This window comes from Leuciscus leuciscus (assembly GCF_965113295.1).
Source record: "Leuciscus leuciscus genome assembly, chromosome: 4".
Classification (NCBI taxonomy): domain Eukaryota; kingdom Metazoa; phylum Chordata; class Actinopteri; order Cypriniformes; family Leuciscidae; genus Leuciscus; species Leuciscus leuciscus.
The window spans coordinates 18,156,246-18,289,793 of record NC_138728.1 but is presented as its reverse complement, the minus strand read 5'-3'; the positions used below and the strand labels follow the sequence as shown (position 1 = coordinate 18,289,793).

Below are 133,548 nucleotides of genomic sequence, written 5' to 3'. Positions count from 1 at the left end.
TGTGCTTTAATGAACATGAATTTAGAGACAGCACCACAGCTAAAAAATATTAAGATAAAACATAAATGATACAAAAAAAATCTAGACCCCACTGATTGACTAGTCACTTGGTGGCCAACTAATTATAGTATTGATTATACCGCCTTCCTTTATATCAAGAAAAGGCAATTAACCAGTCCCTTGTTATCCTCAATATCACACACCTTATTCACAGTTGATGAAGAGCATCAGTGTTTGTACCTCGTAGGACCCTCGTACCCATGATTCATTCATTTAGTGATGCTAATTCTGAAATTAATCGGCACTCTATCTCATTCATGACTGCTAATGCTGATTAGAGCTTAACCAAAACAGCCAACATGAGTTATGGATCTATATTGATCCTACTGAATAATTATCCTTAATAAATGATAGTCATATTATCATTAAAACCAGAGAGGGTGCAATTCAAAGCTGTCGAAAAATAATCACTGCTGTTCTGTGCTCATCTATCTTCACAAACATGAGTATTTGAATACTAGCTAAACATTCTGTTGAATGTTTGTTTAGGTTGATTTTTCCATACAGCGATAATAGCCATATTATTTTTTATTTTATTTTTTTTGCAGGTTGGTGATCAGATTATTGAAATAAATGGGGAGACCACAAGGGATATGACCCACGCTCGGGCTATTGAGCTCATCAAATCGGGTGGCCGTAGAGTTCGCCTGCTGCTCAAGAGAGGCACAGGGCAGGTCCCTGAGTATGGTAGGTTTACACGAACTGTCTGAACACATACCTTACTGCTCAGAATTGCCAACTGTATTAGATCACTTAGGTTACAGGGCCCCAAAGAGATGGAGTAACCATCAGCACAAGACAAATATTACCTCATCTTTGGAAGAGGTAATATTTTATTGGGTAACGCATAGAATGTGAATAGCATAACTTATTTAGCATACATTTCATATGTTGTGAAATAATGCATTGACTTATTCACACCAGGAGCGAAATTTGTCTGGTTGACAGGTTTCATATGATATATTGTTATCAATATTTTGCTCTCAATAGGAATTTATAGGTACTTTTCATCAGTTTCAGTTTTCCTCAATCGCTTTGACTTCTTTTTTGAAACAGTCTTAACATTCTCTAAACTGTAAGTGCAAAAAGTACAACAAAATGTAGTAACACCACCCAAAACGTTTATTTCATGCTTCAAAACTAGTTAATGTGTCATTAAATTGGCCAATGACAAAAAAAATTATAAAAAATTGTCATCGCGTGAGCCACACTGGTCATAATGTGTTTGTTTTTTTTCACCATGGCAGTCAACTCTGGAAATGTTTGTTATCCTGTATATAAATTTCATTTTTGTTCTACTTTTTTGTTGACAAACTATACCACCGTATATTATATAACTATACTATAACTATACTATATTGTTGCTTACTATACTATACAAGAATATATAGCTGAATGCTATTGAATATCAAACTCACAAATATCTTTTTTTGATACAGATTTAGGTAATATTTTACTGGGAGAATCAATACTGTAATAGACAGAAAAAGAATGCGCATTTGTATGTATACAGTACATTTATTTTGTTTATTTTATACATGATGTCTGAGAATGGATCATTTTGCATGTGATGGCTCAATATACTCACTCTTTTGCTAAAATGTGCCAAAAAATTTACAAATGTCTTTTTAGAATTTCAAATCTGGTTAGAAGAAAATTGTTTAGAGATCTGAACTTATCGTTTTGAGAGGAAAAAATCCCATTTAAGAGCCAAAGCGATGGAGAAAAATCATTCTCTTGTACACTAATATTTAATAACCCCAAAATGATTTTTGTAATACATTAAACTCCTTTCATTTTCCTGCTAACACAACACTATGACAGCATGCTCTTGGTATTAATGCAGGTATAGCGAAGCTTCTTCTATTTCATCAATGTTACTGGCTGTTAGTGAATAATTCTCACTTCCTTTCTCAAGTTTCCTCACTGAATACTATCTCAGCACTGATCTTAATACTGTCTTAGCCTGTGGCTGCTGTTCTAACCCTAATGATTGGTCTAGGTTGTTACTTCACCTCTTATAGGAATGGTACCTTCCAGTCTCTCCATGTGCATGAAAAGTGACAACCATGGCTCCCCCTATTTCTTCCTAATGGGCCATCCTAAAGACACGGTTTGTAATAGAGTGCATGCGTTCTAACACATCAGTCCATCATTCTTTCTTGGAGTGCTGTGGTTTGGATTGGTTAGTTCTACTCGCTCTTGTGATTTGTGTTTGTGTGCGTGTGTGCGTGCATTTTTATATAGCTATTCTTTTTTTTATTTTGTAAATTATATGTAAATTATATACACGACAGTAGAGAATCACACACATTGTGTTGGTTTGCGTAAAAAATGGTCAGGAGAACATTTAGTAAAGTTTGTTTTTTCTAAAGTCTGCTTTATACTTTCAGTTAAGGGGCGATAAAGAAAAATATTATTTTTTGTCAAATTTGTTGTACATCTTATGGAGATATTTACAGAATGTATTGCTTTGAAATGGCTTAAACGTGTATTGTTTTTAAATTAGAGAAACCATCGTTTCCATTGGCCATTGTTGCCAGGTAAAATCTAGATTATAAAAAAAACGGTAATTACGGTAATTTGTTACACGGTAATTATAGATTTAAGTAGCCTATATTAAGTAACTACAAAAAACAATGTTTTTAGCAAATGAACAACACAGTGAGGAATATTTTATTATTTTATTTTGCACTATATGTTTTGTTTTGCAATATAATTATAAATAGTAATAAACACCCATCTTACCTTCATATATTTTTACCACAATTTTTAAAAGGTTATTGTATCTGTATTGGCTATGACTAGACAACAAATACCAGACTAAGACCCTCTTCTTCGCTTCTCGAATACATAAAACATTAGCCTTTTCAAACATCGTGTTTTTAGAATAAAACACGCTGTACTTATTCAAAGAACCAGTTCTTTATGTACCCTTGCACCACAAAGAAACAGAGGTCGTCTCCAAAATGTGTGCAGTTAATTCTGAATGGAGCTACTGAGGTTTTGCCGACAGTTTGAGGATCCACTAGAGTTACAAGGTTTAGTCACAAGCTCTTTATAGTAGAAAAATCTATTCAAGCTATTGTATAAAGTACAGGCAAAAAGAAACGTTAAAAAATTATAGATGATATTTAATAATTAATGGTAATGTTGCAGAGGGAAGGCAAGAAGGAAGGTTTTTGTTGTCATTTTTTTAAGCCCTGTTGAATATATTACAATATTCAAAATATTATCTAACCATACTCCGTTTGGGTCATACAATGAAAGCACTAGGGTACAGTACATGTCTATTGAAATGCACACATTGAAAGAGAGGCAGCATATCCAACTCCTACATGCACATAAACTCTTAACAATCGTGTAACTGACTTTCCATTGTGATGAAAACTTAATGCTTATGAATTCCTAACAGCCACAGGAACAACCCTGTGCACACTTGCCTTTGAATTCCGCTTACACTCGGCCATCTCTTCTCATGCGTTTAGTATCCCACTGCGATATCCGTGGCGCCACAAAAGCCTAGCTGAAATACAGTCATCATGAGATGGTTGTGTCAGCCTCTATGGTTTTATATTCCATACCTGTCTTCTATTTCACCGTGAAAAACCCTTTATGAGCTTGGATTCATCTTTTTCCTCTATAGGCCAGTGATTTCTGCTGCACCTGGGCCATATAAATGAGAGAAAATGTACCCCAGTAGAGTAAGAAAAGGCTAGCACAGAGATACAATGATACATAATTGTTCACTCGTCTTGCTATATTTCCCTGTGCTTGAAGCTTGATGATAATAAGATATTGTTGTATGTTTGTTTTCTTCAGTTGAAATGAACTTCCAGCCAATTTGTTTGTTAGCACATGTTAAAATGGCCACCTGGGTGCATCTGTGCTGTGTAGGTTGGTTGAAACCTGAGCAGTCCTCAGTGTATCCTGCAATATATGTGGTGACAGGTAGGATTAGGGGTGTATAATGAGAATATTAAGGTTGCTGACCCTCTTTCAGTTTGGGTTGTGGATTGTGGGCGTCACTCCAATATAAGCATCTGGGTATGAAGTGATGTGTGTGAGTGTATGTGTGGGGGGACGGATAGCGGGAGAAGCCAATGGGAAAACCTGATTATTCCACACCCTGTAGACATGTGAAACTGGTTAACTGGCTGAAAACCATCCAATTTCCTGTCAGTAATGGAGGTTGGTTTTGTATGGTATGTAAACGATGTAAAATAGCGCTCTGTGTCAAACAGTAGCACTTTACAAAAAGTGGCAATTCCATTCCATGCTATCAATTGTTAATACCATAGTACTTTGATATTTACAATGGTAATGTATTTATATCGTACTCCAACATACTTCAAACATACTTTGTAAAACTATCACAATAGGTCCCAAATGCATAGCATTTTCATTGTACCATGTGCAAAATAATTATGGTAATACCATTGCACTTTATGGTAGTGTGGTGTGTGTGTGTGAATTATTATTATTTTTATTTTTTTATTTATTTTTTAAACCAGTTCAGCGCAAACCCTGCTGCACAGCCGATTCTAATGCTTTTATTGGTCATGACAATCTCAGTGTCGACATAACACTGAAACAAATACTATCCCCTAACCCTAATCTAAACCCTAACCTTAACCTCATTGTAGCATTGGTTGATATCATTGTTTGTCACAATCGTATCCATGATATTTCTGAACTGTGAACTGAATCCAAGAAGTCTGAACTTTTCTTGACAGGTTACTGTGTGATTGAGTTGCGAAATGAAATTGTGGTTTGCCCTGAACTTGTTTTGTCATGCGATTTGATCATGCGATTTGTGTGGTTCATGTTGACTAGTTAGTGCTTCTTTGCCAGTGTTAGCTTTGCTTCCACTGTTGTTGTTTTTTATTCTGGTGTGTGAGTGTGTTTCAGTTTGTGCTTCTTTCTTTGGATGTAACTGTTTGCATTTTTTCCCCAGCAGATAGTCCCGCCCCCTGGGATGCTCACACTACAGCCTCCCCAAGTCTGTCGGAAGTAGCACCACCCCTCGACAGCTTATCTAATCCATCAGCTTCTTCTCATGTGAACCCACCCACTGACCCACCTCATACATTGTCCTTGGAAGCAGCAGGTCCAGACTGTTCCCAGGGTCCTAGAGGCCCAGAGAGTAGGGCTCTGGAGCAGGCCAGTGTGGGGAAGAGGTCAGCCATGGCAGGTGGAGTTGGGGGTGGGACCAAGCAGAGGGAGAGTAGCAGGACCAACCGTCGCTCTAGTGGAGGGAAGGTTCAGCAACAATATCTTGATGAACTTGCGGGAGAGCCCAAATCCCACAAAAGCAGCCGGGCGAAGTCCAAGGAGCGCAGGAGGGAACGGAGCAACACGCCATCTCGAAAGCGAGACTCGCCCAAAACTTCCCCAACTGACACCAATATGAATGGGGGAAACGGATGCCTAGATGGTAGCAACAACCAACAAGGAGCTCTGGTGCCATTCAAAGCCCTACCAAAGGAACCAGAGAAAGGGCAAATGAGCCAAGAGAGTCGTCCCAGCCACAACTCCAAGACCAGCAGCAGTGCATCAGGCAGGAAGGCCACGGTATCCCCTGGGCCCTGGAAGATCCCTGGTACGGACAAGCTACCCAGTACCCTACGCTCAGCCACCTCCACCATCAGCAGATAACATCTCACCCCAATCTCAGGCCCAAGTTTAGACCTTACTTTGGCTTTTACTTCTTTCAGCCAACTCTTGGACCAGCACTAGGCCATGATCTGCCTTTTTTGGGACTAGCTGGGCTTGGGCTCTGCTTGATTGCTTTTCACAGGCTTGCTCTACTTAGTAGAGATCTGTTTTAAAATTGACTAGGTACCACCCTCCCAATATCCTCACTAAAGATCTTTCCATGCATTTCTAGACAGAGCATTTTTTATTTATATTTTATTCTAAGTTATTTTAACAGATATGACACCCACCACCTTAAGAACTGGAAGCATTCACTCCAAAAATTGAACCACGGTAGAATGAGTGATGCATGTAGCGTGCTAAAAGAAACCCGGACTGGTTTGAACTGTTGGGGAAAAGCACTCAAGACTCAGAGATGTACATGCATAGAAAACCACTTACTGACTCTAAACCACCACTGGTGGCTACAGCAATTTTTATACACTTTCATAAAAAATGAAGAATACTGAAGGAGTTACCTGACATACAGTTTTTGTGTATTTGAAGAATGAATATGATTAAAAAGATTCTATATGAGCGGACACTCGACTATGGAACTCTGCCTTAAAGACTGACCTGCAGAAGTCTGTATAGGGTTGGTAAAATGAATATAGAAATAGATATATTATATGACTACATATATGTGAGACATATTGTAAATATGGTCTTTATACACCATTGTGACCCCATACTTGAGTATTGACATCATACATGGTGTAAGTTAGAAGAGTGTAATCTAGAATTCATTCCTACTCCACTCTAAGGTGCGTTCCCACTGACAGCGATTTAAACTCAAGTGGTTGCTAGTAGGTGTTCCTACTCAACTCATCGAACTGTAAAAGGAAACCGATCACATGACCTACACTGTCTACACTGACATTGGTAGTTGCCACCTCCAGTTCAAGATCGCAACGGTCGCTTGTGTCACTTAAAATCGCCAACCCTCACTGATGATTAATGACTTGCAGTTGCTGAAAATTGCTATCAGTGTGAGCACCCCTTGAGACCACTGATTGCTCAGCTGCTCTGTTAATTTCTGAAGGAGCCAGTGGGCTTTGACCTTCTCTTGACTCTGTCATCACTAGTTGAGTCTATTCTCTCTTTGCTTGTCTACATGAACAAAGCAATTTGAAGGATCCCAGGATGGTTTCGATGAAATATAGAAAGGATTTGATTAGGGCAGAGTGCCTTATGCCAGGGGTGTCCAATCCTGGAGGGCCACTGTCCTGCTAAGTTTAACTCCAATCCTATTTAAACACACCTGACCAGCTAATCAAGGTCTTCAGAATTACTAGAAATGTCCAGGTAAGTGTTTTGGGGAAGGTTTTGAGATAAACTATCCAGTACATTGGCCCTCCAAGAGCAGGATTGGACACACCTGCCTTATGCCGACCACTTGATGTTTTATTTGAGCTCTGAATCCTAGGCAACGACATCAAGACAAAAAAAAAACTTAGCTATAAATTAATTTGACTATTGTTCTGTTAAACTGAATGAGTATGTCGTTGCATCCCTATCTCTGAATGCTGATTGGTGTCTGAATCAACTTAGAGGCTGGTTTATGTTCACAGTATATATATATATATATATATATATATATATATATATATATATATATAAAATTGAAAGCTATTTTCGTACATAGATAGATATAGAGTTGGCAGTCTTCTAAGAGAAGTGCAGATATTTATTAATGATATCTCTGACAGGAGTTCAAATGTTTGTTGAGCACTTTGTCTTTAAATAGACATATATAAATAGAATACAGTACTGTTAAGAGGAAATGCTGTGCATCCATGATATTCATTGAATATTTCTGAGGAAATGAATTCCCAAAATCCTGCTATGAAGATTTGCTTAACATATTGCCTATATAAAATATTGTGTGATGGTAAGTCTCTTTCACATGATTCACAAATCAAGCTCTTTGCACTGTTCACAAAAGGTTGATTTTTACTTGCCAATAGCAAATTGTGAAAACAAATGAAAGAGGTAATGTACGCTTTTCTGTCATGCATTGTTTTTTTCCGAATGTCATCACCCACCTTCAACACTGGGTTGGGGATACTGTAACTTCATGTATCTAAATACACACAGTCTCTCAATCTCTACTAGCTTAGCTAGTGAGCTAAGATGTTATCTTGCTAAGTGAAGGCTAACTGAAAACACAAAGAATCCATTAAAAGGTCTCAGCCATTGGAATTTTTTTAGGGTTTCTTTGGCTGCGCTTTGAAAAATTGACAGTAAATGAGGTCAAAGTTGAAATAGTTTAAACTTTGAGTGTTAGGTTATACATCTGCATGTAACACGGCATGGTGGCTAAAGGCCTGTACGCACCAAGAACGATAACTAGAATTATAAAGTCTTAATAATTCTTCTAATTCAATGAGAATAGGGAAGTCTACATAAAAACTGTAACACGAGGGGAGCATATCATTGGAATTGCTTTCAGAAAAAAAAAAAAAAATTATCTCCAGCTGATGAATGATAAAAACATTGACAGCCAATCAGAATCCACCTGATTCAAGCAATTTAAAGCAGCGGACGATAAAACTGTAGTGTGCGCTTATAATAAACGTTATCGTGCGTTGGTGTGAACGCTAGCATGGTTATGATTGTTATAGTTTTTAGTTCTTGCTGTGAATGGGACTTAAAGGGTTAGTTCACCCCAAAAAAAATCTATTCTTTTATAATTTACTCACCCTCAAGACATCCTTGGTGTGTATGACTTCTTCTTTCAGCCAAACACAATCGGAGTTTTATTAAAAAATATCCTGGCTCTTCCAAGCTTTATAATGGGAGTGAGTAGTGCCTGAGATTTTAAAGCCGAAAAAAGCACATCCATCCATCATAAAAGTAATCCATACGGCTCCAGGGGGTTAATAAAGGCCTTCTGAAGCGAAGCGAACGCGGAAGCACAGAGGATGGAGCAAAACAAAACACCGGTCAGGAATTAGAAGTCTAAAAAGAGAATTTTTAAAGAGAGATGTCGGAGGAGCTTGAATTTGTTTCTCAGCCTTGTTTGTTTGAACTGCGAGACACATCTACTATGCTTACACTACTCCTACATCCTACGTCATATGTCGGGTCAGAGGTCACTCTTCCACCGGAACTAGACTCACATACGGCTGTTACTGGAAGCCAGTGATTATAATTTGTAAAGTTATAAATATGGATATTTTTTCTACAAAAACACATCGCTTCAAAATCTCAGTTACTATTCACTCCCATTATAAAGCCTGGAAGAGCCAGGATATTTTTTTATATAATTTTGATTGTGTTTGGCTGAAAGAAAGTCATATACACCTAGGATGGTTTGAGGGTGAGTCAATTATGGGATATAATGGGAATTCTCATTTTTGGGTGAACTAATCCTTTAATACTCTATATTGATGCTTTGCTCCATAGAATTTAATGGATTGGGGAACATTGATGTGAGTCATGTGAAAGAGCTCTTAATTCTTAAAATGTAATCAGCAGGAATGTTGAATTGAAACCGAACAAACTTTAGGTTACACCTGGGCCTCAGTATACATCCTTATCCTGCAGTGTATTTCAATTTTCTTTCATAATTTACATTTTTGTGAATTACATTCCCATTAATGTTACTGTAATTAATAAATACACCATTTCAGTATTACTTGAAGGTGAAATGGGTAATTTCTGTGCAACTAGTGGCATCAAACAGAACTGCAAAACTGGGCTGACAAAATAGCCTTGCACAGCCAATTGCATGATTTTGAGGGAGTGTCTTCATTGTTCAACTGATTTTAATGACCAAAAATGACAGAAATTACACACAAAAAAAAAAAAAGAAAAAAAAAAAGAACAACCATCAAGACCCCAAATGGTGCTTCATTGTGTATTTTTCCTGCAATACTGTCAATTTTTTTTTACAATTACGCTTCTTTAATAATTTTGTTAATTTTAATAATTATATAGGCCTACGTGGAAAAGGTTCCTGTGTAAAGGACCCCGGACAAGACCTCGTCCGTTCTATCCATTGTCATAATATCGTCTCTATTATGTTCATCTCCCACAGAAATAAAGCGATGACTGGTTCTACTGATGCTCTTTGAAAACTGTTGTAGATGACAAGGAGAACCGACAATGATCTATTCATTACAAGATAGTGCTAATATTTCTCGGATAAAGAAGAATTAATTGAAGCACTCCAAAAGTGGCTATTCATTTCCGAGTGATACAACCTTAGAAATCCCAGACAGACATTGTCAAAGCAAATGCATTTTCCATAGAGTACCAGCAAAGATTGTGTGTGCATAAGAATGAGCTGGATCGCTTTGATGTCTCTCCATAGTGTTAGACAGGAGCTTGGTTTAAAGTGCAAAATTATTGGAGTTGAACGAATTAGGATCAAGGGATCTTAAGGCCAGAAACATACTCTACGCAAGTATGCAAATGCTAACTAACTAATGTTAGCTGTTTGGCTACAAGCATACGTCATTAGCATACAAATGCTAACAAACCTCTGTATTCAAGTGGGTGACATATTTACCTTGAAATGTTTGTACTATTGAACAGTGTGTTGTAAAGGTGCGGTCACAATTACCTTTGCTTTCACATTTTTGTGGGTGAAATCCAGTCATTTCAATCCACACAATCTTGAATTTCTCCAACCGGTTTAATCAAGTTGGTCTGTGTTGACTAGCTACTTGTTTTGAAAGTGACATTAATTACAATAGAATATTATGAAGCTTTTTTGCCCATGAAAATTTTATGACTCCACCTTTATTCAGTTAGCTAGCTAATCACGTCAAATGAACTTCAAACTTTAGCTTCAAAAGTTGACCTTAAAGAGAAAACTGACACTAATGTATGCTAATACCGCGTTAAGAACGTGTCATGTTATGAATTGCATTCTAACACATTTTGGAACACAACAACAAGAAAAAGGGTGATTGGCTTGCGTATTTAGCAGCATTTGCATTCATGTACTTGTTTAGACAATGTTTCTGGCCTTAGGGTTTTCATTTTGTAGAGTAGCAAGTTTGTTTAAAAAGAGAGAGAATAGTGTCAGTGCTTTGGCACTGCTTTTCCATTTAATTTGGCTCGAGTTTGCAAAATGCTGAAGAGACTATACTAAAATGATTCAACCTGATAAATGATGTGATTTAAAATGAGATGATTTATCGGTGGAGCGATGGTGGCAATGCAATGCCCTAAAGGGGCTCTGTATCACTGTGTAGAACTTTTAAAAAACAGTGCGGTTTACCCTGTACAGATAAAAATGATAAATATGACACTATGTACTATGACCTAGTCACAAAAACTGTAAGTGAGCTACTATTTTTATGAAATGCAACTCAATGGATATATACTTACTTTTGCAGAGCTCTTGTTTACTGTATGATATTTACTGAAATACTGTCAAATAAAACCTTGACATGGTGTAAAGTATTCAAGTAAAATGCAAGTGTTTTGTGAGTGTTTTACTTAATTGTCGGTCTACTCTGCACTGATTTCCTGCTGCACAACTTGTGATTATGTAACCAGAAATGGTTAAACGGACTTTATGCGAAAGGAGACGCTGGGTAGCGGTGACATAATTACATGTTTATTCAAATAAACAAAAAGTAACTCCACAAGTTGAACTTTGGTCAATTTGCAAAAGACTACATGATATTTATCTTTGTTCTTTGTCATTTATGCGTGAAAATTATGGTGTCAGATTACCAGGTGCAGAAGTAGCTTGAAGAACGTGTACATCAAATGACCTCAGGTAGGTGTGTGTGTGTGTGTGTGTGTGTGTGTGTGTGTGTGTGTGTGTGTGTGTGTGTGTGTGTGTGTGTGTGTGTGTGTGTGTGTGTGTGTGTGTGTGTGTGTGTGTGTGTGATAACATTCAGTCTTCAGTCACATGCAGTGTCGAGCAAAGTTACTTTCAAAAACAATTACAGTTAAAATATTGTGTTGGTCCCTAAAAAAAGTAACTAATTGTGTTAGTAGTTACTTCTTATGGAAAGTAATGCGTTACGTTACTTTTGCGTACATTTATCTTACCTGGGCTTGGCTTGCTTTTTGTTTTATAATAAAACATTTAAAAAAGTTCAATTTTTTGGCAAATGCAAGGCACTTTCACACCACAAGTGAAATGAATAAGCCTCGGGCTGAAGGAAATGCTAATTCACGTTTGTCGAGTAGAAGGCGCAGCTCAAACAAACCTTTCTTCTGTGCTGCCATTCTGGATTACAGAAGAAAAGGAGGATACAGGAGAAGAAAGTTCAGCACTCTGGCTGCGAATATGTATTTACTTCACGACTGCTAAAAAAATAAACCACACAAAACGTATGAGTGTGTGTAGTACGAATATAATCCGGACGTACTACATTCGCCTTGCTGCTGCCATTATCACGTGACCTACAGCATCAGTTGCGTCGCTTGACTGCCATTCACAAATCCTCTCCCGTGGCCTCATGGGATAATAAAGTGTCCATCATATGCACACACTTCAGAATCTCGCCAGAAGAAGTAGATCATCCGGGGACTTTTTGCCTACGCTTTTATGGGTAGGCTACAGTGAATTTGGACATAGCCTACTTCTTTTGTCACATACTGTTTTTCACTTACTATATAGTATGGAAGTATTCTATTTCGGATGCAGCCTCTTACTTAAGCAATAAAAACAAAAAAGAAACACACATGTGATGTTTGTCTAAAAACATTTTTGCTAATTAGAATAGTTCATCAAACCATTCTAAGAATGATCATAGAATGATCACTGAACGTCAGTGGCAAAGACATTGATTAATAAAGTGAGATTAAGTGCATAAAGTAGGCTATATATATATATATATATATATATATATATATATATATATATATATATATATATATATATTATTTAACATGTTTCATTATTGCAGGTTTGTGAAATGCGTAACATCTGTAAATGGTGAAACAGACTGCTTTAGATCTCACAACAGCATTCTGGTGGAACTGCGCTGTGTTTGCAAATTCGCAATTTCTGTTTGAGACATTGTTTTGTGTCATGTTGAATGACTCTGCTTCCTTTTCAAATTTGAGATCACACAGAAGAGCCCTTGCTTTCTTCTACAGAAAAATCCTCTCACAACCTTGAAATTGAACCGGACATGCTTTGTTATTGGGTCAGTGGAATATACTGTAACAGTGCTGTTCGGTTGTTTTGTAGCCAAGTCTTTAAGGTATGTGTCAGAAATTGACCTTGCAACTGAATTACGAGTTAGTGTGACAACTAGCCCCGGTCATACTTATAAGTGTAGGCTACTAATTCGAGAAATAATTACTTGACATTAATAACTACGTGACAGAGGCATTAATAGAGGCATTAATAACTACGTGACATTTGTACGGAGAATCCGTTAAATAGCCACCGAATACCACTTATGAGACGACGACACATGTATTTTATAAATTAAAACATAATCCCATCATACATGTCATGTGCCACTAATGTAATGGATACATATTGGATTGGATTAGGGTGAAGATATTTTTGAAAAGAGAGACCAATCTTAATGCAATATAATCAGGACAAGATTAATGTTGCAATAGGCTATACATTTCAAAATATTACGTGATTTAATTGAACAAATAGAAAGACACATTGCTATTCATGTAATTCCTACTGAGGCCAGTAGGTGTCAGTACCTGACAGGCGGTGATAAATGTGTAATACTCATTCATCCGCTCCAGTAGGCGGCAGTGTTATGAGCGCAATAACACGCGCTGCTCAGAAGAAGAACAAACCTCAGAAGTGAAGGCGCAAAATCAAGTGCGCTAGCATCATTAGCTAGCAATCGTGAACTTAAGACATTATGGAGTGGTAAATATTACATTTTACTATGATATTATCCGTGTATAAATGTTATCTGATTATTTTGGCTACTACATCTGGTTCGTGTGTTGCCCCAATGTTAATTATTGTTGTGAGAACGACTCCACATGTCATTTACATTGTAAACACTCATGACACACATGACATAAAATAAATAGTATCGTTTTATTATCTATTGTTTTTTACAAGTAAACCTGTGTAATGTTATTTTTATGTAAACAAAGCATGGCGAAGCACAAAGCTTTACGTTAAGCAAAAGAATAATGGTGGTTGTAGTTATTTTTTGTTTTGACACTTTCATAACAAATTATTAGCTGTATTTGCTATTTGATTATGTTTTACTTGAAGTTTGAGGTTTTATTATGTTTGGTGAAGTCATTTTAGATCTGTTTTGTATGATTGGTTTTAAACAAATCTGTGTTTAACTGTATTTGTGTGCATCTGACATAATGCAACACAATAACTCTTTGCATAGTAACATGTTATAATCTTTTACATGTAATTAAAGTGTCTCTGTCTCTATCCTGTGCAGGAATCAGACCTGGTTGAGTCCAGCGGTTCGGGACACTGAGGTGACCCGGGCTGCCCGCAGAAAGAGTTCACACAAAAAAGTTGCATGTATCCTTTCAAAGGTCAAATACCAGAAATCATTTATTTATATAGTGTGTTATACAATAGTAATTGGATCCAATACTACTTATACAAATTGTTTCAAAGCAGCTTCACAGAATTGCTAATGTTGCCAGAAGACATCAAGAAATGAATGGTGTCATTATCCAGCTGAGCCTAGTTCAGAGTTTTGTTGTCATATGATAGTACAATGGTCAGACACTTTATGAATAGACATAATGTTAAGCACTATTCATATCTCCTTTAAGTGACATGTGTAACCCATACTCTGTATTTGTCTTCTGCATTTAACCCATCCAAGTTAGTGCACACACACATTAGGAGCAGTGAGTAGTGAGCACACACAGTGGCGTCCTAGAGCGATTGGGGGTTAGGTGTCCTGCTCAAGGGAACCTCAAGTCATTTCCTGATGTTATTGAGAATCGAACCCACAACCTTTGGGTTACCAGTCTGACTCTCTAACATTAGGCCACGACTGCCCACTTATATGCTCTGGTTCTAAACATATAGGAAGGTTTTTTTTTTCCTTGACGGTGTGTTCAGTCCCACTGGCACAGGATGAAACTCCTGGCACCAGCACTACCCCTGCTAGACCCCTGCTGCGCCAAACACCTGGATCTCTCCATAGACAGACATGTGAGTAAACCCAGTTTACACTATACAGCACCACAGTAAAAGAGTTGTGAGCTTCCAATCAGAATCAGATGTTAGGGGACTTTCACGTCGCGTCTAAAAAAGCGTGGAAAACTTGGTTCTTTCCAAAGCGCTCACGAGCTTGCGCTTCCGTGGTGTCTGCCATTGCTTAGCAACCATGAGCTGCGCTCTACATGATGACACGAAATTTTCAGCAAAGGATAAATAGATTTCCTGCACCGAATATCCCTTGCAGTAGCTCTGCTACTAGATTTATGGAGAATAGAAAACCCCATCCTTCAAGCATGTAGTAAACACGGGTGAAGCTGATTGGTTGGTTCTTGTCACATGACCTGCGGTGCACTTGTGGCATTCTGAAAAGTTGGTATTTTTGCTTTATTTTTCCCCCGAAGTCTGTTTACTGTTCTCTTCCAAGTGTTATGTTTGTGAAGAATGATCTGTATTGATGTGCAGATGTTTTTTATATCATTTGCAGACACCCCAAGAAGTGCCCTCAGGAACCCAGATGTGTCGGCCATCCTCGGGACAGGAAGCAGAACTCCTCGCTACTTAAACACACCCCGTACCAAAGGCAGTCTGAGCATGGCGAGTGACCACAATTCAACAGGCTTTATTCATTCTGACCTCATATATTTTGCTTGTATGATTTCAGTGGTAACTCTTTTGCCTGGTTCTTGTTTGTTGACACTTCAGAACTTGGATGACAGTGATTGGACGAACAGTCTTTACCCGTCTCCTCTGTCTGGGATGGTGGACACCAGCTTTACTGAAGATGTCAACATGAGCGCTCTCATGCTGAAGGAAGATGATCCCGGGGAGGCTGGTAAATATTCATAAAACTCATCACAAATTCAATGATCAATTTATGTAAATATGTTGATTTACAGCTCTCTCTCCCTGCCTTTTTTCTCCCAGCGTCTCTCAGTTTGTTTCCTGAATTTCTGCAGTCATATTCGCGTCATGCGTCCACAGCCGTGTTTGATCTGTTAGAGGAGTACGAGGCTCTCTGTCAGGACAAGGTACAAAACTAGAAGTGCATTGACAGGGAATTTTAAAATTATTCATAATTTCTATAATCAATAAAAAAGTAATGAAATGTTGGCATGGCAAGCTGAAAACAAAACTCCTTACTGAGACTCCACCTGTATTGTAGGTCAGTATGTTGCAGAAATTGGTTCTCCGTTCGGCCCCTGGTCAGCAGAAATCCTCCAAGACGGTCAGCATTACCTGGTTGCTGCAGCAAGAGATGGTGACCTGGAGACTCATCACCTCCTTATACAGGTACAACACACTGAAACATGACTTACGTTGACGCGAGTACCTTTTTTTTTATATAATTATATTATAATTATAAAATTATAATTTTATAATTAATATTTTTATTCAGCAAGGATGCATTCAATTAATCAAAGACAGCAGTAAATACATTTATAATCTGCCAATTCTTTTATTTTATTTTTTATAAATGCTTTACTTTTGAACTTTCTGTTTCCAACATTGATAATAATAATAATAATAAGAAATGTTTTTTGAGCCGCAAATCAGCATATTCAAATGATTTCTGAAGGATCATGTGACACTGAAGACTGGAGTAATGATGCTGACAATTCAGCTTTGCCATTACAGAAATAAATTACACTTTAAAATATATTAAAATAATTTAAAAAAAAAAAAATTTTTGGTGAACATTTGTCTTCTTTAGAGATAAAAAAAAACAAAAAAACACCCAGAAACTATTGAATGATAATGTATATGTGAATAAAAGTATTACTTGCTTGCTTACATATTGTTATAACTCTCTTAAACACAGAGACAGAGTCCAGACAGTTTTAGAAGAAGACATCATGATGGATATAACTGTAAGTGCTTGTGTGTTTCACTGGACTGGCCTACTGGATGTGTACAGTGGTGCCAAAAGGCGTTTGGAGCCACACTTAAAATGAATGTGTCATTGCATTATATTACAAAATATTAAACTTTATGATAAGACAAACCCTTTTTAAAGGTTTTAGCTGATTAAACAATGATATAATGTCCAAAATGAAGACAAAATGTGCAGAGAAACTTTCTTTATGTCACCAAGTAGCGTCGCTTTTTCGCCGATGCCACTTGGTGTGATATTTTGTATCCAATGCAGTGACATTCACACATTAATTGTGACTTAAGCATTGATATTTTTGGGGGCCACTGCATGTGAACTTGTGGTTGTTTTTTCTCTGGAGATGCCCAATGAGAGTGAGAAGGCAGTAATGGAGCAGTTCTTCCAAAAGGACAGTATGGTGCGACAGAGCCAGGTACGCATGCATCCATTTACACCCATTCTGAGGCTTTCTGTGTTGGAAAAACTCCTGAGTATCTGTTGTGTGTGTGTTTATTTAGCTCGTGGTGGATTGGTTGGAGAGTATAGCCAAAGATGAGATAGGAGACTTCTCTGATAACATTGAATACTATGCCAAATCTGTGTACTGGTAAGTAATACTTAACAGATATCTCAGATTTCAGAATAAAATTGAATCTGGTAAATAGTTTATGGTGGATTGTTCATGTGTAGGGAAAACACTCTCCATACCCTGAAGCTGAGGAGGAATCAGTCCAGCGGTGGTTTCAGCAGGCCGTTGGTCACAGAACTGGATCCTGATGCTCCAATCAGACAGAAGAGACCACTGGCAGACCTGGACCGAGAGGACGACTCTCGCCTGCTCAAAAACCTCTTCAATCTCATACGAGCTGGCATGACTGATGAGGTGTGTGTGTGTGTGTGTGTGTGTTGTCTGATGGGGATTCTGTGTTTTGTAATTTTTAGTTTGACACATTTGAAATATTTTGGTTTGGTCTCAAACAGTACATTTGTTTCAAAACTGAAAAAACTTTGGGTAACATTTTATTTTTATATATGTGAATCGTCCTGTGTCCTATATATATTTACTATAGTAATTAGGGCTGTGCCGGTAAACTTGACAACCGCACCACTGATTAGCACTGGCAGTGGTCCGCCAAAACACTTTTTTTTGTATGTGAATGCTGTTTTACATGAATATTATGACAGGAGTGAAGCACAAAGCTTTGTTTACAAAATAAATAATAGGTTAGCAATTTAATGTTACATCGCAGCCAAACGTTTGGATTCGTGACGAATGAGAGAGCCCATAAATATAAGCTTTGTATTCTGTTTTGCTATCTGGTCACCTGATTATCAGTGAATTTAACACTATTCCATTAGTTATTCCACTGGACATGGAATCTCGTGTCTTTTCCCGAATCTTCAGGCATTTTCGTAGGGGACTATAAACGTGTCTTCCTTTAGTTTGCTTTAAAGTAGGCCTATTATATTCGCATGTTTTACTGTGGTAAAGTAGAAAAACGCTGTAGGACAGATAGTCTACCTTTTTACTTGCACGTCAAAAAAAAATTTAACACCGTTTGTGCTTATTATACTTGGTAAGTATACTTGGTATATTATACTTTATTTGTAAACCGCGTTTCACACACGCGGGTGATTTCAGCGCAAAATCAAAACATTGCCTAAATGTCTTGCCCTTGTGGAAGATAAAATTCGCTCTTCAGACCTTTTACAACAAGTAGAAAACATGAAGATATTTAAAAAGAGGGATGGTCTTTCTGCTCGTGTCTCACATCCCTGATCCCTCTCAAAGCGCAGAGTGGTAGGCTTGGGCTATATCATGCGTCTTTGTGTGGAAATATTAAACAAATGTTTTTTAAATATTTAAATGTATTATATTAGGTTAATATTATTTACTGATATTTATTTCAATGCTTCACACATATATATTTAAAAAAACACCCCCTAACAACCGCGCCACTGCCGGTGGTTGGTCCATTACCAAAGGTAAAAAACTGCCACTGTCACAGCCTTAATAGTAATAACAGAAAACGATGCATAAACCTAAACCTATAGTAACCACATGTTAATTAATATTACTTACTCTTTATTTGTGTAATTACATTGCAACAAGGACACATTTAAATAAAGTGTGACCAAACTACCTATCATTTTATTTTGAAAATTGTGTTTAAAAAATTTGCATTAAGGATCAAAATATATTCAGTGTTAGGTGAGGGATTCATTTCAGTGGTGCATAACGGTTGAATAAGCAAAGAAAAGTGTCATATCAGCCACAGAGCAAGAGGAGGTCTTATCTTGAGTCACCCTGAAATATATGACATGACATATATTAAGAAACTAATACATTTTTTAAGAGCTTTGAGAGAAATATCTGACATTTAAGATTCTGTGGTGACTGCAGACAAAGCCTGGACATTCTGATCTGACAGTGTGTGTGTGTGTGTGTGTGTGTGTGTGTGTGTGTGTGTGTGTGTGTGTGTGTGTGTGTGTGTGTGTGTGTGTGTGTGTGTGTGTGTGTGTGTGTGTGTGTGTGTGTGTGTGTGTGTGTGTGTGTGTGTGTGTGTGTGTGTGTGTGTGTGTGTAGGCTCAGAGGCTGTGTAAGCGCTGTGGTCAGGCCTGGCGTGCTGCCACTCTGGAAGGATGGAAACTGTACCATGACCCCAACATCAACGGAGGTCAACACAACACACATGCACCTACTTACCAACATTTAACTACATATTACCCTTTTATGTTTAATAGGACTTCAAGGGATAGTTCATCCTAAAATTAACTGTCTGTCATCATTTACTCACCTTCATGTCGTTCCAAACCCATAGAATCCATAAGACTTTCATTAATCTTCAAAACACAAATGAATACATTAATAATAAAACCTGAGAAATTTCTGTCCCTCCATTGAAAATACAAGTATTTCAATCATGATTGCTTTAAGTAAGGGATAATGTACGTCCAGCCTGTTGTTATCGCAGAATAAACCTCGACAGGGTGATCAGGACCCTGACGTGGAGGGGTCTTAAATCACCCTGAAGGGGTTTATTTTGCAATAACAACCGGCTTGATGTACATTATCCATCTTAAATAGCTGCTCCGAATATAAGCAAATAATTGGACTCAAAATGTTGTTTTTTGTTGAAATATTTTGGTAGCTCACTAAACGCAAGAAAACAGTTGCTAGCAAGTGGCTTTTAGCCAAATAACGTAATGTAATCCAAGCACAACAGTATAAAAGTAATGTAATCTGATTACTTTTGGATTCCTTAAAGGTCACATATGTAAATAGTCAAGTAAAAAGCAATATTTAGGAGAATGATTGCACATGAACCAGTAGGTGGCTCACGTGAGTCATGACTCATGACTGGCAACAGCTGTCAATTAGAGATGTGCGGATCAGTTCTAACGTCAAGCGAATTCGCTGTTAATATAAATCATTCACCCACATACTCGAACCTATGATTTTCTCCGATTTAGATATTCGCTCCCGATCGTCACATTACAATTCTTCTAATTCTCAGTGTTAAGAGAGTGTGAGGAAATTATGAAATATTTTTTTTTAATTAATTGTTTTAGATAGGACTATATGTGTGTCCATTCATATTATTACTGTAGTATGATTCATAATTTGTGTGGTGTTAGACACCCTGCAATTGTCATGGAATTTTACAATTTTGTAAAACAGTCCATAATCAGGCGGTAATTACTATAATATAAATGTGTATGTTTTGTAACGTTGAATTATCTAGAAATACTTTATGAATGCAGTCTCTTTAAAAAATAAATAAATCCATTGATCACAATCGAGACATGGACATTCATTGGTCAGGTGGAGTGAACCCTGTTGATTTGTGTGTGTGTGTGTTCAGGAGGTGGAGAGCTTCGGCCAGTGGAGGGGAATCCTCATCGGAGTGTGTGGAAGGTTTGCTGTTGGAGAATGGCAGAGGAGGTGAGGAAACTACATCAGGGGTCTACAAGGGGGTGTCAGTAGAAAGTTTGAGATGGGGGAAAAAAACGGCTAAATATAGCAAATGTATTTTTAGGGCTGTCAATGTTAACAGTAATTTTATGAAATATTTGTAACACATTAAAACTAGAGGTATGACATTTCTCAGCCGATACCGATAGCCGATTATTCAGAATGATATCGGCCGATGCTGATAGTTTGTTTTTTCTTATGGATAAAAAATCACTCCCAAATAATGCTGCAAACTATAAAGAGAACCCTCTCATTTGGCACACTATAATATTAGAGGTTAAAATGAACAACATAGCTATTATATTCAACTGCTGTTTATTTCCAGATATAATATTTACACTCAACACTTGTAGGTGCGCTACAAATAATATTTAGTAGCCTATAAGGAAAAACTGCAGATCTGGCAACCCTGGCTTGAACTACGGGTGATTCATAGGGTCAGATAGAGCCTGCTTTTATGTAGCTGTTAATGCGTTATTGTCGCATTAGAGATTAGAGATTTTCTTCACACACCATGTGATTTGCTGTCGGTCATGTTTTACCGCACCCTTTTGATTGCCATGATATACTTGGCACTGATCATCGGCTGTTTTTAAACAATCGGTCGATTGCCAATAGTGAAAATAGTTGCTTTTATTGGCCAATACCGATTGTTGGCCGATACATCGGTGCATCTCTAATTAAAACTGTTTCGAAAGCATATTTATTGTGAAAAGGGCTGTACAAATATATTTGATTTTAATTAAAAGGACAATTCTTTTTTTCTTATTTTCTTAACTATTTTCACAGTATAAATATATTTTTATACATGAAAATATATATAGTAGCTGCCTACTACTGTATATACAATACAGTAGAAACATCGTATTTAGGGATTCTTAGCTTTAAAAAGTTTGTAAACCTTTGCTCTGTCTGGATAAAAGTCTTAACAATTAAAAATGTATAATTAAATTAGTTGAAATGTCTATACATTTAATAGACATCTTCTGTGTTCTGATTTAGATTCTACTTTTGTTTTGCCTTTTCAGGAGCAGTTCAACAGATATGAAAGAGCCATCTATGCTGCACTGAGTGGAAACCTCAAACAGGTAAATGATCGTCCATCCATTTTTACACAATTTCTTTCCTCTTGGTTTTAGTCATTATTTGAATGTGTCCTGCAGCTGTTACCTGTGTGCGAGTCGTGGGAGGACACGGTCTGGGCGTATTTCCGAGTGATGGTGGACACTCTGGTAGAGCAGGAGATCTGTTCTTCTGGTCTGGGCAGTGAGGAGCTGGAAGAGCTGCCCAGAGAGTTCCTGGAGACCAAGTACGACTTTAAACACGTTCTAATGTACATCTTATCAATTCATGTCCTTTTAATTGATTGATTCTATCATGTGGCCTTTTTCAGTTGGACTTTGGAGAAAGTCTTTGAAGAGCTTCAAGCAACAGAATCCAAAGTGAGGATGAATGAATGAGGTTTCATCCGTAACAGACTAAACATATTGAAATGTTTCTTTTCTGATCTTGCACAAATGTTTTATATTGACAGAGGGTTCTGGATGAAACCAAGGAGCATTACCATGTGATTCAGAAGTTTGTCATTCTTGAAGATCTTGATGGTACGCTTTGAGAACAGATATTTAGAGGGATCTTAGTTTTACTTTTTCAAAGGAAAAATAAAAGTATAATCTGAACTTGTGTTGAAAGGTCTTCTGGAGGAGTTCAGTGATTGGTTGGGAAGAAGTACATCTTTGCCAGCTCATCTCTTGCGCTTCATGTCACATTTAGTCCTGTTTTATCGTAGTTTGGGCATGCAGCTTAAGGTACGTCGCACACATACGCGTATAGTTTTAGATCGTATTGCTAGCAAATGTTTTGTAGCGAGAAAATGTTCAAATGTTTGATTGAAACTCATTGGTTTGATCTGTCTTTGTCAGGAGGAGGTGTGTGTAGATACCCTGAAGGCCTACATCTCTCTGTTAGTGAAGGAGAAGCAGGTGGATCTCATTGCGTTCTACGTCAGTAACCTTCCTTCTGACTTGGCCGTGTCACAATACGCTCAGTTCCTGGAGGAAGTCACCGAGACTGAGCAGCGCAAACACTGTCTGGACCTGGCAACTCAAGCAGGTGAGGTCAAAGAGTCTTGCATCACGATGAAACGTGTTTTTTGTGATAATGACAGACTCAAGGCCCCGATAAAATCACAGTTAAGTTCTTTTTTGATCTACGTTTAGGAGTAAAAAGAAGTTTGCAGTGATATACTGTTAGCGAACATCCTGACGCCGCCCACGCTCCTGAGAGAGCAGTTTAGATGAATATGTGCTGCACACTTTCCTCTCGATAACAAAATGAACACAAAAATGTGAAAACAAGAAATAATTGCGATGGTGGATGTTTGCACGAGCGCTGGAATTCGGCACTCCAGTCAAGTAACACACGTCACGTTTATGTATATAGCACTTTATACAATAGATCACTATAAACCAAACAGCTTTACAGTATTAAATATGAAAAACAGTATCAGTGTTGCTTGTTATTAGAATTACACTTCAATTTCTACTATAAAGCAGCTCTCCAGTGTATTTCACTCGCGGACATTTGACCTTGACGGACTCAAAAGAGGAAATTTTCCACGTCAAAGAAGTCAGAGTCTCAGAGCCACACTTACCTATTACATCATCACCACGGATCAATGGTAGTTCAGAGGTGTTTGCCAGGCGGAGCAAACATTTCCGGGAGGTTTGCTTTGACAAGCTGTTTCAAACTCCCGAAATTATCTTTAAATTAACTTCGTTTTGGCCTGATTTTGTTCGAAATGACATCACACCAGTTCGTTCTTCGATTTCGCTTGACGTATATCAGGGCCTTCACTGTACATTACATGCTTATTACAAATTATGTTTATGCCTTGTGGTGTTTAGGTTTGGACGTGCCATCGATCACAAAAACGGTAGTAGAGACCATCAGAGAGAGAGACACAGATGAGTTTGCCCACCATGACCTGACCCCTGCCCTGGATACGGCAACTACAGTGGTACAAATGAACCGTTACTGTTTTAATTGATAAAACTATATCCAGTTACCAATAGAATAAACTCAAAACTCTTCATCTGTTCCCGCAGGAGGATCGGCAGAAGATTGATGTCATTGACTGGCTGGTGTTTGATCCTGCCCAGCGAGCCGAAGCCCTTAAACAGAGCAATGCCATCATGAGGAAGTTCTTAGGTGAGGCTTTTACAGCTAAATTATTGTATTAAGATGTAATTGAGTTGTAATTGATCATTTTGATTTTAGAATTGATTTTCGTTAGAATATGTATTGTTTAGAATGAAAGACGCTATAATTTATGCTTATATTATAATTCATATTTTTTCTGTTCTTAATACCATTACATTTGAAGGATTTGTTGTGGAGTTGAGGAAACTAAAATACGTGTTTGTAAATTATTCGGTTTATTTACTGGTATTTTACGGTAATAGTTCAATTAGATACAACGATGCAACTTATCTGTGAAAAAAAAATCTTTTTTTTTTTTTTTTCAACAATACAATTTTGACCCTATGCAACTTATATTCAGGTGCGACTTATTTACCAGAAAATACATCAGTTTATTCCACTATAATTTAAATGGGTTTATAGCTTAGTTTAGTCTTAGTTTTGGTCTGTTAGGTTTGATTCACAGCATTGTCTTTTATTTATTCACATCTAATGTGGTAGCTTCTAAGAAGCACGATGCAGCTAAGATGGTCTTTGCCAAAGTGCCGGAAGATTCCATGCGGGAGATCTACCGACAGTGGGAGGAGCAGGGCATGGACACGCCCCTTCCTGCCGAGGAGGAGAATGCTATTCGAGAACATCTGTGCATCCGTGCCTATCTGGTGAGAAGCAGCATCTTTGTACAACACTGATTTGTCTGTCCTTAGTTGTAATGAACATAAAATACAGTTTAAAAGTTTGGAATAGTTACGATTTTTTCATATTTTTGAAAGAAATCTTTTATGATGACACTGAAGACTGGAATAATGGCTGCTGAAAATTCAGCCTTGTCATCACAGGAATAAATGACATTCAAAATATATAAAAATAGAAAACCGTTCTTTTAATTTGTAATAATATTTCACAATATTACTGTTTTTACTGTATTTTTGATCAAATGAATGCGGCCTTGGTGAGCATAAGGGACATCAAATTTAAAAAAAAAAAAATCATAATTATTCCCACCCCCGCAGGAAGCTCATGATGCATTTAATGAGTGGTTCAAGCACATGAACTGCCCTCCGGTGAAACCCACAGCACCTGCTCAAGCAAAGTTTACAGAGAAGGTGGCCCATGAGATGAAAGAAGCAGAGTATAAGGTCAGAACAGGATATACACGCTCAGTGCTGACTGCTATTCCGTGGTGAACACTTCTAACTTTGATCTTTAATGGGTTTTCTTTTTCACTTCCTCCAGATGGAGTATGAGAACTGGCAGGGTCGTCTGGGAGCGCTGACGGAGGATGTGAAGGAGAGGATCTATAATGTTCTGCTGTTTGTAGATGGAGGATGGATGGTGGATGTCAGAGAGGTGAGGAGGTTCTCTATTAATTTACAGGTTTGATGAACATTACAACTGCCTGGTCAGAGGTCATTTCTAACCTTAAATATATAGATTGTTGGATGTTCAGGATTTGCTGAATGTGTGTTTTTGCAGGAAGCAGAGGAAGACTCTGAGCGAACTCATCAAATGGCTCTGCTGCGGCGTTTGTGTCTGCCCATGATGTCGTTCCTTCTGTTAACCGTACTGCAACGCACTGAACGCCACCAGGAGAGTCTGCGTCTGGCTGACATCATCGCATCTGACCAACACAGACTATATGAGGTGTGGCATCAAAACCTTTTACAGAATGATCGTGAATGTAGACATGAAAAGTGTTTTGACAATATGATAATATTGATTTAATGTCTTTTTAAATGACCATAAGTAGTGAAAGTGAATAGTGTTGTTTTGAAGTGAAGCTGTTTATGTGATTATCTGAACTCTTTCTTTTTCTGTCAGGTTTTCTCTAAAGAGGAGCTACAGAAGTTTCTCCAGAAGATGAGGGAATCCTCTCTACTCCTGCTGGATAAAGGCCTGGATCCACTTGGATATGAGATTCAGCCCTAGACACTGTTTTCTCATGCTGTTTATGTCCTCAGTCCTGTTTGGGGGGGAAATTGAGCTTTGTAATTTTGTATTTGAATAAAGATTGGTTGATTGTTTAGCAGCAGATGTATTTTTTATCAGTCACACTGGATTTTTAAAGTATTTATTTAAAAATATATATGTACACTATAGTAGCAGGTTTATGATTAGTTCATCGTCTTAGAGAAACAGCTTGGTATGTTTTCAATCCAATGCTGTGCTCTTTGGCTTTTAAGAGCTTTTTGATATATTTGTATCTTTATTTCCAATTATCATTTATTTTTATTTAAGCTTTTAACATTCCAATGTCAAATATTATATTTATATATATATATGTGTGTGTGTGTGTGTGTGTATATATATATATATATATATATATATATATATATATATGTGTATATATATATATATATATATATATATGTGTGTATCTATATATATATATATATATGTGTAGGCTATATGTATATATATGTGTATATGTATGTATATATATATATGTGTGTGTGTGTGTGTGTGTGTGTATGTATAATTTAGCAAATTGGATTTCAATGCGTTGTAGATAAAATCTTCACTGCATTTGAATAATTTTTTTTTTTTTATACTCAAATTTGGGGAGGACTTAGTAAAAACTTTGACCATCTAATCTAAACTAGTAAAAGTAAGAAATTCATTGAAAGGAACCGGTAAAATGATTTATTTGCGATTCGGGCATCGTTAGTTAAACAGCTGACAGAAAATACGGGACACACGACTTTAGTGACTTCTTGAATGCCCTTTTCTGAGCATAGTGACAGAGAGTGAAGTAAATATTGTTGGAAAGTATTTTCACAGTTGTCACGACAGCGTCCAATCGAGACGCGACTTCATCCGTCAACTTTAACCGAACCGACAGTCTCGAGCAGAACACAAATCTGAGGGAACTCAGGGAAGCCTTCACACAGCGCATATCTTCATCCATCTAACCTTATGTGAGTTTCCCAAAACACAATAAGCGAGCGCTTGAGCTGTTTAAAGTGCTTTCTCGCGCTGTATAGCGTCACAGACTTTAGGCACATTACGGTTCAGTTTCCACACAACGCAGGTCGACAATAGTTGCGACTTCTTATCTCACATTTCTGAGGTTTTTTTTGTTTTGTTTTTGTTTTTCTTGCAATTTTGAGTTCATATCTAACCATTTTTTCTTCTTTTTTTCATACGAAAATTATATATTTTACTTTTTAATTTGTATGCCACGAATTATGCAAGTGCTTTGAATGCTTGCTGATCCATCAATATTGACCTTTACAGTCATGCCAAAAGGGAAATAGCTGTGTTGACTTTGACCTTGTTAACTTCTTGACATCATATTTTCTCGTGGGTTGCTTTGGTTCATTGATCTCATGTCACAATTTAAATAAATAAAATGTTGAGATACTGACCTCATTCAAGCCAGACCTGAAACATCAAATTCAAAAATATGCAGCTTTGTTGCTTTTCTAAATTTTCAAATTGATTTTCTAAACAGAAATCAATGAATAAACCTAGGCGGCACAAACCTATACCTCTAAAAACATGAAATCAATCTTTCCCTCCAATAAACAGCTTAAAGTGGATGAGAGGCATTATGGGAGGCTAATGGGATGGATGAATGATTGATCTGCAGTGCAGACGGGATTTGTGTGAGGTCCAAAGTCAAGGCCATCAGAACGCTGTAAGAATGACATTAGGATAATATAGGGACACTAATGAATTAATGGACATGGATTAATCAGTGAAGTCATTAAGCAGTATGACCAAGAGTGTGGCTGTTCTGAACAAGTTAGGGTTGATTTTAGACACAATATTGCCAGTTATGTTTTTGCAATGCAACCAATCAACCAGGATTGTGAGTCTCACAATAATATAAGAATGTAACCTGCAAAAAGGGTCTCTACACTGTAAAAAAAAAAAAAAAAAAAGTATATATAGCCTAATCAGAGATATAAGACAACATAGGCCTATGCTTTAGCAATATAAATTAAGCAATTTTCAATTTGTTTAAAAGTTATACTTATAAAAGTCAGTTTAATGTAATTTAAGTTGAAATGACTTAAACATCCAAGTTGATTGTACTTAAAAATTAAAAGCAGCAAATTGTATCTACCACTCGAATTACTGTTTTTTTTCTTGTTATATTAATGCTTTTGAATAAAACAAACAAAAAAAGCCTAACTAAAAAATATATGGTAAGCGAAAAACTTTATTTAAATTTTACTTTGAATGAAAGCTTGTGATTTTAAGGATGTTTAGATATTTTAATGGAAAACAGGACAAAAGTTGTTATTATAATATCATCATCATCATCATCTGCTTATCCGGGGCCGGGTCACGGGGGCAGCAGTCTAAGCAGAGATGCCCAGACTTCCCTCTCCCCAGACACTTCTTCCAGCTCTTCCGGGGGGACACCGAGGCGTTCCCAGGCCAGCCAGGAGACATAATCCCTCTAGCGTGTCCTATGTCTTCCCTGGGGTTTCCTCCCGGTGGGACATGCCCGGAACACGTTCCCGGGAAGGCGTCCAGGAGGCATCCGGAACAGATGCCCGAGCCACCTCAGCTGGTCCCTCTCGATGTGGAGTAGCAGCGGCTCTACTCCGAGCTCCTCCCGAGTGACCGAGTTCCTCACCCTATCTCTAAGGGATCGCCCAGCCACCCTGCGGAGAAAGCTAATTTCGGCTGCCTGTATCCGTGATCTTGTTCTTTCGGTCATGACCCACAGCTCATGACCATAGGTGAGAGTAGGAACGTAGATTGAGCTCAGCTCTTTCTTCACCACGACAGACCAGTACATCGACCGCATTACTGCAGAAGCTGCACTGATCCGTTTGTCAGTCTCCCGTTCCATCCTTCCCTCACTCATGAACAAGACCCCAAGATACTCCCAGGGCACCCTCCACAGGACGCCACGAGGGACACAGTCGAATGCCTTCTCCAAATCCACAAAGCACATGTGGATTGGTTGGGCAAACTCCCATGAACCCTCCAGCACCCTGGAGAGGGTATAGAGCTGGTCCAGTGTTCCACGACCGGGACGAAAACTGCACTGTTCCTCCTGAATCCGGGGTTCTACTATCGGCCGTATTCGCCTCTCCAGTACCCTGGCATAGACTTTCTCTGGGGTGCTGAGAAGTGTGATCCCCCTGTAGTTGGAGCACACCTGCCGGTCCCCCTTCTTATAAAGAGGGACCACCACCCCGGTCTGCCAGCCCAAAGGTACTGTTCCCAACCGCCACACGATGCTGCAGAGGCGTGTCAGCCAAGACAGCCCCACAACATCCAGAGACTTGAGGTATTCAGGGCAGCTCTCATCCACCCCCGGTGCCTTGGCCCTGAGGAGCTTCGAGTCCACCTCCGAGCCCTCAGCCTCTGCTTCCTCAATGGAAGACGTGTCGGTAGGATTGAGGAGATCCTTGAAGTATTCCTTCCACCGTCCAACGACATCCCTAGTTGAGGTCAACAGTTGCCCACCTCCACTGTAAACAGAGTTAGTAGGGCACTGCTTCCCCCTCTTGAGGTGCCGGACGGTTTGCCAGAATCTCTTCAAGGCCAACCAGTAGTCCTTCTCCATGGCCTCACCGAACTCCTCCCAGGCCCGATTTTTTGCCTCCACAACCACCCGGGCTGCAGTCCGCTTGGCCTGCCAGTACCCGTCAGCTGCCAGCGGGCCTGGCTGGCTTATAGGAGTCCTTCTTCAGCTTGACGGCATCCCTTACTTCTGGTGTCCACCACCGGGTTCGGGGATTGCCGCCTCGACAGGCACCGGAGACCTTAAGGCCACAGAGCGGCCGCGTCGACAATGGAGGTGGAGAACATGGTCCACTCGGACTCAATATCTCCAGACTCTCTCGGGATCCGGTCGAAGCTCCGCCGGAGGTGGGAGTTGAAGATCTCTCTGACAGGAGACTCGACCAAACGTTCCCAGCAGACCCTCACAGTACGTTTGGGTCTGCCGAGTCTGTTCAGCTTCCTCCCCCGCCATCGGATCCAACTCACCACCAGATGATGATCAGTTGACCGCTCCGCCCCTCTCTTCACCCGAGTGTCCAAGACACACTGCCGGAGGTCGGATGAAATGACCACAAAGTCAATCATCGACCTCCGGCCTAGGGTGTCCTGGTGCCACGTGCACTGATGGACACCCTTATGCTTGAACATGGTGTTCGTTATGGACAAGCTGTAACTAGCACAGAAGTCCAATAACAGAACACATTTGTTTTATTCTTGAATAAAACAAAGAAGCACAAATAAAATATGGGGTAAGACATTTTCTCTGAAAACAGTCTTATCTCATAAATGTTATTGTAAATCTGATTTTAAAGATGTGCAGATTAAATTTTTTACTGTAATTTTATTCATTATTTTCATTTATGTTTTAAGCTTTATTCTAACTTAATGCATCTTTTATTAACACAGTCACTCACAAAAAAAAGTTTTAAGTTCAGGCTTTGGTTTCACGAAGTGAAACAATAAAAGACACAGGAACTTTAGTTGATGATGTTTCTTGTAAAACTGAGATAAGCACAGAGAACAATGTGACTTTTCTTATTTTGATACCTTTCCACAAAAAAATTTAAAAATAATAAAAAAATACATTCCTGAAACACCAGGAAAAGTGTTCATTATTGCCACAGGACTGTGCAAGATGTGCAGGACACAGGATTGAAGCACATCTTCCTGATAGTGATCTACAACCCATCCTGTGGGTTGTTGTCTATGGAAGTGGAGAAACCCATTTAAATCACTTACTCTGACAGAAGACAAATTGCTTTCCAGGAAGTAAGAGTACAGTGAACCCTGGTGTGTCAAACTTATGGGGGCGTTTCTTAATCTAGATCCAGACGAACGCAGCAGATTCTCCTGCTCTCCAAAACAGCAAATGTTTGACAAGTTTGTTAGGGCTCTTTAAAAGCCGTTTCCCGGGGGATTTGGTTGAGCGCTCTTCATCCAATGTTAATGAGGGTCAAATACTGCTACTTGGCTGAATAGATACAGTAGACACATGCTTGATCTCACCGCAGGAAATGTTAACGAACTTCCTGTGTGTTTGAGCAGCCTAATTAGTGGAAACTGTTCATTTCAAAAAGCAGATAGGACTTTTAAATCTCAATGTTTGTGTAATGAAGCAGAATATGGAGCTGTCTAAGAGAGGAACACTGAGACACTTTACTTGCTCACTCCTAATTATGTTAGTCATATCCATTGATTACATAAACATGTGAGTTAGTGCATCACAATTCTCAATTAACTTTTATTTATCAATATTTAATTATTAATTATGTTTTTTTGTCAAGAATTTTTTTTTACATAAAAAGTCCAAATTATAATGAGGTGCATCACAAGAAATAAAAAAATTGAATTTATTTGTAATATCTATATCATTAAATTGCCTTGCTTTATATACACTGCCGTTCAAAAGTTTCAACAAGGAGGCATTCAATTAATCAAAAGTGATATTAAAGACCTATGTTAAAAAACAAATACTTTCTATTCATCAAAATAATCGTAGAAAAAACGTATTCATAAGAATAATGAGCAGCACAACAGTTTTCAACTTTGAGAATAATAAAATATGTTTCTTGAGCACCAAATCAGCATATTACAATGATTTCTGAAGGATCACGTGACACTGAAGACTTGAGTACATTTTAAAATATATTAAAAGTGTTTACTGTTTTTACTGTATTTTTGATTAAATAAATGCTGCTATGGTGAGCATAAGAGACTTCTTTCAAAAACGTTAACTTTTCCTGGCCCAGAACTGTTGAACGGTAAACACCACAAATTATTATGCATAATGTACTTTTTTTATTTTTTTATTTTGCATTTAAAATATATTGAAGGTATCAGGATGGCATGAGGAATCACATTATTTTTAAAATTAACTGCTTAAAGTTATAAGGTCTGCTTTGTACATCATTTTTTTATTTCTCTCTCTAACATCTAAACTATAAATCTATAGTACTGTTTCTAATGATAAATGGGTCTCTGGATAATTTCCAATGACAGCATCACGTTGTCTGATTGCTCACACTCTGTTCTGGATGAGTGTGCATTTACCCTAATGCGTTGATTACTGACTCCCATTAAAGAGCTTGACTTTCCCACACAGGAAACCAGCAGAGCCTCTGAGAATTAATTATGAGCCCACAACACATGCTATATCTTCATTAATACAGACTCTTTCAGGAAAAAAGAAAAACAAATCAACAAAATATATATAACAGTTAACACGTTTTGTTTAATTACTTGACTCAAAGTATATTAGATGTCTACTGTATAATGCATATTCAGAAAAAAAACTATCTCATAATGTGTGTGTGTGTTTTGTGTATGCGCTTGTTTTCTATCCCGGTGGGGTGACTTCAACATGAATGCACACAGACTCATAGGGACTTGTGTGTGTGTGCGTGCGTGCGTGTGTATGTGTGTGTGTGTGTGTGTGTGTGTGAGAGAGAGAGAGAGAATGAACAAACTCGGTTTATAATTCGTCCCATGTCCTGTGGGTGGCGCTGTGATACAGGACAGCATGTTCCACTCAGTAAATCAGAATGAGGAACTGAACAGTTTGGGGTTTGTTCTTTTATTTCAAAATTGAGAGAGTGTGAAATTGCTGATTGCTCTAACCTGACCTGCAGTAAGTCTTTTCCTATGGTGTAATCGGACAATTTCTTGAACACAGTGTGTCAAAACTAGGACATTATATCCTGTGGCTAAATTTATGGGGGGGGGGGAATATAAAGAGTGCTTAGTTAATTATTAAATTAATGTGAAATATATATAAATAAATATATATATATATATATATATATATATATATATGTATATATGTATATATATATATATATATATATATATATATATATATATATATATATATATATATATATATATATATATAATATCAAATACATTTAATATAGTGATATTTTATTACAATTTCAAATAACTTTTTTTGTATTTGAATATATTTATATATTCAAATGTTAGTGATGCAAAACTGAATTTTCAGGATCATTACTTCAGTCTTCAGTGTCACATGATTCTTCAGAGAAATCAGTATAATATGCTGATTTGCTGTTTAAAGGGATATTTCCCCGCTGGAAAGATGAATGTGTATTTAAATTAGGTCATTTATGTAGTAGAAATGTGAAATTATTTTGGCTCATGTGGATGAAAGGCAACAGCTCCCAGAATGCACTTGATTCGCTGCCCTACAAGGCCACTCCCAAGCCACGCCTACCGGTTACAGAGGGCAGTAGCCTATCGAAAAAATGATACAACTAGGCTACTAGTCGACTCGAAACTGAAAAGAGGCCGTTTTATCGTGAGATCCCACCCCCTATGGGCGGGTTGAAAACATGCGGAACGAGCTCCTACGACTGGCTGTAGTCGGCCAAAAAAGCCTCCGATGACGCTAAATGACGATTTTTGCGTCAGAGTTTTTTTTTCCAGACACACAATACAGAAATCTCTCGTCTCGGGGGACATGAGGGAGGGAAGCACGGTCATTCGAAAATACTACCGGGTTTCTACCGATACAAAGCTTAATGCTAATCGGTGAAGTATCCCTTTAAGAAACATTTCTTCTTCTTATTAATAATGAAGAAATCTTTTGTAACATTATATACGTCTTTACTGTCACTTTTGGTCAACTGAATGTGTCATTTATGAATAAGACAATGAATCTCTTTCCAAAAAAAAAAAAAAAAAAACCTTACTGACCCCAGACTTTTGAACAGTAGATATATTATTTAAATAATATTCTATATTATAATATAATATGCATTTTTTTTTTATTTGGTCGCTGAAAGGTCAGAATAAATGAAGCTGCCATCATTTGAGCACAAAATGGTTGTCCATATATATCATGCACGTGGAATGAATTAAGCATGTGCATTTCTAATCCATACATTAGGTATAGAGTTTCTGAAAGCAGTGCATCTAAATGACCAATTAACTGATTAAATATATATGATGGTTGCTGCTCACCATCATCCATTAAGTGCTTAAGCAGTGGCCCTGCACCATGTGGTGGGATGGAAACAACACATTTTAATGACTGGAGGACAGATGTTACTGTGCTAACTGAGCATTGACCTGCTCAATATTCATCAACCTCATGTGGTCACTACAAGTAAAGAGCCTCCAATGTGTTGTAGCAGGTTAAAACAGTGCAACCAAATATTTCTGAAGTGTCAAAACCAACCAGAATGATGGCATAATGACATTTTATTTGTTTTGTTTGTGTAACAGCATTTTATTTTCCTTGTTTACAGACGCTGTAGGCGGTTGCTCTGCATATAAATTGTGTCTTTATATCACAGTATGAACTCAGACTCAGAAATGTAGGCCAGGCTTTAGATGATTCATGCAAGAACTCTCAGCATTCCTCCCACAGAATCTCTCGATTCGGTAAAACAACATAAACATCTGCCCTAAGAAACACACGCTGCTATATCCAGACCGTCAACATCCTGTGATACAATGCATAAATATCAACAGATAATATTCATTGTTTGTTTTCATATTTGAGCCTGGAATGTAAGTCTAATTCGTTCACTGCAAGGACATTGTGAAAGTGTACCAATTGAAACTGAAGGTCGACGTGCTTGTTCGTCATTTTTCATTGGGGTCCTGTTTTAAAGTTTTGAAATTAATACTTTTATTCAGCAAGGATGCTTTTTATTGACCAAAAGTGACAGTAAGACTTTTCATTGTAACGAAAAATCCCAAATACAGTAAATTCTGTTGTTTTGAACATTCTATTCATCAAAGAAACCTGAAAAAAATTATACAGTATTATTATTTTATTGTTTTTGTTCAGATAAATGCAGCCTTGGTGAGCACAAAACTCTATATATAGTTAAGCCTTGTATGTCATTTTTATTACTTAAAAAAAAAAAATGTAATAAGTGGCTGTCCACTGTCCCATAATATGATATTCTAGTCTTTAGAGGACAGCTCTCTTTCAATAAGGTTCATTCATGTCTGTAGTTTTGTTGAGTTTTCTTAAAATGATATGAGCAATGTGCCTCTCTAATGTATACCAAAGCAGCAAAATGTGGGATGAACGTATGAGTAACACGAAAAATTAGCACTAGAGCGCATAAAGGGAGGGCGAGCATGAGAGTGAGAAAGAAAAACAAACCAATTGCAGAGTGGGCGACAAAATCGTTTTGTGACCCACTTTAACTGTTTGCTCATAACTGTTCCTCATTTCACTGTCAATGAATGCTCATTTTATTTTAAATGCCCTCTTTTCCAGTTAGTGCTATTTCCAAGTTTTTGGGGAAAATGCTGAAAATTTGTCATTGTTCAGGTGACATTAACCTCAGTTGGCATCAAAAAAACTAATTTCGAGAACTATAATTGCCGAACGTGCGTACATGTGCGCCTTTACGCATTGTCCAATGCCACAGTGAAAACATCAGGAGCTATTAATATCAGCCCGCTGAAGGCATCATCAGACCAAAGGAATATCTCTGTTGCTATGGAGTCCGGAGTTGATGACATCACAGGGCATGCATTAATATGAAAAAACGGCAGCTGGTTACTGAGAAAGAGGGAATATCGTACACGTGCATTTAACACGGCTGACATCAATGTGTGGGTTTTTTTTGGGGGGGGGGAGATTGTACAAAAGTTCTAATTTCTATTAAAAAAGCTTTGGGTATATAAACCGAAACACTAATCTGTCCTGTTGGATATGCAATTTACGCACTCAAAAGCATCTTGCCTCAGTGGAAGTGCAATCTATTAATCAAATGAATGCTTTACAACATGTCTAATTGCATGAGAAGGTCACTAATGGAAAATCTAATGCTTCTCGTCTCCCACGCTCAATGGTGAACGCTGGGGGGCTCAATGGATGCAACAATGGGACACACTCATGTGCCAAATAAATTATCTTCAACCAGTTTACAGTATAGGATCCACCAAAAGTGGTGAGCCTTAAATGGATAGTTCAAATAAAAATGCTTTTTATTAATTTACATACTCCCACTCACGCCATCAAAAAATGTATGAGCACATAAAAAAGCAGTTTTGAAGACTGTCCGAACTGCTCTTTTCAATGAAAGTGAATGGGGACTGGAGCTGTTACTTTACTAAAATACCATCTGAAGCAACTTGATAGCTTTATGTGAGGAACAGAATAAAGTCATTATTTGCTGAAAATCCCTATAAGGCATTGGAAGACAGAGAATATATTTCACAGGTTGAATAATTTTTTTTTGTATCAGGCTTTTATGGTGCTTTCCACATACACATACACTTTCACTGTATGGAAAGAACCTCCATTAACATTCTGCGGTCTGCTTTATGTTTTGCTCCATTCTTTTAAAAGAAATCGGGTTGTCTGAAACATTTAGGTTGGTAAAAGATAATAGAATGTCCAACAGGGTCATTAAATTGCATTTGTGTGGGTTTGTGAGACAAAGGTAAGGCAAGTGACATTCATCTTGTGCTAAAGAAGGTGCCTGACACTTACATTGTGTTCAGTGCTGGAACAACACTGATAAGACACTTTATCACTGGGCTGCTAGTGCTAACACACACACACACACACACACACACACACACACAAATGGAAAAAGCACTACAATAATGCATTCTTTGTTCTCTTTTACAAAACATCAGTGGTTCCGCTCATTTGTGCCAGAGTTTGATGGCAATGCAGCTACTGTGTCAAACTGCTACATCATCCCACACCCCACCCCCTTATGACATCATTACTCATTTATCCTGCTCTTTTTTTTTTTCAACCTAAAAATAAAGCGTTATCTTTTCTTGTCTTGTTCTTCCTCCACAGGCAGCAAATCCTCACATAAATTTAGCACTCAGAACGTCCATCCCTGACCTGAAGCTGAAGAAAGAGAGTGTTGGATCAGCGCTACGGTTTAGCCGTCTGTGGAGGTGGGGGTTTGAAGATGATGTAGGCCTGAAAATATTCAAGTGAGCACAAAAAACTAAAATATTGACATGAGTACAAATGCTTCTAGCTACACCTCATATCACATTATGTTAGTGAAGCAAAAATGGTCAAATTAAGCATTTAACCAGTTAGCTGTTGATTAGCAAGCTAACAGCTTAGCCTACTAGCTTAACACTTTGGATTTTGGATTTAAAAAAACCCGCATTGAAATGAATGAGAGATGAATTTAATCTAGTGGAAACATTTGGTACTGCGCAGAAATTCTTACTGAAAGCTCATCAACCTCAAATTTGGGAACACAGCTTGTTTAGATTTATGGCTTTGATTTATTAGATTTTTTCCACCGTTTTAGAGTAAGACGTGTTTTGGAAAATATATATTTCATATACAAATTGAAAATGGTATTTTTTTGTGCATTTTTTCATAACAATAAATGTAGAATTTTATAACTTTTTTCAAGTTCACTTTTTAAACGTTTTTCACTTCAGCAATAATCTGCTAAGGGTCGTCTTTTTAAAAAAAAGGCCGGACTTAAGTTTGTGCTCCGAAGATTTACGACAGTTTAAGTTGGAAATTTCATTTTCAGGTCCATGCTCAAAAAGTGAATAATTGATTATAACTACTGCATAAATAAAATGTAGTATCATAAAATCCCCTTAAAAATATTAAATAAAAAACATTATTAAAGTAAAATATATTACAATAATTTAATTTAAAAAATCTGTAATTTTTGACCGACACGCAAACAGTACCAGAGGGTTGAGAAAAAGAATGATGTGCACAGATATATCATTTATAACAAACAATTAAATATTGTTTACTACGATATAATACTAGGAATAGGCAATTTTTATTTCGTGGTGACTTTAAGCTTCAACTGTAAATTGCAACAGAGCCATAAACCAGACACAAAATATGAACACATATGGATGTAGGCAATTTTCTATATCCTCCTCTACTGGCCCCCTGGCTTGTGACCTATACACATGCCAGGTTTTCTGGTGAATGCCCAGAGTAGCTTGTAATCTTCAGTGTTTCCATTTGCTCAGCTATGGGTCCAGCAACTAAAAGTGATAGCCTACTTTTACTATAACAGGTTAGGAAAATACCACCATGAGTTTTATGAGGCAACAGGGGCTATAATTGTCTGAAGCTTATATTAGCACACTGATTTCATTACATTTTTTCTTGGCAGTCAGAGCCATTCATAGAGTTAACCAATAGCAAAGATAGCTATTTGGGAATTGTGTTAGCAAACTCATTGAAGTCTGGCTCCGTTCTCGTCTGGAACACCCACTTTTTTTTTATGATCCAATCAGTTCCTGATGGATAAATAAAGTACCATTGTACATTATTTTCCCCATTTCACTGGGAAATACACTTCACAAAGTAAAATGGATTGTGAATGACTTTTGTATGTTATGTAGGAAATGAAGACCATTATATAGAAATTCCAGAGTTCACAAACAATAGCATAATTAGCTCTGCTCCAAAACTTAGTGAGCTTCCTCACTGCCTACATTGGCAGTCGCCTTCTAAAAGCGTGGTTGCAATTTTGCAGACAAAAAAAGGTCAGTTGTCTATTGTTACTAATGTAGAGATGAATGAAGCACAACTCGCAAAGAAGGCACTTTCTCACCAAGCAACTTTCGGTTGGTTAAGGTGGCGAATTCCGTGACCAACTTTCAATTTGAGCAACACGAGCGAAATATGCACGGGGAACTTTTTCACCCTCACATTTACAATACATGACATTTATTCTTTTAACAGACGCTTTTATTGCAGAATTGCAACAGTAGACTCCGTCCAGTTTTACGTTAGCGCGTGTTGCTAAGCTAATTGTGTGGTATTTTAATTTGCATTAAAAAAATATAACACAACAATATTAGGCCAAATACATTTTGAATTACTCTAAACTATTATTAACGATAACGATCGGTGTAGAATGAAATGTTTTTCTAGATTGTGTCGGCCATTTTTGGATTTGTTTTGACTGAGTTCATTGCAATGTATTCTGGGATTGCTTTCTCCACAAAAGATACATGCCAAGTTGTTTTAGAATTCGTCTTTCTCAAGCTAGTAAGTAATGTGACAAAGGCTACAGACGTACAACTCAGGAAGTAAATGCCTTTTATTAGCAAAATAAGGTAAATGAGTGTACAAATGTTCCCCCAATATGGAGAACACACAGACAAAGGTGGCAGTTTTCTTCGAAATTAATCAACAGTATCGCTTGCATCAAATGTCTTCTTTTAAGACATTTTCATATTGTTTTTTTTTTTCTTTCTGTGAAATCCCGAACCTTCTCAGTCGCTTTGTCTCTCAATGGCGTTCCTCGGCAACGCGTCATTCTCCGAGTATTAAACCGTTAAAATGGCGGCCAGTGTCTGATGACAGGTGCTTGAGAGACAGATTCCAAGTCCTGCGTGCGTCTCGGCGTCTGACAGCTGAACTCCTCTCTCCATCTGAAGTGGCTGTTTGGTCTACTCTTGTTGCCATGGAGACCCAGAGGTTTGGACCACCACCGCTCATTGTATTAACCATTAGCTTTCTCTACACCGGCATATTATATATATTTATATATATATATACATAAACACGCAAACAGATACACGCACTCTCTCTCTCTTTTCTCACACACACACTCGCATTCAATGCATATGAGGATTTGTGCTCTCAAATTAGTAACATCCAGTATGACATTTGTTGACGTTGGAGAGATATTCAGCAGGCAAACCCAAGCAAATGGACAAAGACTGCAGAAACGCATGCGAAGGCACGAGAACCAACAGACTGGATTGAGTAGCACAATCTTCCTCTCTCCCCATAGCAACAACCGCAAAGGCAAAAAAAATTTAACATTTTACAAGAAAAGGGAAACTTCTCTGATGCAAGAACGCAAAATAAAAAGAAATCCCTTGTGTCTGGGGGGAAAATAAACAACATGGCCGTGACAGCAACGACTGTACGAACATTCGACACAATTCATTTTTAGATGCTACTTTTAAAAATTTTCAAAGACAAAAACCATAAATAAAGCTGACAAAAGTGGCGTAATGTACAGCACTGGTTTAAGACTAATTTTCTCCATACTTAGTCTTGCAATCTTTCTCCAACAAAATGCACATCAAAACTGGCTTCAATTGCACCTAGAGAAAAAGAGTAAAGAAGAAGAGTTACTTAAATGATTCACAATCATATTCAAACAAGGCATTATGAGTATTTACTGCACTTTTTACTAGTTCACACTCATTACTTTTCCACATTTAACATCACAATTTAAAGGTGTAGTGTGGAACTGTTATGACACTTGTTGCACTAAACAAATGGCAAAAATTATTCACATGACAAACAAGCACAGCTTTCATATTGTGTGCAGAACTCTACAGCCAAGCCATCAACCAAACAATCAATTTAATGATCAATTTGATCAATTTAATGCATCCTTGCTTAATAAAAGAATTAATTTCTTTAAAAAAATAAAAATCTTTTGGGCAGTAGTGCATGTTAAAAAAGATATTGCCCCTTAAGAGGTAGTCCGGCTCTTAACTTGAAGAAATGATTTACCAAAAATGTATAATTCTTGTTCATCACTTGTTCATCGCACTCATGTCAACCTATAGTAATATAGGTTTAGAATAACATTGAGTAAATGATGACAGAAATAAAAAATTTGGGCAAACTATCCCTTAAACATTGAAACCACTACAGGCGTCACCTTTGAACACACATTCGTCCTGTAATGTTTTATTCCATGATGGCTCCGGGGCCAGTATGTGACTTCATCCGCAATATGAACATTGATTATGTTGCACATAAATACAAACTGCATAGCTAGCATGGCACACGTGACATTGAGGAAGCTGAGCCTCACCAGATACAAGCCCGCTTCTAGAAGAGTCCGCAGTCTTTCAGGTTGTTCTTGATGATGACGTCGGTCACCGCGTCAAAGACAAATTGCACGTTCTTGGTGTCTGTGGCGCAGGTGAAGTGAGTGTAGATCTCCTTGGTATCTTTCCGCTTGTTCAGATCCTCAAACTGACACTGAATGTAGGCTGCGGCCTCCTCGTATGTGTTTGACCCTGTCAGATGGGCAGGAAACATTTTCAGTATGAGGAAGTGATGTCACAGGATGATGTTCCTGTGACATCAAATAACTGGAAACAATGTAACATGTAAGGGTCCACGTAAATTGTATTCCAAGTTGTGATTAGTCATTTTTTGCTCTGGTCTCCAACCCCTGTAACATTCAACATTTTGATTTGGTATGTAATGGTTGAATGGTCACTGTGATAATAATAGAATTCATTCAGTTGTCTATGCAAATTATATTCAAATTGTAAGTATATGTATCCCAACAGGGTTTCCACACGTTTTGATCAATGGATTTCTGTTTCAATTCAAATGTCACATTTGAGTAAGTGATATAAATATTTAAATATATATTTAAAAATAATTTTTCAAACAGAGGACTTGCAAAAAACAAATTCTAGCTGATATAAATGTATAGATAATAATTTAGAACTGTAGAAATGTCCATAATTTGACAATTTTTCTGGTATTTACACATTTTCTGTGATGGGGTTGAAATAATGCAGTGCTTTATTTTTCGGTTTAGGTTTTGTAAAAGTAAATTATACTTGGGCCTGTGGTAGGAAAATATGTCAAGCGATTAATATTTCGAATCTAATTAATAACAAATTATTCAATACATTTGGCTGGGAAATTACCCCCTAAAACATAATTTAAAGCCATTATTGTTTTAAATGAGAAAAGCATCAAATAGACAACTGTAGTATTTGTAAAAGTATGATGGGTTTGTTCGTCAGCCATGAAACTCGCTGTGAGAAATGCAGCAAACGGAGCGATACAAACGGTTTCCGTGCTGATACTGGTAGAATATCGCATGGCGGTTGTATAAAACACATTATTAACTTCTTAGTATTTATTGAACTGTTGTATAAAATGAATATAGCATTTGCTCTTGTGCTATTCGGAACAATAACAGCACTTGTGTGATATTTGCACTCGTTACTCGTTATATTGCTTAAACCAGTATGGGGGTCTGACCTGCGTATTCTGGGTAGCAGATGGTGAGCGGACTCTTCTTGATCTTCTCCTCAAACAAATCCTTCTTATTCAGGAACAGGATGATAGAGGTGTCCGTGAACCACTTGTTGTTGCAGATGCTGTCAAACAGCTTCATGCTCTCATGCATTCGGTTCTGCAGAGAGAGAAATTGGTAGATGGAACATAAGAAATAAGGACAGAAAGAGCTAGAAAATGGGTGTTGATTGAGTATCTTGGCTTGAAAGCATCTTTAAACACTTTATTACATTACACAGTGATATACACCATCCACTTAACAATCATTTAATGACTACGTTCCGAGCTTTGTATCAAGTTGTCTTTCGCCCCTGCTCAAAAGCTTGATTTATGGAATACAGGCCGAAGGTGGAGATGTGCTCTAGCCCTCTGCCATTTACCATTAAATCAATCAATACCTGTTTGCGAACCCTTAATAAAGTAGGACTTAGACTGAATCAATATCACGTTGGCATGAATTATATGATAAATGCAGGAATTGGTTTTCTCGTCAGGCAGAATTTTCCCCCCATTCACACGATACACATTCAAAAACACTTCAAACTATAGGACCTGTATATAATAGGGTCACCAGTAAATCTATGGCAGGTTTACAGGGGAAAAAAGGAGTTATGGAGCGGAATGTACAAAGTTGCAAATGACAAAGAATTTTCATTTTGGGCGAACTATCGATTTAAGACTCATATAAACATTTTTTGAAGGAAATACTAATGCTTGCCAGACAGAAAAATAATTAAAGTTATAAGTTATGTTGGGTTCTAGGCTTCAGTTCTGTTAAAATAATAGGCAGCTATAAATTATTAAATAGATTTAAATCAATTTCATATAATACACAATTCCCTATGTTACTTTATTTTTATTATTTATATTATAATTTTTAAATATTAATTTAAATTGGCTTTTATTTTTATATTTCAGTTAATTTGGTTAATTATTTTAGTACATTTGTTCTTTTGTAATTTTCTTTAGTTTTATTTTTTAAATAACTTAAGTTTAATTACATTTTTTTTTATTAAGTTTTTGTTTAACTCCCGTTAATTCCTTCAACTTATTTCATTTACTTCAGCTTTATTTCAGTTGACAAAAATGTTTCCTTTATTTTTAATTAACGATAGTAACCGTGTTCAACCAATCACAATACATTAGGCAAATGTTAATCACATTTTTGTTCATTTTTGAATAGCTAAATAGTCAATGGGAGTTTTATATTTTTCTTCAATTCCTTAAAAGTATAACATTTACAAAAAAAAAAATATATATATATATTTATATCTACAAAATGTTTGAAAGAAGTTTGTACATTCCCCGCTTCCAGTGTAAATTAATTATAAAGAAAAGGAATAAAAAGAGGAATTTCAGTACAGCACTCCTTGCAAGCACTGTAATTCTGTATTTTTCTAAATAACAGGAAGTATATTTTCGCACCATCTCTTCGTCTTCAGCCAGCACCAGGTCATAGTCACTCAGTGCCACGCAGAAGATGATGGCAGTCACGCCTTCAAAACAGTGGATCCATTTTTTCCTCTCGGACCTTTGACCTCCGACATCAAACATCCTGAAATACATAACATTTTAAAATGGTTAACAAAAAATCAGTCTTAAACGAGTGAGCTATTTAGCTGACACAGCTGCCTGTTAAGGGAGCATACTAACTGAAATGAAACCATAGAAGTGATTGATCTGGTACTCGCTATGTAGACTGAAATTCTGTGTGACAAAAATAGATTTCCATACGTGAAGTGCATAGCAAACTCGACTTACAATTTCTATAAATAGCATGTTGCTAAGCTAATGCTGTGATGCTCTAAGCATAAAAATACATAACATACACAAATATTGAGTTGGAGTCTAGTTTTCAACTCTGAGTGGTCTAAAGCTAAATATGGGCAAAGAAACTGACGCTATGTACTTCCTCTTCCTGTCTGAATCAGAGTGCAAACCAGTTCAAGAATGACACTTCTCTATTTTTCGCTCTCTGCTTCTCTTTTCTATCACTCTTGCCCATGATTGCAGTCACACACTGTGTGGGTTGTCCCAATATTCACAGTTTACTTACACCAAAACTACTGTGAAGTGTGCAAATGCATATCATTATGTTACATGAAAGCTAATAAATGACTGTAGGGGAATTTCACAAAGAAATCTGTCAATTTTGTGAACAATTTAGAATTTTTGCATTACAATATCATTTCAATGACAACTAAGCACATCTACTCCCAAATTCTCATTATTGTAATGCAAATTGAACAGTAATGCAAGTGATATTTATCATTTTAACATAAATGATATTCAGTACAACAAATATACTACCATGATGCACATGTACAGTTACATTCTATAAATGCACTTCTCAATTTAAATAATTGTGAGCATGTAAATATATTGTGTATATACTGTACATAAAAGTGTATTCTCAAAGTAATAATAATTATATTTTCTCACATTATTGTACTGAGAATTAGTAAAGAGGGGAAATGTGTAATGGTCCTAAAATAGGCTTAATTTTCTTGCATTCATTCTCTAAGCACAACCATTTTTCATGTGATTTTATTTATTTAATAAATAAAATGGTCTGAAATGAGAGTACGTTCTTTACAATTTTGTAAGAAAGCAACCTAAAGTGCTCACTTAAAGTGCAGGTCTTTGAAAGTGAAGTGCGTCTCCACAATGCCTGTGGTTTTGACTCGGGTCCTCAGCACATCCTGTTGAGTGGGTATATAGGTGGCCTGTGCTATTCTGTCCAAATCATTCAGGTAGCTGTGAAGATATAACAGGGAGGGAAGGGTTAGTTCAAATTAAATGAAATAGTATGAGTGCAGTGAGCAGTTCCTGTTGGTTCCAGTAAATCTCTTGACCCAGAGGTCCACGAGACAGGGGAACAGGGGTAGACCTGGGTGGATTTGCAGTAATCCGCTTCTGCTAAAACAGATTTTTATAAACATACACGCAGCTCCGCTCAAACAATTGCACAACAGTCAGTGTTTGTTTTCAGGAAACAGCCCTGCTTAGCCATAACGTCTGCCAACTGCCCACTTCATATGATGCTCATGGCCCTGACTAAAAAGGTGTGACACAGGCTACGCGTAAGCTTGTTATTTGGTAATGCTTAGTAACAGCTTAAACAAAACCCAAACCACATTATGTACTCACAAATATACAAATGAGACCTGTACCACACACACACACACACACACACACATTTACACACATTTACACAGAAGCTCTGTTCCAAAACCTAGTCAGCTACCCACCTAGACAGGATTTTTAAATATCACAAGCATTTCTGGTGCAAAGACTGTTCTAAAATGTATGCAACCTTATAAGACATTTAATTTTGGCTGAATAATAAAGCACTTTTAATGTATTCGCCACAGAGAAGGCCAATCCCAGATTGCATCACAACAAGCTCAGTGAACAAAACGTGGTTTACTAGTAAGGTGAAACTGAAAAAAATAAAACCAGATAGTACCAGATAAAACCAGTTTCAAACCATAGTTTCATTGGTAATGCTTTTCCAAATGTATTCTTCTAACCAAGATTTCCATGTGCCATGTATAAATGAATGTAATATTATAACAATTAAATGATATAATACTTAAACATTTTTAATAATTCACGCAAAAACATTAATGTAAAAGATTTTGATTCATAAAGTGAGTGGTGATACTATAATATTCGTAAATATTCATAATCCAATTATTTTATTTTTTTTACAGTTTTTTGCTTGAATTATTTGACTTTTTATGTAAATTCCATTGATTCCTCAAGTGAGAGTGATACAAAATAATAAGAAATATTCATTCATATTTTATGTAATCTACTATTGTTTAGTTGTTGTTTTAAAATGATAAAAAATAAACTCCAAATCAAAGTCCTTGCCTATGGCCTGAGACACTGGGATAGGCTCTAGCTTCCCAGCAACCCTACATTGGACAAGCGGTTTGGAAAATGGATGGATGAAAAAAGAAACAAAGCAATAATTAAAAATAGGTTCTGCATATCAATATCGGTCCCACAAAACAATGTGCAGCATTTAATCAGATGCTCATAATGTTCTATTCAGTTCTGATGCTTCCTTAAAAGGCAGCTGCCTATTTAGATAATAAGACAGTTATAGGAAAACAGTGACTACTATTTGTACAGTGATTACTATTTGATTAAGAGAAATAGGAATTTCTGAGTACACTACATAATTGTTATCTGTAATTGCTATGTTTAACTTCTTTATCTTTAGCAGCGGTTTTGTGCAGCATGAAACCTTAACACACACACACACACACACACACACACATATTTGCATGCCTTAACAGTAGCAGCATGTGACACTTTCATCTGTGTATTTTTCTCATGTGAAAGTCAGCATTGTAACGCGTGTGGCTAGTCTCTGGGTTTTCTGAGTCATGGGTAACGGCATGTTCTAGAAGCACGGTAAGCAGGCAGCTACAGGCAGCAGGGCAAATATTGACTTGCTCGTTCAAGGCTCAAACAGTTCGAGTCTGGATACGGCAAGACAGGAGATGTCAGAGTACGGGATAAAGCTGTTTGAACTTGCCATTTTGGCAGGGGCTGATGTTCAGTGAACAAGAAAAACAGAAGGGGAGGGAACTAGAAAACAGAAGGGGGAATGAACGGTTGAGCACCCAAAAAGGTGAACAGGCTGAGAGAGATAGGAAGGGAGGATGGTATGTGTGGTAGAGAGATAGAGAAAGATAAATAAAGAATGGCTGTGGAGGACAAAAACAAAGAGTTATGAGGTGATTCATCCTCGTCCCCTGCCGAGAGCAGAATGCTGTGTGAGATGATAAAATCACAGTCGATAAAAATGTATAATCATGAAATGATGCATATTTTATGTTTATTTTACAACTTGGGACAGCGCCTTTGTTTCCGGAAGTATTTTCCCATAGGGATATTCAAAAGTCTTCGTTATATTGAGTTTTAAGCCATGAACCAAATCATCCAGCTACGAGGTGAATCACAACATTACAAACTTTAAAATAAACGTTTTAGAGAATCTGACAAAAATACAAAGGTTACAAGACTGTACATAACAGCTTCAAAAGCATTGTGAAATTTAAAATTTAAAATCATGGAGAAACATTTAAAACTATCGATTTAAAGTTACGGATGTATATCTGAGCACCGTTTGAGGCAAAAATATTGTTGTGTAGGCGAAACAATTGAGATAATAAAGAGATTTTCTTTTTCCTGTGGGGTGATTCATCGCCTAGCGCTTTAGCGCTTCATTGGTTAGGATGTTGTGTAAGGTGAAGCAGAGGACATATAGAGAAAGACAGCATGGGTAGAGGAAGACCGAGATGTAGACCCACTATGCTGCTGAATCGTTGAGCTGGTATTCTCTGGATCGACTGAAACAGGCCTGCACTCCTCCATCCTTCCACAAACGCTTTATCACTCCAGCCAGCTCTGCTGTCATGAAACCCTCCTCAGCGCTGCCCGCCAACACAAACAACTGCCGCGCGTCATCCTGACACAGAGAGAGGACAGCAGATTTAAATTAGCATTGTCATTGTCCTAATAATCATCCAATCACAATTGACTTAATACCGTAACCTTAGTTTGTTTTGGGTTTTTTAACCTTTACGGCTTTATCTTGATTTTGGTATGATAATAGGTTTGTTATACAGATCTGAAAAAAGGCCTTTATCAAAAATGACAAATTATTGGCAAAAAAAAAAGTACGGCTTCATTAGTTAACATTAGTTAACCACTTTAGATAATATGAGCTAAGAATGAACAATACTTTAACAGCATTTTTTTTTTATCTTAGTTAATCGTACATTTACATTCAAGGATTTATTGAATTTTTCTTACAAATATAATTAATTATTCATTAAGAAATATCATTTTGGTTTTGGGGGGAGGTTGTACCATATGACATTTTACAACCTGAACTATCCTGGTCATTAAAAAGGTCATTTTTCTTCCGTACGACTCTGACATTTCACTTACTTTATGCCGTTACGATTTCTTCCATTCCATTTGTTTTTTGTTTTGTTTTTATTGTTTGTTTTTTTACAAGTGGTCCATCTTTTCATTTTTACAATGTCTGTGAATCTACACAAGTTGGCTGTGGGAGAAATGAAGCGCACCAGGCCACCAATCCTGTGACTCACCGCTCGCGCTGCGTCTCCGAAATCGATCTTGAGTCGCCCCATGGCACGAATGATGGCGATGATAGACTGAATGGTGTTGCTGTAGACAACCGCTTTGTACTGTTTGCACTCCTCCTCCGAGTAGCCTGCCTCATGGATGATTCTATACAGAGAGATAAGAGAAACCAATAAATTATATTCAGCCAAAAACGGAAGTGTAATTAGATTAGGAAATGAAAACAAAACACTTACTTCATTTGTTTGACTATTGTACTCTTCCCAGACTCCCCAGCACCTGTAAAACAGCAGTTGCGTATGAGTTAACACATGTGTCTACAAACAACACAACTAGCTCAAGACTTAATGAATTTCAAGAACAATGACTGGGTTAATGTATTCACTCGTAGGAGCCCCTAAAGACAGAAAACCAAAATTTAAATTCAAAAAGCCTGACAATTTCAGTTTAGTGCTTTGTTTCTGAGCCCCTGCGTGAATTTTTAAAACCCTGTAGAGCGATGTACACAACGGCTGTCTCTTTAGTCCTGGAAATACAAGATCTAAGACTGAACATTGTTGTACATAGTTGTTCTAACACTTTAATTTTTTCATTATTGCATGCAGTATGAATATTTTATTAACTTCTCGGGAGATAATTCTGTCATCATTTACTCGCTCGTGTCATTCCAGGCATCCACTATGGCTTTCTATCTTCCGTGAAGTAGTTTTGAAGAATGTTTGTTGAGTCAGACAGACGCAATTCTCAAGGTTATACGGGTTAGGAACGACATGATGGTGAGTAAATAAAATGCTGTGTATATAAAATCATCAGACCACACCTAACTGTTCCTATCCCGTGTGTGTTCACAAATGTGCACAGCTGGTAAACTTTGTCAGCTCCTACTGCTGCATCGATTGGTTCAATAACGGCTCCACTTATAGAATCCAATTTAGCCAGCTTATCTACTGGGATATCGTTCCCTAGCACTGAGACCGAAACTCCACTGCTGTGTGTGTGTTGTCTTGATCTGCTTAACAGAAAAACCCCATGGACTTAAAAGACTATCTGGTTTTCCAACCAATGGCAGACAGGGGAAAAGGGTTCAGCAATACAAAAATGTGATATTTCAGCTGTCAAAATCGACTTGAATACAATGAAATTTGCTGCGCCACATCCCTTTCCGATATCTTTGCTCGTGTTTTGCAAACATTACCAAGTTTAAATGGTCAAGGTGCTTTCAGTAGAGCATAACTTGTATTGGACATTGTGAACATTCCTTTAACATAAACACATAAATGCACTTAAAATGTGCACAGCTCTTTGCCAAAGGCTTAGTGGCTGAGCAAAGACCAACATCTGATTAGCTTATTATGGGTTACAATGGAAACCAAGAGTAAGTGGATGGTGACCGATCAACTTAAGGGTTCAAGAGTGTGGAAAAAGGGTTCGGCCATTTTAACATAATACAATCAAATAATAGACCAGCACTTTGTGGATGGTAATTGATCTATACAACACAGTACACAAAGGTATATTAAATTAATTAACATATTGTGTTTTTCTTTGTCCTTCCTGGATTTTTCTAAGAAATAATAATACAAGTTTATGCCAAAAGAAGAATTTAATTTAATCAGACTTTTTTTTATCATGATGATATCAGGACAGTTGTATAATATATATATATATATATATATATATATATATATATATATATATATATATATAATATCCTTTTTGTTTTAGTTTTAGTAATTTTAGTACTTAAACTTATTTATTTTAGTTCAGCCAAGACATTTCTAATTCCGTTTAAGTTTTTCATCTAATATTTTATTTTAGTTCAGTTTTTTTATAGTTTTAGTTAACTATAACAACACTGACCATAGAAGAGGTGTATTTAATTCATTGAATGTATGAACTGCAATTGTAACATACAGTATTTTTGAATAAATAAATATAGGAAAATATGAGGGTCATGTCATAGATCTGTTTGTGTTTTGCGGTGTTATCATTGTGTAAAATCAGCTCCTCCCATGGAAAACAAAATAAAAGTTTAATTTCCGTACTAACGCATCATTACACCTGTGACAGAAGAATTCCGACAGGCTGTGGCGGAATATTAAACCACTGAATCAATAGAGATGTATGTTTTTATAACAAGAAACTGTGTTATGAGCAGTGCTGGAAACAGCCCTCCAGGGCTAGTGCAACCTGGGAGAAATCTTTATAAAGCTACGGACAGACAAAGAGAATGTGCCACTAGAGGAACAAGGTGCGAACCGGTTTCAATCCGTGAAAATGAACTGTGGAGGAGCTGTGGCACAATTACACTCATCTTGCTTTTGTCCATTTAACACATTCGATAGTGCACACATATATGCATGCATTCGTACACGCGCATGCTCGAGCCCAGTCTCTTGTCACACTGCCATAGCAACCGGCTCCGTTTCTGAGGACATGTTGCCAAAGAGGGCTCCGATACCTGATGGGCGCATGCCAGTGAAAAGCAGCTCCGCAGTGTATCGCTCATATGCATGCGTTTCCAGTAATGCATGATAATCCTTATTTGTCATAGTAACTTGCTCTTGGCTTCCTGCTGATTGTGCGCATAAAGCATGTGCCACTTTATTGTGGCAGATAAAACTCCTTTCCTTGATCATTGTTTATGGTGGCCCATGTCCATCTGGATGCAAATATGAGCTGTAACTTGTTAGAACTGAACTGTAAACATTGGCTGACATAACATTGCTTAAATTATTTTAGCAGTGCTTTCGAATGCTTCCTCCTAATTGGAGGAAAAAAATATATAAAAGGATTCACTTGGTTCGTAATTTAGCTGAATACTAAAAAAATGACTAACGTACCAAAATGAATGTCAAAATAAACAAATATCAACCTATTATTCAACCTGGCTGATGTATCGACTTTAGTGGGTTGAAAGAGCCAAGTGGTTCCTCACAACAACACCCGCCACGACACGCCTTGTAAACTTACAAATTAGGTCAAAGATGTTGAGACACTGTGAGCAAACCTGCAGATACGACAGCTGGGGCGTGATAAACAAATGTCAGCAAATGTTGGAATTGCCTTGGGTGAAATAGTTTCCTCCTTTGGTTTATCTTACAAAGAAATGTTTGTTATATTTTACCCCAAAATGAAAGAAACAACATAACATATTATTTTGCATTTAAAAAAAAGTGTGTTTTTGTTCTGTTAGAGCCAATTTAAGAATGCATATATCTTAATAAATTAATAGTAATCTCACTAAGCTGCCTTGCAAACTATTTGTAACCAGAAAAGCATAAAATTGTATCTAGTTCACTAAGAGTATCAGATGCTTACTCAAAAGTATCTGATACGCTTTACCCCCAGCTAGTCAGCTACCATTTAAAAAAATAATGTTACATGTTACATGAATAATGTTATTCATTTTATACATGGGTAAATCAACGGACAAATACACGTGAAAAGATATCAAAATGCCCTTCTCGTTCTCGGTGAGTATCCTCATAAACGCAGTCGCTTATGGCTTACGTGAATGTAAACAATTAAGAAAGAAAACAAGTGCGTATCATTATATTGGATCCGTGCATTCGGTCTTAAAGTGACAGCAGCCTAATATTCCGGCTCCTGTCAGTCATCAATGTTAATCAAACAACAAAATACAAAGAGAAAATCACTTTAACAAAGATTAATTCAATTTCATTTATACAGAGAAGACTGTTATTTTACATTTGATTATTCAATTTCTGTACCTGGATACTGTTAGACCTACCTGAAAAACATGAAGCACTGTTTATTTATGCATATGCACACCCTTACAAAATCACCCCAATCATTTTACAATGATTAATTCTTTCCAAATGGAGCTATTCAAGTCATCTGGTGATTTTTTTTTTTTTTTTACATCACAAAATATATATCACAGAAAAACTAAATATATCACAATGCCAGTTTTTTTCCCAAACTCACGCAGCCCTAATATATATAGCCTACTGTATAGACCAGGGCAAATGTGCTTTGACATTACATTTTATGCGCCATATACTGTAGAAAATTTACTTTGGCATGAAAACTCTTTAGCAGAAATGCTTTTATCTTTTCTCTTACGTTTATGTGTCTCCTGTTCTATATTATGTTAGTACAAATAAAATATATGCTGACAGCTTATGATGAAAGCTGGATTTCATCCTTTCATTTAGAAGAACAACAACAGCACTCTAAAACCTGCAAAACATGTCTTATGAATGTTTGCAATCTTTTAGTATTAAGAAAAATATGATCACATTTCACCTCAGGCATCATTAAAGTACATCTGTTGTTTTCAGTTCCTGTGTGATTACATAAGCCAGCCACCTAGCGTTGAGAAAGATCTTCATACTTTTTATGAATAGCATAATGATCTTAATAATTGATAGCAGCAGACCTCGTCTTTGTTGCACTTCACAATCTCCAATTTCCATCTACAAGGTTTCCTTGAGATTTGACACAATGACCACTTTTTTCTGGCCCCTTCGAGGATACTTCTCCCCATTTTTGTACAGATTGCAATCGATAACAGACTTGCATCACAGCCCTATCTGTGAAACACAACTCCAGCATGTCTCAACACACTGACACCATGTGACAACTCGAACGCAATGCTTTGTCGCACTGCCCCGTCTTATTAGATTACAGCAAACACACGCTCTGTATATTATATTACACACTTCAAGCCCTTGTAATGATCCTCACATGCAGGTACATTTTCACGTGTTGTTTTTGCCGGTGAGATATGTTAACATTTCAAGTCAGAATTTTCACAAGATGAACTGTGTAATTCCCATGTAATTTTTCACATTTTGGGTCAGTTGATGGAACTGTCATCCACTTGCCCTACTGGTTCAGTGCTATATCTTTATTTTTCTGTATGTATCTTTAAAGGGGTCATGGCATAAGAAATCCAATTTTCCTTGATCTTTTGACATATAGGCAGAGATCTTTCAGATCAGAAGTTTCATATAGCTTAAAACGTCCTCCTCATAATAAACAAAGCTCCAATCAAATAATAAATCAAGCTCCAAAAACAGCTTATGATATTGGGTGACCTGTGACATCACACGGGCAAATACAGTCTTACGAATAATGTGTGAAATGTACAATATGTATAATAATAACATTAAAAAAACACCATTGGTTGAGTCAGTTACTGCTTAAACAAACTGAGCAATGTTTTGAAAGCACCACAGAGCCGCCACAGTGTTAAAAGTCAACCAACAAATAGCTTACTTGTATCTGTCTCTACTCATTAAACTAGGAAAACAATATTTTAAAATCCCAAAGCATACTCTACAGTAGCTAGTACAGTAGATTATTTTCAGTAACAGCTCCATGTAAATATTTGACCTGGCAGGGACGTGGATGGGCAGACACCATTAATTGGAAAGACTCATTCAGAAGGAAGAGAACGGGAGTGGAAAGGACACAATATTTTAATTATGTCTCACCAGAGAGACCTGTAGCCCAAAGGGACTTATCAATGTACCCATCCAGGGGAGAGAAAGAGAGAAAGAGACAGTCACACAGACACATGCACAAGTGCATCTCTGAAACAAAGAGTCTCTTAGATGACCCAAGATGAACAGTTTGTTCTTTTGGAACCCAATAAAATCATGACTCGCACACTAATTTGAGCACGTAAACTCCTAATGAAGACTAACAATCTCATTTGGTATTCCCAAAACATCTTCTATTGAATCCACGTCTCACGAAACACACAGAGTCAACAAACAGCTCACACTCTGACACTCAGGAGTACTTTGACTTTTTAATTTCTAAACTTGTCTCTTTTGCAGGGTTTGGATTAACCTTAAAGTCAAAATGTGACCGTTTTCTGAGTTAAACTAGATATTCAATGAGAAGAAGAAAATGTTGGACGGGACTCAGTTGGGTCAGGAATTGACTGGAAAGTGGTTTTACAAAGACTGCATTATCTACAAAAGTAGCCTAGTATCGTAGTCTAAATAATGTAAATCATATAAAAATGATATGCAGTTAATCACAGTTTTCTGCATTTTATCATATTAGGTGCAATCAATTGCTATTAATCACACCTTAAAACTACTGTATATTTACACACTGACTCCCAAATTAATATACAATCAAAATAAATGAAGCATATTTTATCTTTTATTATACCTATACCAAGTGTTATCAAGGCCAGTCTCGCAGATATGGATACCAAATTAATTCATTTATAAACTATTAATTGAATTTTTTATTAGTTTAAAATGTTTTATCCTTAATAAAAATTTATATTTTATAATTAGTCACTTTTTTCAGTTTCTGAGTGTAAAATGAGTAATAATTATAGCAATTTAACATTATATTATAGGACTAAACTGTAATTGTTTATGCGTCAAACAGTACATATACTTGCAGGAATTTATGTGCTTATTTTCTTAGGCCTACAAAATCTGTTGGTTAGTTAACAAGTTAGTTAGTTAGTTAGTTAACTCTCCCTTTTATAAGCATTAAAGCTGTACTACAAACGGAAAACACCGATAAGTTGTAGTGTTGGAGTGCTTTGTGACGTTCGTTTATTGAACGGCTCTCTGAACTTTCACTCCGGTGACATCATTGGAATGTAAACGGTATGCACATCTAAGCCTCTTAAAACCCTCAAACCATGACGTGCCAAAAGACTGATCTATGCTGTCACTCACCCACACACACACAACTACTCTATAACAGATAACAATACCATACACTAACGTTGCTAAATGACCAACGTTTTCGTGACCAATAGATTCCACACTAAATATCTTCGTAATTCCTTCGTTTTTCATTAAAGGAGGTATTTGAAGGACAAGGTGATGCATCACTTCAGTGTGTGTGTAAGTGATCAACAGAGAGATGGTCTGAGGTTTACATGGTTTACAGACATTAGTGCTGCTACATTAGGCCCAGTCGGTTCATTTTCATCCCTGTTGTTCCAAACACGACACACACACCTCCGCTGAGACCAGCTGTCCAGCAATCGGTTGGGTTATCAAACGCAAGCCGAAGGTTATGATCCGCAGTACACCACACCCCGACCTCTATGGTGCAAAAACACTAGCAATTTCCTGCCAAAAGCTGCTAAAGCAACATCTAATGGAAATCAACCCAAAGCACCAACTGTAAAAAAATAAAATAAATAAATCAAGACCGCCTTGTCAATGGATTAACCTTTTTTGTTTTTAAATAGTATAATGTGGTTTTTGTTGTTGTTGTTTTTTCAAATATTATAATAATTTAAAATCGAGAAAATATTGTCCGAACAAATTGTTGATTTGATTTAAACAACTTTGTGTACATTTCATCTGGCAACATTAAATGTAAATATCACACAACAAAGTCTTATTTTGTGATAACCAGATGAAAATACATTATCCTGCTTATTACGTGGGCACTTACCAGATAAGTAAATAATATAAAAATATCTAAATCATTATTATTTTGTGATTAGGAATGTTCAAAATATTTGATCAAATAATGCAACCACTGACTAAACAAAAACAAACTGTATTACATGTTCGCCATTGACAAACTTGTTACCTAGATGTGCCTCGACACTGAAAGAAAATCACATTTGCTCCACCACAAATCTCTGTGCAAATGTCTTCTGTATGATGAATTACTTTAATAGAAATGTACAAGATTACTGGGGAAAAAAACAAAACTCATATCTGTCCATGAGAAATAAAAAACAGCTTTCTTTCTAATGGATTAGATTTAAAATATTGTTGGATTTTATTGTTGGATCGAAATGCTCATATTACAGCATATTACAGCCAAACATTTGGCACGTTGAGCGATTGCATCGGCACGTGTGTGTTCTGGCTGCTAAACCACGTCAGGTGTCAATGCACCCAAAGCGTGATATTCACGGGGTCGACTACGACCCAGTGCCTGATACGGTTCTGTTTTAGACAAACACATGAACTCACCAAACCCTCCTGGTCATTTCTGCAAACCAAAGAGGACTTCCATATTTACTACTCACAGTGTGAGTGTGCATGTGTGTGTTGGTTCCTTTCTTTCACCAGACTCTATTGGTGCCACTGTTATGGGTAATTTGAACACACTGAGTTTGTGTGTCTGTGTGCGTCTGCGTGTTGCCTGGAGACGTATTTGAGATACCATCTAGCTAACATATCGGTGGAAGCGGTGGGTACTGAGGTCAAAATGACTGCAGACAGTACCGGCTTGAACATAGAATTACAGATTAATGCAACAGACACAACAGATAACAGACACAAATGTTGTATCTGTTGTCTGGCATCAGTATGATATCTAGCCATTTTTTTGGTATCTAGCTCTGAGAAATGCAAAACTATTATCTTGTAGTTCTTAAATCACACTGTAAGAGATAAAAAAAAAAAAAAATCTATTATCCTAGCCTGACTTTCATTATGGACTAATGTTTTAAAGCAGAAAACTAATCATAGCTTTTCATAACAGTTAATGGCTTATGATTAATAAGAGTTGGGGTTAGTAGTTATTACATCAGGGTTAAGGTTGGATAGTTAGTTCCAGTACTATGGTTAGATCATTGTAGTTACAGTACAGAATTAGATATGGTTTAGAAATGTAATGTACTGTAAATAGCATTAGATGCAGGTATTGGTGACTGATTGAAAGTAATGGATATGGATTAGCATAGCTCAACAGTAAGGATTTGTTTTCTGTGTGCCTGGTCAGGACAATTAGTTCAGATTTCTATTCGCCACACCAACATTTTTTATGGCCCGCAAAACAAAAACATACATACATACAAAGAAAGATAGATACATAAATAAATAATAGTAATTTTATATATTTTACACACATTTGAATGTAGTCATGGTTCAGTGAATGGATTTAAAAGGCTGTATGGGAAGGATACAATATGTTTTCTTGTAGGCTTATTTTATGTTCTTATATATTCTTTTAACATTTATTGATAATAACAAACTTCATTCGACTGCTGTCTATACTATAGGAAACATCACGAGCAATATAATATAGGCCTAATATAATAGTAGGACTATAATACAGGTTAATATAATAATTTCTCAATTCCGCACTTTTTGTCATCCTTAATTAATTCAAAATAAAATGTTAATTTATTAATAATATCCATTTCTGATAATCCCAGGTTGCTATGGTCATGCACGTGTGTTTATGCATTAAACTCGTGGCCACGAAAAAAGGAAGTTGTTCCCTCAACATAAGACTTCACATCGCGTGGCCACGACATAAGGATGGCGTTACCTCGACAAAATGATATTGTGGCATTATCACGAGTTAATATGTCATAACCACGCATAAATGCATGTAGGCTACACCTCAACACAAGCCTTGCCTTCATCTGTCATGAACCTGCGGTTAATCTCAAATGTGTATCTATTGAATCTATCACGTTTAAGTGCTGACAGACAGATGCTCGGTTGCGCGAGACATCATCATGATCAAATGTACCATCATTTCACAACGAGAAGGCAATGAAGCAACAGGTCGCCATTCTCAGACCCCTCCTACATTTAAAAGCATCATTACCAATGGACCCTTCAAAAGATGCATTTCCGCCAACTTAAAGCTATTCTTTTAGTTTCCATTGATTGCACCACATATAGTGTGTGTGTGTGTGGTTTGTTATGAGTGCATTGCGACAGTTTTCTTTTCACAGCACTGTCACTTTGTGGCCATTTATGGGAACGGTCAATATTTCCTTCTATCCAAATGTTCAGTAATTAATAATGTATAATGATTCTGAACAAAGTGAAATGTTGATCATCTCGAAAGTTATAAAACATATAAAGCAATATGAAGATAGCTACAAAGTAACACTCCCGAATTCTTCAAAAGACTACCAAACAGCACACTCAAACTTTCCGTTATAGTTTTACTGGTAACTGCAGCGTAATATTGTTTTAGTGGCTGTCTATAAAGCCGTTATAACAAAGAAACGGGACAGTTTAGGCCTCTCATGTATGTTTAATTGTTTCTTACCGAGCAGCAGGAGTTTGACCTCTCTGGCCGCTTTCTCTCCGTCATCTCTCAGGTTTCTGTCGATCATTTTACTCCTCTCCACCGCCGCCTTATCCTCCGTGCTTAACGTACAGCCCATCCTTCCTCACGACGATCCGAACCGTTTAAATCTAACGCACAGTATTCAACATGCACCAGCTCCCTCTCCGGAAAACCACACGCCCTTCTTTTAAAAAAAAAAACCAACAACCGAGCGCAAAAGGGGGTCTTGAAAATCAAAAGACAAGAGGGTATGGTCTGGCTCTTGCCTCGTTCGATCAAACTATTCCGTTTGCCTCCTTTATTTCACCGTAAATCCCGTCAAAGGGATGAAAAAGGGGTCCGTAGAAGCGTAGCGATCCGTTCCCCAGCGCGTCAGTACTCACGGGCTCGCGCTGCTTCCTGTTCGCATGCATGCATGCGCGTTCACGAGGGGACGCGCGCTCTGCCTCAGCATCATCAGCAGTGAATGATGAGGACATGAATGATGCAGGGCGAGGCGCGGGACGTGTCAGCTCTTCCTGACAATGAGCTGCTGCTTTGCGACGGCCACTTTCAAACAGACTGGGAGTTAATGTTTATCCTCCACTGACAATGTAAAAATTAGTTGTACAACTTAGACATTTTATTCATTTACTTAAGTAAATATCTTGGCTGAACTTAAAATGTTAAGGTGCCGTGACTTAAAACCTGCCAAAATTGGTAGTAACTGAGATTTAAAAGAATAAAGTATAAGATAGCTTAAGTTGTTTCTAGCCAAACTGTTATGTGGTTTTAAATTCAGTTTTATGTGCTTCATATGTTTTCTATGCGAAATAGTTATGATATACTTTTATTTATGATAAAATTTCCTGATTTCTTTAAATTGAGGGTTTTTTTTCTAAAGCATAGTTGACACCAGTTACTAAAAGTTTAAAGTTTGTTTAATAACAGCAATATAGATGTCACATTATTGTTGTTTGGTTCTAAAGTTTTGATTAAAAGATTTATTATTATTATTATTATTATTCATTATTTTATTCATTTACTTCAGTTAATATCTTGGCTGATTTATTTGTGCATCTCTCAATCGTCATGTTTTGATCCCTAATATGAAAACTACTATTTTTAAGACATATTATTGTGAGACATATGGTCAAATATGTATATGCGGTTTATGTAAGTATTCCATTATAGTGTTGTAAAAATCGGATTGATTTACATTACAAGCTATCAGAATTTCATCTTACCCTTTAGCAACATAAAACACAATATCTGCACGCAATTTTGCTAGGTTTGGGCCTCTGAATAAAATATGTGTTTATCGTTCCTTAAGTGTGAGCTTTTCTTTTACATTTTGTCTAAAGGTTCGATAAACTATTCCATTTCAAAATATTGTATTTTGGTATACAGTAATCAGTTAGGGGAGAGCAGGGGCGAAAGTACCATTTGTCAGAAAAACGTAATTTGAAAAGATGATGTTTTAGACAGAGATATATTTTTGCTGTGGTAAGTCACTCACAAGTGTGGTCTATCAATACCAGTTGGTATTTTGTAAAAATGTAAACATTTTCACTTTGAACTTAAGACTTCTCATGTTATTTTCGACCCCGTCAGTTGGGACGAAAGTAACACAGGTGGGTCAAAAGTAACACAACAATATACAAGCTAGATTTTTTGTGTTGCTCTTGTTTTGTTTTTTATTAACCTAAATATACCTGAGTATGACCATGTTAACCTCTGTCTGTCTTTCTGACCCTCACTCTTGCCATATTCTGCTGGTATAATATGACATAAACATGTTTTAATAAATGCTGCAACACACAGAAAGTCACCACATTAGCAGCGGGACAAAAGAAACACTTGTTTTCACTATAGCGGGACAAAAGTAACAAGTGCTACTTTCGTCCCGACAGGAACTCCTGACATTTAAACCCGATTTACTTTTATACAGAAAGACTCTGACAAGGCAAACTTCAGGATGTGTTACTGGACATAACCGCGGGAAACAATGATGAAATCACGTGATAGTTGGCAGCTCCGTCAAGGGTTGCGTACTGAACGTGCTGTCATAGCTTAAAATGCTAATATAGTCAGGGCCAGGGGCGTTTCTAGGCTTTAAAAACATCAGGAGCTGAGCCCGAAACGTCAGGGGCTAGGGTGGGTAACAAGATAACATGATTCGATACAGAGAATAATGTATATTTTAGGCCTATATGCAGGGGGGCAGACTGGTTAAAAAATTCAGTCCTGGCACTGTAGCCACACCAGGCCATACTACCACACAGACACACACATTCAAATGTGAGGTAGTTAGGGGGGTTCGGGGGCATGGTCCCCCGAGAAAATTTTGATTTCTCAGACCTACATATGTGCATTTTAAGGTGTTTGACGGGCGGCCAACATTTTTTGATAACAATAGCTTTAAAAGCATGTCAGTGGGCAGTCGCATAAATTATTTGTCAAGCAGATAACAGATTCTTAAACATGAGAATGAGGATAAATGTTTAAATGAATGATCCACACTAGAAAATGGAAATGCAGAATGTTTCTGCTTATTGTTGACAATACACAACCACATAGGCTATTCCAAACAGGAATGGCCTTAAATGAGAAATCTTTCAAGGATTATTTTGCATAGATGTAAACTTTTTAGCAGTAAAGATTGGTTTCAGCAACTTGTTTCTTTCTTGAGTTAATCAATGTTTTTGGCACTATTAAATCAGTTCAATTAAATTTCAATTGTTCACTCATAAAGACAGTCACTTGTCACCATTACTGGCCTAATGATGCAAGTTGTGCAAACACAGACAAGCGGAGTGATAGAAACTGTGAAAGGCTGATGCTGGTGAAATATTCGAACACATTCGAGGACCTTATATATACATATCAGAGTTAAATAGGAATACATTGTAATAATGTTAATCAAGCAGACTAAATCACACGACTGTGCAGCAATATTTAAGCACATTATACAAAGGAAATAATACAGATCTAGATAAATTGGGTTGCTTATAGTTAAAAGAATGTCATGAACGATCATTTAGGCTAGATGTAGGCCTATTTTTCACATTTTTGGTCACAAAATATTTAGTCAGTTTTGATGACTTTGCAATATTGATAAAATGTTAGAATATTAATAATGAAAATTGAGTAGGCTAAGGCTACGCCAAAATGTGTAACATTTATGTAGCCTACAAAGGAATATAAGTTCGTTTTTCTGAGTTTTACTGACATATAGCCTGACAACATCTGGTGTGACTGAAGACTGTGCGGCGGTGCTGACTGCGTTATTCTTTTTAAACCGGTGCGGCGCGCGCGCCCCCGAAGTTCATCCGTGAGAAACTTGAAACCGGTGCTTGAACTTGAATTCAGGTGACTCATTAACACTCACGCTACTGTCCACGCCCTGCTCTCACGGCTCGTGGACTCGTGCTGCTTGCCACTTTGCCTAATAATAATTATCAATAAATAAAAAAAATTGAGATCCGGGGCTATAAAAAAAACATCCGGGGCTGAAGCCCCGGATGCCCATGTCTAACGACGGGCCTGGTCATGGCTCTGAGAAAATTGCTTTGTTACTTTAGTCCCGTGTTACTTTCACCCCGATTCTCCCATATTAATGTCATGTAATCACTCATGCAATCATGTAATCAAAATTGTAATAAAAAAATTAAATAGCTAATATTAATTTTTTGACTCTAGAAGCATTTAATTTGGAGTGTCTATTTTGGCAGAGGCTATTTACATTAACTCCGCCCACCGATGTCTGGTTGAGCCAATATTTTGTTAACGCGACCAACCCGAGTTCGAAGCCGCCTTTTTCTTTTTCCCATCGCACATCAGCTTGGAGAGGCGTATATTTAAATAAAAATTTAGAAAAAATGGGAATAAAGTGTTTATTGGGTAAGTGTTCGAGGTGGGCTTTAGGGATACAAGTAATGTCCCAATAAGGCAGCATCCATCAATATATATAATTATATACATTGAACATGTTGTTGTTATTATTGCATAGTGCTTTATAATAGCCTACACTACAAGACATTGGGATGCCACTATATTTGCACTAAGTAAAAATAACATCTATACAACTATTTACACTTAGAGCAAAGAAAATACTGCTATTTTCACTTAGTGTAAATGGCATCCCCATGAAGGAGATGTTATCTAACAATAGATATTTCACAGTACAGTGAAATCTTGACGAGTTGAATCTTGTATAACTTATAAAACAGTTGAAAATTGCTTAACTTATTTTGATGATTTAAAGCAATGTAAAAACATACAGTATGTTGTCATAACTTGTTCATATAATTTTTTTTACAGTGTATACATTAAATTCTTTTATCAAGGTCTTGGATGGATCATTGGTGTCCTACACTGTAAAAATATCTAGTCAAATAATGTTCAAATAGTTCAATTAACCTGGTTTAAGTCCAAATTTTTACTGAATCAATCTGACTTACCAGTATATGGGTTTTTTCTTTTACAGTAACAACTGCACATGTTCAATTTCTGCATATTCGCCAATTTGTTTCTATATTCTATTCAATTTTTTTCTTGTCTATTCTATTCTATTCTATTCTATTCTATTCTATTCTATTCTATTCTATTCTATTCTATTCTGTCATCTCAGCATCCCAGTTGTGTTTTCTCAGGTTTATGCATTTGCCCTCACCCATCACAGATGCCAGTGCCACACTGGACCATGTGTTCCAAGGTCGAACGAACTGTGCCCATGCCACACTGCGGCATCAACACTGCTGATAATCTTGTATAGCTTGCAGAAAGAGATTGAAAATTCATTACACTTGCTCCCCTTGGCCGAGGTTCAGCCTTTTAATATGCGAGCATGACTGTGAGGTTAAAGCAGATAAATTAGGCAATGACCTCAGACCTTATAGTTACTTTGAGCTGTCTGGGAAACAACTGCTTTTGAGTGAGAATTTGCAATGGATCTCAGAGGGTTACATCTCTGTAACCACACATTTACATGCCACATGAGGGTATTACAGTTGTATGCAAAGTATTTGACTGTCTGCTACAGTTCTGCAGTTCAGCAAGGACATAAGCCAGATGATAAGACGATAATTAGTATGTTCATGTCAAAGCTTTGGAACCGAACAACAATTATGTGATATCTAGATTGTTTGTTAGTTTAGCCTATAGCCTACTAACTTCAAACTTTTGGTAACTGGTGTAAATTTAGACAGAATATGCTTTGGAAACACACCACAATTTATAGAATTCACAAGGTTTTACTCAAAAATGTGTCTATCATAAATAAAAGTCTATCATAACTTGTAATCGACACGATATGTGACAATGTTTTATATTAAAATATGGTAAACACTAACGTTATATTAGTTAACATGCGCTATCAGTGAACACTAGGCTACTGCTCTTCATGATTTACTAACACATTTTTTAAAATCTTATGTTGTATCTGTGAATGCACTGTGAACAAATATGACCGTTACCGTTTTACAGCAACTAGGAAATTCACGCTACATTTTGTACGGCTTGTCTGTAACCGCTAAATTGACATAAATAGTTGAACACTGCCCTCTAGTGCCCGCCCCTAAAGATGCAAATTTGTAATGATTCGCCTCCTTAATTAGTAAACAGTCACATGAAGCTCAAATGAAGTGTGTACGAGAAAATACAACTTCGTCCAAATTTGATAATAAAGGAGATTGCAGTAAATTCAAGCTGTACATTTTACAACACATTTTACAGTGAGTGTTCCCCTGAAATGACCCATCAACCCACGTACCAACAAATATAACTTGTGTCTTAATCCACTCCGACAGCAGTGGCATGTCCGCTACACAATCACACTAAAGCCTATGGACAACGTGAGACCAATGAACACTAGAGGACAGTAGAAGCTAAAACTTCACATGGTAATATTGCTACTTAGAGATAACGCTGAAAAATAACACACGTGTGAGATACGAGATTCCTCTAATGCACAGCAGCAATCACTAATAAAAACAGTCCTTGAACTTTTTTATTGGTTTATATGTGAAGTGTCAGTTATCTGAGCTATGCTTTTATACTCATTCATTTTTTAAATGTTCGAGAAAGACATTCATCTGGCAACGTTTATGGTCAGGGGATCCTTCACAAATCATAAATTCTTAATTATATGGTCTGTTTTTTTAACATGACTGTGTGAAGTGCTTGATTCTGATTCGTCAATTGTGGCATTCAGTGGTCTATTCTGTATATCTATTTTATTTTTTATGGCTGTCCAAAATATCCCAATTGACAAATATGGATCAAGCATTCAGTGATCTGAAATTGTATTGGATTATATTCTATATTCGTCTTTTAAATTTTATTTTATACATGGCTATGTAATATTCTGTTCTATTAACATCTATTATATTCAGTTCCTTTCATGTTCAAAGTGAGTTAAAGTCAAAATTAAAAAAGTTAAAAGCTAATAATATGAAATCCTATTAGCCTACATGTTGTTATATTACATTTCTTATGGCTATATTCTAAAACAGAAAATGTTCTTTTCTTTTGACACTTTTCCAAGTTGTGAGTTTTCCAAGTCATCTGGATCTTTTCGAAGTCGATATAGATATTTCAAAGTCACTTTTGAATCTAAACATTTGTAAACATCAGCTCTCGACTGAAAGTGGAATTGGCCTTGGCATCTGTAATGCCGTGTGTTACGCGCCCGCTCCCCGCCCAGCAGTGCGTTATCGCGCGGAGATAACTCCGTCTAACGAGGGTCTCCTCCGGGTGTGATAAACGGCAATCCAGTCCTCTATCTCCTCCTCTACAACCTTCGATCCCTGGAACTTACATAATTCCCTGGGCGACCTAATGCTCGCACCTGCCGCGCCGCCGGTCAGTGTTGGTCCAGGCTGCTGCTCGTGCTCGCCATCATGACCTGCTGTGATCAGAGATGCGCGCTCATCACAGGGGCCGTGCTGGGCGCCCTGATCGCCGTGCTGGGTGGGATTCTCTTCCCGGTGGGCGATATGGTCATTGAAAACACCGTCAACAAGGTAAGCCGTCGTTTTTGCATATCAGTATTCGGCGCACATGCGTTTGCAGATACTCCAGACAGACAGATACGGTACATGATGAAGTTGCTGTGGAGAAATATTATGAATAATTTGGGAACAGCCCATGTTGGGTACAACGTACTCTTAATTATGTACAAGATTAAATAAAATGGGGTTTTGGGGTCAAGGGCATTTTTTATTTTTTTTATTTTATAAATGTAAGAATCTATTGATTAGAATTTTAATTAATCATGAACTGTCATAATGTTTAAATTATAGGCTAAAAAGCCATTAAAATTACATCTAATACAATTTAAATATATATTGTGTGAATGTAAGACATTTAAACAGCAGGTTCTTGTCTTGCCTCATAGTGTCAAGGTCAGTGATCGTGTGTGTTAAATAAGCTGTATTTTTCTTCTGAGTCAAAAACATTAGAAATGTTCAATAGCATTATTACAGCCAAGATTTTAAGGTGTGTGCCTATACAGAAATGGACTGAAAATAAACTCATGTTGAGAAATATTCATTGGATTGTGACAACTTGCCCCACTCTCCCCTATTTTTAAGTATTAAAAGGTATAAAATATGTATAGAGTATCTAATACCAAGTGTGTTTTGTGTCTCTAAAGGAAACAGTGTTGGAAAACGGGACTTTAGCATATGACACCTGGACGTCTGTTGATGTAGCAATATACAGGCAGTTCTGGCTGTTTAACGTTCAGAACCCCGATGAAGTTGTAAGGCAAGGGGCCAAACCTGTGCTGGTGCAGAAAGGGCCGTACACGTACAGGTAAGGCTTGTGGCCATATAGATACATACTCATGTAAACAAACCATTCTTATTTTTCTCTTTAAGAAAATCCAGGAAATTTGCTTCTTGATCTTTCAAATTTACTTGACTAGATCTCCGTCTCCGTGTGAAATAAAGCAGAAAGAATCTCAGTACATCAGACTTTTGCCTAAAGTATAGACTATTTTTGCCTACTTCTAAGACTTAAGCCTGCTAAAAAAACACAGTATCAACATAATGCACTTCAAGCTTGTTCAAAAGTTTTGTCATGCCGTTTATATGTTGATAAGTTTATCTGATGGGGTGATGCTTGTCTAATCTAAGACAAATGTGACACTCCGTCCTTGTCATGTACTAAAGTAATATAAATAGCAGTAGTTTAAAGAATGTATAGTGAGTACTGTTGCACATTTTTTAATATATAAATACTATTTCACATATTTAAATGTTATTTAATTATATTACCTTTACATTTTAAATGGATTGTACATTAGCATCAATTGGCTTAATTACCAAGGATACAAAAAAAAAGTCACATATTATATATTCTTAAAATATGACATTACTCTCTAATATGACCAGTAAAACACCACATATCTAGCATTTTTATTGCAATTTTAAGCCACTAAATGGTCATGATGTATTTCCTAGTGGTCTGATGTGTTCTCATCCTACTCTGTTGTCTTCCAGGACACGTTTTATCCCCAAAAGAAATATCACCTTCTATGACAACTTCACTGTGTCCTTTGTGCTGCCGTATGGAGCCATCTTTGAGCCTGACATGTCAGTAGGAACAGAGGATGACATATTCACATCACTAAACCTGGCTGTAGCAGTATGTATTTTAACAACCGTCTCTTGCCATTCCTCTCTGCCCTCCTGTCTTCCTCCTCGTCTCTTTTCCTCCCTAGTTCTCCATGCCAAATTAATGTGATGAGTAATCCTCGAGCAATGGCGGCTGAGAATTCAGCTTTGCCATCACAGGAATAAATTATATTTTTAAGTATATGAACTGTTATTTAAATGTATATAATAATAAAAAATATTACTGTTTTAGTAATATATATATATATGTATATACATATACATATATATATAACATTATGTAATATTAATCTTTAACTCTTTTCACTCACGTACTGACCCGTCATATAGATTAGACTGTTTCAGCATTGGTTGTCAGTTCTAAAGCAAGTCAGTCATTGTTTGCCAAATCAAAAGATAATATGTTGATATCTGCAATTATCTGTCCAAAGGCAGCACAGCACTTGACTCTGTATGTTAATGCATAACTAACAAAGTTGTATAATCATCATCCCATATTCACGGTTATAGCTTATATTTATAATTACTGGTGATGTTTAATCAGATAAAAGTGCTTTACAAGTAATAAACGCAAATAAACTTTGCTTGAGGCTGAATACAGTTGTTGATTTCAAGGTTTTATTAGGCAGATGAATTTATGATTCCATACTTAATCAGTCTTTATTTTCTTCTCTTCCAGGGTGTCTACGCTTTACTTGATCATAAATTGGCAAATTTGTTTATCCAAAGATCCAATTCCAAACTTTTCCAGAAAAGGACTGTTAAGGAGTTGTTGTGGGGCTACAAAGACCCAATGCTGAACACCATGTTGGGAGTTTTCTATCCAGTAAGGATGACAACACATGATGGCATTCACTTGCAAATAAAGGACCTTTATTGATTGATAAAGTATACAGTATACACAGAAAAACTGCAATTAGATAAGATGTATTGTGTTGTGAGTGTGCAATATCATTTGCAAATTTGAACATGACCAAGACCAATTTCATTTTACATGTATGTAAGAATACCAAAAATAAGAATGCCCTATGTAATGATTAAAGATGCATGAAAAAGCCAGAAAACTTTTCATTCTGAAGGTTTTTAAATCAGTTTAAAAATGCTTATGTTCCTAGTTGGTATTGCCCTATTTATTGTGTTATTTATGCATTAATGTTCAAGAGAAAGTACTTTGCTTTTTTCTTTTAGTACAATGACACCACCGATGGACCATACACTGTGTTCACAGGCAAAGATGACATCAAAAAGGTAGCCACGATTGAACGCTGGATGGGTGAAACGTAAGTATGTTACATTAGCATGAAGAATATGTGCAACATGGAACATATACAGTATGTGATTCTTTGAGTTGTTGCTGTTTGTTGTTCTCTAGAATACAAATGACCCAGACCGCAAATGTAGATGTGGTTCACCAATTGTCAATAAATGTCTTTCTTATTTTTCTTTTCTTTTTTTTTTCCAATTAATCACATTCATATATTAAATCAATTAATCACATTCATATATTAAATCCAACATTAGTAAAACACAGACTAACAAAAAAAACTGTTGCACAGATCACTGAGTTACTGGAATGACTCTTATTGCAACATGATAAACGGAACAGGCAAGTTTACCTCTAATATATTACATTTATATTGAATTAATTGTAATTATGTTACTATTGACATATGAAAATATATGGTATGACTTCTGTCACAAAAAGCTGTTGGCCTAAAATTGTGGTAGACGTGTCCAATAAAGAAATAAAAGTTTTGCATCTGGTTATCATCTAATTATAGGGCCTTCAGCACTTTTAAGTCACAATTTATTCTGATTTCTTTTACATTATTTAATTGTTATTCACTTTTGTATTCATATGTCAACAGATGGTTCCTCCTTCCACCCGTTCCTGGACAAGAAAGAACATCTATACTTCTTTTCTTCTGATATCTGCAGGTATTTTCAGTTCGTTCCCTATGTTAATCAGTAGAAAAAGTACTTAAACCACATTTATAAATTATATCAGTGCCTTATAGAACAAAATATGAAACCAAATCATCTGCAAACAGCTGTTTCAACAACATGATGTGTCTTTTACTAATGTTAGACAACCACAAAATGTCCTTCTGAACAGTATATCTATTGATTTGTCATTTAACAAACTTCAAAATGATTTGCTTCAAAACTGTGCTTATGCTAGCATTCTTTACAATAAATGCCATTTAGTTTGACATTGTGTATGACATTTATACATTACGTGTGACATTAGTGTCCACATATTTTATGAGGCTACTATATACAGTATTTTGAAATGTCACACATCAGCAATGTTCTCATATTATGCTCTCGATTAAAGTCCCGTTACCTCCATGGACTTTCATCTCTTCCCATCCGATTAGATTTGATCTGGAATCCTGATAAGTTATAATGAATCCAAGTGCGTTTCATGCGTCCACTCTTTTGTTTGTCATTACCACCAGAGGTCAGGCCACTCATTTTCTTCTGCAGGGTCAGAGATGTCAGAAAAGATTCTAGCAATGCCAACAATCCTTCACTTTCATCATAATACATCATCTGTGACTGGAGGAGATCAAAGCTAGACAGTGTCTTTTTTCTTTTAGTCATAAGTGATGCTGTAAGTGTTAAAAATGTATTAGAGACTGAACATTTTTTTTCCTCAAGTTTTCATTCATGCATACACAATAGTTAAAAAAGCATTTAGACACTTAACACACTTACAACACACTTAAAAATGTTATTGCATATATATACAGTATATACACAAATATATTCAATTAAATGGCACTTATTTTCAAATATATAGCACAAAATATGCCACAAAAATATTAATGTAATATAATGGGGAAAAAAATGAATACAATAAAAAATATAAAACAATTAATATACACTATCGCTTAAAAGTTTGGGGTCAGTACGATTTAAAAAAAAGAAATTAATACTTTTATTTAGCAAGGATGCATTAAATTGATCAAAAGCGACAGTAAATGCTGTTCTTTTGAACTTTCTATTAATAAAAAATAAATAATTAACTATGGTTTCCACAAAAATATTAATCAGTAGAACAGTTTTCAACATTAATAATAATAAGAAATGTTTCTTAAGCACCAAATCAGCATATTAGAATGATTTCTGAAGGATTATGTTACACTGAAGACTGGAGTAACGAAGCTTTCATCAAAGGAATTACATTATATTTTAATATTCACATAGAAAACATTTAAAATTGTACTAATATTCCACAAGATTACTGTTTTACTGTATTTCTAAACAATTAAATTAGCCTTGGTCAGCATAAGAGACTTCTTTCAAAAACATTCAATCTTACCGCCCCCAAAGTTTTGTGTATTACATCAATTATAAAACTGAAGACAAAAAGTATGTGGACACTTTCTGGTTGTCAAACAGTATGATAGTGGACAAATCATTAATTAATGAATTAATGTGATGAAGCACACCTTGCCCCTTTGCAATAAATCTTATGCTTGTCTTCTAGGTCAATATCTGCTGTATATGAGAGCACTGTGGACCTGAAGGGAATTGATGTGTATCGGTACATGTTGCCTGCTGAAGCTCTGGCCTCTCCATTGGTCAACCCAGATAACCAGTGCTACTGTACAGACCTGGTGATCACCAAAAACTGCTCTATGGCAGGACTTCTCGACCTCACTGCGTGTAGAGGTCAGTGCTTTGAGCCTCTTATAAAGTCAGTCGAGACTGAAATGTATTGAATGCATTAGTCCTTCACAATTTCATTTGTGAATTTGCCCACAGGAACCCCAGTATACCTCTCTCTACCCCACTTCCTCTATGGCTCCGATGATCTCATCCAGTCAGTGATCGGACTGAATCCAAACCCTGATGAGCACTCCATATTTTTGGACGTGGAACCGGTGAGGAGCTCATTTCACTTTACATACGTTTTCTTTCTTTAAAAGCAGGAAGCTTGATGATAGGATAATATAATGGTTATGCATTTTGTGTCATTTGTAGATTACGGGTTTCACTATGAGATTTGCAAAAAGGCTTCAGCTCAACATGATGTACGGCCCATCGAATGATATTGTGTATGTAAACAGACATCACACGTTGTCATGAATGCCTGTGCGCTTTGCTAAAATTCATAAATGCCTGGCCTAACATCATGTCTTTTTTCTCACAGAATTTTGAACAACATCACAAGTTACACAGTTTTCCCTATTTTGTGGGTGAATGAGGTGAGTGCTAAAATCTATTTAAAGGGATAGTTCACTTTGAAATAAATTTTTGGTATGTTTTAGCTTACCTCAAGGGCATCCAAGATGTAGGTGTCTTTTTTTCCGCAGTAGTTTCAATTTTGATATTTTTAGGTCAAACCGTTCTTGTCTGTCAGTCATATAATGCAGGTCTATGGTCATTATCTCAAAACACAAGCACAGAGTCCAAATTAAAACAATTCCCCGTCGTCCAAATTAAACAATTCCCCATCGTAAGTACACATTGATGGCCTAAGACACGAAACGAAAGAACGAACACAGATGTCGCCTTGTCTACGGCAGTTCATTGGAACGAATGTCTTTAAGGCGACATCTAGTGTATATATCTATGCACCAGTCTGCGTACACGTCAGATCAGATCACTCGGACATGGCTGTGTATAAGCGGTAAAAACGATATAAATACTGTTCGTTTTCTCACACAAACCGCTCGTTTCGTGTCTTAGGCCATCAATGTGTACTTACGATGGGGAATTGTTTAATTTGGACGACGGGGAATTGTTTTAATTTGGACTCTGTGCATGCTCTTTGAGACAGTGACCATCGACCTGCATTATATGACTGACAGACAAGAACGGTTTGACCTAAAAATATCAAAATTGAAACTACTGCGGAAAAAAAGACACCTACATCTTGGATGCCCTTGAGGTAAGCTAAAACATACCAAAAATTAATTTCAAAGTGAACTATCCCTTTAAAGCGGTTCGGTCCAGCTAAGGCATAAGAGTCCAATAAAGAAACCAGGGGCCGTATTCACAAAACATCTTAAGGCTAAAAGTAGCTCCTATCTTCCTGATTTAGGGGAAACTCTTAATGGGCGTGTCATTTTAAGACTTACATTTTTGCTCTAAGAGTGTTTCACAAAGTATCTCAGCGCTAAAACCAGCATGTCACTAGGACCAAATCACAAACAATCCTAAAATGGCTGTTGCTGGCAATCCGCCCAAACACACTGGACACCATTGAGGCAACAGGCGATAGAGACATGAGTGCTGAGCCTTTTCTTCATCAATGCAACAAATATTTTGATTTATGGATTTTAATCTGCGATGGCATAACAATAAGATAAATTGATGTACAGGCAAAATGCACTGAATGATGTATTGTATATGTATTAGTATAAAAAATACATAATTCATTTTTAAATAAATTATATTTTAAATTATATTTTATATTTATTAATAAAAAATGAATTTTATATATATATATATATATATGTGTATATATATATATATATATATATATATATATATATATATATATATATATATAATGTATTATTATTATTTTATTTTTTTATTCAAATATTTATCATTGTATTTTTCTTGACATTAATTAAAACATAAAAAATCAAAAAATAAACATTTAGGTTGAATTAAACCATTTAAGTCCAACTAAATAATTTAGGATTATATAAAACATTTAGGTAGAATTAAAGCATATAGATCCAATTAAATCATTTAAGCTCATATAAAACATTTAGGCCAAATAAAGCATTCAGGTCCAACTAAAGTGTTTAGGTTCAACAATTGACCCAAGGTATATATAACAGGCAAAAGTTTATAATATATGCAAATGTGTCATGTATAGTGCGTGATTGTATGCTGTGGGTTATGAATATAGCATTTAGATAGAATAAGCCCTCTCTAGATCCGTTATCTCCACTAAGTACTTTAGACCCACTGGGACCAACGAAGTACTTTCTGAAATCTTACATCTGATATATTATGAGAATTATTACGGTCCATAAACAGCTAATCTCACACATGTCTGACCCCTGGATCATCTGATTGTCTCATCAGAGCAGGATTAGGTGTCGCCTCGCTGCTGACTAGTGTGCTTTCTGTCTCTTATTTGTGTTAGACTGCAGTCCTGGACGACAAGACGGCCGACATGTTCAAGAAAGAGCTGATTTCTCGATTGGACCTGCTGGAGGGGTTTCAGATCGGACTTATAGTGGTCGGCTCCATCATATTTGTCAGCTGTATGATCGGATTGATAGTGGTGATGTGCACCAAAAAAAATAAACGTAGTTTGATTGCATAAAGGGAGGGATGCTTGGTGCTTTGTGTCTTTGATTTTTGATAGCACCCTTTGGGGGAATTGTATATTGTAATTGTTATTTGAGCTCAGAGTATCGCAATTCTATTTATATCATTTAGATACTCTGCAATTTTGAGGAGCAAAATTATTTCCTTTGTATTTGCTTGATATTGTATCAAGTCATACTTTCAATAGTTATCAGGGTAAATATCCTGCATTTATGTGGTCATACTGTGGTTGATTTAAATTTGAAATAGTTTTGTATGTCGGCAGAATTTCAGTAAAACAAAGAACTGTGAAACTTGGCCTCATTGTTTTCTTTTTTTTTTCTTTTTCTGTAAATCTTTTCTGTACTATTTGCATAGTTGTTGCTTTATACATGTCTCAAATCACATATCAAGTTTTAGCTTCTCATGCGTAAGAACAACCAGGCTGAAGAACAGAGAAACAGCAGAAATTCTGGAACAGATTTCTCTGTTATTCCCTGTAAATCCATACGATTTATTTTCCACTCTCCAATGGCCGCTAAATCAAAATGGGAGGGATTGTAGAATAAGAGGCCGGTGGTTGAGTGGGACACAGGGGCTTGTTTAATATTAAAAGTAGGGCTGGGAGCAACCTCTCTCTGCTTTATGAATTATGAAGCACCACTGGTCATCTCCGACTTGCTTTTCTGCTCTGGTTTGACCTTTGGGTTTTTAAGTGGTAAAGGCCAGAGCAAACAGCATGTAGGTTTATACTTTGGAATACAGGCTTGGATAAAATAATAACATTCTGATAACTTCTCGAGTTACATGAGGCCATATATAATGCATTATATACACAGTACATCAGAACCGTATTGATAATTGGTTGGCATTAAAGTAATTTTTTTAGTTTGTTGGTAATAGTATATCATTTACCCTGTTTTAACGTCCATGCACCATCATATGCTCACCCAAAATCGATCTTTAAAAACACTAATAATTTAATAACAGCATTGAATGTAATCTTTAGTAAATCTCAAAATAAATTGCGTATTCATTTTCATGCTGTCCATTATAAAGCTGTGGTACCTAAATTATCTTGTAGCGTTTAAAACAATTGATTTTAGTATTATAATGTTAAGATATCATCCATTTATCTGCCATCATAAAGCAGTTAAATCAGGCCCTAAGGAAAAATTGCTTTAAATGTTATTTTTATAATATAGGCTATAAGCAGTCAAAGCAGACTTAAGATAAGGGACAGGGAATGTTATATAATTTATATACGATTATGTACTGTAATAAACAATTGAATAATAATATACAGATCTATTACACAAAAATATTGTTGGTTTAAAGTAAGTAACCTGGTTGCCTTATAATTCTGAGTTCATTGAAATTAAAAATTTGAGTTAATACACTGACTGAACAAATGAAAAAATTTGATAAATCATGAAAATATATATTTTTTTACAGTGTAGTAGAGTATATCCGCTGTCTAAATGGGGCAGAAAAGGTAACTTATGTTTGTACAAGGTAACATTGTAAATTGTATGACTATCAAAGTCGATATTGGCTACGTGTTTGCATTTTATAACAGCTGCGACTCTTAACCTGTCCGATGTTTTCTAATCTCGCGATAACTGACTGTTGAACGTCACCTGTAGCCGGTAGGCTATGGCGCGAGTTTATCAGTCAATTACAGTAATTAACCGATAGCAAATTTAGTACCTGCGTGAAGACTGACCATAAAACTGACTGGAGCAGCTCCGGTGGAAGATGACTGGGTCTAAAACTCTGTAAGTTACCAAAAACACACATGAAACCCAACACATACGAGACGATGGCGCTTTCACCGTTAAGTTACGTGACAGACAACTGTCCAACACGGTTCCGTTCACACAACATATTAACCGAACAGAAAAGTCCTGGAAATTTAAGAGTGTGGGTTCCAGTCACTCTCTTGAAAAATTCAATGTGAACAACTGTTCTGTGAAGTTGGTTTTCACGTTCCATTATTGTCCTCATAACTTCAACAACTTAATTTGACTGTTAAAGTCATGAATTGAATGTGAATATATTTCGGTACTACAAATATAAAGGAATTCTCTGATTCTCTTGTAAAGAGTCCTAAAACATGACATGTTGAAGTTGTTTAATGCAGTTGTTCAATCTTATATTATTAATAAATAGGAATACACGAATCAAGACATTTAATAAAATAAAATTATCATTAACATTCACAGGGAATACAGCATATTTTCTATAGTATAATATTAAAACGTTATTATATCGTTACTCCAAATGCCATTTATAGAGGGTAAAAAATGCCACAGCAAAAAAACTAAAACATGAAACTTCTGCGAAATGCAGATTACGTCAAAAACATCTCAAGTTTGGCATAAAAATTAAATTCCAGAGGAAAAAAATGTATAGATGTGAATGTAATGCATCTAATAGCATGTTTTTAGAGCTGAACTTTTAAACTATTTACAGACATTCAAAATACAAAAACAAAATATAAGTTACACAGACATCAATCCAAAATTGTAAGCTGTACAATGCTATACATCATCTAAAATGAGAGACAATCACTGTTCACACTGAGCAAACCAGAATTCATTAACATATCATTCATTCCCAACATCATCAAACATGTGTCTGTATAACAATTAAACAACATGCATGATCACATGCCTCATTGGGCCTATCCTTGCGTGAATTAAATACTATGGTATTACTGGGGCTTGAGTAAATCTACCATACAAAAAAAAAATCTGCTTTAAGGCCTATTCACACCAAGCATAACTATAAAGATAACTACTGTAGAATAACTACATTAGCGTCCACACCAACAGACAAGACGTCGTCTGCAGTTTTAAAGGCTCAAGCTCTTTAAAGTAGGATGTATTCTGATTTGCTGTCAATGTTTTTATCATTCATCAACTAAAATTAAAACTATATCTTTATTGTTATCATTATAGTTATTGTCATGGGTGTAAACGGGCCTTTGACTGATTTATTGTGGTTCAGTATACCATATTAATAAAAGAGGAAAACGTGCACATACACTCACATTTTAAACCAATAGTTCACCCAAAGTCTTAATTTACTCTTATGTCATTCTTTCTTTCAGGAAAGACAAAAGAAGATATTTTGAAGAATGTTCACACTGCTCTTTTCCATGCAATGAAAGCATGACTAGTGACTGTCAAGCTCCTTAAAGTCCTGCGTGTTTGGAAGGTCGTGAGGGTGAGTAAATGACGATGAAACTTTCGGGGGGTTGAACTATCCATAAGGAAGCAGTTATGTATTTGGATTATTGATGTTTCTCAAAGCACACTGGGCAAACACACAACACTCTTTACATTTTTATGGGCTCAGAGAGCCACCTGTCTGGTACAGTTTGAAATGTCTCCAAACCATCTTCTCTTCCCTTATGAACATCTGTGGTGCAGCTGGGCTGATGTACTTTGGTCAGTGCGTCCAAGAAGAATTCTCATGATCCATTCAGTCACAATGAACAATTAATTTGTTAGAAAACAAGCTTTTACTTTACTTGAGATGAGTAAGTACTTGAGAAAGTGCCAAGAATATGTGGTATGTACCAAGAAATCCTAATTAAAATTGAAATTGTGTGACCTTTAGTCCATTTCTGTTAGCTTTGAGGCTAATGCTAATGTTAGTGTTTGTCTAAAAGTTAAAACTGCTTTCATATTCTCATGAAATTCCATTTCTAATCCATTTATTTGAGCTTAGAAGCTAATGTGTCTTTGCTTCTAAATGTTGACAACTTTTAGCAGCTATATGTACCTAAAAATTCAAATTGAAATGTAGAGACTAATTAGAGACTAATGCTAGTGCTAGTTTACACAAAACACTCTCATGATCCATATCTGATAAAAATGTTATTCGATATGTAGTACTAGAAACCAAAACTGAAAATTTTGTTAGTTTTAGTCCTTGTCTGTTAGCTTTGAGGCTAATGCTAACGCTGGTATACTCCTAAAATTTGACAACATAAACGTTTAACATAATATGCACATTCAAGTCTTTCTCTTTAGGTAAACAAACCAAAGATATTGATGACTCATCTTGCGCTCAGGAGCATATGCTACATTTTGTCCAATCAAAATGCTCTTTAGAATGAGAATGTCCCTTTAGTTGGTACCACCTGCCTTTGGCTAGCATTAGCAAAAAGCAAATAATGGTTCATTGCTGTGACGTAAACTAAAGACTATTGGCTATTTAAAAGGATGAGCCATGCTTGTCAAACCATTTAGCTGGGTCTTAAATGACTTTGCGTTACTTTCTGGTTTGTTCTGCACTACTGTATGACATATGGCATCTTGCATTATGTAGCATGAAACACAGATTAGCATGTGTGTGTGTTTGAGGATTTCTCATTGTCTTCTGCTCTGGCCGTTCCTCATATATATATATATATATATATGACTGCAATACAGGAAGCACCTGAGATGCTTTGAGCTTGAAGAAAAAAAAAACAGTTAAGGTTCATATTGGAGGAATCTTCTCCAACATTCTCCTCCTCTATTTTCCACTCGAGTTTTCTCCTGATGCATGTCTTTATTCCTTTTCATCATCTCTACATCCATCTCCTTCCACTATGTTCCACCTCTATGCCTCTAGTAAGTGGTTCCGGCGGTTCCTGCTCTTCCTGTGTTCCAGCAGGGGTTTGAGTTTGCCCAGATCGCCTCTCATGGGGCTCTGTATGTTCTGCAGACTCTGCATCTGCTTGCGTTCCTTGCAGTATTGGTGCATGGCCAGCGTCTCAGCCGGGCTGAAGGCCGAGACCAGGGCTTTAGGGTGCAGTGCGGCTGCCCAGCTCCAGGGTGACTGCTGTTTATTGCTCAGGGCGCTGACCAGAGCCTCGCTCAGAACCTGCAGACGGATCTTAGCCAGAGTGCGCTTGAAGCCATTCTCTGTTGCCAGACAGTAGTACAGGCCCTGGTCTGAAGAATGCACCGAACGGATGAGCAAACCGTGATTGGTGGACACCACACGATCGCTCAGCTTCACCTGCACACAAAGAAAAGAAGGACTGATTAATGCATGGTTTTTAAATGCTTAGCAAATACTAAAGTCCTTTAAAAAATAATAAAAACATAATACATTGATTCTCAAAATGTATAAAATATCTGCTTATATACTATTTTGCTTATACATGCTTAACGCTCTGGTGTTTTTCAGTAATTTTTTACTGAAAAAACAGTCATTGTACTTTTTTAGTTTAATACATTTAGAATAATGTAATCGTATAATGACTATATTGAAAATAATGCTATTATAGTAATACAATAAAAAAACTAATATTATATTAAAATATTATAATAATGTTTTATTTAATTATTTAATACATTTTATATAATTTTATATAAAACATTAATAATATAATTTATTGTATTTATATAAAATAAATTTTTTATGAGATATAATCATTCAGTTAATATTAATTTGTTCATCATATTATAGCATTATTTTTAATAACTTAAAATAATGTCATCATATAATGAATATATTAAAAATAATACTATTATAATTTAATTAAAATGATATATTAAAATATGTAATATATAATATATATATATATATATATATATATATAATGTGTGAATTATTTTATGCAATTTATTTAATAAAACACTTTAATTTTATATAAATAATAATAATTTATTTTATAATATAATGATATAATATTCATATATATTATATAATTATGTATATTTTATATAAAACAATTATATAAAATGTATAAATATATTACAATATTTATAAAATTTTAATAATGATTTCATTTCTTCATTATATTATAATATTACTTTTTTATTTATTATTTCATAATATTTTTTATTATATTATTACATTATTCTAAATGAAGTAAAAAATATATAATTTGTATTTTCTAATGGGAAGAAAGTCCTTTAATTTAGAATGTTTACATTCTGAAAATTGTCATATATTTTCTTAAATTGTTTTGTGTGTGTCCCTATATTTCATTCTTTATTGTAAGTCAGATGTGTTTGTAAGAAAAATAAGTTTTGAACATCCCTGTGCATCCTTTTATTTTCTTATTCTCCAAGCACAAAGGAAGCATTACAAGTTTAAAAGTCTAATGGGGCTGTTTGATGATTACAAACACATGATGATATTTCATTGAAAGCACTGGAGCAGTGTACTGTATGTCGCCTGTTGAGGATCGGTGGTTAATGTTGGACAGGGTTGTCTGACCTCTTTCCTGCGATCATTGTCTCTCTGAATGAGCCATTTAACCGAGGCCTGGGGAGATTTGGGCTGACACTCCAAGAAGGTGGTGTTGTTTTTGACTCCATACTGAGTCATCTCCACTGCATTCCTGTAGGCTGAAACCAGACATCAAGTGTTAGCCAATTCTCTCACACACTTAGTGAATATACTAATTGTAATTGTACTGCTGTCATTCAGCAGACACGCTAACATCTGCAAATCATGGGGTCCGAGTTCACTTAGGATGCAGTGAAATATGCTCTGAAGAGTAGTGGGCCAGATAAGCGAATAATTGGATAAGTGACCCTGTACACTGGCCAATGATATCATACATTCAACATCTGTGTTGACATTATGCTACTTTTGTTTTGTGCACACAGCTGGGATAACGCTTTCGCTCTTCGTTAAGACTGATATTTAATAATTCTGATGCATCCAAGTGTTGAACTGAGTCATCTGGATCACTGACAGCATCAGTGCCAATTGTATTCAAATTAGCAGGTGTTCTGAATCTGGTCCCATAACAGATTCTTTCACAAGGACAGAGAGACTGAGACAAACAGAGAGAGAAAGAAGGAAACAAGGGTGGTGGAAGAAGAGAGAGAGAAATGTGTGAGGAATTTGCACAAGATAAGCACTGAAAGTATGCACTTCATTAGGAAATTACATGTAGGATGTACATGTAACAGTTAGTATTGGAAGCAATAGTATTGGACATGCTAGTATTGGAATACTACGTCAACACATCACAAAATGACTTTGTTGCATGAGCATGTTAGCATTAGCATTGGCTGCGTTCACGTTCGAATTAGCATAAGTACAAGATGACAACTTGGAGATTCTACTCTGAGCAGTTCGAAATGATTAGTTTCTATGGCAACATTCATAACGCCAAAATGGATCCATTTGTGGCTGTGTTGTTGATGAGCAAAATACTTAGTCACTAGATTGATTCACCTCTCTATGCTCTTGCAAAATGTAATTTTTTTTTGTCCTAACCAGACGAGATTTAGTTTCTAGCAATAAGAAATCCGTACTCGCATTCAGAAGCAAAAATGCAGCACAATGTGGCAAAATCACAGCCAATCTGAACATTGTTCTGCAAATCTTCTGTGACAGGTTCTGCAAAATCCACGCAATCTGGAATTTTGCGTTCTAGTGCAAATTTCCACAAGCAGTTTTCGCAACAGGTTGGCCACAGATTCACCGCATTGGCTAACCAAAACTCTATTGACAATTGACAATAAAATAGAGCTTTTTTTGCCAGCTAAATTTAGCTAATATGACCAGCACCCCAACTGTTAAAACCACTGCCAGATGATGTTGAAGTTTCATGAGTTTTTAACTAGTAATTACAAGTTTAACCAAATAAAGTTGCATTCACGAAAAAAAGCAGTGTCAGAAATAGTCACAATTTTGAAATATAGCGATATAAAAGAAATATAAAGAAATAGTCACATTTACAGGAAAAAGCAATGACATGAAACAAACTCACAATAGCTATGTTTCAATCCATCTATTTTTATGCAAATTTTGGGATGTCGTATTAAAAAAAAGTTTGATAGAAACGCCAATATGCGCATAAATTCTAAAAGTGCATAAAAAATGTATGCGCTCAATTGAGGCGGATGTTTTTTTTTTATCTAAGAAGACATGCACTTTAACTAGAAACATATTTACCAAATCCTCGATAAAAAAAAAAAAAAAGCCATGTGACTGCCTCGGCAGTGGATGTGATTGGATAACTGGACTAACCAGCAGATCAGTTTCATTGCACAGCATCTCAAATGTTGTTTTAGTTATACTGAAATGTCTTTGCTATAGTCTGTCATCAGAATGATTTGGTATGGTGACCTCTGGCTCTGTTACGTTCCAAATTAGATTTCTAGGGGCAAAAAGGGAGTAACGTTTTACAGCAAAAGTTAACAGAAGCGTCTCACACAATTGCGTTCACAAACACTGTGCGTCCGTACGTAAGATAACTTCACAGTGTTTATTGCGTTTCGTCTTCGAGCTCTGAGATGCAAGTCATTTATGATGGAGGATAGAAGAGCCACAGTTGCTAACCCCGATTGCAGTACCCTCCATTTTTATTACAGATATTTTGCGCCAATTTCCCAGGAAGTAACTATTATGTTCTCTTGAACACATGGGATGGAAACAGCGCTTTATTCGCAAATGTTTTTTTGCGACATTCTGGTTTTGCGCATAAAATAAATATGCACCTTTCGATGGAAACATAGCTAATTACTTTTTAAAATAAATGTTTTCAAATTGTCAGTCATAAAACTGCTTACTGAGAATTGAATTCTCATCTCAGCACATAACTTTGTGACATTATTTGCTTAGCCCTAGTGTTGACATGCAGGTAGTTATTACCTTTTAGATTGAACCCTCTGCACTGAGTCAGTGGATTCCCATGCATAATATCCTGCCTTCTGCTTCTCCTGGAATAACATTTACACAGGATTAATCCAACATATTTTCATATATGCATTCTTTCCTTTCACTCTTACATTCTCTCACTTTATATCAACATCTCTGTCTGAATGTTTGCACACTTCTCACTTTAAAAAACACACTCCTTGTCATGAAAGTCAAATACATTTTAGCTTAATTTCTCACAATTAACAGGATTCAGCTGTCACAAGTGCAGTGGAGTGAAATGTCTGTCTTTTCCACTTCATAACTTCGGGAAGGATGTTTTGATGGCTGTTCCTTGCATCAATATTTTCCCAACTCAACACATCTGACTTCAAGAGAAACTGTTTGGCTAAAGTATCAGATTAGTTTTTAACATGTCCCATTCTGAAACAATCCACAATGTAAATACTTGTGAATATGCAATATGTGGGCTGTTCTGTTTGATTGACCGGCTGTGTGTGTGGGGTCCGAATGCCAAAGACTGGGTGGTTTCTGAAGTGTTGCCACACAGTTGCCAAAGTGTCATGAGTGTTTTAACTGTGTTGCTATGTGCTAGGGTGGTACAAGGTGGTCACTTACCGGCCCAAGTTAAAAATGCCCACCCTCAAATCTCTCTACTGTCAATCTATAGTCCTTTTAAAAAAAAATGTTTTATCGTCTGTCAGGGAAAAATCTTAAGCCAGAACTCTTTAAAATGTAATAGTGTCTAAATTAATTTTAATATGTTGGGTCAGGGTTTTGTTCAAATGCCACAAATAATCTTCGGCCCAGACTGTGTGTCTCTGCATTACAACTAAATAAAACCAAAACTGTCCTCAACATTTATTTCTACTCCACTGCTGCTGCAATTTGCGCCACCATGAGTGTTTGTGTGTGTGTGTACCTCTTGCCAGTGGGGTAGAATCGAGAACAGCTGAGGCCATCCCAGGCGCAGTACGGGTCCCGCGCTAAACAGCAGTCTGCACAGGCAGAGCCGTATGCGTCGCAGCGGTGCAAAGACACCTGGGACACTCCGTGCTCAGAGCTAACATACAGCTGTTGCTGTAACACAAACAAGCCACATATCACAAAAGCTGTTCATTTAACCCACAAGACTGGTGACACCATAATTACCCGGAATTAAAGCAACCATTTCCCCCGCCACAATTTATTACCACCCCCACTTACTATATGTAGCGCTTAGTCAGAAAATGCAGCTAGATAGAAGAGCTACTAAATAAAGTTACCTTTTTAGAAGAGATTCTTAGGTTGGTGATAGGAGACTGCTTCTGAAAATCAGAAAAGGAATAGTGTCATTGAATTTAGAAGATTTTTTGTCAGGATATTCATTTATTTAAAAAAAACACACATTAGAAATACAATTTATGCATGCAATATCTTTTCCTTTGAATTTATCTATATACATGTTTAAATTTCTACAGATGTTGTAACTGTCTTGAGCTCATAAGAGATGGAAAAAAGATGCATTAAAAGTCTCAAAATCTTCTTCCTTAAAAAGAAAGGAAAACCTTCTTCCTTCTTCCTCTGTTTTTTTAACAGACAGTAGTGCAAATTACAGTTTGTTCCACCTAGCGGCAATTAATCCCCTCTGACGTAGTTGTACTTTGTACGTTTGACTGAATTGTTTGCTTGTCTTTATTTCTTATAGCTTCTTAGATTTTATATACTTATACTTTTATATTTGATATTGATAATTTTTTATAGGCTACATGTTCATACAGTGAAAATAATCAGAGTACATATGCACATATTCCCTGAACCACTTATTAATGTTTCATATTTTTTAAATGAAAAGAGGCAGGGTTGTGTTTTATATTTTGATTTGTTATAAATATAAATCAATGTACGCGTTGCCTGAACCACATTTGTGTGGCTATTAATAAATGTACGATTTTTTAAATGAAAACGAAAAGAGGCAGGGTGGTGTACATATTTAGTTTTATTGTAAACAAAGTCATGTATTACTGAGATAACCGGAGTAGCCAAGGCGAGGTGAGTGACGTTATAAAAATACGCTGCTGTACCATTTGCAGAATCATAGAACTTGCGGCCTCGAGTTTGTACTCCCGTGTCGAACTTGGCAAGTCTGAATTACTAAGGACGCAATTCGGAACTTTTCGTACTTGGTATTTAGAAACGCCCTTTGCTGCGTTCCAATTCAGAGGCTGCATCCTTCGAAGGGCGCATTCAAAGGCCGATTGTGTCACCGCGGCAAGACAAAGGCTGTCCCAATTAAAAGACTCCTTCAAGTGCGGCCTAAAAATGCATCCTTCATTTCCCGTGAAATGAAGGATACAACAGGTGGACCCTTCGCGGCCTTGCCTACCCAAGAATTCATTGAGCGACAGGTTTTTTTTTTAGAGAAATTTACGAATTACACTTTTAAATGTAACTTTTGGGTTTCAACTTACTCAAATATGTAATGATACAAATGTAAAAATTCTAAATACATTTTTTAAACCGGTTCCAATGTTGCGATTAGTTATACTTATACTCTAAGATGCGATTATATATAGTTTATACTCTTTATTATATTCCGAAATGGGCCGCGGTGAACATATTTAGACAGTTTGTAAAACCCTATTTTGTTTTCAGAAAGTTTAAAATAACTTTCAGAAAAGTCTAGAAAAAAACATTACTGTTACTCATCAACGGCAGCTGGCTATACCGTCACATTTAGCAATGCTCAGTCCGAGTCTGAGTCCTTCGAAGGATGCAGCCTTTGAATTGGGACACAGCTCTTGTTTTGGACTGCTTCTGAATTACATTTTCTAAATGCATCTTATTGATCTTAATGTGAACAACTCATCCATGCATGCTTTATTAAATAAGAATAAGTTTTTCCGGTGACGTATGCCAGACTTCTATCTTTTGGTCTGCTTAAACTCCGCCCGTTTCTTACAATCGACTGCAAGCTCGTATTCAGATCTGCCTCCATCCAATCAACAATACCCGGCCTTTTTTTCCGATAACCGTTTTGCTTGAATGTATGTCACAATACGGAAGAAAAGATCTGTCCCTATTTCTGTTACATCGCATCATTAATGACATTTGTAAGAACTGTTCATATGTGTTTTAAACTAGACTTTTAAAAATCATTTGCTTATCATTAAAAAAGGACATCCTTTGCCTATTTGTCATTGATCCAATAATGAACATCACAGCGTTGAGTTTGTATGTGCAAGTGCGAATATGTGAGCGTGTGTTGAGATGCCAAATTAAACAGTCCACTCAGATACATTTCATGGTCCATAAATTGATGATCATGATGCCGAAACCTATTTTGACGATTTCAAGCCATCAAAGCAGATCATAAGAAACCTCACAATGCAACCTTTTCCTCACCTCAAGCCCAGCCTCTGTTCCTGTTAAAAATGTGCCTTTGCTTAGAAACAACATTGAGTTCTAATAAGCGCTTTGTGGCACTGCCAGCTCTGCTCATGCAGTCTGCCCTCTAGATACTTTGATGTGTGATGTGTGGCGAGAACTCAGACCTTAAACACTTCCAGCTCCTCCAGGATTAGATCCTCATCCAGAGAGCCGTTTGACGGCAGAACCACAACCTTCTGTACCGTGCCTTTATCTGTGAGTGGAATTTCAGAACATCAGAAAAGTATTGGACAGTCAGGGAAGCAAAAACAACCCCGGGAATTTAGTCTGAACTGCGTATGAACTCTCCATTGTTCACAGATTTTCTCTGTGAAAGCTTTTGTGTGTATCTGGGTTGGTTTTTGATGTTGTTGAGCATCTGTTCTGAGGAGCAGATCTGCATACTAGACTTCAGAAGAAAATGTGAGTGCTTTGCCAAGGTGTTATGGGTGGTTTAGGTGAACTGGTTCAAGTCAAAAGAGGCCACTCTCTAGTCTCTAAATATGGCCCGTGGCCCTCCTTCAATGGAAAGGGTTTTTGCCATCTGTCTGGTGGAAATTATTTATTGGATCTCTTCAGCTGTAGAAATGTTTAAAGAGATGAGTTTGCTGTCACTAGCGGCTAATGACATTAATTCTGTGAGATCATCATAGGTGTGTATATTTCGCTGAAGACGTTCAGAAGAGAGGGTTGATGGGGAATTTAGCTCAAACTCTGGAAATTCCCATTTTAAATGGCCAACATTTCAAGACGAAACCCTGCCAAGGAGCAGCCAGGCCGCTCCGCACAAGGCTCCTGGCTTCCCATCAGGAATTTTGATAGGCAAATACAAACAGCTGTGATTTTGAAGTCTCTCCAAATGTCCCTATCCCCGTTCCCTAGTAACTGCAGAGCCTGTCTGCTGTCGCGTCTCTGATTCTGTTCTCCGATAAACACACACTCACACTCTTTCTTTCATTCTTGCATACCCATCCCAACATTTAATATTATGTATTGGTCCTGTGACACAGCATATCTTACTCTTAATATCCTCCACTTAATATTGAATGGATAGCAAACAATATGTTTATGGTTAAATGATTAGGTTTTAATGTGTGTGTAGACTCGTTGCCCCCTGGTGGTAGTTAGTGGAACACACATTCATGCCTGAACAAATGGAAACAATAGTTAATAGGAATACAAAACCCCTACAAGTTGCTGAGGCCATCTAGTGCATCCTGGCTCCCTGGTTGAGAGCAACAGCTTTACATTTATAGTATGGAAATTTGTGGGGAATATGTTGGGAGAATGGGATGATGACATGTTGTAGGCCAGATTCAAACCTGCATCACCCACATGAGCATGTATGTATGCTACTACAGTTACTGCTTGAAAAATAGATAATATTGTAAGACTACATCTACTGTATATAAAATTTGATTAGGGCACGTTAATTTGGTTTGACTAATTATGGAAAAAATAATGCATTAAAAATATAAACGCCTCCGACCCCGGCCCAGACCTGTACGTCATCTTACATTGCATACAGTTTAGTTACGAACATGGTGCAGGGCAAGGACTGGCTGTGTGATGAAGCTTATTAAAATGCAGTGAAAATGCCTCAAAAGTTCAAGATATGAGAAATGTCTAATGTGATGTTTTTGTGGTAATAGTAACACTCTACAATAAGGGTTCATTGGTCACTTTAGTTAACTACATTAGTTACATGAACTAATAATGAACTGCACTTCTACAGCATTTATTAATCTTTGTTAATGTTAATTTCAACATTTCAAATGTGTGCTTACTGCTTATTCCATAATTTATTAAAGAACAGTATAATTTTAAAGTATAGTAAACGAAGTATAATTTTACCGACAAATCACTTCAAGTAAAACATCAGTCATTAAAGATTTTACAACTTTTCATTTTAGTTGGGAAAAGTTAAGTGTGCTAGCTCCTTCCACGAACATATGATCTGAGGTAGCTGTAGAAATAAATTGTGGCACATTCTAACATGTTTTCATCTGGTGGTTTTAATTCTGAGTAGGTAAATGTTCCAGCATGGTCATTAATTTTTCTTGAGATGTGTGGTGCTGTGGGCTTTACCTGTGCCCAGGAATAGAACCTGGTAGTGTCCGTCTGCAGCGGTGACCTGGTCCACGGCGATAGAGGTGTATTTGTAATCGGCATGCGTCCGCACCACCAGAGGTTTCCTGCCGACCGGGTAAATGGCGTTAAACATGACAGGGTGATTCCTCGCGAACGTCACCACATCATCTGGAAACTCTTTAGTACTCTGGATGTGAGGGGTGAATGCGCCACCAGGACACTGACAGGAAAAGGATAAAAATGAGAAGATTAGATGATCATGCTGAAGCTTAAAACTGCTTTATTCAGTGAAGCTTTGTCACTTTAATTGGGTCTTTTCATCAAACAGACTCAAACTCATGTGAGCGAGTCTTCGTCTACATGCAAGTAAAGTTATAAAATTCCAAAGTACTATTCATTTAAGGTTTTAAGTGAGGGTGGGGGGACCCTTTGTGTTCCTTTAACATTATAGTGGACATATGCATATATATGTCTTTATAACCCACATACAATAGGGCTGCACGATATTGGAAAAATGACATTGCAATATTTAGTTTTTCTGCGATATATATTGCAATATGAAAACAATTTCACCGGATGACTTGAATTTGGAGCTCTATTTGGAAATAATTAATCACGCGCACATCGCGATATCGATGCTAAAACGATACATTGTGCAGCCCTAATATATAATATATATACACATATATTTTATATGAACAAAGACTTTTGTTAGATGCATTTAATCGCAATTAATCGATTTAACAGCACTAATATATATATATATATATATATATATATACTGAACTGAAAAAAAGATATTGATTATTATTTTATTTTACTCATAATTATTTGCCTATTTAACTAAACTGTATAAACTCAACTGAAAATAAGATGTTGATTATTATTATTTCTCACCCATAATTATTTGCCTTTTTATCTAAACTGTGTAAAACACAAACATTGACTCTGTTTAATGATGTTTAACAGAGTTACTGTACCAAGGCGGGACATTAATGTGTGTGACTCACAGTTCCCGGTCGTGGGTAAGGGATCCGGCCCTGGAAAGCCACCCACTGGAAGTTGGGCCCTTCCCTGTGCGCAAACGGTCCGTTGAAGACCGTCAGGATGTAGGCCATGTTGTAAACACAGACGGCAGAACCTCTGAATACAGAACTGGAGGGAATAACACAAAACACATACATATTTAACATGGAAGGAAGTCAGACAGTAAAAAGACGTTCTTGCACATCCTTTCTGACTGTTTGGATGGAAAGGATGATGTAACATGGTTACACTGGAGACTCAGTCCGCAGAGAGAGAAAAATGCCGCATAAAGGAAAGGGGACACCGCTTTGGTTACACTCTGGGATGAAGTGTGGTTTGGCTGGACATCGTACATTTTGATCAGACAGCAAGACAGAGTTTCTTTGTTTGAACGCAAAACAAAGGGAAAGAGACGACATATAATGATAAATAACAGAGCAGGGCATATGGACAAAGAATCCATTGCTGTCTGGATTGCCCTCATTAGGAAAACCACACCGGCTAAACGTGGTTAGAGATTGAGCCACAATTCGGAAACCTTGACCGAAATCTCACCTCACATTCAACCACTGCTCGCGTACAAACATGCAACTGCTGACACAAGTAAACATAGAAACCCACTGGAACTAATGTAATGAAATCACCCATAGGAAATATCACAAATGAGATTTCATATCTGACCTGAAATGAACTGTTTTCTCCTAAACAATGAGATAACTAATGGAGACTTTTGCTCCATTGGCCTCCCGGATCTTTCTCTTAAAGGTCCCATGACATGAAATTTCCACTTTCTGAGGTTTTTTAACATTAATATGAGTTCCCCTAGCCTGTATATGGTCCCCAAGTTTCTAAAAATTTTAATCGGTGTAAATCGAGCTTTTGCTATTTTTCTCTGCCTTTGAGAAAATGGAGGCTCAACCGGGCTGATCTTGAATCTCCTCCTTATGACGTCATAAGGAGAAATGTTACCTCCCCTTTCTCTGCTTTGCCCGCCCAGAGAATATTTCTCGCCCATGAGAAAATGAGCTAGGAAGTAGAACGCGCGCGCGCGATTTTAGTTTGTCCACGAGAGATATCATGGCTTTTGAGCGAGCGAAGCATAATAATTGCTCAATAATTGGATGTACAAATGAACATCGAATGGTCAATACAGAGCTGGACTTGCTGAACGTCGGACAAGTAAGTCAACAAATTATATAGTGTGTTGCTTTACTGTTTATGGTTACCTAGCTTCTTACACGTAGGCTGTGTCTCCCTGTCACATTAGCTATGCAGTTACTTGCGCTAATGTAAAGGTAGACAGCATCAAGTTACACACACTGTAACGCGAGTGTTGTACATTTCTTTGTTATTTGGATAACCGTTTTCCTGTTGGTTATATGGCGCGCGCGATATCCGCATTTCAAGATCGCAGAGCTTGATGTAATTGTAATAAGATAAATTACAGACGTTACAGATCTCTCATGAAAAGGCAACAGTAGGTTCGCGTTAGCTACATGATGATAACTGTAAACCATCCGAATTAAGTACCGTATCCAGACATAATATTTTAAACTAACCATTCGGAAACGTCCTGCTGGAGCCGCTGAGTTGCAACTTCTTCATCCGTTGCTTCTTGATCTAGATCAGATTCTGGGTCAAACTGAAATGCTTGAACGACTGCGTGTCTTCGTGCCATTGCAATATATCCAACATAAACAAACATGTATGGTACCGTTGTGCAAGATGGTCAAGGCCACACCCACCCTCCACCTTGCGCCGCCTTTCTCCTCCTCATTAGTATTTAAAGCTACAGACACCGAAACGGCCCGCCTGAAGGAAGCTCATTCTGGGACTTGCTTGTAGTGGCTATAATTCTGCACCGAGGCTGAATTTTTGGAAAGAGATTTCAGATACAGTACTAAGGACCACTAAGGACTATATTAAAGCCTACAAAAAGTAGCATGTCATGGGACCTTTAAGGAAAAAAAAACCACCTCTTTTTTTAATCTCATTTGTTTCTTAACTAGAGCTTCAGAAGAGATCGCAACAATATCTCAAACTCTGCTGTACCTCATATGTCTCGTACAGTATTAAAAACCGAAATGATCGGTGTTATGCTAGATGGCTTTTTTTAATTGCCCCCTAGAATGGATGTTTATGGGCACTTTAGACCTTTAATAAGGACATTATTTTTTTCTATTTTTAAATTATATTGCAGAATAAAGTATTTAGAATATATACAAACACTTACAAATAATAGAATATAGTGAACAAATATCATATATTACCATATAAATGTAATTATATTGTATTTACTGTATTAAAAGTATGATATATTTATAAACTCATTAGTTCAATTTAAATATTAATGTGATTCAATGTAATAAATAAATACAAATATAAAAATATACACAAACATGGAATATAGAAGAATAAAATAAAATATATATAATATGAGTATGTTTATGAACTCATACTAATATTTTAAATTAAATATAATAATTAATTGTAGAAGAATATAATAGAATATTGTGTATAGGAAGAATTGAATATTATGAAATAAATTATGTAATATAAAATATTTATAAACTTAAAATAGTGGTTTAAATTATTAATTAAATTATTATAATTAAACCTAATATATAGCCTAATTACATTTTAGTATTAAATAATTAAAATGGGGGGAATTCAATTTAATGGTTAATGTCTGTCACTGGTAACTAGCTATATTCAAAATTTGTCACCAATTGTCTCATTTGTCTAAGTATTCTGTATAATTTCTGAGAGGTTACACTCATTTACACAAAACACCAATAGAGACATTTAAACTGGCGGAGTGAAATCACACTTGTCTCTCCCTCTTTCTGTGTGACATTCCAATTTAAATCATTCAGCGAGACCTCCTCATCATAATGTTAAATTCATCACAGTAAAAAGCTATTGGATGACCCCCTGAACTAACATTAGATGCATGTTTGTAAAGAAGTGACCTTTCGCTCCCCTCACCACCCTTAGGTGTGATCACATGTTCCCAGAAACCCCGTCATCCCCTCAGCTCCAACCCCGCCTGACCTATATTTGGCAAATACACACATAAAAACATGCGCATGCATATATACACACATTAGTGGCAAGCTCAATATTGCTATTGGCTTTACCTTGTAGAGGTGAAGACTCCAAAGATGAGGAGGCCCTTTGGGTGGTCCGTCTCCAATAAAAACACATTCTCTGGAAGGAAAGAGACAAGCACTCACTCAATGGCTGAACATCTGTCCTACAACATTGTTACACGGTTCTAGTGCAGCCTAACAAGAATAAAACAGGTGAAAGTGTAAATCCGTCATGGGCTTTAAACATCCAGTGTAAACTATTTGTGCTGAGTGTTTTATGATCGTAAAAGGATTTTAATGAGGTGAAAAGCTTTACAAACGACCTAGGGCCATTGTTGAATGGTAATACTGACAAACGACTGTTTTATGGTTAATGACCAATTATTATAGGAAACTGTTTAACTTTAATGTGAAAATTGTAAGGCTTTTAAAGGAATACAGAGTTACGACACCATCCCCTGGTTTCACAGAGAAGGTTTAAGTTAGTCCCAGACTAAAATGCATGTTTGAGTTGTTTTAACTGAAAGCAACTTTCACTGGAATATCTTAAACTAGGTCAGCGCCATTGTTTTGTCTCAAGATGCACGTCAGTAATGTTTTTAGTTTTTTTTTCTAAGGCACGTTTATTAAAGCTACTTAAATCTACTAATTGAGCTAAGGTTTAATCCTGGCTTAAACTAAGCCCTGTCTGTGAAACCGGACCTTTATCTAATTAGGGTGCAATGGGGTTGCAATAAGGGTGGTTGCAATGGGGGTGCAATGGGGGTGCAATGGGGTTGCAATGGGGGTGCAATAAGGCCCTGCTTAGTAAAAAAATAAATATATTTTTAGTCTCAAAATCAGTCAAATAAATATATTTATTTTTATTGAATATAAATAAAGCAAATTACATAGTGTAAAAATGAACCATAAAAGGTTTTTTTTTTTTAAACTTGTACAATTTAAATATAAATGTACAATCTTAAAAATAAATTTAGAACCTTTCAATTGCACAAAAGGTTCTTTATAGTGTAAAAGGGTTCTTTAGATTATTAAAATGTTCTATACACTAAGAAATGGTTCTTTTAAGAACGGTTCACTGAACAGTGTAGCTCTTAACCCAACAGCCAGGAATTATAGTGATATATTGTACATATTGGAGCAATAGTGATATGGAAAAATGTTTTAAAATATGCCAATTCATTTGATATCACAATTATATTAAAATTTGTATAGTCGATTTTTAATAACATTTTAAAGCTTTTAAAAAAAGAATAAAAAGAAGTGAACTACTGTAAATTTGACAGAAACTACAACAAAATGTCCCCACTAAAATGGCAATATCTAAAATCCTTGTCCTTATGGGGACTTTTTTTTTTTTTTTGGTCCTCATGAAGAAAACAGCTTTTCCTAAGTGATGTTTTTCTTTTCTTTTTATGTAAAAATGCAGAAATATTTCTGTGATAGGTAGGGTTAGTGTAAGGGGATCAGGCATGATGTCAATGGAAAGTCCCCATAAAACAAGATAACACAACGTGTGTGTGTGTGTGTGTGTGTGTGTGTGTGTGTGTGTGTGTGTGTGTGTGTGTGTGTGTGTGTGTGTGTGTGTGTGTGTGTGTGTGTGTGTGTGGTTCAGATATTCCCTTTGCCCCACAAAAAAAGTAATACCAGAAACTTTTGATCTTGTGGGGTCATTTTTGGGTCCCCATGAAGAAAACAGCATATAAATCATATTAAATATGTTTTGTTTTTTTAAATGTAAACATGCAGAAGGTTTTCTGTGAAGGTTATGTTTAGGGGTAGGGGAGAGAATATACAGTTTATACAGTATAAAATATGTCTATATACATACATATGTATATAACAATGTCTTTGGGAAGGCCACAGAAAACATGGAAATCCAACATGTGTGTCTGTGTGTTTGTAGTCTCACCAAGCTCATCAAAGTGGGTCTCGGTACCGTCTTCCTCTAGTACCGAACATACCATCCGAGCCTTCAGAAACGTGGTCCACTTGTTCACCAGACTGCGCTGACCACCAGTGTCATTCTAAATAGAATATACAATGACAAAATAAATTATAGTAATACATGTATATATTATAGAGTCAATTATATTAATATATTTGTCAAAAATTCTGCTTGCACTGAAATTAAAAATCTAAAATCATTGTGTATCTCGCAAACTGTAACAAACTGATAAGATGCTCAAACACACACAGAGACTTACAGGGCACACTCGAGCCACCATAGTGTGGATGTTCTTAGTGTTTCCACTACTGTCTGTCATTCTCTCACGCAGGAAAAAGTAGAGTTTGGCGTCGTTTGGGTCCGAGCCGTCAGGAATCAACTGGGCATCAATGAACACTGGCTCTAGTCAAAATAGAAGCATAACTACAGCTTAAACACTCAATTTGCTGTTCATGAACCACAAAAGAGAAATAAGAATATTATACCCTCTCATTTCTCTCCTAAAAAATCAAACATCTCTGAATGGTGCTAATGCCTGAGTTTATGTGAAATTTAATATAGCTGTTGGCGAACTGAGATACCTGACCAAATATGTGCTTCATTGTGTATATTTGGATAGTATCACACAAAAGATAATGTGACCCCCTTGAGAAAACCATTATGCATGTACAATATGTTTTCACTTTCCTGGTGGACTCATTGTAAACAGACTGTCCTGTCTTCAGCCTTTTCCTTTGATGTGGGCAAAGACAGTTTTTGCTGTGTGATTTGTGTATTATTTTACTGAAATGCCATGGAACGTGAACGTGTAATTTAATGCCAGCTACACATATGTAATTATTTGTAGTTTCAAGTAAACTTTATGAGCAATTTCCTGATTGAACAGGCATAATAATGTAGATGGATGAAGTAACATGTAGGGTTTGTATACCGCTCAGCCATTTGGAGTTATGTTGGTCTGTCCTCACTGCGTTTCTTGTGGTCAGGCTCCTGAAAATGGCCGCATCTGTCCCCATGAAGTCGATGTACATGCCAGAGAACAGCTCCTGATCTAACCATAGACACAAACACAAACGTGTCCCACAGTTGCTTTATACTGATTTTTCATGTTCAGTGAAATTTTCGTTTGCGAAAACGTCGTAGTTTAAGATTCTATATTTTCTCAATAGAATAGTGATTGTCCTTTTAGTTTTAATATATTCAGGTCCTCTTAAGAATTTTTTTTTATTTTTTTATTATTGTGGATGACACTTCAATAAAAAATGTATAATTCAATAATACAATTTTCCCCGCACTTAATGGACTTAATATTACATGTTTAAAGATGTTTTCGTGTTCACACACAAAATCACACAGAACAGACTGGAACAGTTATGATGTCAAATGAAATAAATGTAATATTGCTATATATAATAAAAAAAATATATATATATATAATTAGTGCTGCTGTCAAATCGATTAACTGCGATTAATCGCATCTAACAAAAGTTTTAGACATAAAAATGTGTATATATACACAGTATTATATATATATATATATATATATATATTTATATATATATATATAACGTGTGTGCTCGTGTCTGTGTATAAACAGTATATATATATGCATACATAAATGTGTGTTTACATCATATATAAATATAATAATATATATACACGTATATTATTTAAACAAAAACTTTTGTTAGATGCGATTAAACGCGATTAATCGATTTGACAGCACTTTATATATATATATATATATATATATATATATATATATATATATATATATATATATATATATATATATTACATAAACATTTAATTGCACACGTTAACACATTAACTTTGACAGCCTTGTTTAAAACACATTTATTTTGTAAACCTACTGCATATAACGGTGGTTTCTGCTACTGGCTGAACGGATCTTTCTGTTGAATATGAGACATAGGGATTTATTGTGGCTGCACATTTCTCTGCGGTGTGCTCTACTAATGACCTGCTCAAATCTCCATTCCCCAAAGCTCTCCTTCCTTTCATCAATCCACTACTCTATCACTTCATCACTCTAAAGCCTACAACTAGGGGCCAAGTGTATGATGGAAATTTGCAGACAGACGTCAGACAGAAAGCGGTAGGCTGTCATGTCAAGGACCGTCAGTCTTTGATGCCGTCTAGACGGTTAGGAACTGTTCTACTTAATGGAATAACCACTTAAAACTTTCTCTCATATACAGATGACTTAACGATAACCGATAGCATATTATATTTAGGCGTGCATGTGTGATTTCGTAGGAGAGTATATATGGCACATGCAGTTAAATGGGGAGATTTGTTTCAGGGTTATTATAGTTAAAGGGGTGGTTGATTATGATTTCACTTTTTTAACTTTAGTTGGTGTGTAATGTTGCTGTTTGAGCATAAACAACATCTGCAAAGTTACAATGCTCAAAGTTCAAAGCAAAGGGAGATATTTTCTTTAAAAGAAATTGCTTTTTAAGGACTACAACAAACGGCTGGTTGGAACTACACGACATTCCTCCCGGGTTAGTGACATCACCAACCCTAAAATTGACATAAACCCCGCCCCCGGAACACGATTTATAGATGATCAAAACAGAATATGCTAATCAATGACTACACATAATCTACATAAATCAACTAATCATTCAGAAACGTCCTGTTGCATTCTACGTGTTGTCACCTCTTCTTGAGTCTCTCCATCATTGTCTGAATCCGGTTTGAACATAAAAGGCTAAAAGTTTTTGAAATTTTCAGTGCATGTCTGTGTGAGTGCAAGCTGTTTAAGCTCCGCCCTGCATGTAAAGGAACAGACAAAAAACAGTGCGTTTTTGCTCACCCTCAAAAAGTGACAATTTTAACATGCTATATAAAAATATCTGTGGGGTATTTTGAGCTAAAACTTCACATACACACTCTGGGGACATCAAAGACTTATTTTACATCTTGTGAAAAGGGCATTACACCACCCCTTTAAATAAAATTAAACCCATAAAACTTGATGTTAGTTTAACTTGAACTAAAATAACTAAATCCAATAAAAATGAATAAATACTATGTAGAGGTGTGACGATACACAATGTTGAGTTCACAGGAAAGAGACAAGACAATATTTTAACACTATTTTTAAGAAATCTTCAGTGACGAAATATATCTCTGGAAAAATAGTCTTTTACTCGACTGAAAGACACAAAATTCAAAACAATGCAGGTGACATTTTTAAATGTTTTAACAAATCGTCTTGTAATGAATGTCACTTCGGTGTATGAATGATCAAATACAGTAAAAGATAGAACAATATAATGCAAGCATTGTAAAAGGTTTTGCCTCAAACTGAACTCCGTAATGCTGGTATCGCAAGACAGCTTTTCACGTCAACTAGAAATATTGTGAGATATTTTGGCACAAGATCTTGTCACGTCCCCTGATTTAGGTGTAAAATTAAAACTGACATAAAATTTTAAAATATATATATTTTTTTAAATAACAGTATATCAATTATACTAAAATAACACTGGTGTGTTTATATTGCTGCTCTAATGGCCATGTGTGTGTGTGTGTGTAATGTAGCCCAAGAGCTGTGTCAACAGCAACCTAACACCAACTAGCCAATTACAGATCAAAGGATTAAGGGGGCGGCACTGAGCGACCCAAAGTTGTCACATCGGAAGGGGAGCAGACACCCACAAAATGTGGGTGTTTGGTGACGCTATGGGTTCATGAACAAAGAGATCATAGAGAAAATGAATTTTAGTAAGTGTGCAAGACAAAATGGCACCTGTGGATAAAGACACAAAAGACGCCAGCACTCACTGAGCATGACTGAGACGGTGTTGACTTGTGGGTTGAAGGAGCACCTCCCTTTCCCTGATTCTGCTCGGGAAGAGATATGAAACACTTGCTCCTGCCAATGACACCAAAAACACACAAAAAAACCTCTTCATTTTCTTCGAATTTCACAATCACAATGTTATTATGGTATCAACTATTTCAGATAAGCCTGCCCATTAAGCCACGTGTATGAACATTAGGACTGGGCATTGACACAAATTTCACGATTCAGTTATAATTTGATTCACAAGCTTGCGATTCGATGCAATTCAAAATCTATTCATTGTAAAAAATAATACTAATGCTGTAAACTATACAGGAAACCCCAGTTGGTACATCACTATAATATTAAATATTACAATTAACTGATTTGTTGACTACTTGTGTTTAAATTACACATAAGGAAGTTTTTATAATAATAACAACGTTATAATAATACATTTTTAATGACATAATTATGTTTCTACTCTTTTTTTTTTATTTTTTTTTATACACATTTTTAATCGTGGCTGCCATAAAAACATGAAGATTTATTCAAACATGCATTTAATATTGAAGAAAAGTTTAAATACAATGAATATGTAATATAGTGAATATATTTAACAAAATGCTATTATTTGAATTTTGTAATAAAATGTACAGAATTTGAAAGCTGAGACTTTTTCATATCAGAAAGCACAAAGATGATTGAGATTTATTGGATGGGTGTACGATGTAAAGTTTGATTCTTGGGTTTTAAGAATCGATATCAGTTCTTCAAAATGAGAATTGATTAAAATAGAGAAATCTATATTTTTTTTTTCAGCCCTAATAAACAACAAAAAAAGTCTGTTATGTGTCTGTCAAGCAGTTTTACCCTAAGCGGACGATTCTTTCCCAGAATAAGCTGCAAAGTTGACCAGACTCAAGGCTGATAATCAGATCATAGTCTTCATAATTATAAATGACTCTGACATATGCTCTTGCTATCATTTGATCCCATTTCCCATCATCAAATCCAATCTTTCAATTTGATCTGAAATGTTTCACAGCCAATCTAAAATAAAAAGTTTTCCGAGTAATTTCCTTGCACGCATTTGTGCTGTGATTTTGGAGAGCTGCCTTTCTTTTGATTGGTTGGACAGACTTGCCCAGATGCTTCCAGGTTTCCGACTGCCAGGCCAATTTATCCCCTCCTTTGGTGTCGGGATGTTGGCTAGTCACGTGAAGTGAGAGAAACCAGAGACGTGGAGAGCCTCCGTCAGGACATACAGCCGCTGGTGCTAGAGCTTCTCATTTATCACGAGGACGCGTGTGTTCATTAACTAATGCATTGCCTCTTTACATCACACACAACTATAGGCAAAGAAACAAGTCACATGGTGACTCCAGGGTGGCCCTATCATTGTTATGTCACAAAGCTACACTGCACACTTTTAAAGGTCACAGGTCACCCCGTTCTGGAGTTTTCTGCTCCTGTAATAGTCCAGCTGGAGTGCAGCCAAGAGAACTGGACATGGGTTGAGGGTTGAGAGAGTAAAATGATTTTCAAACAAAAAAAAGAATGATAGAAAACAAGCTGCTGAACTCAGATGGCTTGCAGTAACTCTAATCACATCTGGTCTCGCCTGGTCTCTTCTCTTCATTTTTTTTCTTCTTTTTTTCTCCTTTTACCTCTACAGATTCTAGTTCCATTTTGTGTCATCTCATCTGGTCTCACTCTCATCTATTCATCTTATGTTCTGTTTTAATCAAATCTAATTAATTTGATCTTGCCTCATCTTAGCTGGTCTCTTCTCTTCACCCCTCCTTCCTTCCCTTTTCTTTTTCTCTTTCTCTAAGTATTTGTGTCTCGTCTCATCTGGTATCCTCTTTTCATTTTGTTTAACCTTGTCTCACCTCATCTCTTGTCTTTTGTTTCACTTTACTGTGTCTTGTCTCAATTTATAATTTGTAATTTCTTCTCTTCTGTTTTTCTCATCTTGTCTCATCTCTTCTTGTCTCATTTCTCATCTTGTCAATTTAGTCTTGTCACATGTCTTCTCCTTTAACCTTTAATATTTATTTAATGTATTCAGGTCTCCTGTTGTGGCTTGTCTCATCTCATCTGGGTCTAGGTTTATATTGTTTCATCTCATCTCAACTAACCTCATCTCCTCTCCTCTCTTTGATTTCTCATGTCTTGCCTCATCTTATCTCATATCTCTTTTCATATTGTCTCATCTCTTCTCATTTCATTTAATCTTACCTCATCTGGTTTCTTCACTTTTTTTCTTATTCTTTTTTATTTCATCTGGTCTCATTTTATCTGGTCTCATTGCTCTTTCTTGAAACTTTAAGGATTGTTGTCTCGTCTCTTTCTTTTCTCTATTCTCTTGTTTTAATTCTCATCTAGTTGCATTCTCCTTTCTTTTTTAATTGTGTATTCCCATCTCGTGTCACGGCTTGTCACCTCTCGTATCATCCTATCTGGTTATTACTTTTTGTCATCTCATCTTGCCTCTCATCATCTCTTGTCTTGTTTCATCTTGCCGTGTCTTGTCTCTTCATTTTTATATATCTTCTCTTCTATTTTCTTTTAATCTCATCTTGTCTCTTCTCTGCTCATTTAATATAATCTTGTCTCATCTCTTCTCTAACCTTTAATTATGTTAAACATGTTGCAGCTAGATAAAAAGTTGTAAACTTATCTGGTTCTTGATTTTTCTCGTCTCGTCTCATCTCATCTCACCTTGTCTTATCTAGTCCCTTGTCTTGTTTTGACTAGTCTCGTCTCATCTCACCTCACCTTTTCTCATCTCGTAATGTCTATTGTTGTTTCTTGTTTCGACTAGTCTAGCCTCATCTCACCTCGTCTTTTCTTATCTCCTGTCTTGTTTCATCTAGTCTCCTCTCATCTCACCTTGTCTTTTCTCGTCTCTTGACTTTTCTCTTGTTTTTTTCTTGTTTCGACTAGTCTAGTCTCATCTCACATTGGCTTTTCTCATCTCCTGTCTTGTTTCGACTAGTCTCGTCTCTTGTCCTGTTTCATCTGGTCTCATCTCACCTTGTCTTATCTCGTCCCTTGTCTTGTGTTGACTTGTCTCATCTCACCTCGTCTTAACTCGTCCCATGTCTTGTTTTGACTTGTCTCATCTCACCTCGTCTTAACTCGTCTCTTGTCTTGTTTTGACTTGTCTCATCTCACCTCGTCTTAACTCGTCCCATGTCTTGTTTTGACTTGTCTCATCTCACCTCGTCTTAACTTGTCCCATGTCTTGTTTTGACTTGTCTCGTCTCGTCTCATCTCACCTCGTCTTATCTCGTCCCTTGTCTTGTTCCATCTTGTCTCATCTCACCTCGCCTTATCTCATCTCTTGTCTTGTTTCGGCTAGTCTCGTCTCATCTCCCCTTGCATTAACTCATCTCTTGTCTTGTTTCGTCTAGTCTCGTCTCATCTCACCTCATCTTTTCTCGTCTCTTGTCTTGTTTTGACTAGTCTTATCTCACCTCGCCTTATCTCATCTCTTGTTTTGTTTTGACTAGTCTTGTCTCATCTAACCTCGTCTTATTTGGTCTCTTTTCTTGTTTCGTCTAGTCTCGTCTCATCTCATCACATATTTCTCGTCTCTCGTCTCTTGTCTTTAGTCTCATTTCACCTCATCTTTTCTCGTCTCTTGTCTTGTTTTGTCTAGTCTCCTCTCATCTCACCTCATCTTTTCTCGTCTATTGTCTTGTTTTGTCTAGTCTCCTCTCATATCATCTCATCTTTTCTCGTCTCTTGTCTTGTTTTGTCATCTGGTCTCATCTCTTTTCTTGTTTAATCTCATTACAATTCATTTTATTGCTCTCCTTTTGATTGGCATGTCTCGTCTCATCTGGTCTCTTCTCTCTTTTTTTGACCTCTAACTACCCTCATTCCCATTCTGGTCTAAATTATCATGGAGGATGTCATATCAAAGGATGGATGATGTATGACCTTACAACTCAGTGGTAGATTTCAGAAGCACATTTTTACCAGGAAATTAGGGCAGTATGGGCTTACTGTCCATTTCCCAACACAACATTTCAGAAATCTGAAGCAAATGTAGTAAAAATTAAGGTGAAACTGAACTAAATCAGACCGCCTGACTGCTTTACATTAGTAAGTGTAAACTGACCTCAGGACGCCTGCCACGGTTAACATATCCACAGACTGGGCTGTAGGCTCCACTGCCACAGATGAAAAGATGTGTCCTGTTATAAGGCTGGATCACTCGTAAGAAGTTTCCACATCCATGCTGAGGAGAACAAAAGAAACAGAGATCATTGCTTTTGATCCTATAGTTATACTACAATCTTATTTTACAATCTAATTTTAAAGTCATTTAACGCTGATGCTACAAGAAAGCTGACTTCTTTAATTTTGGAAACCGAAAATGCCAATTAAAATTAAGACGACTTGTATCGATCCAAACCAATAATTCAGGAAGTGAACGTTTATATAGGTCAGGAATTCAAGGCCTATTCATGGAATCCAGGAAACCCAAACTAAAGTGTGGCCAAACCAACTGCACATGAAAAAGAGGGAGAGAGGGATGAGTCGAGAAAAGAAAAGCGCCAGGGGAGCAGTTAGGAACTTGGCGAAGTGTGTCAAAACAGCAGCTGCATGAGCTCTCGGTTAGCATGTGCACACACAGGCCCTTCAGGAAAATAACTGCACTTCCAACAGTACACACCCCACCATCCACTCCTCGCTTTCACATGTTTGTCATTATTTCTTTTTCTGTGGCACATATCAACATTATCCTCTTCTGGCTTGTAAACTTTATCTTCCGCAAAGGTTGAAAAGACGTCTCGACAGCTTATGGTTCACGTAGAGATCAGGCAAAATTAACAAGAGCAAGCTCTATAAACATGTCTTAATATCATTTACAGCTCTGTTAAAGAAATGCCTCAGTGTTTCCCAAATGATGCCGATGGATTCGGATGATGTGAGGTCACGCGCTGCTGATGATCCTATCAGGGGAGAGTTATGGGGTGTATCCCTGTGAGGGGAGGAAACCTAACAAGTGGGCAACACTACAGATCCATAGATGCAAATAAAACTTCAGGGGAAATATGTGGTGCAAACCTTAGTTTAAACATGTACACAGATAGAGAGAAAACAGACTCTAGGAAGGGCTCAAACACAAATATTTGTCAAAAGCAGTGCAGGAAGGCTGAACTGCATATTCCACTATGTGACGCATTGCTCTGTTAAACCCCCACTGTTAAAGTTATTAAACCACTGTATTCCTACATCGAAGTATCTAGGGCTGGGTCAATTTTATGAAAACTTTTAAGTACATTTCTTTGGCATTTTTCACCCTAAAATGCAAATCAAAAGAAATCATAAAAAAATAAATAAAAATTAAATTAAATACATTTTGAATAATCAAATATTTTGAATAATATTAGATTTATTTATCTATTTGCATTCTGACATTATGACTAATTTATGACTAATTAAGTGCATTTTCCTCCCATTCATTCCCACAATACTGTAATGTAAAAAAATAAAAATAAAATTATCACAATACCTTAATGCAATTGTTAAAATATTATGATGTTATTTATATTCATAGATTCATAGAGTTGGAATGCTTTTAAATTATGTAGAAGTTTATTTATAAAAAATTATTGTGCCTGTCAGATAAATTTTTTTATTAAATCAAGTATGGAAACTTGTTTCTGCCACAGAATAAAAAAATAAAAAAGGTAATTCTGACTTTTTATTTTACAAATATACTTGCGGAGTTCAATTCTCAGAATTGCGAGTTTATTTCTGGCAATTCAGACTTTATACCTCGCAATTCTGACCTTTTTTCATTGTGAGTCTCACAAACATTCTTGCAGTTCTGACTTTATTTCTTGCATTTGCTTTTTTGAAAAAAAGTCTGAATTGTGAGATAAAAAGTTGTAATTATATGTGACTGAACTGGAAGGACAATGTGCTTGCTGTCAGAATGCAAAAAAGTAATTAAAAACATTCTTAATTTTTTTTCCCCTTCTCTTTCTTTTTAATTCAGGTACCTGTTTTTGCCCTATTTTTCCAGTTACATGCAATTAAAATATACTTTTACAATATTTAATTTCATATTTGAGTACCAGTGCACATATACCTGTGTTTTTCATTAGTACATGAAATACAGGTTTAAAATTATGATTTGTGTCTGGCATTTGTGGTAAGTGTGTTAAGTACAGTATTTTTCTTTGGCCAGCTGAGAACATTAGTCCATTCCTACATTTGACTTTATTCTAACACGTAATTAATGACACATTGTGACCTCCCATTGCGCTACAGACAACATCTAGAGACAGCTTTTACTCAGGGGCACTGGGGCAACACCATCTGTTTCTGATCCAGCCATGACTGATAGAAATTGGAATAATAAAACGTTATTTTGAATAAACTCATGCATCTGTTCCTGATCCAGCCATAACGGTTAAAATTCGAGGTCTAAACACTGATTTAGAATCAGCTCATGTTTGGTGCTCTTTCGATTGATTTGGGACAAGTTTAATTAATTGCGGTGATTGTAGGGAGAATAATGCTTGTGAAAACAGCTCATTAGATGATCACTTCACCAAGCAACAGAAAAATAGGATTTGAATCAAGAATGCTGCTGCTGTGTGTGAATCGGAGGCATAAAAAGGTGGCTAACCATAACATGCCAGGAGTTTAAAAGTGTAATTGTTCTTACTGTAGGGTCTTTGCCAGCCATCTGACACTCCTCGACCTTACTGGTGGATGCCGGCCAGAAGATCTGATAGAGAAAAAATAAGAAGAGACCAATGTGAGATTTGTAATATTGATGAAAGAACTTCAGATATGAGAGTGTAGTGTTTTTGACTGTAATGCACGTCTAATGGTACCACTAGACAAGTGTTTTTGTTCATATTCAATCAATAGTTGCCATTTTGTAATTAAAATTGACATCAAACCTGGCATGACACGTCTTGATGCACCACATTTGAACGTATGCAACCGCTAATAAGATTTGGGAGCTGTGGTGGAGGGTTTTCAGGGGTTTCAGACGACTTCAAATATAGAAAATGAGTGATATAAAATGCTTTGGCACATTTCCTAATATTGTTTTTGTCATCAACAGTCCTAGTCACCTTTCATTGTATGGACAAAAGCAGCCTGGACATTCTGCAAATTTTCTCTTTTTTGTGTTTCATGGAAAAAAAAGTTACTATAAAAATCAAATTTAACGCCTAGGAGTTATTTAGCAATCACAAGCTCTAAAAGAAAAGAAAAATCATGCTGTATTGTTCTCAGGCTTAAGGCTTTTTACTGGTGAACTCATGTGATTCGGGTAGAGCCCTGCAGGATAGATAGGCACCATAGACCAGCAGAATGCAATGAATCTGAAGTTTTGCCAGCCTTAGTTGGCTAAGGTTTATCTTGGAGGAAAGATAAACTTCCATACCTTGTGCCAGTTGTGTTTAAGCTGTCTCTGTGTTTTAAACAAACTGCATCTCTCCCATTTGTCAAATGAGATGTGAAAGAAGAAATGTGGTCACCATTGGTTTTTCAACAGCTGCAGAAGTGTTCTGCTGCATTTCATGTTGATATAGAGGAGTGTTGACTGCTCTCTAACCTTCAGCGTGGTCTGGCTGATGTTATTGATGTCCATCGAGAGTACATGGTCCTTGCAGCCCACGTACATGCGGTCCTGATCCTCATCCATGAAAAGGATCCTGTAGTCCATGGCCTTATCAGACAAAGTGTAGTGCTCAAAGGATGGGGTTCTCTGTAATTCTGTAATGCAAACACAAACATGTTCTTTTGCATTAGTGTGAGTGAGGTTGTGGTGTTTACTTGGACGAGGCTGCCGAACCCTGATCTTATTCAAAAACACACACACTCTCACATACTTCTACAGAGATGCAGGGCCCTTCACTATACCATCAAAGTCTCTAATGAAGAGTGACCTCATGAATATTCATTGTTGTTTCTCATTAGTCATTCACTAATGTATAGAGAAAATGGAGGCCACATTGATACCCTCCTCCTCGTCTTTATTCTTTTTTAACACTCTTCTAAAGCCACCCCTCCTTGTTTTTCTCTTCCATGTTCGGATAACTCCCTCCAGTTCTAATCAAAGTCACATTTATCTTCTCCACAGACATTTTCCTTTCATGTTTCTGCTTTTCATGCTAAAATAAAGAGACGCCTACGAAGACAAAAGCAGCACAATTCCCACCTTCCTTAGTGGATCTCATGACAAATATCTCCATCCCCTGCTTCCTCAATTCCCAAAATTCAAATCAGCACATCCAAAACAGGATTGGGCAAAATCAGGAATTTAAAAATGTGTAATAAAAACATTCTAAAATATATTTAAAAATATATTAGGAATGCACCGATATGAACATTTTGGCCAATACCGATAATTCTTTATTTGAAAGCCGATAGCCATATATATTGGCCAATAAATCTAAATCAAAATTTGTTTATAATTTTTGAGAGCCTGACCACTTAACTGTATTTTACTTTTTTGAAGCGATTCCAATCTTATTTCAATCAATTCAAATTATTTATCGGCATTAATATATTGGTCAAATTTTCTTATTAGGCCGATAATGAAAGCATTAAAAATGAACATAACTAGCCGATATGGTGGCCGATATATAGTGCATCCCTAAAATATGTACTTTAATATATGAATCTCAAATTATTAAACATTTCTCATAGTTCAGTACTGTCAAAACAGCAATCAAATTCATATTAATTTTGCCAAACAGCACCACAAAATTGTGATTAATATTAAAAGCTAAATTTGCATCTATTTTGTGTGTGTGTGTGTGTATATATATAAATATATACACACAATAGATGCAAATTTAGCTTTTAATATTTATCACAATTTTGGTGTGCTGTTTGAATCATATTTCAAAGATCGATTTAATATTATTTACTTTTTTTTTTTAAATGCATTTTATGTTCCTTTTGAAATTCATATGTTTCTACTTAAAATACTGTTTTCAATTCTACATTTGAAATTCAATTTAAATTCAGGAATTTAAAAGACATTCCGATTATAAAGCGACCAGCACACAAGACGAAGTGAAGATTGTCACCCCAGGCTCTCTGAAGAGCATTGACAGTAGACAGCACGTCTCACCAGACTATTATGGGATTATATTAGTGGAGAGGGCCTTGTCAAACCCGTCATTCTAACGTGGGTTTAATAAAGAGGAGGTGCGGAGGGCAACAGATTACATCAACCAGGCTTCAAAGCACCACGGATAGCATCTCAGTAAGATAAGAGCGGCATTATTACTGCTCAAAGAGCTCATCAGGGCGAGACTGCGACGTGCTGTGAGCATGAGAACTAGACAGGAACGAAGACGTGACGTTGCAGAAGAAACATAGGAGGAAGCAGATGTGAGGAAATAAGTATTAAATAAAATGCCTCGAAAGAGAGAAATCCCACTTCTGGTTAGGTTTCAGGAGACTAATTAGAAACATTCTGCTTCTGTAAACTCAGACAGGAATCATAAAATCCCATTTCACTCTATTCAGCAGACTAAAGACTTTAGAAAGATTTTCCTTTCAGAAAATTGCGTTGGTGGGTGAGCCTTTAATTTCAGTTTATTTCAGCTTCTGTTTTAGGTTTGTTATAACATAAAAATGCTGTGCTGCTCATAACTTATTCTCTCTTTCGTAGCTGGTGTGCTTCACAAAATTTTTCCCAGATGTTAAATTCTAAAGGCCCATTCACACCAAGGTCATAATAAACATAATTATAACTTTATTAGCATCCACACCAACATAAGTGCTGTCAATGTTTTTATCATTTCAGCTGGGGGAAAAAATCAATCAAGCAATCCCAACGGTATCTTTTCTTTGACTCTTTGCACTTTTGAAAGATTATGGCAATTATAATCGTTCTTGTGAACCTTAAGAATTACATTTTATATTTTCTGAAGGGAATGTGAGTGGCAAAAGTCACCACTTCCAGGGTGTTCTGGGGGATGTTAACACATACACACACTACCGTTTAAAACTTTTGGGTCTGCTTTAATGATTTAATGATTTTATTTGATAAAAATACAGTAAAAAACTGTATTGTTCTTAATTATTTCAATGTATTATTTTTTAATATATTATAAAATATAATTTATTCCTGTGATCAAAGCTGAGTTTTCAGCATCATGACTCCAGTCTTCAGTGTCACATGATCCTTCAGATATCATTCTAATATGCTGATTTGCTGCTCAAGAAACATTCATTAATATTAACGTCAATAGTATTGCGGAAACCGTGATTGATGAGGGATTTGATGAATAGGAAGTTGAAAAGGACAGCATTTATTTGAAATAGAAATCATTTGTAACATTAGAAATGTCGTTTACTGTCACTTGTTTTGACCAATTTAATGTGTCTTTGCCGAATAAACGTGTTAATTTCTTCTTCTTTTTAAATCTTACTAACCCCACATTTTTGAACGGTAGTGTAAATAAAGCTTTAGTTCAGGTTTAGGTTTGAGTGTGTTAGGTTAAGCAATGATTAACCTCAAACTGTTTATTGTTGAATCTGACTTTCATATATTCTGTCTTTCTAAAAGGATTTCTAATATGGTGAAGTAAAAGCCAGCACAGTGGGAAACGTTCACAAGACCTTCCCACCCCATGGATAAACAGACACACGTTCCCCCTCTCGGGAGGATTGTGTGGTGTTTTGTGTCCGCCTGTCTTGACCCCTGAGCTCTGAAAACATGAATCATTCTTAGAGCTATGGACACATGTCTAAGTCAACATTCCCCACTGACAGGTGCTACCACACCTGCTCATAATGCGATTAAGAAGAATGCTGTAGTTTATTTCATATTTGGGTTTACGGAAGAAAATACAACAGACCGATGATCTAATTTACTCTAAATGTAAAATAATATTTTACTTAAGGCCAAAGGTCACTTAGCACATTTTTCAGTTAGGGCAGACAGAGGGTACATCCCAATCCACATACTTATACTATGCACTAAAAGTATGCACTTCAGATAGGAAAGTTTATACTTTTGAGTGTGTAGTAAGACTAATACTTACTTTTACATACTTACTAATTTTCTTTTCCTGTAAATTCTCGCTTATCGGGCTTATGCTACTCTGAATAATGCCTGAACTTCGTATTTTGAGCACTTCTTGCGTTGTTTTTGCCTCTTCACGATGACTCGCTTAATTTAGTCCCAGTTTGTAAGTCGCTTTGGACAAAAGCGTCTGCTAAATGGCTAAATGTAAATGTAAATGTAATATATAGAAGAATTGCCTGTTCTAGTCTTATGAATAGTATGTAAATTGGGATGCAACAAGAGATTTGTTTGAAAAGCATATATGACTAACTAATTAGCCAACTAACCAATTACAAATGCACAAGCTGAATTATGCTTTTATTTGAGACACATTTTAATATTTTTACAATAAAGCCCATTTTTCTCGGCAGATTCACTCCAGGTAGCCTGAGTTACAGTAGTTGGATCGCACTTATGCAATGCAGTTTTCAAAATGTGCCAGGCCAGTTGGATTAGGATCAAGGCTTTGACTGCGTCAATGCAACATTGTTTATGTTCTAATTGTTAACATCTAATTGTTTATGAGCCACTGCAGTGTTAATTTGGCTCTGTGTTTGGATCATGAACTTTCTGGAAAGAATGAGGGTGCACATCATCACAGTGAAACACTGACTGATCGTTGCATCATTCAGTCTCAAAATGAGATCTGATTTGAAAAGGCAGTGTGTTTATATGCCATGTGATATTGCAGTATGGCAAATAGGATTACAAAATCAATCACAAATACAAAAATTTAAGATGATAAAAAGACAAATCAAATGTTTAAAATGTTCTTAGAAATGTCAGCGATTTTCAGTTTTTCTTTCTGCAGTTTACATCAATATGCCATTAGGTGGCAACAAGTATCTGCCATTATGAATGAGTCATTGAATCATTCAATCAAACATTTTGTTCAAAAGCACTGATTCATTCAGGTGCAGTCACATTTACCGTTGCTTACTGACATTTTGTGGGTGAAAGACAGCCATTTCAATTGGAACAAGAGTTTCACTTGAAGGTGAAAAATTTCGCCACGTAAATTGAATTGAAATTCAGTTTGGTCACGTGAATTCGCTGCGCTCAACAGAAAGCTGCTTGGTTTGAAAGTGACTTTTGAGTGAGCTGTGCTTCATACATCATTATGCTATTGTCAATGATAGTAGACATTGAAATATGGCTGAAATTTTGCATATTTTCCCAGGTGCAAACCTAAATTTGGGTATTAGTTAGCAACATTCTTTCTATCTAAAAGGAAAGATACTCAAAATTAACTTCTTGTTTATTGAACTATTGCATAAAAGCAATATCCTAATTACTTTCTATACAGGGTGTGAATAACATGCAGACTATATTTGTTAGTGTCATGATAGTTCAGCGACAATGAAAATCAAACTCGCAATCCTAAAACTCGTTAAGCCAGTTAATTAGCCAGTTCTAATAAGTTAAAATATTCTAAAACTTGCAATCAAACTTAAACTGTCACTGTTTCACTCTTGTGTTTAGCTTTGGAAAGTCTGATTCATTCTAGTAATCTGTTTTTTTTGGGGATTATGTCAATGAAAGTCCCATTGGAAATTTTTCACCATTCATATCGAAGTATAGTTAAATGCTGCTGTTTATTTTCATTTCTGTTTTGAGAAGCTTCACTGTTGTTTAACTACTATGAGCAGCATTCAACACTGATTAAGCTTTTTTTTATGTTTTTGAATAAATGAATAGGTCAGGACTCCAGCATCATGTCAGTGATCCATCTACAAACAGCTCAAGCTAATGTCTGGAGACACCATTCATCAGTGAATGGGAATTACAGACCACATACCGGTAAGCATTTCTGTAAAGGTAACCCACAATTTAATTCATGTTATTAATTTAAAAAACATCATTCAGTCCAATCATGAGTCATGACTAGTGTCAAGAGAATATTGATAAGGGGCCTGACCTAATATGAAGAATGCATAGTTATGCTACATCATGGAAAGTTGGCAGACATCAGCCTAGCAAACCGCTATACAGTGAAAACTTCAGAGAGACTCTGAGTTTAAATGCTTCCAGCAATCAAACTCACTGTCAGCAGTCAAAAGCAGCACACATGATGAATATGAATCAACATCAAGCAAATCAAAACCATATTCCATAACTTAAAGGCCAATATGTAACTTTAAACCCCAGGCTAAATCACATCAAGAGGGCTTTTGATTAATGAATACATTTTGTTTGTGAACATACAGTATTAATCATGGGCTTGACCACATTCTTGCATGGTTAAATCAGGAAGATCAACCCAGAGATGTCCTGGTAGGATTGGTCCTAGAGGAGACATTGTGGGTGTTTCTCTGTTGATACGGTTGACCATGACATGGGCTGTGTTGTCCGCTCAGCGGGGTGCTCTTTACACTGCCGATGGTGTGGTTTTCTGGAAGGGTCGTATTGCGGAGAAGTGCTGGGAACATTTTCCTCACAGGCGTTATGTCTAGGCCTCTTCCTGAGCTCTTCAGTGGAGTGATATTTGATATATGTGGTTAAAAAGCACTTATGAACTTGTGTAGTCAAATGAGAAGGTTGATTCCCAGTATTATACTACAGTTTGATTGTCTTTAAATCATCTGTGAAAGGAACAGAGCTGAAAACAAGTAGCAGTAACAACTCAAGAAGTTGGTTGACAGTTTGCTGCAGTTGTTATGTGTAGCAGGGGTTTTCTAATTTGGGGCTTGGGGATCTGTAAAAAATTTAGAGAATTTTCTATTTATTATTATTATTATTTACAAAATGTGTTTTTAGGGTTGTTAAATTGAAATATTAATTTCAATAATAATTTTAAACGAACTCATTTTTAAACATACCAAATTTCATACTGCTGTATTACATTTTCATTTAGTGAGTAAAAATGTTTTGTTTTGTTATCTGGGGATCATTTTATTTCTAATAACAGCCCTGTTCAGTTTTTTTTTTTTTTAAGGCATAACATCCAAATTTGCAAGCAGTGTATTGTTGATAAAGCTGATTTGGAACAGTATTTATTGCAAAAAACGGGATGTGAATGAGTTCAAATTTATGTGTTTTTTCACTTATAGTGGGTAGAATATTTTTACATATTGGGTCATATTTTAATCATTTGCTTTGGCTTCAGTACAATGAGAATATGCAAAAATGTGTTTTTATAATAACACTCTTTATAATCAATCACAATAGGTCTTTATACATGAATATACACTACTGTTGGGTTCAGAATTGATTTTCTTTTGAAAGAAATTAATACTTGTATTCAGCAAGGATGTGTTAAACTGATGAAAAATGACAGTAAAGACATTTATAATGAAAAAAAATAAAATAAAAAATAAATACTGTTCTTTTTTATTTTCATTTTATCAAAGAATCCTAAAAACCGTTTGACAATCTCCACAAAAATATTAATCAGCACAACTTTTGTCAACACTGACAAAAATAATAAATGGTTTTTGAGCAGCAAATCATCATATAAGAATGATTTCTGAAGGATCATGTGACACTGAAAACTGGAGTAATAATGCTGAAAATTCAGCTTTGCCATTACAGGAATAAATTATATTTTTACATATATTAAAATAGTTTTAGTTTTAGTAATATTTTACAATATTACTGTTTTTACGTTTTTAAGTAGCTGCCTTTCTATTTTAAGAAAGGGGTCCCTCACAAATAGATTTAAGGGTCTTTGGCATCAAAACGTTTGATAGCCTCTGATCTATAGAGCTTAATTTATAGTGAACCCAGAACAGTAACCCATAAAGAAGGTTATTTCATTAACAATGTGAACAAGATGATCTTTTTCAGATCTTTAACATGAGCAAGCTTTGAGCAGCCATCCAAGTGATGAACTAAGAACTTCGACCATGCTAACTGGCTATAGATAAGTTTCCTCTTCCCCATTCCACTCACAACCTTTTTGTTTTCATTTACACAGAGCAGTCGAGCAGAACTGGAACAAGGCCCTTTTGAAACTTCTTTAACATCCATTATTAAACAGCACAGAGAGGGTTATGGGTCTCGATCTTCTCAGAAGAGACCACCAAGACATGCAAGACCGCATGTTTGATCAAAAAAAGAGAAGCTTCCAGAGAAATCCATACTGCATGTATGTGGCACAAGGTTACGAGATTAGAGAAACGCTGGTAGGTTTAAGAGTTTAATGAGTACATGGATTCACCTTGACATGGATCAAATAATCCATATTTTTTGCTATGCTTCCAGCCTGGTGTTGTCAATACTAGCTTCGCTCTGTTCATATTAGCTTTGTGAAGCTGCTCTACAATGATAAAAATTGAGAGATGCTTAAACTGAGATCAAATTAAGTAAATAAGTTAATCGTGGGTGGGCCTTATATTCCAATTAATGTAGCTTGGCCTGAGTCAAAATCAGCGAATTCGACTGACCAACTCAAACCCATTGGGGAAATATTTCACCAGCATCACACGAAATTCCAGACTGCGTAGTAATGACTAGATTTCACTTGCAAAAAAATACAGTTCAACAGTAGCTTTTTTTGTGTGCCTGTTTTATCACCCGTCTGGTAAAACTCATAAGTCTGAGCTCTTAGAATATTAGCCCATCTCTTCTCAACTCAAGATTGTGCGGCTCATTCCATATCACAAATATGTGGAGCAAAGTTTAAAACAACAACAAACCTTTAAATGCAAGAGTAAATGTGTGTAAACCTTAAGCTAATGCACTCATCTGCTCAATGCATTCAATATAAAAGTATTCTAAGACTATTCTGATTATTGGCCTGATCAGAGTATCATCAGATTCTTAGAATTGGCTAACAGAATACTATCAGTCTGTTAGCCTTACAAGGAGCATGCTTGCTCTTGGCAAAATATCAGCTGAGCTCTTTTACAAGAGAAGCTGGATTGATTTAAAGTCATGATGCCAAACGTCTGGTGTAGGTTGCCCACTAATGTCACTGAAGCGCTGCATTCTCCTCTGTCTCGGCTGCCAATGCTTTAACCAAAGGCTGAAATTAGTGACAGATACAAACTCAGCCTCGTGTCAGATTAGAATCACTACAACTGATTTCAGAACTGAGCTGCAGCTTTGCCATGTAATTTGAAGGTAAAACAACTATCAATCAGTCAAACTGGCAGCCCTAGCCATGTTTAACCAGTCTGTATGCTTAGATATCCAATTGAATAACCTTCATTTATGTATTCATCTTTATTATATACGTGTGTGTGTGTGTGTGTGTGTGTGTATATGAGAGAGAAAGAGAGAGATTTCAAATACTGTCTTTAATGTTGTTTCTGCAATCATCTGGAGATTCAGTGTGAAAAAATATTTTAGTTAAAAAAAAAACATTTTTGTGAAAAAATATTTTAATGTTAGGTGCAATTAATAAAAAAAATTTTTTTGATTAATTTGGTTATTTAGTTTCAACGCTCGACAGCCCTATTTTATATATATATATATATATATATATATATATATATATATATATATATATATGTTTTTTTTTATTTATTTTAATTTAATTATTTAATTTTTTATTTTATCTCATAACTAAATATATAATTAATTTGTCTTATTACTCATAAATATTAGAATAATTAGTAAGAATACAATGCCATGTAAACATCTGAATGCAACTACGTTCACAATTGAATTTAAAGTCGGCATGAAACGGAAGTTGCGATAGTCTATTGTGAAGTACAATTGAGTAAAATGCTTCTCGAACAAGGACAAAATGTAGAGGGGGGACTTGATTTTGTCAGTGGGGAATTAATTGGATCAGTGGATGGTTGAGGTTTATTGCTATGATGTCATGTGATTGACAGGTTGTGCCGCCCTCACGCAAGTAAACGTCATCTGAGGAGAAGTTAATTTGATTTAAGATTACAAGGGCACATGAATAAAAAAAAAACGATTTGCACAGATAAATAATTGATAATAAATACCACAATATTTCATAAAAATACAAGAATTGTCCATTTTGATTTCATGGTAACTTGTGTGCATAGGCCTAAGTAGTGCAGTTTAAGATAACTTAGACATCTCAGAATGGATTGACTTGGATTCACAGAAATCTGCACGTGTAAACATAGTAAATATAGTCACTCTAACAAAGAATGTCAAAGAATTATCAAGACTATAACACAACCAACACCCTGTGAACAAACGATTGGACGGACCTGCTGAGAGTCACTAATTGCAGTTCAGCACTCGAGCCAAAGTTTTCCAAGCTCCATTAACTTTGCTTTACTGGCTTAAGCTCCAATTACAGCCGCAGCTTTTGTTAACTTCCTCCTCGATGCCTGAACACCAAAAGCTTGCGTGCATAAATTAACTGTATGCAAATATATCGGCCATCTCCCATTCATTCAGAACGCTACTGGTGCCAGTGTTGCTCGGGGAAACAAGTGAGTGGAGTACCCAAAACTCATGTTCTTCATGGAGATGGAGTGCCCCTGCCTTCAAGACATGACTTTAAACCCCTTTCAAAAGCCACCGCTGTTTAGACAATAGCATGGTTCTTTGGTTTGGTTCTGCATGGTTACACTCACATAATGTAATGTGTAAGTGATTTCACACATACTCGTAGAGCTCAAAGCCTCTGTCCAGGCAACCGTATACGTCATCCTCGTTAAAGCGTACAATATATTTAGCCTTGGTTCAGTTGTATGATCTATCTTGCTGTAAGATGGAAACATGGAGGATGCCAAGTGATTGGTGCTTGCTAGGGCACCATTACTGTTGATCATGATTAGGGTCTTAAAGTCTTAAACTTAAAGGGCCCTATCTTACACCTGGCACAATGCAGCGCCAAGCGCGATGCAAGTGTCTTTTGCTAGTTTCAGCCTGACGCAGTTATCATTTTCACGTCCTGCGCCACGTTGTTTAAATAGCAAATGCATTTGCGCCCATTTGTGCACCATTGGGCGTGCTGGTCTGAAAACGAGGAGTGTTCTGGCGCATTGTTGGCTCGTTGCAATTTTGAGGCAACAGACATAGGCTGTGCCATTGACTTTAGATCAGGTCAATGACGCAGTCTATGTAGGCTATATATTATGCAAAATTTTTTTTTTGTTATTTAAAGAGCGCATTAGTAATGTGCACCTATAGGCGGGCCCACAACGTGCGTACACTCTGCTTACTAAACACACATGAATGCACAGTAGCACACAAAAATGACAAATATTTAAAATAAAAGGATTACAATGTAAAAGATTATTATTGTGTACATAAAGATATGGTGGAATCTGGCTTGTCCCGTAGATGATCTGCTTGCGCACTTTTACCTCGGGCACAGGCAGTTCCGTTTGCGCTCTGGAGACGGCTTCGGTCTTTCCACTATCAAATTCCGTCATGTAAATAGCGAATCTGCCATGGCGCGAGCACAACTGGCATTTAAAGGGAATGGGAGATGAGACTCTGATTGGTTTAAAGTAAAATCCCAAAACACACCCATTACTCATTAAGAAAATAGGGACAACCCTTTTAGACCATGCGCCTGGCGCGTTGACCATTTTTCCCTTCGTTAAACTAGGATTCGGACGTGCCCTAAGTGAACTTGCGCCCCGCGCTTTAGACCATGCGCTTAGATCGTTAAAATAGGGCCCAAAGTCTTAAACTTAAAATCGGCATGAAATGGAAGTTGCTGTAATGTTTTATTGTCTATTGTGATGTATATGAGTGAAAGAGCTTCACAAAGCAAGAAAAATGTGGGCGGGATTTGATTTTGTGCATCAGGAATTGATTGGATGGTTGTGGTTTGCTACTGATTGATCTCATGTGATTGACCAGTTGCCCCTCCCACACGCCAATAAACGCATCATCAGAGAAGAGAAGTGATGTCACTGCAAGGGAGGGGAAGTTATTTTGATTAAAGAAAAAAATCTAAAATTCAATGTGATCAAGTATTACACTGTAAGGCATGGTAAGAAACTACTGATTTAGGGTGATCAGGTGAACACAGCAAGCAGGTTGGGATGCGCAATGGGTTACGACCACACAGACTGTAGGGTAACATGCGACAGAGTCGTCAGACAGTCTGTCCTCTTGACATTACCCACATTCCTCTGGCCTCTAGAATGCACACATACACAAATACACAAGCACTCTCATTCAATAAGCATTTATAAATACTGGCATAGGGGAAGAGGACCTGTATACATTGCATTGCACACTGACAGCACTGTTAGCAAATGACTGCATCAATTAGCAAATGGGCTGCCATTTTGCCCTCAAATCCTTCAACACATCTGTCCTCTGGGGTAACCAGTTAGAGAAGAACTGTTTCTGCCACACTATTTCCATATACAATGGTTCTCTTGTACATGGTACAAGAAAAACAGGACTAGTTATATGGTTGCGTACCAATTTGCATACTCATACATTGCATAAAATAGTAATAAAGTTGCTGATGATTTGATGAACAGCTCCAATTTGTGGGATACTTTTTGCAAGTGGTGGCATCTAGCTAAATTCAGTTTCTTAAAATTATAAAATATATAAATAATAGTAAAACTTTATTTACTTTATAAAAAATATATTTATATATCGCCTTTAAAGCAAGCTTCTAATAATATAAAGCAAAACGTATGCATATCAAAGTAATAAAAAAGTCAAACAAAAGGGTTCCTGAAAAGTTATAAAAATAGTTATCTTTATAACATTTATGTTATAATATTTATTATGTTATAGGAAATACAAAAAATAATAATATATATAATAATGTATAAAGTACAATACTTTTAGTACAATCAAATACACACTGCCATATCACAATACATCACAAACATAACATCCATTGTACCAACTATGTCAAGTGAACCATCACAAACTCTTCTTCTGTTGGACAATTCATTGTGGGCATTATTAATCATAATTGATGCACTGATCTACATTTCATAATTGGGTTAAAATTTTCAACCTGCTGTGATTTGGGACGTTTTAATTATTGCATGCTATTAGGATGGATAGTAACTAAATAGGCAAAGTGAATTTAAAGGCTGCGATTGTCATCATCATGCTATTTATAAAATTAAGCTTAAGCTTCACAAATGAAACTGTTGAGGTAAGCCGAGAGCAAAGCATCTAATACAAAAAGCCTGCAAAGAAAATAAGTGCTTCCTGTTTAAATACGATTAGAATTGATTGGGCTTTCATTCACATTTATTTGTAATACATTTTACAGTTGTGTCAGATTCCCCAACAGATAGCATAATATTAGCACTGAGTTCAGATGGGGTAGCTCTCTTGGCAGCATTGAAGTTTATCAGCAGTCTCAGATCCTTCGTATCTCTATGCGTCAGGTCGGGCTCAGTTACAGTGCTGTATTTCTCTGGCACCACACAGGGTTTCCCATAGGAGCTGTAACTTTACACGTTAACCTACCCATCGTACTAATGGCTGCTTTGCCTCAATTAGCACATGGGCACATCTTCACCTGTCACCGTTCCCCCTGGGCCCCCCCGTGACCTTTCACCTTAACACGAGGCACCCCTCCCTTATACATAAACATGCATGGCAATTTACTTAAAGGGATAGTTCACTTTGAAATACATTTTTGGTATGTTTTAGCTTACCTCAAGGGCATCCAAGATGTAGGTGTCTTTTTTTCCGCAGTAGTTTCAATTTTGATATTTTTAGGTCAAACCGTTCTTGTCTGTCAGTCATATAATGCAGGTCTATGGTCACTGTCTCAAAGAGCATGCACAGAGTCCAAATTAAAACAATTCCCCGTCGTCCAAATTAAACAATTCCCCATCGTAAGTACACATTGATGGCCTAAGACACGAAACGAGCGGTTTGTGTGAGAAAACGAACAGTATTTATATCGTTTTTACCTCTTGAACACAGCCGCGTCCAAATGTTCTGATCTGACGTGTACGCAGACTGGTGCATAGATATATACTAGTGGTGGGCCGTTATCGGCGTTAACGTGCTGCGTTAACGCGAGACTCTTATCGCGCGATAAAAAAAATATCGCCGTTAATCTATTCTCCAAGTTGGGTTGGGAGATGGCTCTATACTACACACGCTATGATGACGCAATCTACCCGCGGCCGCGAGGTAAACCCGGCTGCAACGCATATTCGTCGTCATCTTAAGTAAACACGGCTGAAAGTGAAAGCTGGTGAAAAAGATCGGTGCAACATCCATTATTTGGACTTGGTTCGGGTTTAAGCCGTCAGACGAGCAGCAGCAAACTATATACAGAGTGTGTGGGGTAACAGTTCGGTAAGTTAACACACGACTAACGTTAATCCGTTCTACCACCTCAAATTCAAAACGAAACATGATATCACTGAATACCAGCGCGCGCGTATTATTCCCATTCCAATATATCTTAGTGGTGTAGCACATAATCTCGATTTTAAGAATCGTTGTTGTGTTTCTTTTTAACTGAAAAAACATCAGTTAGACAATATTCTAATTTTAAATTTGGGGTTTCATAAGCTCCAAGCCATAATAAACATTAGACCTACTTAAGTCTCTGCAGCTAGTGTACTTAAATTTTATTTTTCTGCAAAATTATGTTGTATACTTACAGTTTTGCACAATATATGTTCTCAAAACTACATACACCCTTTAAAAAAAATACATTTAGCAGTTGTTTAGCATGGGTCTGTGTAATCTGTTCTGAAATGGTTTTATTATAATATACTGTATATCGTTATCGCAAGAGGCTGCAATGTATATCACAATATAGATTTTAGGCCATATCGCCCATCCCTAATTGATAGCCTATAGTAGTTGATAATAACATAGGCCTACCTAATGTTGCCTATGGACGGTAACGGTACAGTAGTAACCTTTTACAGTCTATGAGTAGAACAGCTTTCTCAAGCAGTTTGTGATGCATTTTGGAAACAGGAGATGAGCCCCTGGTCTAATGCGCCACCTGGCTTGAGAAACCCGTTCTCAAAGACTTACTTTTATAGTCATTATTTGGGTAGCACACATATTCTGAATGCCTTTGGCAGAATTCAAATGAGCCATTTTAATCTAGATTAATCTAGATTAATTTCAAAATTAATCTAGATTAATCTAGATTAAAAAAATTAATCTATGCCCACCTCTAATATATACACACTAGATGTCGCCTTGTCTACGGCAGTTCATTGGAACGAATGTCTTTAAGGCGACATCTAGTGTATATATCTATGCACCAGTCTGCGTACACGTCAGATCAGAACATTTGGACGCGGCTGTGTTCAAGAGGTAAAAACGATATAAATACTGTTCGTTTTCTCACACAAACCGCTCGTTTCGTGTCTTAGGCCATCAATGTGTACTTACGATGGGGAATTGTTTAATTTGGACGACGGGGAATTGTTTTAATTTGGACTCTGTGCTTGTGTTTTGAGATAATGACCATAGACCTGCATTATATGACTGACAGACAAGAACGGGTTGACCTAAAAATATCAAAATTGAAACTACTGCGGAAAAAAAGACACCTACATCTTGGATGCCCTTGAGGTAAGCTAAAACATACCAAAAATTTTTTTCAAAGTGAACTATCCCTTTAAAACAGTGACAATAGAAAGTCTTTGGTGAATCCCTAAAATATTTCAACCCAAATCCCTTCCCCCCCATACATTTTTGTTTTGCTTTCTTTTGCACTATTTTCATGCCAAATCAGGACATTTTATACTACGTAGTTTAAAATTAATAGTATTTTGTTGTACAAAAAGCCCTCCAAAAAAAGTAAATGTGCTGTAACTTTGGAGGTATACAGATGAACACAGACATGACTAGAAGAAGTCTCATTTTGAAAGTGAAATTCACATTTGAGCACAGGAAGGACCTGTCGACTCCATTACGCCAATGTTTCCTTCGTTTTTCTTTTGAACCAACCTCTTTCCTTTTACAATTTAGAGTATTGGCCACTCGGCTGGAAAAGCTGTAAGAATCTTCAAACCATAGACCATATTTGGCTTTAAACATTCTTTTCAAAGTCTTAGGCCTGCACGGTTTGAGCAAACAGATAGCATGAAAGGATTAAAGGAAATCTTGTAGGATGAAACATGGAAAAACGTTTGAATACATTAGCATAAATCAATCGGGGAGAACATGCATGTTAACGCCAACATTATGACAGGCTGTTCTCAGTATTGATGGACATGGATTGATCGTGGTATCTCCATGCAAACAGAGAAAACCAGTGGGATTTAGCAAGGTTAGAAAGGTGAGCGACAGACCTTCAGGCAGAGATGGAGGTGAAATGGGGTCGAGAAAGAGGACAGAGATTGTCTGCCTTGAGCACTGCAGTCCAGCGCTAACTCGATCAGTACAGTTACCCTAGACATAGCCTGCAGATAAACACATTTGTTGGCCTTAATATGCCACTGCTGACAGCCTCGACAAACCATGTTTTGTACAGAATGGAATTCCCCCAAACATTTTGCACTGTGTTTGTGTTCATTGCTTAATATTTTACATGTGTTCAATGTTCATAACTGTTGTCCTTAGCCAAACAAATCAGTGTTACGACTACAAAGAACTATTTGCACTACTCAGATCTCAACTTGAAAAAGACTGACGCTCCATATAGCAGACCTCACATTAACTCTAACCTATAACTACGACCTCTTAACCTCACACTCAACATAGAGGCTAGTTGCAGGCAATGATCTTTCACCTAGCATTGATATATAGTGCTTATAGTGTTACTATTTCTCATACTTGGTGATAAGTATTTTTCAAAACCCCACCTATATTGATAACTACATTAGCATCCACACCAGCGGACAATATCGTTCTGTTTATTTTAAGTGTTTGCCTCTTTAAATGTTCGCTTTCGTTACAGCAGGATGGATTCTGATTGGCTGTCAATGTTTTTATCGTTCATTAGCTGAAAAAAAAAAGTTCTGAAAGTGATTCCAACGATATAGTTTCTCTGTGATGTTATAGTTATAATTTTTGTTATTGTCCTTAATGTGAACAAGCCTTATTTCTAAGTAAGGTATTAGACTGTATGTAACTTGCACAGCGATTAGACTTTATGATTCTGAAAGGTGGGATTTGTTTGTGAATAGCTTTGTTCTTTGTTTTTGTTGCGCTTTGTTTTGTTTCTGCTTCTGAGTGTTTTGCTGGTTTTTTGCGTATTGTTTTGTTTTTGTTGCGTGTATTTTGTTTTCGTTTCTGCTTCGGAGTGTTTTGTTTTATCTTTGTTGCGTATATAGTTTTTTTTTTTGTGTGTGTGGTTTTGTTTCTTTTGTTTTGTATTATTCAACTTAAGCAATCCTCTAGAAAAAACGGCAAAACACTACTAGAAACCACCCAGCAACATCCTAGCAACTATCCAGAAAACCATCGCAAGCACCTAGCAATGAGCTTACAACTACTGAGAACAAAGCTCATATTTTCTTCAGAAAATGTAAAACAATTTGTTTTTGTTTTTAATATCAGGTCAGTGGTCTCAAAAACCCATTACAGTCAAACTAAAGTATAAACTTATGGATTGATCATCGTCACACTTCTGGCCTTCAGCCACAGTTCTGAAGTGATTTATGCCTAAGACGTTACCTTATAGACGATGAATGTGATGTTGGCTCAAGTAATTTCAAGCTGATTTTTGGGGTAGAAAATTCAGAGAATGTTTTACCCTGCCTATGACTGAGATTGAGCAAATGTCAGTCTTGATTTTCTGTTATAAATGGGCTATAGTTAAGATCAAAATCAGACCTTCATAGATGAGGCCTTTTTCAATGTCCTAAATGACTTAACGGGCTCAAATTATGGCATTGTTGCTATAGTATGTGGCACACATACACTCTTAAATTATGTGTTGTGGCCTACTAGAGCATAAAAGAGTTTTAATGCTGCATAATTGCAGTACGACTAAAGCAATCAGAGGACAAAAATGCGGTACGTGTTTTTGTGGAAAGAGAAAATGAATGCATGCACGCAAACTGGCATAAATTTGTCATAGATGACGGCTTGTTGCAACATAAAAACACCCAGCTATGTCGTCCAATACAGCTGCTTTCTCCATCTCCTATTTTTCATCAGCAAGGCTTATGAGATGAAATGCATTAGTTGCCTCAGTCGATACTCTGTTAAATATCAGTTTATAAATAACAAAGAACAGATCTGTCAGCTGATGTAAACAGAGTTTGACACAGCTAGTAAAGCAACGTAAAGGTCAGATTAGTCCTGTTGTGTGTGTGTGTGTGTGTGTGTGTGTGTGTGTGTGTGTGTGTGTGTGTGTGTGTGTGTGTGTGTGTGTGTGTGTGTGTGTGTGTGTGTGTGTGTGTGTGTGTGTGTGTGTGTGTGTGTGTGTGTGTGTGTGTGTGTGTGTGTGTGTGTGTGTGTGTGAGACATGAAAAAGCTGCATTAAATGTTGATCTCATGATTGGAAAGATTACTTTATGAAGGATTCCTAAAATGCCTTGCATTTCTGAAGGTTAACCAAAAACCACAACAAACAACCCAGACGTGGACAAATCAACATGGGTATCGATTAAATCATGCATGACCTCCTTTATTTGCGAAGGGTGTTGCCTTGTGTTACCTGGCTCAATCTCACACATGTGGCTTAAAGCATATTTTGGACGGGGTGGATTCAGATCAGAACTGATAAACAGTTCTCAGTTATCCTTACAAAGTTATCCTTACAAAGGGGCCAAGTTAACACCCTATTGTTTGTGATTGTGGCCTAATTGAAGTAAATGCATTATTACCCAAGCTGACTTCATGACACTGGCAAATGTGCAAATGTCTGACTGAATCCTCCCAAACAGTAATGCACCAAAAATGTAAATGAGTGAATCTCTTGCTGAGAACATGTCTTGGTCATAAGCTAAAATAAATGTTGGTCATTGTGTACACACATATACACTAGATGTCGCCTTAAAGACATTCGTTCCAATGAACTGCCGTAGACAAGGCGACATCTAGTGTATATATCTATGCACCAGTCTGCGTACACGTCAGATCAGATCACTTCGACATGGCTGTGTATAAGAGGTAAAATCTATATAAATACTGTTCGTTTTCTCACACAAACCGCTCGTTTCGTGTCTTAGGCCATCAATGTGTACTTACGATGGGGAATTGTTTAATTTGGACGACGGGAATTGTTTTAATTTGGACTCTGTGCATGCTCTTTGAGATAATGACCATAGACCTGCATTATATGACTGACAGACAAGAACGGTTTGACCGAAAAATATCAAAATTGAAACTACTGCGGAAAAAAAGACACCTACATCTTGGATGCCCTTGAGGTAAGCTAAAACATACCAAAAATTTATTTCAAAGTGAACTATCCCTTTAAGCAATCTTTTTACCCATTACTGTAATGCAAAAAAAACACTCATTATCATTACCATAATGTAAAAAGTGAATATATACATATATATATATATATATATATATATATATATATATATATATATATACACACACATATATATATATATATATATACATATATACATACATACACACATACACATACACATACACATACACACACACACACACACACACACACACACACACACACACACACACACACACACACACACACACACACATATGTATTATTATATTATTACATGAGGAGAAACAAATCTTTTGGATAATTTTCTGATTACTCAGGGGAGATTTATTATCATACATCATCCCTAACTTATTGTTGTTTAATGCAGATGTTTATTATTATTCATCGGGACCACATGGTTCAGCTTTATGGTTTATTATTGAGTTTCAATTGCCAGGCTATTGCATTGGATGAACAGATTATTAGGCAGAGATGGGAAGAACGTCATAGACAGCAACTCTCCTCTCGACACGACACAAGCGCTCGACATTTTGCCTTATGCCAATATACCCTCAGAATCAAGTTTCATAAGAGCTCTCGCCAGACTGACCGGCACACAATCAAACACTCTGACCCCCGACTTTATCAAGCAGGTTTATTTTCTCACAGGGTGTTAGTTTGCTTCGAAATCACATAGAGTAACTAACCCTTTGCCAATTCTAGTTGCTGTTTTTGGCAAAAACAAACTTTACAGAACGCCCTATAGGAATGCAATGGAGATTTTCACAGTTTTAAGTAAAATGTGCTCATAAATTATGACATTTAAAAGCATTTTAGCATTTCTCAATTGTTCAATTAGCATCTAAAAGCTACATTCTGCTGTTTATTGCTTCCTTCATTATGGAAAAAATTCCACCTTCCATTAAAGTTCCATATTGAATTTGTATTTGTATTTTACTGCCCCCGCCTCCCCTTCTCTAGTCATGGAAGCTGAGAGACACCCAAAACTCCCAGCTCTCTCCATAAAGATGCTTTCAGACATGACTTTAAAGGAGCACCTCAAACACCCCAGAACATCTGGAGTATTCCTAGTGCGATCCAGCTGAGATATTTAGACCCTGCTCTGTTTTAATATTGAGATTTTTTTTAACCTATACATCTGTCTTCTTCCGAAACTCTCAGAATGATGAAAATGATCCAAAAGGTCTAAGGGACTAAAGGGATGTCTAAATCATGTAGATGACAAACCGGGACCTCATAAATTGTTTCTGTTGATAGATTCCCAGACTATACATTACATTGTTCTTTTACCATGAAACACTCTCCAAAACACAAACACATCTGATTTTTCTGATTTATCGAAATAGCACCTATAGCACCTAGCGAAATCTTTTCTCAAAACTAAATTATTTTTAGAGGTCTCTTTACTGAATGATTTATCCAGAGGCCATCTCAAGCTCAGAGACATTACTAAAATCCACACCTGCAAAAGACTAGTCTAAGATCAAGCTGGCTTGCTAATTGCAAAACTAATCTGGCTCATACTCATATTTTGACACTTTAATTTGCAGCACAAGGACTTTCAGCTGTTTAGGATGTCCCTATTAGTATCAAACAGAGCGTGTTACGTGGCATTCTTCAGAAAGACACAAAGCCGTTCCAGAATGTTTTGAGTCTGAGCGGAGTTTTTCCATGGCACGATCCACTCTGACACTACTTATGTCGCCATGACCAAAGCTTCCCACTGTTTCTTTTCAGCACATAAGACATAGACGGATGACTACACTAGGGAATTTTCTGGATAGACAGTGAGAAAGACTGGAATGACAAATTAGGCCAAAAACATGAATTGAAAGGAATGAGAACTCTGGAAAACGTGTAAAAACAGTTTGAAATGTTAAGAACAAGAAACAAATGTCCACCACTGACAAAACCAGACAATGAAAAATACTGTGGAACAAAGCAAGAACTAGACTCTCATATTTGAGTCAGTGACATGATGCTCAATATTTCCTCCAGATCTATTAAGTTTTTTTTTTTTTTTTTTTTTTTTTTTTACATTAAAATGCAATTCACACCAAAAATGTAAATACACAGTTTCATTGATGAAAATGTTTCCAGTTTCTGAATTAAAAGTAACTTCGTTAAATTTTTAATTAGTCAAACGTTTAAAACGTTTCTTAAAAAAAAAACTAAAAAAAACAAACATAAAAGTAAATACGTTTCATTTTTAAAATTGCCAGGTCAAATGGGGTGACTTTTTAACCTTTTAACTTTTTTTAAAGGTGTGGGGTGTGTGTGTGTGTGTGGGGGGGGGGGGGGGGGGGTTGTAAACACTTGTGTCTATTTATGAGGTATTTTACTACTTTCCGTATAATGGTTACTTACACCACTTTACTTTTACTAAAGCTTTTTTTTTGTAAATGTTTTTCAAAACAATTTTTGTTGGATTATGCCAACAAAAGTGTTTTTTTTACCACCTTTTCATGTTTGCAGTTGTCCTGGCAAGCCCAGCAAATGGTATCCTATGACCGTCTAGATGCCCTATGCACTGACACACCACCCATTTCCTCACTCAACTATATTAAATGTTTGCTACAGCAGATAAGAGAGGAAAGATCACCCTTGACATCTGATATGCGACCAGCGCTGTCAGCCATTTCCATTAGAACGATCAAAGTCATGAAAACATAACTCTTGATTTTGCACTCAGAGATAATGTTGCAAGCACATAATATAAGCTTTATCTAATACTGCGGATATACAACAACAAAAAACCTGTATTAAATGTTTCTGTGATGTTTAGCACATCAACTCAACAAACAGGTTATCATTACAGCCCATTAAACCATCTGCAGCATAGGGACCTCATCACTTTTGGACTGTGCAAGTATTGTGTAACCCGAAAAGTATTCACTTCTTTCCTGATCACACTTTAGTTTAATCATACTAAAGGGTTTGTCGCAAATTATGTTACTTTACCACATAGGAACTAATCCAAAAATACAGCCTTTCAGAAAATGCTCACATTGTTCGACAAGGTTCAAAGGTGACATGAATGAATGTGGAGCTTTTCTCTGCCATTCAATTAACAAAATATCAGGTGCCAATCGATCAATAAACAACATACCTTATATAATATAGTAAAAGCTTTTTTTTATTTCAGCTAGTCCTTTGTAAAAAGTATCTTAGCAATGTTGAACACATAAAATTGTTAAAGCAGAACATTCAAAGCTCATGACAGCGGCACTAGGATGTAATGAGGAACAAATGGAGCCCTCAATCTGGTTTAAAGCACTCTGATGAGAATGCTTTTATCAAGGGAAGTGACCTCACTTAAAAAGGACATGATGTCATTACATAAGAATGTAATATGCCACCCTGCTATGCCTTCATAACATCAGGAAGCATTCTTGTAATTAACGTAACCCCATCTAAAAGGAAATGCCTTGATTAGAGAATGACATTGACCATTCTTACCTTGAAATGACAGGAGGACTCGTGGCTGTGGCGGAGAAAGACCATGGATGCAGGTGATACAGAGGACGAGGGGAAGGAACAACTGCACGCTCGTCCCCAAAGACCAAACCCGGAGCGCTCCTGACCTCCCCATGACTGCTGAGGAGACACCCGGACCAGCCCACCTGCGAAGACAAGGTGAAGGAACTGTAAAGGACAAAAGAGTAACTAGATTTCAAAGACTTCAAAATTGTACAATAAACTACAATAGGAGTAAGACATATATGCACTTTGAAAATAGAGGTGGATTACTTAGAGGAATAGACAATTAGAATCATATTCTTCATATTTTTATATATTTTTCTTTTCTAAAGTAAGTTTTAATATCTAAACATTCCTGAAGTAAGATACATTTTGATAAGCAGCATTAAGTAAAAGGAATCTAGATGAATTGTAAAATGCACAAACTTAACACATATTGTCATGTTGATACTAACTATATGTGCAAATCACAAGAATTACCTCAGTAAGTTATTATAATTCCCCTTGAAAAGAAGTCCCAGCTGTAGAAGGACAATTTGTATAACTTTATTTAGCTCAAATAATGCACATTTTTGTACGAAACAATCAACATGACCATTTTAACATAAAAACAAGCTTCGCATTTCTGCTTTTAAACAGCAAAGTTTTGCTCTATAGACTTCCATTGTAAATGTATCACTGTCCATGCAGTTTTACAAAATATAGAACAAATCTTAATAATCTGTGGTAATTGACACCTTTCTACAGATTTTGATAATGCTCAACTTGTAGTTGAACCCACAACATTCCTTTTAAAAGTTCAACATTTGTGACGTTAGCCACGTTCTGTGTAAGGTAATGTATTTGAATATAGTGTTAAATCAACAGAGTTTCAAAAGCAGCCAGTTAAAATGCATATTTTAACGGTTATATCATAACAGTTATGCTTGAAAAGCTTTTTCCTTAAAGGCATCCTGTACGTCTTCTAGTTAATTAGTCTGAGAAAGTGCCATGACATTGATCCACTTATAGTTATGATTTTAGCCAATGCCATATAAACAATGGCTCCTGTCCAATCTGAGTCATTATTTTACCTTTAAACAAGGACGTCTTATACAATGTAATAGGAATGAGATTAGTAGTGGTACCTCAAATAAATGGATGCTTTTTTTTACTTCTAGTTCTAACAAAAGAATGAATGGACACTCCCCCGTGTTTCTCTCCTCTCTATTCTATTATGGGACAACAGAAGTTCAATAATACATGGAGAGAAGTTTTGATTTCCTGTGGAAGAACTCTTTCTTCATGCTCCAGGGAGAACAGACAGCTTTCTCTGTCCAGGACACTCTTGGAAAATAAGAATGCATGCAGTTCATAATTATATATTAATAATATGTTTGTTTTGTAGCAGAGAGAGTGCAGAAGGACAAAGAACAGAGTAAGAATAGCACAGTCTCTCTGCTCATGTCTTATACATGACTCATGTGAAAGATTGATAGGACATCTACAGTGCATGTCTGACTCAGTGAGGTATGAGCACAATGCACAGGGTGTGTTCACAGTCAACAGAAGTGCATGAATACCAGAAAACACCATGCAGGGTGATGTTTAAACTATTTTGTATGGAGTCATCCGCTTTATGGATGAGCTTTGTTGTATCTCATTGGTTTTTCAGCATTTTTTGGAGGCCGTGTCTGGTTCAAGTGGTATAGTCCACTTTTAAGTCAATCATTTTAAGAGAATTTTGAATTTCCCTTTTTTAAAGGGAACTTTTAATTGGGGCCCTCTATTAAAAAATATTGAATTTCGCATATTTAATAGGGGCCGCCTTTTTCAGAAAAAAAAGTAGTGTAATGAACAGTGATAAACTCTTCCTGGCCTTTGAGGGTGAGCCAAAGTAGCCAGCAGGCGGGCATTATGTGTGTTACATGGTGATGTAGCCATATCTCATATATAATGGCATAATATATAATAATGACAATACTACGAGGCATTAAAGGCAGGTGTTTTCTGTTGGAGAGATTGACTCTATTTGGCATGGACTTTGTGCTTTGTAACTTTGAAGATTGTTTACTTGCACAAACAGCTATAATAGGCCCCCCTTCAACCTGTGTGACTTTAGTTATTTGCTGTTAACTCTATCGCCCCCTTACTGACATTTATTACCGCCACACTACTGAAAGAATATTACGTACATTCACTACTGGGCAAAAAAAAACAGGCAAGCCCAAAATGGGTAAACGCTAAGCTTTTAACTGTCTTAACCACAAACTATTGGTCAGAAACTTGGCTAAATTTAAGCAAATACACCACTAAGTCATTTCTGTCTCAAAGAAAGTTTTTTGGCCGAATATGGGAAGTTGTGTGAGGAGTGATGAATCACAGTGAAACACGAGTTGTGTGGTGATGCTCTAGAGCGGTGTCTTTGAAAATCTGCTGAGAAATATAATAATAAATGCATCTCTAACACAGTTGGAAGCATGGAGGAAGAGGTGTTATTGTGTGGGGAGTCTATTTATCTACTGGTGTGTGTGAGCTAATTCACTGTGAAAAGTTAATTAATGCATTGGAGTACAGGAGAATATTGCAGAATGGCTTGCTTCCCACAATTGAAAAGTTGTTATCTAAAGAGGAACAATCAGATGTTATTTTTCAACAAGGCAATGCTCCTGCCTAAATTGCAAAGACAACCAAGTAGTGAGAACAAGTCCATCAGGCTCATGGTTTGGCCTAGGTCAGAATCCAAATTTGAACCCTATAGTGAATTTGGACTCACATTAAACTCAAACGAACTGAGAGACATTTTTCAACTACTCATAAACTGTTTGAACTGAGTGGAACAACAGTGACTCTTCTTCCTGTAAAAAGCGGCCTGCAATTTGGGGAAGGCTATTCCGTGCTAAGTATCTATAGTATTTGTGCAATTCGTGCTAATTTCCTGACCAGTGATTTGTGATTAAAATGGTTAAGACCATTAAAAGACTACCAAATATTTAGCCATTTTTGGCTTGGCCCGCATGAGTTTGTAGGCTTGTGCAGAGCATGTTTATAAGTGAGAGTGTTTGTGATGGGGTTGTTGTTTTGTATGAGTTAGTGCATATTTACAAGTGTGCGTATGTGTATACATATGCGTATGTTTGCTTGAGCATATGATAAACTGCAGAAGGCTGAAATGTCTTTGGCAGTGAGTATTGGAGAGAAGCTCTTAAACTGGGTGGAGGCTACCGCTCTCTGGACAGTAATGGCTTTCTACTGCTGGTCAAGACCTGCCAGACATACAGCTGCTAAACTCATCACCGGACCATCATAGATCCGTCACTGGCCCGACACTGAACATGAGCTGATGTTCAAGCTTCTATGATCACAACCCTTAAATGAGACATAATCCCTCAATATTGATGTGCCTAATGAACAGGTTCCGTCAAGGCCTTCATATAAACTGAGCAAAGATTTATACGGCTTTTCAGTAAATTTCATCAATGATGAATGCTACTTTAATGTCTCACTATGTATCACTCCGCAGTCTCTCTCTCTTTTCATAACAAGTTAGAATAGCTACTTGCCACCATCTCATGACTTAAAACCATTAACTGTAGTAAAAAAGGCACTAAAGGACTTACTTTAATGGTGAGCATAAAACATTTGATAGATGTCTAGAATTTGAGTTTCCAGTTAAAGCAAGAGGATGAAATCATCACTTCGGTATCACAAAAAGCTGGATGAGTAAGACATCAGATTGTATCTAAACACTGAATTGAGAACTAGATCACTGAGAAATTAACAATAATAATACAATATAAAAATATCATCTACAAACAACATTTTAATTTAATAAGAAAGTCAATCACTTCATTTCTTGTTGGTTGTCGCCTGTTACGTCGCAGCTGGTTAGGCCAAAGAAAGACATTTTGGCTTCACTGTATCATAGGACAGTGTGCGAGTATCAAACTTTAAGATAGCGCCTCTCTCATTTCTGGAGAAAATGTGAAGTCTATGACTTCTGGCAGACTATTTGCTGAATTGTTTCAAACTATTTCACTGACACCTCCAGATTCCTAATGAGTTCTGTCATGAGGTGATTTCTGACGGCTTTTAGCCGCAACACTAAAACTGGATCGCAGTGTCACCTTAGAAACTCAAACGTCTGTCAAAGCTGTCATAACGCGCATTCATGCCGCTTCAGCTGAGAGCACAGCAGCCTGGATACGTATTACGAGCGGTTTATCTTCAAGCTTATCGTCTTGTGTTTGTCATGGCTATCTGCGTAATGAGTTTTCCATCTTTCTCCTTATGAAAGTGTCAGTCAAAACCAATTATTGCTCACTAGAAATTTGACAGCCAACTTCAACTAAGAACTGGCTCATCTAATATAGGTTAAACAGCTGGAAGGAAATTAAGTGTCTTTTGTGATGTTTTAAAATGATATGGAAACGGCATTATACAGTAAATGTTATGTTACTAGATTGTAGTGGTACTTGCCTGTAAATGCTATGATGCTAAGGTGGTGTTGGTGGTTTTCACTAGCGTTTGTTATATTCAGGTCTCTATACTGTATACACTGTAAAAAGTGATTGCTTAATTTTAAGACAATGGGTTTCCTCACTTTTTTTAAAGGGATACTCCACTTTAAAATGAAAATTCTGTCATCATATACTCAACCTCATGTTGTTTCAAACCTGTATGAATTTCTTTCTTCTGCTGAACAGAAAGGAAGATATCTAGAAGAATGTGAGTAACCAGACAGTTTCTGGTCCCATTGACTTCCATAGTAGGAAAAAATATATACTATGGAAGTCAATGGGACCAGAAACTGTCTGGTTACTGACATTCTTCTAGATATCTTCCTTTCTGTTCAGCAGAAGAAAGAAATTCATACAGGTTTGAAACAACATGAGGTTGAGTATATGATGACAGAATTTTCATTTTAAAGTGGAGTATCCCTTTAAATAAGTCAACTGATCACTTCTTACAGTGTATATGGCTTGGGTCCCTCCTTCAAATTAATTAAATGAGAATGTCCACACGCCTAAAGTGTGTTCACATTTACCTCATTCACATTTTTACAGAAATCCAGTCATTTTAAAAGAATCTACGCAATCTGAAAATTCATGTGATGGTGAATAATTTCCCATCGCAGATGTCACAATGGGAACAAGTTGGTTGCGCAAATTCGCTGTGTTGACCAACAGAAAGCTGATTTCTGGAAACAGAAAGTAACTTCTATGTGAGCTTCTATCACTACACTATTGACAATGGACAATAGACCTTTTTTGCACAAAATGTGATTTCGCGCTTCGCCACTACATGATGTACATATCACAAACAGTACTGGACGATAATGTGCCAAAGTTTAATACCTTAAGGTTAGAGGTTAAAATCTTTCATGAAATAGAAAACATCAATCCAAATATTATGTTTTACACAAGTGTTTCCATAATTTGATGCAGAGAAAATGTATTTTCAGAGAGATGCCCATCACCGTACCACACCCTGTCATTCACCAGCTCGCACACACAATTCCAACCATGCACACACTACCACAATGTGACAAAAATACAAATCCCCATTCAATATTACATTTTGTATTGGACAATATCTCAGATACTATCTTTAGGGCACACTTATAAAATAATAACATCACTGTCTTAGTCTCAAACTCCCTAGACTCATTCACACTCTCTGCTGTCCTGTCTGTGAGACACACAGCACACATTCCTCGACGTCTCTACCAATATAAAAAAAAGCTCAACACCCACAAAAAATAATACATATCAACTGAGTAATGAAAGGGTGTTCTTCACGATACTTAATAATCAAGAAAATTACTAAACATGAAATTAGATTTTGTTCAAAAATATATGTATCAGATATGGTTGAATGCAAAAATTGCACCTTTTGAAACAGGAAAAACACTTAAATATAGCAATTTTCTTACAATCAAGCAAAATAAATTAATTTAATTTTAAAAAAGCCAATGGGGGAAAAACATACTGGCAAAGTAAATTTCAGTTAATATAATTTGCATATTAATGAATCTTAAAACTAGACAGAAATTATGCTATTTAAACTTTTTGGCACACCATAAGGTAAAATGATTGCTCATAATGTTTCTTGAATAAATAAAACATATTAACAAAGATTAGATATAATAATTAAGAGTGTATATTTCTAAAATAAGCATTTTTTTTTTTAATATAGATGCTTGTCTCAGTGACTGAAGTATGTATAAGGTCTTGATTTCCTGTCTCTGGTGGGCGTCTGCACCTGTTAGCCTGAGCCTGACGTCCCCCCCCCCCCCCCCCCCCTTCCCTAAATCTCCCCCAAACGGGACTCACCTTCTGAGGCTTCCCAGCCGGACTGTCCTCACTGAGCAGAGAGTGGGTGAATGCTATAGTCACAGACGTAGTGAAGAAACACAGCGGTGCGTGGACTTCCCCAGCGAGAGTGAAGAGAGGTGTTATTCCAACTGGCTGACTGTGGGACAGGGAAGAGAGAGGTTGAGAAGATTGAGAGAGGTAAAGAGAGTGAGAGAGAAGGGTGGACTGGTTTCCTATTACACTCCTCTCCTCTCGAGCCCCCCCTCCTCTTTTCTTTTCCCTCCTCTCTCTCTCTCTCTCTCTCTCTCTCTCCTCTCTCTCTCTCTCTCTCTCTCTCTCTCTCTCTCTCTCTCTCTCTCTCTCTCTCTCTCTCTCTCTCTCTCTCTCTCTCTCTCCGAGTAACTGAACAGATATTCCAGACCTCTGACTCTGAGTCTCACTTTGCCTGTGCAGTGAGCAGCAGTTTAGG

General features: G+C 36.6%; 5 protein-coding genes across 14 annotated transcripts in view; 3 read left to right on the top strand and 2 right to left on the bottom strand.

Moving 5' to 3' along the window:
• magi2a (membrane associated guanylate kinase, WW and PDZ domain containing 2a) overlaps positions 1-11,191 on the top strand; it is a 246,271-nt gene extending 235,080 nt beyond the window's left edge. For 6 of the 9 annotated variants that reach the window (XM_082168179.1, XM_082168181.1, XM_082168177.1 and 3 more), the window contains 2 exons: positions 609-747; positions 5,018-11,191. In XM_082168179.1, coding sequence (XP_082024305.1) covers positions 609-747; positions 5,018-5,718 — 840 coding nt within the window. In that variant the 3' untranslated portion in view covers positions 5,719-11,191. Of the gene's footprint in view, positions 1-608; positions 748-2,084; positions 2,174-5,017 lie in introns of all 9 variants that reach the window. The other 3 variants (XM_082168178.1, XM_082168184.1, XM_082168185.1) reach the window with 2 other exon arrangements.
• A 2,258-nt stretch (positions 11,192-13,449) lies between these two features.
• Positions 13,450-25,939, top strand: nup107 (nucleoporin 107). The gene is made up of 26 exons (XM_082168155.1): positions 13,450-13,579; positions 14,124-14,209; positions 14,765-14,857; positions 15,351-15,460; positions 15,569-15,698; positions 15,791-15,894; positions 16,029-16,156; positions 16,686-16,734; positions 17,098-17,169; positions 17,255-17,343; positions 17,427-17,619; positions 19,324-19,414; positions 20,603-20,682; positions 21,741-21,800; positions 21,876-22,021; positions 22,106-22,154; positions 22,247-22,316; positions 22,405-22,520; positions 22,635-22,824; positions 23,619-23,731; positions 23,820-23,922; positions 24,415-24,575; positions 24,927-25,052; positions 25,150-25,263; positions 25,390-25,557; positions 25,735-25,939. The coding sequence occupies exons 1-26, from the start codon at positions 13,572-13,574 to the stop codon at positions 25,840-25,842; spliced, it is 2,757 nt and encodes a 918-aa protein (XP_082024281.1). The 5' UTR covers positions 13,450-13,571; the 3' UTR covers positions 25,843-25,939.
• A 12,985-nt stretch (positions 25,940-38,924) lies between these two features.
• gnai1 (guanine nucleotide binding protein (G protein), alpha inhibiting activity polypeptide 1) lies at positions 38,925-58,473 on the bottom strand. Its single transcript, XM_082168308.1, has 9 exons — positions 58,043-58,473; positions 48,286-48,328; positions 48,055-48,196; positions 47,248-47,405; positions 44,546-44,674; positions 43,343-43,472; positions 41,882-42,035; positions 40,686-40,893; positions 38,925-39,960 (listed from the first exon to the last, which is right to left on the bottom strand). The coding sequence occupies exons 1-8, from the start codon at positions 58,158-58,160 to the stop codon at positions 40,703-40,705; spliced, it is 1,065 nt and encodes a 354-aa protein (XP_082024434.1). The 5' UTR covers positions 58,161-58,473; the 3' UTR covers positions 38,925-39,960; positions 40,686-40,702.
• A 6,340-nt stretch (positions 58,474-64,813) lies between these two features.
• Positions 64,814-73,306, top strand: cd36 (CD36 molecule (CD36 blood group)). Its single transcript, XM_082168156.1, has 12 exons — positions 64,814-65,067; positions 65,700-65,860; positions 66,550-66,694; positions 67,364-67,510; positions 67,873-67,964; positions 68,241-68,290; positions 68,553-68,622; positions 70,181-70,365; positions 70,459-70,577; positions 70,678-70,751; positions 70,847-70,901; positions 72,803-73,306. The coding sequence occupies exons 1-12, from the start codon at positions 64,945-64,947 to the stop codon at positions 72,983-72,985; spliced, it is 1,404 nt and encodes a 467-aa protein (XP_082024282.1). The 5' UTR covers positions 64,814-64,944; the 3' UTR covers positions 72,986-73,306.
• A 1,838-nt stretch (positions 73,307-75,144) lies between these two features.
• sema3c (sema domain, immunoglobulin domain (Ig), short basic domain, secreted, (semaphorin) 3C) lies at positions 75,145-133,288 on the bottom strand. Of its 2 annotated transcripts, XR_014205738.1 has the most exons (19): positions 133,098-133,288; positions 126,763-126,926; positions 104,586-104,746; positions 103,683-103,745; positions 101,118-101,237; positions 96,982-97,072; positions 94,094-94,213; positions 93,422-93,564; positions 93,127-93,241; positions 91,263-91,332; positions 88,107-88,251; positions 87,094-87,316; positions 85,131-85,219; positions 82,863-82,904; positions 82,520-82,677; positions 81,592-81,659; positions 79,198-79,328; positions 76,993-77,988; positions 75,145-76,953 (listed from the first exon to the last, which is right to left on the bottom strand). XR_014205738.1 is itself a non-coding variant. In XM_082168212.1 (18 exons), the coding sequence occupies exons 2-18, from the start codon at positions 126,893-126,895 to the stop codon at positions 77,587-77,589; spliced, it is 2,274 nt and encodes a 757-aa protein (XP_082024338.1). In that variant the 5' UTR covers positions 126,896-126,926; positions 133,098-133,288; the 3' UTR covers positions 75,145-77,586. The 2 variants fall into 2 exon arrangements, 1 of the variants encoding a protein (XP_082024338.1); XM_082168212.1 differs by having other exon boundaries at positions 75,145-77,988.
• Positions 133,289-133,548: the final 260 nt, after the last annotated feature.

Bases quoted from the DNA above. Each gene is read 5' to 3' on its own strand.
- nup107 (XM_082168155.1), top strand. The intron at 17,344-17,426 runs GTAAGTAATACT...GTTCATGTGTAG, and splicing joins TATGCCAAATCTGTGTACTG to GGAAAACACTCTCCATACCC. The intron at 24,576-24,926 runs GTGAGAAGCAGC...CCACCCCCGCAG, and splicing joins TGTGCATCCGTGCCTATCTG to GAAGCTCATGATGCATTTAA.
- gnai1 (XM_082168308.1), bottom strand. From the start codon at position 58,160: ATGGGCTGTACGTTAAGCACGGAGGATAAGGCGGCGGTGGAGAGGAGT. The intron at 48,197-48,285 runs GTAAGTGTTTTG...CTCTCTGTATAG, and splicing joins ACAATAGTCAAACAAATGAA to AATCATCCATGAGGCAGGCT. The intron at 44,675-47,247 runs GTGGGTCTACAT...ATATCTTCACAG, and splicing joins CTCAACGATTCAGCAGCATA to CTACCTGAATGATTTGGACA.
- cd36 (XM_082168156.1), top strand. From the start codon at position 64,945: ATGACCTGCTGTGATCAGAGATGCGCGCTCATCACAGGGGCCGTGCTG. The intron at 65,068-65,699 runs GTAAGCCGTCGT...GTGTCTCTAAAG, and splicing joins TTGAAAACACCGTCAACAAG to GAAACAGTGTTGGAAAACGG. The intron at 66,695-67,363 runs GTATGTATTTTA...CTTCTCTTCCAG, and splicing joins CACTAAACCTGGCTGTAGCA to GGTGTCTACGCTTTACTTGA.
- sema3c (XM_082168212.1), bottom strand. From the start codon at position 126,895: ATGGGGAGGTCAGGAGCGCTCCGGGTTTGGTCTTTGGGGACGAGCGTG. The intron at 87,317-88,106 runs GTGAGTCACACA...TTTTCCTGTCAG, and splicing joins CTTACCCACGACCGGGAACT to TGTCCTGGTGGCGCATTCAC. The intron at 85,220-87,093 runs GTAAAGCCCACA...TTCCACTCACAG, and splicing joins GGTTCTATTCCTGGGCACAG to ATAAAGGCACGGTACAGAAG.